The following is a 141,480-nucleotide window of genomic DNA, read 5'->3' on the forward strand; positions in this document are numbered from 1 at the left end:
AAGACTTAGCTGCACTAGACAGCATCCCTCACGTGTACCGTCCTTAAAGCTACCAACACGTAACACGACTTTTTGTTGACACCATGAAAGCTGTCCAGGAAGGAACATGACTGTTTCAGGTGTGAAACATGTCATCTTTATTTGTGATTTAATCCCTCCTAAAGATTCTGTTATTTTTTTTAAGTACTTGATATCCAAAATGATGGCATGGTTTTTTTTCACCTTAGCAAACGGATTTTGAAATACATACTGGACGCCGAGAAAACTGGTAGGCCAATTTTGTCAACACCTTTTCCCATCTCATCATTCTTAATGTCTTAATGAAGACATTAAGTCAATAAGTATCAAAACAGAGCTATGGGCAGCTGGAAATAGGTGAGGGACTTCCCTGGCGGCCCAGTGGTTAAGACTCCGGGCTTCCACTGCAGGGGGCACGGGTTCCATCTCTGGCCGGGGAACTAAGATCCCACATGCCTCACAGCGCGGCCAAAAAAAAAAAAAAAAGCCATCACCTGTGAGAAAACATTTATGGAAACAATTAGATTCTTCATCAAGCAGCTCCCCAAAGCAAGTAACAGATAATTGGGGAAGTACATGTCACATGTCACAATTGTTTGTCACTGTTTTCTGGTAATATTGTGAGGTTTTACTTTCTTGTGAAATAGCCTGATTGCTAGAAAGCTATTCAAAGCCTCATAACTCAAATTCTCAGGTATGGCTTTTTTAAAATGAGATTACCAATACTTATAAAAACATAATAATGTTCCTCATTTATAAATCTCCCCCCAAAAAATTACAGAAATGAAATTAAAGTTGTTTCACTTTTTTTAAATTATTATTATTATCAAAGTAATACCAGCTTTTGGTCAAAAAAAAAAATCAAATGCTGAAAAGGTGTTTTGTGAAAACCATCAGTCTCCCTCCTCACCTCAATTTCCACTCCCCAGAAGCTATGTTTTTGTTGATTTCTGGCTTTAGTTTTAGGGTGGTTACTTTCATAGGTCCAGGTGCATGTACCCAATACATGTACACATACACATACATTACTTTATCCATCTGTAAACAATATCCATTGACTCATCACCGTAAAAGATGAGAACTGAAATGTCACTTCCATTGCCCTCAAATTCCCCCCGTCCTCCTCCCAAATTTTAAGAGTTATATTACTACTTGTATTCCTTATTCTTGTTGCCTCAAAATTATTGAATGATCATTTTAAGTTTCAATTTCTTGTTCTACTATTTATAGTTAATGACTATCAACTCCACATGATACAAAAAGACTATGTTAGCTCCCCTTGACTTCCAATGACTTCTCCCATTTTCTACTTTCTAACTTCTGAAAGCAACATGCTCCTTTTACATTGTAATATGCTGTTCTGTAACTATAGTTCAGTCTTTATCTATGCTTTATCTATGAATTTATTTTAAACGTGGAAAACCAATAAGCAGCATTCCTAATGTTGTTATTAAAAGTCTTATTGGACTTAGGACCAAAAAGAGCTTTCCGTTAAGTTCAGTGACACAGTCAATAGACCCAGATAAAAGGAGATTGTTTCCAACATAAAAATCAAATGCATTTTATTTTCTTACACTTCATCATTGACTCAACAGCAGGCAAAGTTTAGTTTGGGTTTGTAATTCTGCTCAATTGTCTTTCTTTATGTTGTTTAGATCATACACACCCCCAAAAAAGGTAAGTATACACTTTACCATTTCCTCAAAGGAATTCAGATTTTTGACCATGTTACTATCAGTTAGATGTAATCCACTTTTTTTCTTCCAGAAGCATTCTCAAAGCCCTTCATCCTCTTATTCCATTCTTGACAAATAGCTCCTAACCCTGACTCATATTTATCACTACTGGAAATTACTTCACTGAATGTCCCACTGGAAATTCCTTCACTGAATGTCTCAGATATATCCATCAACTGTTTCCTAGATCTCATGTCTTACACTTTTTTTTAATTGAAATATATTTGACATATTGTGTAAAGTTAAGATGTACTTGTTAACTTAATACATTTATATATTGTAATATGATTGCTATTGTAGTGATAATTAGCACCTCTATCATGTTACAGAATTATCGTTTTAGTGGTTGGAATCATTAAGTTCTAGTCTCTTTGCAAGATTAATGATTATGATACAGTACTGTTGTCTATATTCACTATACTGTGCATTAGATCTCTAGGATTTATTTACCACCCTTTATAAGTTTGTACCCTTAAACAACATCTGTTCAATCCCCCCAACCCCCAATCTCCTGGTAGCCACTATTTTACTGTTTTTACTCTTTTATTATTTCCTACCTTTCTTATTAGAATATATCCTCAAGTCACTTGCTCAGAAAGGTTACCATAAAATAGTAAATTCTCTCAGTCCTTGAATGTTTGGAAAGGTTTTGGGGTTTGTTTGTTTGTTGTTTGTTTCTTGCCCTCACTCTTGATTGGTAGTTTGGTTAATTCTAGGTCTAAAATTATTTCCCTTAAGTACTTAGAAGAAATTTCATTATCTTTGAGCATTCATTGTTACTAATTAGAAATCAGAATGCAACATGTACCTTTGTCCTTTGTTGGTTTTTGTATTTTCTTTCTCTAGGCTTCAGGATCTTCTTTTTGTCCTTAGTGACTCACAGCATTACACTACATCTGGATGTAATTACAGTAACCATATAATGCCTAATATTTTTAATGTAATTTAAATTAAAGTCTAGAGGCTGGAGAAAATGCTCCAGGAAGTTAGTAAAGAGCTTGGATCCTTCTAGCTTCTTATGCAATCCATGCTTATCACATTTCTGAACCTCCTGTTCATGGCCACAAGGATGGCTGTGACACACTGAGGTATCACCTCTACATTACATGCAAAACCGGGTATATGGACACCCCTGCAAGGAAATCTGCAGAAGAAATTATTTTTCATTGTGTGTGCTTTTACTCTTAAGAAAACCAGGGTACTTATAATGAGAAAGAGGGGAGAATGATCATAGCTTAGGCAGTTAGTCTCAAATGTTCCATTTGATGAAACTTACGTAAGACTAATTCAGGGCTTATCAATCAAAAGACCATGTCTTTCATCAGCACTAAGAAATTTTCTTCTATTTTTAAAAAATAATTGCTTCCTCTCCATTTTCTCTAATCTTGCTCCCTGAAATTCCATTCAGTCAGATTGTAGACCTCCTGGATTAAACATCTGTGTCTCTTATCCTTTCTGTTCTCATTTTTATCACTGATTTTTGCTCTGCATTCAGAGAAATTACCTTGACATCATCTTATTTTTACTGAAGTCATATATTAACTGAATGTAATTTTAAATCATATTTTTAATTTCTAAAAGCTTCTTCTTGTTTTTATTTTTAATAGCATCCTTTTCTTATTTTATGGATACAACATCTTCTCTGTCTTCTCTGAGGATATAAGTTTGAATTTTTAAGTGTCCTTTGATCTTTATTTCTTCAGGGGTCATTTATTCTGAAAGTTTATCTTGGCTTTCTCTTGCAAGCTATGGATTTTGCTATTTCTGATCATCCTTGATTACTAATTCATGAGGGAAAATGAAAGGCTGTTTTGCGTAAGTAAGTGTTACTCCCCAGTAGGACAGTCTCCTGAATAGAACGGTTGATGGAGAGCTCTGCTTTGTAACTGGGTCATCCATCCGGTTCACCAGGATTGGCTTCTGACAAGTGGCTTTTCTTGTAGGTATGAGAGTGAGGAATCTGACATTAGCCTGGAAATCTAAAATGTCACAATAAGAAGGAATCTAATCTATGTGCACACACCAGCACTAGAAGCCCTAGTTCTTCCTGGGAAATGTATTCAATTTCTCTAGAAATGAATTGTCAATATGGGGGCTGCCAATGGTTCTGTGTGCAGTGGTGGGGAAAAGTTGGAAGGGATCACTGAAGCAGCTATCTGGCACACAAAATTTTAATGATACCTCTGGTTTTGCACCATGCCTCACTCTCACTCTCCAAAGCTAGGAACCCTAAATCCAGGGCCCTGGATGTGGCAAGCTGATGAGCTACCACGTTCCCAGAGGTCAACCACGTGCCTATTCTGAGCATCCTCTACTCCACTTTGCCTATGATACGTTTTCATTGATGGTCCACATTCGAGAAATGGGATGAATTCTCTAGTCTGCTGTTGGCCATCCCCACGCCTCTCTCTTCATCATTATGATTTTTCTGCCAATGGAGTCTCAAAAGAAAGGGGAGGCAAATGCATCTGTTTGGTCTAACATTTAAAATCAGAAACCTTCTACAAACTTTTTTATTATGCAAGAACCTCTAAGCATATTTCAGCAGCTTAATCTTTGATGCCTACAATGTTTTATCATGGACCATCTTGTATGGCCCAAATCTTAATTTTGGATCATAAAAATGCCCCCAAACTGGTTTTCTACAGGAAATTTCTAAAGAAATTTTTGAACTGGAACATTAACTCCATTGATAACAGGCTGATCTTGTTTTTGTTTTGTCAGTGTTTTTCTCACCTCTTAACAGACCTGTTAATTCCATTTTTTAAAATTTATTTTATTTATTTATTTATTTTTGGGTCTTCGTTGCTGCACGTGGGCTTTCTCTAGTTGCGGTGAGCGGGGGCTTCGTTGCGGTGCGCGGGCTTCTCATTGCAGTGGCTTCTCCTGTTGCAGAGCACGGGCTCTAGAGCACAGCCTCAGTAGTTGTGGCACGCGGGCTCAGTAGTTGTGGCTCACGGGCTCTACAGTGCAGGCTCAGTAGTTGTGGTGCAGGGGCTTAGTTGCTCCGCGGCATGTGGGATCTTCCTGGACCAGGGCTTGAACCCGTGTCCCCTGCATTGGCAGGTGGATTCTTAACCACTGCGCCAGGGAAGCCCTGTTAATTCCATTTTGTGACTCCCCTCTTTGGAAAGTTTATCAATCCTTTAAGTTGGAAACAGTGGCAGCTCCCAATTCCGTTTTCTCAGTAGTTTCATAGAAAATGTCCAGAAAGCTTAAATTCATGAAAGTTGATTGTTGGGCTAGAGATGAGAGGTTTTATCAGTAAGTTGTTAGTTAAGTGTTGTTTTTCTTAAAATAAAGAAAAACATCCATATGGGACCTCTTAGCATGTACTCTACACATCAATGTGCATGTCCCTCACCATTATCTTGGGAATTTTTTTCATAGGAGCTAAGAACAGAGAAAAGATAAAAGTAGAATGTAGGCCATCCCAGCCAACTCTAACTTGCCCTCCAAGTATATAAGAAGGCATGGTGGCCGATTCCCTGAAGTCTTGTGCCTATCCCACCATGGAGACACTCTTCCAGCCATCAAGTAATGGGATTCTGTACAACAAACCTAGCTGAACACAAAGAGGGAGCTACTAGTGCCAGGAGAATAAGCAAGAGAAGGATCAGTTTAAGAGAGAAGAAAAGGTGACATACTGGACACAGGGGTCACAGCGAGAGGAAAGAGGGTTGCAGGTAGTAACTCTGCAGATGGGAAAGATGGGCTGGTGACTGGATAGTTATTTGGCTTGGAGACCACCTTCTACCTTTAACTAGCAGCCAGGCGCAAAGCACGAGAGACTATCTTGAGTGGGATGAGTGTAACATGCAGTGAGTGAGTTTTCCCAGAATTATGTTTTCACCCACCAGGAGGATGGGGGGTGGGGGCTTACTCTAATATTAAACCAATTACTTTAAAATGTAAGCTGCTTTTTCACACATTCGATCTGCAAATTTTAAAATCCATCCCTACCTTATCTCATCAGGGATTTCAAAAATTCTTCGCAGTGCATACATCTGCACAGAAACCAATTCCCACCGCTGGACCAGAATTTGGAGTAAAGTCGTCTCCAGGCAGGGCTCAGGACCAGTGAGAGGCAAGGGACAAGAGGCTGAGAAGTGGTGGGAAGAGATGAGACGGACTCTCAGAAGGCACTGCCGATATCAGAAATGGGGATGAATTATAACGAGACTGACTTTGAAAGAGAACTTCAGATGCCTGAAAAGCCCAAGGTAGATCCATACTGCACTTTTTTTCTCTCTCCCTGAGCAAACCCCTCTGTTCTCACTATTCAATAAGAGCCTCAAAAAGCCAATGGCTTCTAAATTTGTGTCATCCCATATCTCACTCTGGAACCCCAAGCCCTCTATATCCCCAAAGTCCTTTCTCCCATCTCCTTTTTGGATGCAGATTTTTGCTAAACTAATAACTCTGTCTCTAACTATCCTCTGCCTTGCAAGTGAAAGCTCTTTCCATTTTAAGAACTATTATGGACTGGCATTTATATCTGAGGTTAAAAATAACCCTCACCAGACTGCCTGGAAGATGTGGTTTTCTGAGAACCTGCAGGCCTTGAGAATGCAAATCAGAAAAGGATCCAATTGCCACCAACACTTCTAGAGAAAACTGCCATTTGCATCTGCATGCCAGATTCCGGATGTCTGCAAATAAATCAGTGGCTCCTTCAAACCAGAACCCAGGCACAGATTGAAAGCTCATGTGGAGGTGGATTTGGAAGAAGGAGTGAAAAGGACACAGCTCTGGAAATTGGGATGAATGAGCCCAAGTCACTGTCAGAAGAGAAGGGGGCAGCACATTCCTCAGTGTCTAACCCTAACCTGACTTCGAACTGTATCGACAATGTTCCTTTAGTTCAATGGGTGTCATTTGCAACTGCTAGCCCTCCCTCCCACCCACCCACCCCCAAGACACCTTCCTATACTTTCATTAACTACATCCTTTTAAAGAATGTCATCATTGCCAGGGACACATTTTCAGGCCTGGAATAGACAGAAGTGATTTTACTGAAAACGTGTCAATAAACTGTGATAATAGTAGCCCACCATGGCACAAAGTAGAAACAAAGTCCAGGGGGGACCTTCAAGATGGCTGGGACAAAGTGAGAGAGTAGCACCGACATATATACACTACTAAATGTAAAACTGATAGCTAGTGGGAAGCAGCTGCATAGCACAGGGAGATCAGCTCGTGCTTTGTGACCACCTAGAGGGGTGGGAGAGGGAGGGTGGGAGGGAGACGCAAGAGGGAGGGGATATGGGGATATATGTATATGTAGAGCTGATTCACTTTGTTATACAGCAGAAACTAACACACCATTGCAAAGCAATTATACTCCAATAAAGATGTTAAAAAAAAAAAGAAAAGAAACAAAGTCCAGTTTTATCTTCCTTAGGAAACAGATTTTCCTGAAATCACTTCTATCCACACACCAGAATGTAGTAATCCCATTAACTCTTTATCTGGCCCCCTAAATACCATACCATATCATAAAATATCAGTTAAAAAATTAAAAACCTGTTTTCTTTAAGATTCTATGTTTCCAAATTCTGACCTGGCTTTCCCTAATGGGCTGTGACCTCTGCTCTGCAGCTTCAACTTGTACTAAACCTTCCCCACTTAGGAATTCCACAAAATTTGTCTGTTATAGTCTAGAATAGGCTGCAGAACACATGGTCCTACTGTCCTTGTTTCTAGGGAACACACTGATGTCTTTAGGGGTGAAGGGGCATCACATCTGCAGCTTCCTCTCACACAGTTCAGAAAAACAGTAGTATGTATACAGTTGGCGTTTTGTATCCGTGGGTTCCACAGTCTCGAATTCAACCAACCACAGATCAAAAATATTGAAAAAGGAAAAATAAATTCCAGAATGTTCCAAAAAGCAAAACTTGAATTTGCCAGCTCCTGGCAACTATCAACTATTTACAAAGCATTTACTTAAGTATTATAAGTAATCTAGAGATGATTTAACGTACAGGGGAGGATGTGGAAGGTTGTATGCACATACTACATCATTTTATAAAAGGGACTTGAGCATCCTCAGATTTTGGTATCCACAGGGGAATGGGGGGGTGATTGGAATCAATCCCCTGCAGATACCAAGGGACAACTGTATACATATTCAGAGAGAAAGGCAAGAATCAAGTAATGCGGGCTTCCCTGGTGGTGCAGTGGTTAAGAATCTGCCTGCCAATGCAGGGGCATGGGTTTGAGCCCTGCTCCGGGAAGATCCCACATGCCGCGGAGCAACTAAGCCCGTGCGCCACAACTACTGAGCCTGCACTCTAGAGCCCGCGAGCCACAACTACTGAGCCTGCGAGCCACAACTACTGAGCCTGCGAGCCATAACTACTGAGCCCGCATGCCACAGCTACTGAAGCCCAGGTGCCTAGAGCCCATGCTCTGCAGCAAGAAAAGCCACCCAATGAGAAGGCCGGGCACCTCAACGAAGAGTAGCCCCAGCTCGCCGTTTACCCACGCATAGCAACAAAGACCCAGTGCAGCCAAAAATAAAAATAAATAAATAAATTTATATTAAAAAAAATAGCATCAAGTAATGCAGTAATGGTAACATTTCGATCATCTGGATGAAGGATATGCAAGAATCCTTTGTGCTCTTCTTGCGACTTGTCTAAAAGTCTGAAATTAAGTCAAAATCAAAGTTAAAAGAAGGACTTCCCTGGTAGCGCAGTGGTTAAGAATCCGCCTGCCAATGCAGGGGACAGGGGTTCGATCCCTGGTCCGGGAAGATCCCGCATGCCGCAGAGCAACTAAGCCTGTGCGCCACATATACTGAGCCTGTGCTCTAGAGCCTGCGAGCCACAACTAGAGAAAGACCACAAGCAGCAATGAAGACACAACACAGCCACAAAAAAAAAAAAAGTTAAAGAAAAATTACCTGAAGAGCACTGTGAGCTTTAAAGGAAATAATATCTATGGAAAAAATGCTCTATAAATTATAAAGTGCTACATAAATGTTTTTAAACTAGAAAATTACATCAATGAAATTCATCTGATGTAATTTAAAAAAAATAAATAAAAATTGTAAAGTTTCAGTGGCTTAAGAAAACACGTATTTGTAACAGAGCAGGAGGACTTTATGGGGCCCTTCCGGACGGACCCCACCCCCATATTCTCTGCTTTAGCTCCTCTCTGAGGTACCCAGATAACAGTATCTGACGCACATTTCCTGAGTTGTTTCACAGATGCTAAAACCCCCACCAAATGGAAGAAATTAACTACTTGATGACCATGAGCATGTAGCCCCCAGACCTACTGGCACCTAAGGATTAATACTGCTAACCCCTGTGACACCACCCTGTTAACTCACCATCAACAAATCAGAATTGTGCACGAGCTGATCACATACCCTGGGATGCACCCCACCCCCCAAACCTTGCCTTTACAAATACTTTGCTGAAATCCATCCTGCTTGGCGCCCTTCAACAAACACTGTACTTTCCTTCACCACAATGCAGCGTCAGTAGATTGGCTTTACTGCGCATGGGCGAACGAACCCAACTTTGGTTCAGTAACATTTATTTCTTGCTCCTTCAAAGCCTTCTACATGCCCGCGCCCTCCAAGTGCAGCTGTTCTCCATCTCAGGCATTCAGGCTGCTTGGAGCTAATGTTCCACCACCTCAAACGAGGCCCAAGGGTCACCTTAGCAAGAGAAGGGAGCTTGTGAGCTGCTGCCCTTGCTCTTCTGTGCATTGGTAAGGGTGTCACGAATCTCCTTCCACTCAGGGCCAGAACAAATGACACAGCCCCGCCTACCTGTAAGCGGGGCAGGAAATGCAGGGGCTTCCAGGCCATAATCGTAGGGCATTCCTGTCTCTGCTCCAGTACCTCCTCGAGTTCCCATTTTCTGCTGAACCCTTGTATTTCTCAAGATATGTGGGAAAGGAAAAGGAGAAAAAAGGTATATATCTTACTTTATTCCTTCATTTCTCTTCTAATCACCTCCCAATGCTCCAACTTGGACTCCCTACCTGACCCCCAGTCAAATAGAGCAAGAAGCATTGCCTTCTTTAGGGATGGCCCAGATCAGGCCACCCCTGTTCAGAAATGTAGTGTCTTAACACTTGTCCAGACAGAAAACAATGCTCTCCATCACGGGGATCATAGACGTGGGGTCTTGACTGGACAACAAATGAAGACAGCATTGAGAATAAAGACAGGCAAATAGGGCTTCCCTGGTGGCGTAGTGGTTGAGAGTCTGCCTGCCAATGCAAACGGGTTCGAGTCCTGGTCTGGGAAGATCCCACATGCCGCGGAGCAACTAGGCCCGTGAGCCACAACTACTGAGCCTGCACGTGTGGAGCCCGTGCTCCGCAACAAGAGAGGCCGCGATAGTGAGAGGCCCGCGCACCGCGATGAAGAGTGGCCCCCACTAGCCGCAACTAGAGAAAGCCCTCGCACAGAGACGAAGACCCAACACAGCCAAAAAATAAAATTAATTAATTAATTAAAAAAAGAAAAATAATTAGAAGTGGACAAAAAAAAAAGGCAAATAGTAAACAATAAGCATGTAAGAATTTCCCAAATCCACAAATACCGATCAACACCCACTCTACACCTAGATTCTTCACATTTAATATTCTCAACAGCTTGTTTACACCCAGCTGAGTTCCAGCCACCTTGGAACAAATTTTGGAGGTCACAGTACAGCACAAAAGGTGTGTGTGAAGCCAGAGCAACAGCAATCTCCTCTGCGACCACAGAATGTAGATAACAACCCTCCCCCCCATTTAAAGAAAAAAAAAAAAAAACACAAGTGCAGAGCACAGGGCTAACAGCATCAAACACGAAGACAGATGGGGAAGAATGAGGCTCCAGGGAGAGAAGAGAGTGATCTTAAAGCAGGGCAGTAAATGAAGAAAGCACAGGGCTGCTTGGATTTTACTGACTTATGCACCCAGAGAAAGGCAATTAAGCAGCTCTTCAGGGAGAATCGAGTTACAACGGTCCCCGAGCTCACTGGTAACTCATCCCACCTTCATGGTAACATTTCTTACCCGCAGTCACAGAATAAGGACGGTTCTACTCCTCCCACCACAAACCTTGAAAATCTGGCACCAGAGTAACCCCCCTGCTTCCTCTAGTCACAGCCCTAAGCCTTGGAGTGCGCTTCCCAGAGCTTAGCTCTTCCATCATCTCCTGGGCCACCTCCTGAAGCAAAGTCATGTGATAACACACCCAGCACACACCTAAGGCAAGTCTTATTTCTTGCCTTCTTCCTTCCTTCCCTCCCTCTTTCCTCCCTACTCTCCTTCCTTCAACAAATTACTTACCAAGATCCTAACGTGTGGCCAGGCACAATGTCCTTAATTTAGAAAATAAGACTTTACAACGTGCAATTTAAAAGTAAGAAGCACCTGTTCCCAGGTAGATAGCTAGAAATACATGCAGACAGACAGAATCCAGCTCTGGCTGGATATTCCTGCCCACCCACCTGAGGAGAAAGAAAAAATCCAGGTTTTTTTCATTGCCCATCCTGGGTAGAATTGTGGGCATGAAAGCAGCGTGCACCCACAGGAGTAGATACATAAAAAACGTCCTACCTCCAATATCTGCCAAGCACCTGGAGTAAAGCTTTAAAAGTTCATTCCTGGGCTTCCCTGGTGGCACAGTGGTTAAGAATCCGCCTGCCAAGGCAGGGACCACGGGTTCGAGCCCTGGTCCGGGAAGATCCCACATGCCGCGGAGCAACTAAGCCCGCGAGCCACAACTACTGAGCCCACGTGCCACAGCTACCGAGGCCCACGCACCTAGAGCCCGTGCTCCGCAACAAGAGAAGCCACCACAATCAGAAGCCCGGACACTGCAACGAAGAGTAGCCCCCGCTTGCTGCAACTAGAGAAAGCCCGCACGCAGCAACGAAGAACCAACGCAACCAAATATAAAAAATAAATACATTAAAAAACAAACACTGATTTAAAAAAAAAAAAGTTCATTCCTATTTAGAACCTAAAGAAAGGTGTATTCTGCTTAACTGCTCCCTGCCTCTCCCCACATCACTTTTGAGCGTGTTTCTTCTCTCCGGACCTGGAGCTCTGACGAGGGCTGGGCCCACTTCTCCTGCTTCACATTTCCCCAGGCCCTATACTGATGTGGAAGGCACACAACATTTGTTTATCTTATTGCATTATCCTCATTACCTGCTGCACTCTATCGTGACTACTCCACTCCATTCAAACAGACAAACCTGCACCTCGTTTCGTGCATGAAACCGGCAGCCATTTTTGGTGCTCCATAATCTCCAAAACAACAACAACAAAAACAAAGCCATCTCACCCCAAATCATTACCTCTCTCTTTCAGAAAGAACTGTGAATAGAATATATTTGTCATTTTTGAATGCTTCAAATAGTCATTATAATTATATATAAACACATCCCATATAATAAAAAACAATAGGTAACTTTGGTTTTAATAATGATAGCCACTCACAGTTTTTAGTCTTTGTCTATGGCCTGGTCCACTGTGTTGCAGGTCCCAGGAGTGAAGGAAGCAGGCTTGTCCAGCCACAAGGGGACAAACTGGGGTTTCGCTATCTCCTTGGTGTCCTCAAGAAGCCCACGGAAGTTTTCTGGCGATGGTTTCTTGGTTTGGCCAGCCATACATTTACACGTTGGGAAGCATGTTGGTTGGATTCGGAGCTGCAGAGGTGTGAGCTGCACCCCTTCCTGTGGAGCCATATGCCCTGGCTTTTCCTGCCAGCACAGACTGGAAAGACCGTCTACTTCTTTTTCCCTATGTGAGTGCCAGTAATTCAGTCCGGGTCCTTCCAGCCTTTTCCCACTCTTTTCTCTTCTCCCCTTCCTCTACCTCCTCCCACAAATGTCTAGGTAAGAGAAAAATCATCCGGTGTTCCTGAGAAAACAGGGAAAACCACGGGTTTCCGGAGGCCTCCCCACTGCTCGGCCTCTGGGTGCGGACGGCTCAGCACTCAGCCGCCTCTCCCCCTCTAGGAAGAGGGTCTTTTTAGTTCATGGGGTGAATCAGTAGAATTTTGAAATCCCCTCTCCCCCAAAATCATCTTGTACCAGGTTTATTCAACGAGCCGGATTCTGCAAGGGACCCTGAAAAGCCATTTTCTCTCACCCCATCATTGCCTTTGGTTTTACAGCCTAAAAGGTCTTTTTCCAGCCTCGAGCAACCTTCCAGGTAGAGCCCATGGCTTTCCAGACAAGTCAGGAATTAAAACAGCATAACCTTCAGTTAAAAAAAAAAAAATCAGTTCTATTGTAATCAAAACCATTATCTTCCACTTAATTTAAAGTCCGTCCTCCCTCCAGCTAGGCCTGAGCCACACAGCCGCTCCGCCCCAGGGACGGGGGGAGAGCTGGGCGAGATCTCTTCATCAACCTCGTTTCCCACTAGCTCAGCCACCTCCCATTCCTGGGAGGAGCCAGGGAAGAAGGAAGTTGAGTCCGCCCTCGGTATCCCCAGGTTCCTTATCCGCAGATTCAAGCAACTACAGATGGAAAATATTTGGGGAAAAATTTTCCAGAAAGTTCCAAAAACTAAAACTTGAATTTGCTGGGCACCCAGGAACTATTTACAAAGTACTTACATTGTATTACTCTGCCATTTTGTATAAGGACTTGGGAATCTGCAGATATCCTGGGGGCGTGGGGCAGGCGGGCACACGAGGATCCTGAAAGCAATCACCTGCAGATACCAACGGAGGGCTGTAGAAAGCATAGAATATTACTTAACTAGTGCTGGTGCAATCTGGCTACTCCATGCCCAAATACTGACTGTCGTTGGCAGAAAATACCTTCCCCAAATCTGTCCACATTCTAATCTGTGAAACCTGTGAATACATTACCTTCCATTGAACAAGGGACTTTGTGGATGTGATGAAGTTTAGGACCTTCAGATGGGAAGGATTGGCCTGGATTATCCAGGTGGGCCCAATGTATTCCCAAGTGTCTTTATAACAGGGAGGCAGGAGGGTCAGAGTCCGAGAAGGAGATGTGATGGTGGAAGCAGAGGTCAGGTGATATCATTGCTGGCTGGGAGCTGGGAGCCGAGGAAGGAGGGCAGCCTCAAAGAGTTGGAAAGTTCAAGGACAGAAATTCTCCACTTGAGCTCCCAGAAGAAACACAAGCCTGCTAGCACCCTGATCTTAGCCCCCTGAGACCCATGTTAGACTTCTGACCTCCAGAGCTATGAGATCATGAATGTGCATTGTTTTAAACCACAAGTTTTTGGTAATCTATCAGGGCAGCAATAAGAAACCAATATGCTGACTCATGGAGAACTTTCCAGACTTCCACAGTGGGAATCTTGGCATGTACTGTATGGCCAGGCTGCTCAAGGTGGCTGTTCTCTTGTTCTCTGTACATCCCCTACTCGACCAGTGCCTGCTTCACCTACACCTACTCACAGGACTGACCTTGCCCCTCTGCTAGTTTCCCTGGTAACCGATGAGCCAACCTGACATCAATTCCCCCTTAACTAGCAATCTCTCCCCCTCCATGGCCACCCCCCTACCTCTACCACCCCCACCCCGGAGGGACGACTGCCACCTTGTCCTGCCTGCGGTCCACCGCACACGGTGGGGTGTGGCTCCAGGACCTTGCCTCCAACATGTAAGATCCCCCATCCATTAAACCATTGATGTCTCTGTTGCTGACTCCGGGCTCTTTCTTCGGTCTTAAAGCTGGGCATGCGCCCAGGCCTTGTAGGCCTTCAGGGTACAACACAACACGTATCTTTCTCGAAAGCACTGCTTCTCAACCAGGGCCAATGTTTGCCCCCCACCCCCAGGGGGTATTTGATAAAGTCTGGAAACATTTTAAATTACATTAACTGGTGCGGGGGGGAGGGGGGCAGTGATTTCTAGTGGGTGGAGGCCAGAGATACAGCTGACCATCCAACAATGCACAGGACAGACTCCTACAACAATTATTAGGTCCAAAACGTCAGTAGTGTCAAGGCTGAAAAATCCTGATCTAAAGCAAGCAATGAACTCTTTGGCTTCTTAGAAATCTCTCTCCTGTCCAACAGACAGCCCCCCTCCAAGAGGGTCCTTTCAAAATAGCTTGAGATTGATTCACTTCTACCACCTGTGCCTGAGGGGAGGGTAATGACCCTTCTTGGCTCACCAAACATCTCCAATTCATGCAGCCCCTACTGAAGGATCCTCTCTTTTGTAGGTTAGAGGTGGGAGATTGTATGGCTCTTGTCATAACTGACGCCATCTTGGTTCCATACAGTTCCTCCAGCCCTTACGCTGACCCTACCCAGGGCTGTGTGGCATATCACTTCCCTGTCATCAAGGGCTTTGTAGTTAATAGACATTTTTTAATAATCATTAAGACCAAGTGGCCTTTATGCTCTGTTAGTCCCCCAACAATGAAGAACTTCGCTGATGTGTTCCCAACTCCCAAAGACTAGTTACCCTTTCATAAATCTTGACTTAGGAATGCACATCCTGTTTCTTTCCAAGCACGTACCCCCATACCCTCTTACAGGTTAACTATAAAATTGTCCCAATGGCCCCTCAGGGTTGTAGAGTGCAGCTTCTAATGCTTCTGGATTGTGGTCTACTGATCACACACTGTGAGTAAGTCACCCTATAAGAAACTGATCCACTGATTTTATGGAGCTGCCTGCTTTGTTTTTCGGTCTCAAGAGGGAGGAGATATGGGGATATATCCATAGCTGATTCAATTTGTTATAAAGCAGAAACTAACACACTATTGTAAAGCAATTATACTCCAATAAAGATGTTAAAAAAAAAAAAAAGATAACTTCTCAGTTGGTGGGCACTTTTAATTCCCTCCGTCCTCCAACAGAGATGAATTAAGAATTCTCTCCAGATTATGTGGCTACTTATCACCAATTGTATTCCACTTGAATGGTTTAGAAAACACTCAAGAGCCTCATTTAACATCCTGTTACACACCTTCCTTAAGACAATTAAGGCATTGTTAGAGTTTAGAGATTTTCCTGTTAACTAATTCTGCAGGGAAGCATTGTAAGCAAACATTTCCATGAAATGACGATGATTTTCATTTCCTGAATGTGTCTTTCACACAAATTTGTAGAACTGGAATGGGTAGAGACACACTCTAATATTGTATGTATCAGAGAAAGGACATATACAAACGAAGGAAAAGAGTATAGGGAGCATGGTGGGGTCTGTGTGCTTCATCTAGTCATTCATGAATTCAACAAATATTCTACTCAAACATGACCTTTCCATCAAAACTCTCCCTGACCAGTGTTTAAAATAACCCACTTACCACCCTATGCCCACTTTCCATCCTCTCACCCTTTTTCCTTCTTTTTTTAATTGAGATGTAACCACATGCCATAAAATTCACTCTTTTAAGTGTATAATTCAGTGGGTTTTAGTATATTTACAAGATTTGTGCAACCAATCACTGCTATCTAATTCTGGAACATTTTCATCACCCCAATAAGAAACCCTGTTTCTTTAGCAGTTATTCCCCATTTCCCTTCCGTAGTCCCTGTCAATCACCAATCTACTTTCTATCTCTATGAATTGGCCTAAGCTGGGCATTTCATATGAATGGAATCAGCCTTTTGTTTCTGGCTTCTTTTACTTAGCATAATGCTTTCAGGGTTTATCCCTGTTGTAGTATATATCCGTACTTCATTCCTTTTTCATGGCTGAATAATATTTCTTTGAAAGGATATACCACCTTTTTCAAAATTTCTCAGACATTTGGGTTGTTTTCTCTTCTTCACTATCATGAATAATGCTGTTACGTACGTTCACATTCAAGTTTTTGTGTGGACATACGTTTTCAACTGTCTTGTCCTACCTAGGAGTATAATTTCTGGATCATATGGTAACTCGATGTTTAACTTTTTGAAGGACTGCTGAACTGTTTTCCAAAGTGGTTGCACCAATTTACATTCACACCAGCAATGTATGAGGGTTCCAATTTCTCCACATCCTTGCCAACACTTGTAATTGTCTTTTATTTTTGCCATCCGAACGGATGTGAAATGGTAGTTCATTGTGGTTTTGATTTGCATTTCCCTAATGACTAATAGGGCTGAGTGCTTTTTTTCACGTACTTATTGGCCACTTGTATATTTTCTTTGGAAAAAGTATCTTCAAATCCTTTGCCTGTTTCCTTTTTTGAAGTACAGTTGATTTACAATATTGTGCTAATCTCTGCTGCACAACAAAGTGACTCAGCTTTACACATTCATTTTTAATATTCTTTACCATTATGGTAAAGAGACTGGATATAATTCCCTGTGCTATACAGTAGGACCTTGTTGTTTATCCACCCTAAATGTAACAGTTTGCCTTTGCCTGTTTTTTAATTGAGCTGTCTTTATTGCTGAGGCTGTAAGAGTTCTTTATATATTCTGGGTACTAGACTCATCATATATATGATTTGCAAATATTTCCTCCCGTTATGTGGGTTGTCTTTTCACTTTCTGGATGGTGCCCTTTGAAGCACAAAACTTTAAATTTTGACAGTCCAATATTTGAAAATTTTCTTTCATTGCTTGTACTTTACATGTCATATCTAGGAAACCTTTGTGTAATCCAAGATCACAAAAATTTACACTTATATTTTCCTGTAAGAATTCAATAATTTTAGCTCTTACATTTAAGTCTTTGACCCATTTTGAGTTAATTTTTGTACATAGTATGAGATAGAAATCTAACTTCATTCTTTTGCATGAGGATATTCAGTTGTTCCATCATTTTTGAAAAGACTATTCTCCCCCCATTAAGCAGTTTTGGCACCCTTGTTGAAAATCAATACTTTATTTTCTTTATGGTGCTTATCACCATCTGAAATTATATCATCTGCCCTTCTCAAACTCCCTCACTCCTCTCCCCCCACATTTTCTCCCCCACAACACACACACAAACTAAACTAAGTTTCACAAAGACAAAGTTGTCTCACTTACTGTTTATATCCAAGGTCTGGGATATAGTCAGCAATTAATAAATATTTGTTGAATGAATGAATAAAGGAAACTCCACTTTTTTTTTAGAAAAAAAAAAATGGCCATTGTATGTATCTATACTTCCTGAGTGCAAGAAATCATTTAACTTAGGGCAAAAAAAGATTGCTGTGTGATGGGCCTAAATGAGATTTCATTACCACTTCCTGGACTGGGTGTGAAGAAAGTAATTAGGCAAGTAACTACGCATTGATAAAGAGAGAGCCTGCAGAGAACTTCAGTAGAAATCCAAAGGCAAGTGTAAAGGGACTATCCGAGATGCAGTACTTGATATTCAACAACGTCCTCATCTCCTAACGATGTCTACTCACCTCGGAATGGTGAGCTCGATGTACTAAACCAGCTCTCAGGTCAAGCACAGTGTTTACTGGTATTCTAGTATTCTGATGTTTTGAATTCTTTAGAAACAGGCTCTATAGTCATCTAAAGTTAGTCTATTTAAGGAATACAGTTTTTATTTGCAATATGTCTTTCAAAAATAAATATTGGGCTTCCCTGGTGGCGCAGTGGCTAAGAATTCGCCTGCCAGTGCAGGGGACATGGGTTCGAGCCCTAGTCTGGGAAGATCCCACATGCCGCAGAGCAACTAAGCACGTGCACCACGACTACTGAGCCTATGCTCTAGAACCCACGTGCCATAACTACTGAGCCCACGTGCCACAACTACTGAAGCCTGCACGCCTAGAGCCTGTGCTCCGCAATAAGAGAAGCCACCCCACCGCAACGAAGAGTAGTTCCCCGCTCGATGCAACTGGTGAAAGCCCGCGAGCAGCAACAAAGACCCAACCCAGCCAAAAATAAATAAATAAATAAAATTAAAAAAAAAAAAAATTAACCAACATGTTAATTAAAAGATACACTATTAAGAGACAATATAGGGACTTTTCTGGCGGTCCAGTGGTTAAGACTCCATGCTTCCATTGCAGGTGGCACAGGTTTGATCCCTGGTCTGGGAACTAAGATCCCACATGCTGCACGGTGCAGCCAAAACAAAACAAACAAAAAAACACAACAACAACAAAATCTCATATTTAAAAAAAAAAAGGAGAGACAATATGAATTTTCTTATAAAAGCTTTCTGAAGTATTTCTGACCATGAGTATAAAGATTCAGAGCTCTCCCTAAAAGTGAGTAGATAAAACTCCTAGCCAACCGCCTAAAATAGAAAAGGTTCTCAAAGACTTTCCTGAGGCTCCTATTTAGAAAGAAAGAGCGTGCCCTCCCACTAGTGGAAGAATTAAGTAATTGCTTGATTTTCCAAGAAGGATTCATAGACTTCATCTTATGGTGAAAACTGTTAGCTAAGCTTTAGAGCCACATAATTCATTGCCTGCACGAGACGTGAACTGAAGAGATCATTGAAAACTCCAGGGACTACAGAAGCCAGGAACACAAAGGTCTATTTTCCGGGTAAGAAAAAACAAACCAAGTACCAGGAAAATAATCAAACTGTACTTTTCTGAACTATGACTGCAACCAAATCACATAATATGTGCACGCGTGATATTGACAATTGTATCTCAAATTCAAAATTGAAAAAAAAAATCAAGATAAAAGGGTTTCCCTGGTGGTGCAGTGGTTAAGAATCCGCCTGCCAAGGCAGGGGACACGGGTTAGAGCCCTGGCTGGGGAAGATCCCACATGCCGTGGAGCAACTAAGCCCATGTGCCACAACTACTGAGCCTGCGAGCCACAACTACTGATCCGACGTGCCACAACTACTGAAGCCCATGTGCTTAGAGCCCGTGCTCCGCAACAAGAGAAGCCACCACAATGAAGAAGCCTGCGCACCTCAACAAAGGGTAGCCCCTGCTCGCCGCAACTAGAGAAAGCCCGCGCACAGCAACGAAGACCCAACACAGCCATAAATAAATAAATAAAAACCAAGATAAAAATTGGAATATTTTACTTCTAATATTTTCTTTCACTATTTGTTGACTTTTATTTTGGAACCAGAAATCTGCAACTTTTTCTTTGGCAGCAATATTTCATTGCTAAATCTTGTTTTAAGTTTGATATGAACTCAGAATTCAGCCTTGACAGGTAGTCTTGACTAGAAGTGATGTTTGATATTGGAAAAGAGCTGTTGAAAAATGTAGGCATTTTCAAAGATTTTCAAAAAATCTCTGCACAATTGCTAAGGTATTTGCAGGAGTTTGACTTTCTAGTGTCACTGTACTAAATTTTCCATCCTGTATGACACCATGGATCACCTTCCACATTATAGGTAAGAATTGATAAAGGAGCACAGAGCAGTGGGAGGTTATTTTCAGAGTTTGAGATCAATAAACCACCTTGGAAAGTCAGTTGTCAGTGTATCCATCACGGAATTCAGGCCATCATATTACAGTTCGAGAAACTAATTCTAGCACAGAAAAGAGGACCAGGTAACACTGTGCCAGATAACTGTCTCCATAATGCTTTATAACTACTGTGGATGGCTTTGTAGGAAATATTCAAAGTGTCTGTCAACCCAAAGGGCCAAGTATGTGACAACAATCTTTGCTGCTTAACATAAGCAAAGATTTTTGTTTTTCCTCAGATGATGTGAATGAGTTTGTTTCAACAGTTCAATAATACTCCTTAGCTTCAGCCATGACTAAGCCTCTCAACCTACCTGCCGTGAGGAGACTGCCGTGTTATGTGTCCAATTCATCAAACAGCACCTGGAACACTCTGTGGTCCAAACCCTAGGAGGAGATCCAGCTTACAGGTGGTGAGCTCTGTGTCTGTGATGTATTCCATTTTTAACTTCCAGCAGAAAGCAATTTCCACTGAATAATGCAAATGAGTAGATGTAAAAGCTGTGTCCTTATGTAACTTACGACATGAAACTTACATTTAATGGCAAGTCCAATATGAGCATCATCTATCCCAGGAACATCATCTACATAAAATTGTTTGAAAGTTTCCTCTGTTACAAAAATGAATTTCTTAATCGCTTCCTCGTACTGTGCCTGTCATGGGCATGCTGTCCAAAATATTTTCAATCATAAAAATTCTCAAACCCTTGGGGCTTCCCTGGTGGCACAGTGGTTAAGAATCCACCTGCCAATGCAGGGGACACCGCAACTAGAGAAAGTCCGCGCGCAGCAACAAAGACCCAACGCAGCCAAAAATAAAAATGTTTTTAAATTAATTAATTAAAAAAAAAATCTCAAACCCAGAGTGAATAAATAGAGCTAATTATTACATCTAGGTACTACTAAATATGTACCCTCATAAGCTGTAATTGCAAATGTCACAATGTTTAAAACTTTTCACACAATTTATCTTTTCGTTTCCTAGCCATATTTCCAGGACATTGAACAACAGCATTTCCAGTTACGCTTACATTTGCACATGCTTCCGTCTTTTCAGGACACACAATTTCCGCTACATTCAAAAGATACTCTGTTACAACTTGCGGTCTGTGAAGACTTTGATGTCCCAGGCAGATTTTTCACTTAAATACATAACTGCTTATTTTATGAACAACCAGAACAAACCTTGTTGACATTTCAGTTCTCTTGGCAGTGCATTAGGTTTTGATCACATCTCTTCCACATCCTTGGTCTTTGTTCTTCCAGTGGTTTATTTCATAGGGCATCTAGGCTGTTTTCTTTAATTACATTTGTCGACTAAGAAAAAAAAAAAAGGTACAACCTAAAGAGTTATGTTTTATTCAGGGACATTACTGAGGACTATAGACTGGGAGGCAGCCTCTCACATAGCTCTGAGGAACTGTTCCAAAGAGGTAAGGGAAGAGCCAGGATATATAGTTTTTGTCGGGGAAAAACAAAAAACAAAAAAACATGTAGCTGAACATCAAAAGATCACTGCTAATCACAAAAAAACAGACATGTCAGGTTAATGATTTTAGTGCTTTTCTACGTATGGGAAGATGCAAAAGTCTGGGCCCATTGAAATTATTCCTTTGATAAGCATCTTAACTATCTAGGGCCAGATAGTTTTTTTCACCATCCTGAATTTCCTCTCAGGGCACACAGTGGGGTGGCTGCAGTGACTGATGGCTTGATGGTGGGCATAATTCATTGTTTACTGTAATGGCAGGCAACACTCTTTGTTTACTAAAATGGCAAGCAATATTTTTTTGTCCACATATCCTTTGCCAAATAAGCACATAGGAATGGTTTTCAGTTTATAAAGAACATTTGACCCTCTAGGCTTATCTTCTTTTTCCTCCTTTTCATAGAGATATGAGAAATATCTTTGCTTTCCTAACACTATGTAGTAGAAGTGATTTTCACAAGCTCAAATCTCAGTTTTTAAAAATATTATAATTTTCTGTAATTCAACCTCTGGATCTGGTATCCCTCTACCTGGTGGGAGAATTGTCCTCTTAGTTTCCTCCAGGAAGCCAGTCAGTCACTTCCACAAAGATGTTGGGTGGCTTGGTTCCTGTTGCCCCAGAATTGACCCTAGAGCCCACACTATAAACCACACAGGAAAGTACCCTTTACCTGTAGTCATTCTGACCGTCCCCTGCTCCAAATTAGACTTGCAATGGGGAGCTTTGGAGATGCCAATGCTTAGCTTTTCTCCAGAACAATTGCTCAGAATTTTTGAGGGTGGGAGACCTGGGTGTGGATTTTTTTTTTTAAGCCCTTCAGGTAATTCAGGCAATTCTGGTATGTAGACAGGGTTAAGAAGGACAGATTAAAGAAAGCAGCCAAGAACTAAGGCTACGTACTTACCCTAAAAGTTTACCAAAACGGGGAAATGGCAGCCCTACTGTAACCAGCCAGGATCCCAACAGCAACCCTCCACCTCGGTCATACTTTAAAAAAGATGAGGGGAGGGAGAGAAGAGGAGGGTGACATGAGTCATGGGCAGCACGCTGGACAGTGCCACAAAGCCCTCTCAACAACTCACTTGTTCTCCTCAGGAGATAGCCAGTACAGGGATGCCTGGCCCCCAGAGGCACCAGGGCCAGATGGTGTAGGGGAAGCAGCACCCACAAGACAGTACATTTACCGCAGCAGCCAGTGAAATAATGAGACATCCTCCGGCCCCCCCTCTCCACACCAGCACCCTGGAGGAAGAGGAAGGAGAGACCGGTGTCTCAGAGCCTACCCCATTCCCATCCAACCCAAGCAGATGGGTCTCAGCTCAAACTGTGCTTGGGACAAAGGGAGAAGGTAAGGTTTAAACCAAATATGACACTAAATTGGATTGAGTAGTAATAACCAAAAAAGACTAGAAAAGATGCAACCTGCCCAAGATATCACTATGGGATTGAAACCGAGCAGGACCCTGTGGGGTCCCACCGGGTACAAAAACCTTTCCATGTCTCCTGTTTCTTGTTTGTAGAAAAAGGTTTTAGACTCCTAGACCTTTCCTTGAGTTCCAAAGCGCAGATTCAAACAGTTACAACTAGGGCAGTGAGGGAGTGCAGAAACAAAGGAAAAGCAAGCCCAACAAAATCTTTTCCACGATGGTTAGCTTAAACTAATGCCTTGATTTATGACCCCAAACTGTGGAGATAATGTCCTGTGGCTTCAACCAGCTGCCCCAAGTGAACTTAAAATTGATGACAGCAGGAGGGCTAATTAAGAAATAAAGCTTCTGAACCATTACAGAAGCTCTGAGTAAATAATAAAATGCTTCAGCCATGGCTTTTGCTCTCTCCTGTAAAGAAGTTAAGGGATCACAAGACCATGATTTACTAGTTTGCTTTGCAGGCGCGCATAGATCAATCACAATCACCAAGGACACCCCGAGTCACGAGACAGTGCCAGGAAGTCTGCAACGGAGGTCTTATCAGGAAGGTGAGATCACAGAGGTCCCCTCCCCTTTACCTTTTTTGCCTTTAAAAACCTCACACCCCAGCCAGCCAACCAGTTGGATTTGAGATGAGTCTAGGTCTCCATCTTCTGAGTTGGCACCTCCTCTACTAATAAACCTTTCTCTGCTCCAACCTCTGTTTCAGTTTGGCCTCACTGTGCATCGGGCACATGAACTTGGGTTCGACAACAGGATGGGAATAGATTCAACAGCACAGAGCTGAGCACTGTATTGAAGGGAAAATCTTGTTCATGTTTATCCCCCTCACTGAGTTGACACTGCTCCCTAAACCAATTATTCTTTAGTGTTTTCTCAGTCATTGTAGGCTTGAACCCTAGGATTACAAGATTTTCTTAGGAGTCCTCCTTCCTATCCTCCCTGAGGTGAGGTATATGTCGCTTGGGGATCAGACAGAGACTTGGAGGGGAGGCAGGAGGTGGATATTCCTCTGTCCTTGCACTGGCTTCATCAGAACCCAAGCTTGCAAAGCCTCCTTGGTATGACCGACCACCAGACCCCCTTGGAATCTACTAACTCCCTCAGCAAATTTCCAAACCCTTTTTGTGAACGTAAGGAAGACACAGTGATTCTCCCAAGGGTGGATGGGCTGCGGGAGACTTGGGAGCAAGCTTGCAGTGCCCCCTCTGCCACTGACACCTCCACGCAGCCATGAGTGATGGGCCAAGATGTAGGGCCCCTTTCAGAGAGATGCTTACCCTCTCCAACTCTTCCCTCCCACCTCTCTCATTCCTCCCTAACTTGGAAAAGCATTTTCTAGTCTGCATGGTGGTGCTTGAGATAGAAGTGAAAGGACAATGGTTCCCCAATCACATATTCTTCCAAATCTGTTCTATGCTACACCTGGACCAAAGTTTTTGAACTTAATAGCTAAGAATTTGAAACCTTTGGTGTTTGGTTCCACCGTGAGAGTCTCCCCAAAATACAGGTGCCTCCATTCTAGCTCCCCAAATGAGAAAGGATCAAAAAAAAATAAATAAATCGGGCCCCCATCCCTATAAATACAGTGCCTGCCCACAGGCCCCCTATGCTTTCACCTCTTAAAATCAGAGAAAAACGTGAATGAACACCAACAGAAGATGCTACCAAATCAATGGAAATCAATAATTATGTGCAAGAAATTTGGGGAGATGTTATTTATTACAAACTTGTATAACTTGGGACAAAATAAAAAAGATGAATTCACTGCCTTGTAATACGTGAAAGCTGCTGACAAATACTACTCTCCTGTATTAGTAGAAGTAACATAAGTAACGTGACTCTCTTACTGAAGATGCAGAACTTGTCAAAGAACCTTGTTTTCTGTCTCTATTATGAATAAAGTCATTCTTGTACCAGTCTTTGTGTTGAATTTTGCATGAATTTTAATTTCTCTAAACAATGCTTTCTTGACTTTGCAGTATACTGCTTTGTCTGGTGCTATTTTTAAACAAATATGATTTAATAATACAATTTTATAATAAAAATAAATCTCTCACTTTATTTGAAATAAAATTAATTTGGGATTAGGGAAATCCATTTTATTATCCTTCCATTTATATTATAACAATTATAATAGGGCAAGCACACTGGCCTAAATCCTCAGGGTCAAGAGGAATTGGTAGATACTGTAACACTGAAAAGTGCATACATACCTGTTTTAAATGGGCAGCCACTATTCTACTTCAAACAATTCACCATGCAGACCCAATATTGCCAAATCTTCTAATTTTTCAAGAGAAGACAGATTTTTGTGTGTACATATATGCAATCTCCTAAATTTAGATGTTGACCTATAAGATAAAAATTGATCATTGGTGGACTAATGCTGCCCAACATTAGGCACTACAAGACAAAACACAACTGCAGGCCAGATTTTGCTTTATGTTTCCAAATGATAAGAGACAAAGTGAGAAGAAAGGAAAGGAAGAACAAAGTAAAAAGAGTGACATGTGCAAGAAGCAGAAAATAGATAGAAAGAGACCAGACTAGCGAATAGTCTCTTTTGCTTCACTCCTGGGTCTGTGACAATGTACGTGACACCCGTGCCTCTGGCTTTTCCAGTTCTGGGTCACCTCTGGGTAACCAGGGGGGTGGGGCAGGGTACCTGGGAGGGGTTGCTTGACAGGGAAACACTACTTGCTGTTCATTGTCACTCTCCAGAATGAGAACATCAGCAGGGCCTCAGAAGGCTGGTCACAAAATGTGACACCCCACCTCCCAGATATCTTGGAACTAGAAGTTAGGAGATTGGGTTTTCTTGTATTTGATATTTTTAAAATCAGAATTACTGAGGTAACTGAAAAGAAAGCTACTGATCATATCAAGCTTAAGAGGCTCCCAAGTGAAAATGTAAGGTCACCAGCAAAGACTAAATTCTGAGTTCCTGGGTCCTCAAGCACATATTTCAGAGTCCCTCACCTCCTAAATGGCAAAAAAAATCACACACACACACACACACACACACACACGCACTCTCTCACATTCGTCCCTTTATAGTTCAGACAGCTTGGGACTCAGCTGTAAAGAAAAATGTTTATGAAAACACACTCTTTTGATAGCTTTCCTAAGTGATATCTATCTAGGACTATTTAAGGTTGGCATAACTGTTATAGCAAAACAAATTTGATTCTGAGGTTTCATTTCAATTCCTAAAGAATAGAGAAATATACATTTTTTCCAAATACTACATGCATCCATACCCACTGAAAAACAGAAAATTGATTTAAAGTCATCATGTCATTAATATGAACCCTACCAAGAAAACAAACTGTATAATCTCTCTCCATGCTTATTATAAAGAAATATTATCTCATTGTTTGCAAAAGCCAAAGGCAGCAGAGAGCTAACAAGAGCTTTAAGGATGATAACATCCTTATCAATACTGTATGTTGCCCTACTTTAACCAGATTAAGTTCTCTCCACTCCTTCCTCCCTCCCTCCTTTTTTTTTTTCCTTTCTTTCTGTAAAACACACCTAAACTTCCAGATAGGCCAGAATACCCTGTCTTTGAATTGGTTGGCTTTAGACTGAAAACAGAATTCCTAAGGGATCCACTTTGCAAACTCTACACAACACCCTTGTCCCCTGAGAGATGCTGAAAGTTACAGTGTGAAGGATTTCTTTACCCACAAAATCACCCCAGACATCATCCACCACGTGGAGCAGCTAAGGGGATTTTGGTTGCCGTGGAAGTCCAGTCTGGAAGGCCCAGTACAGGGCCAGGTGTCTCAGACCTGGCTGAGTCCTTGCAAATGAGAACTGGCCTAGCAGCTGGGGTCAAGCCAAGGGCAGGGATTTGAGAGGCAGCAGAACTTCCCACAATCCAGCACCATCTTCCCCTTCTAGTACCTCAGTGTGCTAAATTCCACTGTGGTTCCTGCTTTTCTGGGAGAGAATTCCGCTGGAATTCTCTTTTGTTATTCTCTCAGGCATGCTTTACTTTGGGCTCCTAAGCCAGAAGCATCTATTGAATAAGAGACAAGAAACCATAAGTTCAATCAACCAGTAACAAGTCTTGAGTTGAGGGAGGGGGACAGACACCAAGGGCAGAAATCTGAAGCCATCGGGGCATGAAAGGAAGGAAGAGACGCTGAGAGGGAGGGAGCCCTCCACCCAGCTCCTGTTTCCCTCACCCGTCTGGAGAGAAGCAGACTCCTTAGAGGAAGGTAGAGGAATGGAAATTTCTTCCACACTCAGTAACATGGGTCTGTGGGAAGAGGAAGGGATAAACAAGCTGGGGGGCCAGTCCCCAACCTGTGAAGGCTGGGGGAGCTCTCTGGACCCCTTCTCTAGACCGGAAGGCAGTGCCTTCTACAGGAGAGGTGAAAGTTGGGGGGAAACGCCCATCTCTGGGGTCCTCTACGGGGGGGTCACAAGTTACAGGCAGTTAGACGTTTCTATCAGTGGAAGGAAGATGGAAGCATTCTGGAGCCTGGGACACAGCTCAGGTGGCCCACGCAGGGCAGGCCCAGGCAGAAAACAGCAGCACAGCAGTGAGGGGTGGAGAACAGAGCAGCAGGTACTGGGAAAGGGAAGGTGTGAAGGTACTGAGCACGGAAGACAAACTTGGCCGGTCTCGCTGGGAGAAGCACTCTACTTAAAATTCCCACCTGGGCCTCTGGGGATTATCCCTGCAAGCAAGCAACCAAACAAAACATCTTCCCAGAGCTTTCCAGAGGAACTTTCTGGGTGGGACCCTTCACAGTTTGGGGTGCAGTATGGCAGAGGTGCTCTGTGTCTGCAAAGCTAGCCTGTCAACCAGCCTCACTGAGGGAGAAATGGACTTTTTTTTTTTAAGTTTCTGGTTTGTCTCTCATTTGGTTTTCCTTATTGTTTTTAGTAAAGTGTTTAGAGAATGTTCTGCCCTCTCAGTTGCATCAGGAGAAAATAAGAGAAAAGTGGTTTTGAAGACAGTTCAAAGAGAAAAAGAATCAATAATCCCCTGGGTTGGGTTTGGTTCGGGTGTGGCAGCAGCAGTGAGAGGGGATCCGAGAAAAGAATTGCAAGGTGGAACATTAATGGAAAAATCTCATGTCAGTGGCAGCTGCGCCCCACTCCCCACCCACACCCCTCTCCCTGCTGCTCCGCAGTCCCCAGAGTCCAGATGACTTAAGCTTGGGGTCCTGGCTCTGCTACTTACTGGTGTGTGACACAGGCATGTTAGTGCATGTCTCTGAACCTCAGTTTCTGTATCTGTAAAATGGGAATAACAATAATAATACCTACCTCCTAGGATTATCTATCTCACCCTAAGAAATGAGTGAGATAAAACCTGTCTGGTCCAGAGTAAGCTCTCAATAAACATTAGCCATTTATAGTCTAAAGGTAAGGGATGTGAGGCTGAGAGGTAGGTGTCTAGAATGAGGACATTCAGAGCAGGCCAGATGTGAAAAGCCAGAGCCCAGGTTGGGCCGGATGCACACAAAGGGCTAGGCCCATACCAGGGGCTCCGGCAAAACACAGTTCAATCTGCAGCAGCTCAATCACGCCAGCGGGGAGGAAGGGAGGGAGAGGGGGTACCCTGAAGTATTCAGCTCCTGCACCCACTCCTGACAACATCAGAAAGACTCCAGGGTTTATAGCCCCCTGGCAATTATTCAAGTCCCTATTTTGAACAAAGCAGGGCACTAGGTCAGGGGTCAGCAAACTTTCGGTTGAGGGCCACATAGTAACTATTTTAAGCTCTGTGGGCCACATGCAGTCCCTGTCACAAGTACTCAACTCTTCTATTGTAGCACAAAAGCCACCAGAGGCAACATGTAAGTGAATGGGTATGGCTGTCCTCCAACAAAATTTTATTTACTGGAACTGAAATGTGAATTTCATATAATTTTCACATCATGAAATATTCTCTTGACTTTTTTCAACCATTTAAACATGCAAAAAGCATGCTCAGCTCATAAGCTCTACAAAAACAGGCGGTGGGTCAGATTTGACCCCCAAACCACAGTTTACCAACCCTGCACTTGGTACTTTCTCCAACCCAAGGGGGCACCAAAACCTACCATCAAACCCCACTTTTCTTCACTGTAAACCAAAGACACTTATCATGACAATTTTTGCCATGCTTTGAACATTGCAACTTTCCGAATATTTTTGCCACTTCTAATTTCTCCAGGTTTTGTCCACATCTTTGCAATCCCTAAAGCACAACCCTTTAATTTTTTTTTTTTTTTATATCTTTACTGGAGTATAATTGCTTTACAATGTTTTGTTAGTTTCTGCTGTACAACAAAGTGAATCAGCTATATGTATACATATATCCCCATATCCCCTCCCTCTTGCATCTCCCTCCCACCCTCCCTATCCCACCCCTCTAGGTGGTCACAAAGCATTGAGCTGATCTCCCTGTGCTATGAGGCTGCTTCCCACTAGCTATCTATTTTACATTTGGTAGGGTATATATGTCCATGCCACTCTCTCACTTTGTCCCAGCTTCCCCTTCCCCCCTCACCCCCGTGTCCTCAAGTCCATTCTCTACGTATGCATCTTTATTCCTGCCCTGCCACTAGGTTCATCGGTACCTTTTTTTTTTAGATTCCATATATGTGTGTTAGCATACAGTATTTGTTTTTCTCTTTCTGACTTACTTCACTCTGTATGACAGACTCTAGGTCCATCCACCTCACTACAAATAACTCGATTTCATTTCTTTTTATGGCTGAATAATATTCCATTGTATATATGTGCCACATCTTCTTTATCCATTCATCTGTCGATGGACACTTAGGTTGCTTCCATGTCCTGGCTATTGTAAATAGAGCTGCCATGAACATTGTGGTAGATGACTCTTTTTGATTTATGGTTTTCTCAGGGTATATGCCCAGTAGTGGGATTGCTGCGTTGTATGGTAGTTCTATTTTTAGTTTTTTAAGGAACCTCCATACTGCTCTCCATATTGGCTGTATCAATTTACATTCCCACCAACAGTGCAGGGAACCCTTTAATTCTTTGTGAAAAACAAACAAACATCTAATGCCCTGGTCCCCTCTCTGTCACCACCATGATGCTGTTAAGGACACACACAGAGTCTCCAAGTGAGTTTTTATCTAAAGCTTTGAGAGATACCACCCTGAAGCTATTCAATCAATAACAAGGAGTAAAGACTGGCAAACCAGTCCCTACAGGGTCCCTGGGAATGTTTTGAAGGCTATGCCTCCAGCTCTGAAATGATCACGCCCCTGCCAACTCCCGCTGTCAGACTGGACATTAGGCTGCCATTCTCTTCATGGAAATGATCCAGTGGGGCAATGTTTGTATCTCTGCATTCTTTCAGATGGGGGGTAAGTGGCTGGTTTATTATATGATAGCAGGAAAGGCCTAGAGTCAGTGTGGCACATGGGAAGGACCTGGAAGATCTTTGGTGTCAAAGATCTAGATGTGAGTCTTCACTTGGGTGATCTTTGGACAGTCACTAAACCTCTCTCAGCCTCAGTTTCCCTGCCTAAAACACAGAGAAAATCAGAATACCCACTTCAAGGGGTTGTTTTGAGGTTCAATGGAAATAATACCTATGTGCATAATAAACCATAAACCTCCATACAAAGGTAAGGGTATTTATTCATTCAACAAAAGTGTATGGAGCGTATGGGCTACTCACTGAACTGGATGCTGACAACTCAAATGTCGAGGCAACAAAACGTTCCCTTCCCCAAGCTCAGAGGCTAGGAAGGAACAACTCATTAAATTACTGTGTGGGAAATACTTCAGTGGAGGTCTGTGTACTGTGGGGTCAGGGCTGTGCCTCAAGCCTCCAAGGTTCACAATTAAAACTCATTCTCTACAAATTATTGTAAGTCCTGATCTTCTTGCTTTATCTCCTTCTGGGTTGGAGAGAGAGGAACTCAGGTCAGAATCCTTATCTCTCAGACTCACTGGCCAGTTAGGAAAGATCAGGGCTGAGAGAAGAAATGTTTCCCTGAGCATCCTTACAAATCCCCATCGGCGTCTAAAGATGCAGAAGAGATAGGGGTCCTATTACATCCAGCCCTCCCTAGGGAAAGCTGCTGTTTGCATCTCCTCCCCAGAGCCCTCAGAGACGGCAAATAAATCCATAGTTATTCAAACCAGATGCTAGATAATATATCACAGCTGGTGGCCCTGATTGCACCTGGGACCATGAACGACAGAGACGCTTAGCAGGGAGAGGGTGGCAATTCAACTCTCAGAAAATACAGGAGACCTCACAGGATCCCAGTTTGGTTTCTAATCTCATCTCACTTCTCAGTGGAATAGAACCTCAATTCACTGTATTGAACCTCATCAATACAGTGAGAAAAATGCTTACCTTTGGACACAAAGGTCCAGAAAAAGTGCCTTGGAAAACACAGACCAGCCACTTGGGGGGCATGTCTATATGGGGCCCTGCCACCCTCCAGCATTTGCTCCTAGCCATGACCTGGCTCCCCCAAAGAACAACGGAGTATCTGTCAGGAGATCCGTATGGGGGCGTGGGAGGGAAAAGCTGGGTTCTGTATCCTTTGCTGAGGTTGGAAACAGAAGGAACCGTGGTTTAACTCCTACCCCCACCCCCTCACTTCCCACCTGCCACCCCCGATTCCCTGCCCTAGCTGGGGACCTATCCCAGGCTCCCCATCCCATGTGAGAAGGTCCTAACAGGCAGTGGCATCAGGAAGCAGAACTGGGCAAAGCTCTCTCTATGTGCTCACGGAGGGTGTGGAGACAGCAACAGAAAGTAGGTAAAGTCACAGGCAAGCTCTGGCCACAGAGGGATTGAGGTACCAGAAAGGAAAGGCCACGTGACCTGGTGGGTCTCTGGTTCAGGTGCATCTGAGCAGACTAAGCAACGCTTCAGCCAATCGGTGCCCAGACAGCTTGGTCGATGAAGCTCCAAGTCCAAGCTGCAAACCTGAGACAATATACAGCCTGTGATCTGCCCTCCGAGCTGCCTGAGGCAGCCTTCCGACAAAAGTAAACCAGCCACGATCACATTGGAAGACTAACTCATCTTTCTCTTCCCCGGAATCCCGGCCCAGGATCTCCTTCACAACGCAGCGGAACGAAGGCCAAGTGGACTCCATCCATCGGTTAATTACAATGAGGAAGATGAGCAAGGAGGCTGAAATCATTTGCTCTGGAGTGTCTTAAGTTAGCTGTGTGTTTATGTTCTATATTTATTATGTTTATTTTTGACTAAGATGTGTTCAACGTTATGTCAGATTTATCTTAATGTACAAAAATTAAATATCTCCAAATACTGCAAGATATGGCTTTAACCTTTGCGTGAACTAATCAATTGTTATTGACTAAAATGCCTTTGCCTTTGCAGTTTATCTTATCATGAGTTATTTAACTAATTAATTCCCGTAATTCCCATACCTAATATCTAAAAATACTAATACAGTTTAATTTTTTGGCACTGATTATATTCACTGTACCTGATGGCAAAAATTTTTGTTTTGTTTTGTGTTTTCAAAGGCTAAGTAACTGAAGAATGTGTCTGGCAAGTCCGGATCTGAAGAGGTCATTCTAAAAAGTCAAACCCTATGGCTTGAGTCTCTATCCTCTCTGGTCCTCCATGGCAGGGGACACTGGGACCACCCCCTCTTTTAAAACGCTCTACTCTTGGCTTCAGAATCTGTTCAGCTGCCTGGTTTTTCTCCTGTTTCCTTATCCATCAACACCCTTCAAACATAGAAGTCACTCACAATTTGTACACTTCATCTGCTGCCACCGCTCAAGTGACCAACCATCCAGATTTCAAAACCGAAATTTCCACATCTCAGAAAAACCTTCGGATCTGGGCAAACCAGAACAGTTGGTCACCCTAGCATCACCCAAGTGACTGAGGCGATATTCAGATTTCAAGTATTACCTTCCAACTGCAGTCATGCTATTCTCTCCAGTGCCCTTCCTTTACGAGCAGATATGCACACACTTGAACTTTGCACATGCACGTACATGCCACCTTCTTAAAATCCTCCAATGGGTTCCCGTTACCCACAGATCTTCAGATTGGCATGCAAAGCCCTGCAAACTGCATCTCAGGCCTACTTTTTCTGACAGATCTTGATGCTTTATTTTATTCACTCTACGGAATATAATCACTTACAAGGGCTTGGTTCTCTTTTTAAATTTTAATTATGGAAAATTTCCAACATACAGAAAAGAGAAGAAATATACAAGGATCCTCTATGTATTAAGCCTCAAGTACTATCAACATTTTGTCAGTACCATCTATTGAAAGTTTTGAGTAGGGTTATTCTATGATTCAAATATTTCTAGTAGCTTTAGCCCAAAGGATTCTGTGGGTTCTAAAGTAGAAAACTGTAGCAACTTTGTGTCATTTCCCCTAAATGCCATGACCATTCTCAGTCTGTGATTTGATTGCCTTCAGATCGCCATACGTGTGTTCTCTGAATTTTAGCTCTTCCAATTCTACTTTGCCCATTTCAACAATGGTTAAGTAGGCCCCACTGTATTTAGCTTAAGTTCCTCTAAAAATGGTTCTGCTTGTTTTTCCTGACTCCTCTGTCTCTTTGGCCATTTGTGATGCAACACAGATGCTGCAACTATTCTGTTTTCTCTTCTCATAAAGCAGTTGAACAATTTCACATTACTCTTCAATATGTCTGTCTTCATTTGAAGGAGTTCTACATTAGTCATAAACTACCTGTTTCTGTTCTCATATAAAAAATCAAGAAGAAAAGTCTTAAGATCTCTTTATTCCCCCGCCTGCCCCCACCAAACTAGGTTTTAATTACTTTCCAAATCTCTTTTCCAGCTTTCTCAAAGAAAGCTTAGTGCTGTATGTCTGCCTTCTCAGACATTTTCACCTAGGGTGTGTAGGCAAGTTGGTTCTCTGGAGGAGAAAGAAGGAAAGAAAGAAAAGAAAGGAAAGAAAAGAAAAGAAAAGAAAGAAAGAAAGAAAGAAAGAAAGAAAGAAAGAAAGAAAGAAAGAAAGAAAGAAAGAAAGAAAGAAAGGAAGGAAGGAAGGAAGGAAGGAAGGAAGGAAGGGAGAAAGAAAGAGAGAAAGAAAGAGAGAGAGAGAAAGAGAGAAAGAGAAAGAGAGAGAAAGAAGGAAGGAAAGAAAGATAGAGAAAGAAGGAAGGAAGGAAAGAAAGAAGGAAAGAAGGAAGAAAGAAAGGAAGAAAGAGAGAGAAAGAAGGAAGGAAGGAAAGAAAGAAAGAAAGAAAGAAAAGAAAGAAAAAGAAGGAAAGAAAAAGGAAGGAAGGAAGGAAGGGAGAGAGAAGAAGGAAAGAAGAAGGGAGGGAGGGAGGAGGGAAGGAAGGAAAAGAAAAAGAAAGAAATCCCTAACGTGTAGAATTTTCTGATTTCCGTTGGGTAAATTCTCCCACAATGATGGACTTTGAACTACCAAGGAGATGTCAGTGGATGGATCGCGGGGAAGAGGTGCACACCATCTACGCCCTCTTGGCGGTAGGAGCCAATTACAGCCCCACACTCCCTCTTCCTCTTGCGCAAAATAGCAGAAAGATTGTACATACTGATTCCAGAGCTACACAGTCCAGATTTTAACACAGTAGTACCTCTGTGACCTTGGGCAAGTTGCCTAACTCCTCTGAGCCTCAGTTTCTTCATCTTTAAAATAAGGGTAATAACATGTCTGTCTCATGGGGTTACTGTCGAAACGTGCAAAATTCTTAGAATAGTGCCTAACATACTGCAGCCAGTGTACAGTAACGCATTTCCTGTTATTACTTGGGACTGAAAATCAAATGGTGTTGTATAAATTTATTGCCACTAGATGGCACCCTCCTCATTTCTGTGGCAAAAACCCTTTCCGCAGAGGTATTCGCAATTCGATACGAAACAAGTCATTAATTCAATCATAGGAATGAACTGACAAAAATTTTCCCCTTTCATCTCCCAGTTTAAGCTTCATACTTCCCTCTGAAAATCTGTTAGGAACCCAGCTATTGACCCTTGAGTATAGCCACCTCTAAAACTCTAGGCAGGACTTCCCTGGTGGTGCAGTGGTTAAGAATCCGCCTGCTAATGCAGGGGACACGGGTTCGAGCCGTGGTCCAGGAAGATCCCACATGCCGCGGAGCAACTAAGCCCGTGCACCACAACTACTGAGCCTGTGCTCTAGAGCCCGCGAGCCACAACTACTGAAGCCCACCTGCCTAGAGCCCGTGCTCCGCAACAATCGCAGCCACCGCAATAAGCCCGCGCACCGCAACGGAGAGTAGCCCCCGCTCGCCGCAACTAGAGGAAGCCCGCGCGCAGCAACGAAGACCCAACGCAGCCAAAAATAATAATAAATAAAATTTTTAAATAAATAAATTTATATTAAAAAAAACTCTAGGCAGAAGCTATTAATATTTTCAATCTTATAAGAAATCAAACCAAAGTCACAGTTGTCCCTGTCACAGAGGGGTCAACTCCCTGATATTTGCTCTCCTTGTCTCTCTCCTCTTGCTCAAAAGAAGACAAGATGGCTTCAAATATGATGTCCATTACCACATCACTCGTTTCCCTGCCCAGAAAGGAGACCTAAATCAGTTGAACAATAGTTCAGTTCTATAAATATTTACTTAGCTACTGTATATGTGAGATACTAGGCCAAGCAGTAAGGATATAAAGGTAAATAAGAATCATATAGGAGCAAGGAACTTACTTATCAACAAATCTACTAGATTTTTCCAGAAATAAAACATTAATTTTTAAATGAACTCAACAACTTATTTCTAAAACTTATATAGAAGAATAGAGGCATCTACTAGATAGTAAGGCATACTAACCTCAACCAGATATGAAGGCATACTAAGTTATAGTGAGACTAATACACAGGAAAATGAGCATAAGAATGGACTCATTTATCCATGGGAACTTCAGATATGATAACATGTGAACCACATATACGTGCGCAGAGGATAGATCATTCATTAAGTGGTACTATGAATGAGGCTCACTGTTTGGAAGAAAATAAAGTTGGATCCCTTCCTCTTACTTTATACAAAGGTAAATCCAAATGGATAAAAGACCTAAATGTGAAAGGTAAAATTAATAGAAGAAAATATAGAATAATTCTGTGACTAAAGGGTGAGGAATGGTAAGATCCCAAAAGCTCAAAAATTGGCTGGAGTTCCATTCAATGAAAGGCACAGATGACAGTCAGGGAGAAAACATTCACAACATAGGAGACCACTAGCTAGACTATACAAGGAAAATTGGGGTACACACACACACACACACACACACACAAAGAGGCAGAGGAAACTCAAACGCACAACAGGAGAGGTCCTCATCCTCACCTGTAACCAGAAATATCCAAGTTAAAACAACAATAATATACTACTTCACGTTCATCAGAATGGCCAAAAATTACCAAATGTTGGCAAGGATGTGAAGAAAAGAAAGCTTGGTGCTGCTGGAAGGGGTGTGAAATTGCATCGTCATTCTGGAGAGCAATCCGTCAGGACTTGGTGAAATAAAAGATTCACACATGCTTTGACTCAGAAACTCACTCCCGGGTACATTCCAAAAAAGAAACTGTAGCACAAGTTGATGGGGGATAGAGATAAGGATGTCCCTCACAGCGCGATTTGTGGAGGTAGGAGCTGAAGGCACCCCGAGAGAGGAGACGGGTCAGCAAGGTACAGTGGGTGCCCGGTGCAGAATGGCACGGAGCAGTCACACTCAGTGAGCTAGAGGGACAAACAGCACCGTGGAGAGGGTGTAGAGACAAGTGGAAGAAGCGAACAAGATCTGTAGCCCACAGAGGGGCAGCAGGAGGTATTTCGGGGGGTGATGGAACTGTTCCACATCTTCATTGTCAAAATAAACTGTATGCCAAGCAAACAAAAAAAAGATCTGTAGCCCAACACCACCTACGCATATGGAAAACACCTCCCACACAGAACAGCGGTAGAACAGCTGTGGGATGTCAACACCCACAGCAGCGCGTCTGGGAAAGGCACAGAGCAGGGCTTCTGGAGCCAGACCACTTGGCTTCAAATCCTGCCTCTGCTGCTTACTTGCTCGGTCACCTTGGGCAAGTCTCTCAACCTCTGTGTTTAATCAGTTTCTTCATCTGAAGAATGAGAGATAATAATAGTAACTAACTACTCACTGGGGTTCTTGTGAGGATGAGCAGAGTTAATAAAAACACTTCATGCCTGTCAGTAAGTGCTGAGTGATGATGTTGTTATTATCCATAATAATATGAGTGGCGGAGCAAGAGTGGAAGAGAAAATTAAATTTAAAAAACAAGTGTGTGGACGTCCCTGGTGGCGAAGTGGTTAAGAATCCGCTTGCCAATGCAGGGGACACGGGTTCGAGCCCTGGTCCGGGAAGATCCCACATGCTGCGGAGCAACTAAGCCCACGAGCCACAACTACTGAGCCCGCGTGCCACAACTACTGAAGCCCGCGCACCTAGAGCCCGTGCTCCGCAACAAGAGGAGCCACTGCAATGAGAATCCCGCGTACTGCAACGAAGAGTAGACCCCGCCTGCCGCAACTAGAGAAAGCCGAACACAGCCAAAAATAAATTAAAAAAAAAAAAAAGTGTGGGGACTTGTATGTATGATCATAGTGAGCTATGAATTGAAGGGAATGATTAACTTAACTCGGTACCTGAGGTTAAAACACACATACACACGCACACCCCAACACACACGTCTTCCTCCCTGCAGAAGCTTGCAGTACAGTGGGAAAAACTGAAAATTTCAATATACTATGGCAAAGACATGGTAAGAGAATGCACAGGGCAGTACAAGAACCCAGAAGAGAGACATTTAGCATAACCTGCAGGTTCACAAAGGGATTCTGGAGGATAGGAGTCTTGATGGGCAGTATGGTTTAGGGCTTAAGATTTGGGACCTGAGTTAGGATCACAGTTGTGCCTCCTACCAGCCTGTACGATTTTTGGCAAGTAAAATTCCCAGAGTAAAGACACCTAGAAAACACCCATCCCTAAGAATATATTATTAGAGCTCAAAGACCCCAGCAGAACCTCACCATAACCTTAACTGTGATCAACACTCTCTCAAGGTAGTTCACAACTCTTTAAGAACAATCCCTAAAAGTGCATATTGCCAAGCATGTGTACCGTAACCTAAAGGCCTAAATATGCATCTCCTCCCTGGTTTGTTTAGAGCATGGAGTGGGGCAGGACTGTGGCATTCTTTTGCAGTCCTCATCAAAGGAAGGGAACAGACAGTGGTGATCATATCAAATCTTGGAAGCAGAACGGAGTGATGACTGTGCTGGCCTTTGAAATCAGGAGGCGTAACCAGTCAGATGCAAAGGGTCTTCTGAGCAACTGGCCCGTGAGTGGCTGCAAGTCGGCCCACACACCATCATCGGCACGTGTACTGTTGGCTACCAGCTGCCGCATTAAAAAAAAAAAATCCACCAGACACAAACATTGAGTCAGTAGCTAGAATGTTATTTTGTCCTAGGGATGTGTTTCTTGGTCCGAGAAAGGGACTTGATCACTGGAGAGTTTACAAATCGCATTTGCAAAACACTCGCTAGGTTTGTTCATTTTTCTCATGGAAGGAACACGAATATAGAAATACTTGAGTGGCCTGAAATTTGCTTAGGGAATGACCTTGGAAGGAAAGAAGGAAAAGGACATCACAGACATTCTTTCAGGCACAATTCCCATGGACAGAGCTGAATAACATGTTCTCTAGCAGTTTTGAAACAAAAATCTGGTCAGGGAAAGAACACAAGGTGCATTCTTTGAAACTGAGAACAGTTTCCAACCCAGGAAGTGGCCACCAAAGTTTAGGGTCAAGTTCACAGAGACCAGCTCCAAATTCCACAGGTTCAATTCCCACCTCCACCACTTATAGGCTTTATGATTTTTTGCAAGTTTCTGAATCTCTCCATGCCTCAGTTTCCCCATCAATAAAACAGGGACCAGGGTGATAATAGTACCTACCTGAACAGCCATTTGGGCGGACAGTTTGTCAGTTTCTCAAAGAGTTAAACATAAACTGATTGTTAGACCCAATAATTTCACTGCCAGTTATCTATCCAAGAGAAATAAGAACTTTTTCACACAAAAACTTGTATGCAAATAATCCTGGCAGCGTTGTTCATAATGGTAAACAACTGCGAATAATCCAAATGCCCATCAACTGGTGAATGGATAAACAGAATGTGGTCCATCCATGCAGTGGGGTGATTCAAACCCTGAGAAGACATCTAGTAATTATATGACCTCAGAGAGTTCCTCTGTGGGCTTCCCTCGTGGCGCAGTGGTTAAGAATCCGCCTGCCAATGCAGGGGACACGGGAAGATCCCACATGCTGCGGAGCAACTAAGCCCGTGCGCCACAACTACTGAAGCCCACGTGCCAAGAGCCCATGCTCCACAAGAGAAGCCACCGCAATGAGAAGTCTGCGCACCGCAACAAAGAGTAGCCCCCGCTCGCCGCAACTACAGAAAGCCCGCGCCAGCAACAAAGACCCAACGCAGCCAAAAATAAATAAATTAAATAAATAAATTAAAAAAAAAAAAGAAAGTTCCGCTGTGCCAATTTTCAGTCAATACCCACTCCTACTCCAAGCCTCAGGAGAAACCACTGATCTGCTTTCTGTCTTCTCTGAAAATTTCATACAAATGAAATCATATGATATGGAGTCCTTTGCATCTGTTTTCTTTCACTTAGCATATATTTTGTCACAACTGGGATTGGAGCATGCTACTGCCATCTAGTGGGTAGAGGCCAGGGATGCAGCTAAACATCCTACAATGCACAGGACAGCTCCCACAGCAAGAATTACCCAGTCCAAAATGTCAGTAGTGCTGAGGTTGAGAAATCCTGCTCTAGTGGAATCAAAGTGTGAATCGATGAACCAATGAATCGTTTTTTACACTTGAATTTAAGGACTGTCCTCTCAAATTCTAAGAAAAATCTCTAAATATATTTCAACACCCCTTCCCTTTCCACAATTTGACATTTGTTGCTCTAATATTTTTAAAGAAGTCCCCAGGGGCTTCCCTGGTGGCACAGTGGTTGAGAATCTGCCTGCTAATGCAGGAGACACGGGTTCGAGCCCTGGTCTGGGAAGATCCCACATGCCGCGGAGCAACTAGGCCCGTGAGCCACAACTACTGAGCCTGCGCGTCTGGAGCCTGTGCTCCGCAACAAGAGAGGCCACGACAGTGAAAGGCCCGCGCACAGCGATGAAGAGTGGCCCCCGCTTGCCACAACTAGAGAAAGCCGTCGCACAGGAATGAAGACCCAACACAGCCATAAATAAATAAATTTAAAAATAAAAAATAAAAAAAAATAAAGGCAGAAGAAGTCCCCAGGATGGGCAAAATGTCAGAATTATTATATCAGAAGCACTGTGATACTCTGCACAGATCACCTTTCAGACATGACCCCCATCTCGTGGGGTGTTGCCAGCTGACAGCCTGTAGGTGGGAAGTCACCTCAGCCAAGGTCAAGCCCTCTTCCCAGGGCAGCTTACATCCTATGACAGGTTTATTGGGGGAGGGGGGCGGCAGGTAACAGGCCAGCAACTCACCCAACTCGGGGTAACTCTGAAGGGCCAACTCAGCTTCAGAATTCCTTGGGGGTTGGATGAGGCCTTTGTTAAGACAGCATCACAGCCCAGCATCTCTCTCCTCCCCTTCTTGTCCCTTCCTTTCCACAGGTGTCAATCATAAAATCAATCCCTAATAGAGCTCCTTCTCTCTAATCTCCAGGAGTCAACCTTCTAATTGTGACAACTGGAAACAATGGCTCTGGCTTCTAAAATTTATTTTGGAATATAAATATTTTTAATGTATAAAAGTCTAATCTAACAGTGACAGAAAGATTCATGCAAACTAACCTCTAGTGACAGAAAGCAGGTCACTGGTTGTTTGGGGATGGAGGGGGTGGTCATTGCCAGGGGACACAGGAAACTCTGGGGGGTGATAGGTATGTTCACATCTTGATTGTGGTGATGGTTTCACAGGTGTATGCATATGTCAAGACTTAGCAAAGTTTACACGTGAAACATGTGCTGTTTATCGTATGTCAGTTATACCTCAATAAAGCTGTTTTGGAAGGGGGGAAAAAAAAGAAATTATCAAAGCCTGAAAGGGAGTCTTAGAAATTAAGAAAATTATGTATAATCCCTAATACAGCTATTTTCATTTTTTCCATTTTTTTTTGTTTTTGTCCGTATGTCCAATATGTGCGTATTTTACAAGGGTATAATGACAGCATATATTAGCTGTTCTCAGCTGCGATGTTGTCACACTGGTATGTCCTCATGAGCTACAAGATGTTCCAACTAAATTTGTTATTGATCGTATTTAAAATACCTGGTTTGCCAAGGTTTACCTCTTTTAATATAGCACAGCATGTTCCAAGATTAGAACCATAATAATGTCAACTTGAGTCTCTTGCATTTTGGTGTGGTTTCTTATGTGCGGAAGCTACCACACAGAATTTCACATCACCCTTGGCATATCCTTAGGAAAATGTCAGGCACTGAGAACCAGTGATGTAAATACTCAGTTGTATCTTGGAAAGTATTATAACTTAAAACTGCGTCACGGGGCTTCCCTGGTGGCGCAGTGGTTGAGAATCTGCCTGCTAATGCAGGGGACACGGGTTCGAGCCCTGGTCTGGGAAGATCCCACATGCCGCGGAGCAACTAGGCCCGTGAGCCACAACTACTGAGCCTGCGCGTCTGGAGCCTGTGCTCCGCAATAAGAGAGGCCGCGACAGAGAGGTCCGTGCACCGCAATGAAGAGTGGCCCCTGCTTGCCGCAACTAGAGAAAGTCCTCGCACAGAAACGAAGACCCAACACAGCCATAAATAAATAATTAAAAAAAAAAAAAAAGCTGTGTCACGTGTTGCTACATGGCCTTCATAATTGACATTTTCCTTAAATCAAAGTAAAATATACAAAAGCTAATAAATCATATAAGTAAATCTCCTAGAAATCCCCTCCCCACCCCCCTTTCTGCCAGTACAAATTCCTAAAGTCACCTTCCTTCCTTTTTTTTCTTCCTTCCTTCCTCTCTTTGTCTTTCTTTCCTGTCTTCCTTTAGTGGGTAGATAATATACTCACATGGGTCAAAAATCAAAAATAGTAAACATGATATACAACAAAAAGTCTCCTTCCTGCCCTGCCCCCAGTCACCTAGCTTCCCTCCTCAAATGCAACTGGTTTTATCAGTTTTTTAGCTCTCCATCTATCAGTATCAATGAGCATATATGGGTACGTGTATATCCACACACTTAGAGAGTATTTAAACCCTGCAAAAAAAGATAGCAAATTATTTGCACTGTTTTACATCTTGTCTTTCACTTTTTAATATACAGGCTATCATCCAATATTAACACATAAAGAGCTTCCAAGTTCTTTTTAAAGTTGAAAATATTATAAATATTGGTGTATTGAATTAGACCCACATGGATGAAGATTTAGGTAGTTTTCCAACCTTTTGTTATTACAAACAACGCTGGAATAACTGCACAACACATCATATTGCATGTAGGTAAACATGTTTATAGTATAAATTCTTAAAAAGGGAATTGCTAGGTCAAAGGGTGTGTGCATTTTTAAAACAGAGAGATATTGCTAAACTGCCCTGCTTAGAGGTTGTACTGATTTACACTCCCACCACTTACATAAGACAATGACTTTCCATGGATTCCTGCCAACTACCTGAGTCATAACCCTTTTTGATCTCTGCCAACTTGATAGATGAAAACATATCATAATGTAATTTTAGCTCACAGTTTTCGTAAGTATATACAAGCAGGTTTGTGTTTGAGAGCCATCTATTTGTCCATTTCTGTGAATGTTCTGTTCATATCATTTGCCTGCTTTTCCACTGGGCTTCTGTTCTTTTACTTTATTGATGTTTTAGCTCTTTGTACACTACGATAACTACCTTTCTGACTGTGAAATGAACCCAAATATTTTTCCCAGTTATTTTTTGACTTGCTGGATTTTGCCAGATTTTTTAAAAATTTTATGTAATTGAATATATAAATCTTTTCTTCTAAGGCTTCTGCATTTGGTACTAGTTAGCAAAGCTGTTTCTACTCCCAGAATTTTTTTAAATATTTGTAATCATGTACTTAGATGAGCGTCTTTCTTTTTTTTTTTTTTTTAATTTATTTATTTATTTTTGGCTGTGTTGGGTCTTCGTTTCTGTGCGAGGGCTTTCTCTAGTTGCGGCAAGCGGGGGCCACTCACTACCGCGGCCTCTCTTGTTGCAGAGCACAGACTCCAGACGGACAGGCTCAGTAGTTGTGGCCCACGGGCCTAGTTGCTCCGCGGCATGTGGGATCTTCCCAGACCAGGGCTCGAACTCGTGTCCCCTGCGCTGGCAGGCAGATTCTCAACCACTGCGCCACCAGGGAAGCCCCCAGAATTTTTTTTAAAGGTTTTTTCCCTTAAGTTCCTCAGGTACTTTATTGGTTTCTTTCTCTAACATTAAATATTTGATCCATCTAGAGATGTTCCTTGTGTAAGGTGTGAGGTATGGGCTCAGTTACATTTTGTTGAAAATTACCAGTTGTCCCACACCATTTAATTATCCATCTTTTACTGATTTTAAAAAGCAACTTATTTAAAGCATTTCTGGTTTCAAATATGTAACTCCAAATTACATGATTAAAGCTCTAGCGATGTTTTGAATGCAGGCTATTTCACTGACTTGTGTGTGAAAGCTGGGATTTAGTTTCCATATGCTACCCTTTCTCTCCCTCCTCCAAAGCTTGATAAGTACATCATGTTTAGTTCCTCTGTTACTAAGTACTATTAGTTACTTTACCTACCTTAAATCATTGACTTATACCACTATTTCTAGTTCCAACTAATCAGTACCAAGACACTCCTTTCAGCAAAGTGCAGATAATTCTGCACAGAAGTGTACATATTTTTTGTTGTTGTTCCCACTCCATATTACCCACAACAGGGCCCAATCTAATTCATAATATTGATAATAATAATGGTGCATGAGGCAGGATATAGAGACTCAGATCAATGTTTACCATTCTATGACTCTTTAAATATCCACGAGTCCACAGTGATATAAATAAATCATCAAATGAACGAATGAGTGAATGGGACAATTCTCCTTTCAGAAGAATTCTAATTAATAAATGTAGAAGAAATGAGGGAAATAGAAAATCTTGATTAGAACACCACAGTAATCATTGCTGCAGGCAAGTTCTACTGATAAATGATAAAATTGGTAGGTGAAAGTTTAAGGAGGAACAAGACTTATGCAAGCCTCAAAGTATCTCCCCCAAAATATGTCTTAATTACTGTGATGGTTTTAACATATGTCCACAAATTCTTTGATGTTCTTCCCTCCAGAAGGTGGGTTTAATCTACCCAACCCCTAACCCCACCCCCAGAGTGGGCTGCACTTAGTGACTTCCTTCCAAAGAACAGAACATGGAAAGGAGGTAAATACTGATCAACAGTGACCAAGTGATCAAAGTTAACATCACTGATAATAAATCATGTTTATGTTGGAAACCCCCTGACTCGAGTGGAGGAGAAGAGCACTTCACCTCTGTGGTATACTTCCCCCAAATCCATAACCCCAGCCTTGGCATGAGAAAACACCAAACCCAAATTGAGGGACACTCTACAAAATACTTGCCCAATACTTTTCAAAAGTGTTAAGATCATGAAACACAAGAAAAAGCCAAAACACTTTCATAGATAAGAGGACTGGTTGCGCAGTGGTTAAGAATCCACCTGCCAGTGCAGGGACATGGGTTCGATCACTGGTCCGGGAAGATCCCACATGCCGAGGAGCAACTAAGCCCGTGTGCCACAGCTACTGAGCCTGCGTGCCACCACTACTGAAGCCTGTGAGCCACAACTACTGAAGCCCACGCCCCTAAGAGCCCATGCTCCTCAACAAGAGAAACCACCACAATGAGAAGCCCACACACTGCAAGGAAGAGTAGCCCCCGCTTGCTGCAACTAGACAAAGCCCGTGTGCAGCAACGAAGACCTAAAGCAGCCAAAAATAAGTAAATACATAAAAACTAAAAAAAAAAAAAAAAGAGGAGACTAAAGAGACATGACATCTAAATGCTGTGGGGTACCCTGAACTGGTTCCTGGAGCAGAAAAAGTCATTAGTGGAAAGACGGGTGCAGTATGAAGCCTGTAATCTAGTTAATTTTTAAGTGTTAATTTCTCAGTTTTGATGTTATACCATGGTTATGTAAAATGTTCACATTAGGGGAAGCTGGTTGAAGGATATGCAGAAACTCTTTGTACTACCTTTACAACTCTTCTGTAAGTCTAAAATTATTTCCAAATATAAAGGTATTTTCAAAATAAAATCTTATTACCGGGCTAAATTAGCTCTTGGATACTTTTAAATTAATATCAGTATTACTGGAGGAAAACAAAGTATAATTTTTTTTAGTTTCAGTGATCATCAAGCAATTAGTTTAATGTGAAAGTGAGTGAAGATAACCTCATTTCTCATTCTATTTTCTTTGTTTTACTCTATGTGAAGGTTTCCACTGTGTCCTTGTATTCTGAAGGCCTAGGATTGTTTTTCCAATACGCACAAATGAGAAGTGGAATGTTTATTATGTTTTAAAATTCATAAAATTAGTAATATTAAAAATAATTTTAATAAAATTAAATGCAACTTAGAAAGTTCTGTTTCTTTGCATTAAATGTAATCCCAATATAAGACAATATGACATATTTACCGGTAAAAGTAGGGCAGACCATTCCCATTATCCCTCCAAGTATCGTTGCAATAAGTTCTTCTTTCCTTCATTCACTCACAATACGTATTGGCTACCAAATATATTCCAGACATCGTCCTAAACTCTTGAGAAATTAAAAACAAAACAAACAAACAAAAGTATCATTGGGGCACTTCTTACTCTGCCCCAGTCCCATAAAGTTCTTGTAACTGCCAACTAACACTAATAACTAACGTGAATAGGAACTCTTTCACTCCTCACAAGTCTATAGGTAGCGTTATCATTATGTATCCCGTATTTTTATGCCTATTTTTACGAGGGACGAGGATACTGTGGTTCAGAGAGGTCAACAGGCTTGCCAGAGGTGCACAGCTACGCGAGAGGCAAGCGCATCTCAAACCACGCCCCTTTGCCCCACACTCCACCCCAGGGCAGGACGGTGACCACGAGGTGAGCGGGTCACCACAGCGGCGCTCTCCCCGGGGGACGCCCCTCACCCTCGCCCTCCGCGGCCGCCCTCGGGTAGCCCCCCACACTCCTACCAACCACCTGACTCTGTCCCGGGGGCCGGTTTCCCCCGCGAGGCTGCGCGGCCGCGCGGCCGGGGGGGGGGGAGGGCGGGGCGGTCCTCCGGGGAGGTCGGGCGCCGGGGCGGGGCCTCTGGGCGCCGGGGCGGGGCCGCCGCCCGCAGGAGGAAGGAAGTACCCGCCGGCGCGCTTCCGGGGCAGCGCTGGCTTCGCCTGCGCCCAGCTGCACCATGGGACCGCTGCCGCGGACTCTCGAGCTGTTCTACGATGTGCTGTCCCCCTATTCCTGGCTGGCCTTCGAGGTGACGCCGGGGGAGCCGCTTCGGCCGGGGCTTGGAGGACGAGGGCAGAGGGAAGGGCGAGCGAAGGGCGTAGGGACCGCAATCTCGTGAAATTCCTGGCGCTGCCCGACGCGGTTTAGGACAAGCAGATGGAGAGCCAGGCTGAAGGTCACTTTGTTGGTAAACCGGATACGATCGCTGGCTCCAGGTCGAACCCTTATAGCCTAAGGCAGGGGCTTCCCCCAGTGGTTAAGAAGATGATCAACTTCAAAGAATCAGGATATAAGCCCTCTTCGTAGCCCTCCGATTTCCGTTTGGGGGGGTGGGGGTGGGTGGAGTGAAGAACAGATAAAAACTGCCCACAGGAGCAAAGGTCCTGGGGTCGATTTCTAGCAGTGGAGAGAGTTTTGCCCTTTCAAACCAAACAATTTAGGACGTCCTCATAACCCCTTGTCTGCGCCTGTAGCTTCTGGCTGATGACTGCCGTGAAGCACCCTTCCCTCCCTCAGCTGTTTTCACTCTCTGTCTTCGCCCCCGCCCTGCAGGTCCTGTGCCGTTATAAGAACATCTGGAACGTCAGCCTGCAGCTGCGCCCGACCTTAATTGCCGGGATCATGAAAGACAGCGGTATGAAGGCAGCCGCGTTTTCGGCAGGGATTTGAGGGAAGACTGATGGCAAAGGTGCAGGGGAGCGGCCCTCCACCGGGTCTTCATGTTGGCGGCAGCAGCTAGAAACATGCCCTCTGCCTGAAATCCTGGTAGGGGTCCCCCAGTCCTGGGACCCTTAGGTCGTCCCTCACCAGTGAGCCCAACTTTCCACTTGCAGGAAACCGGCCGCCAGCTTTGCTTCCCCGCAAAGCCTTATACGTGAAAAATGACGTTAAGCTCCTGGGACAGCATCTCCAGGTTCCCATCCACTTACCCAAGGATTTCTTCTTTGTGGTCTTTGAAAAAGGTGAAGAGAGTGGGATATAGATGGGGCCTCAAGTAGAGAGGAGTGGATTTGGAGATTACAGGGCCAGAAGGGAGGGGTTCGGGTGATTCCATTAAGTGAAACAAGCCTTGGGAAAACTCAGGATCAGAGTTAAGCGAGCAGAAGGTTTGGGGATGTAAGGGGCGGGAGAGCAGGACAAACGGGTTACCAGAAACTTGGGTGGGAGGCTGAGGGTGTTGGAGCATGGGGGAGGTGTCAGAAGCAGGAAAGAGCTGGTCTTCCATGGGGAAACAAGCTAGAGGAGCCCTACCCCTGAGTGCCTCTGCCCCACAGGAAGTTTAACAGCCATGCGCTTCCTCACCGTCGTGAAACTGGAGCACCCGGAGCTGCTGGAGAAAGTGTCCAGGGAACTGTGGATGCGCATCTGGTCACGGGTGAGGGCGGGGCTCTGGGAACCCACTTGCAGGGAGACCCTGGATGATTCGATGACCCTGCCCTAGGCTCAGTCCAGGTCCTGCCTTCCCCATCGTTCACTGACCTAGTGTCCTCCATCACGCCCCTCACCTCGCCACCCCCTCGTACTGAGTGTCCTCTTCTTTCCAGGACGAAGACATCACGGAGCCCCAGAGCATCCTGGCCGTGAGTGTCCCCATTCCTCCCGTGGGGAGTCTGAGGACAGTTGACATCCGGGGGCAAAGAGGACATCGTTTTCTTATTGGGTAGAAGAGGTCATAGTTAGGGGAGAAAGGATCTTTGATAGGCCAAATTACTAAAGGGTTGGAACTAAGAGGACTCCCGAAAGACTATCCCATGGTTGAAAGAGGAAGTGCAACATTCTACATATGGGTAGCACGTATTTGATGCAAGAAGTCAGTGGGAGAGAGGTGTTAAATGTTGGCACCTGCAGTTGTGAAGTACTGGCAAGTCTTGGCCCCAAAGACTCCAACACAGACCTCACCATCACATCCAGGAGACTTTCAAAACAGGCTTTAAAAAGACAAAAAGAGATAACTGACTCAAGCCAAAATTACGCAGAAGCCTGAGTGAGAAAAATGGAAATAGCTCAAAACATTAAAATGTGTGCCAGCCATAGATAGGGCTATAAAAAGTAAGTGTTTCTGCAGGATTAAATCGGGAAATTCAACACCATATTTTTTTTCCTTAAGTTTACAAAAGACAGTTGAGGCATATTCATATGTAATAGATAAAACGACAAGTCACAAAAAAGTTAAACATACAAAGCATGCCCAATATATCGTTCATGTTTTTATTCTTGCAAAGTCTATGCATAGCCTTGCTTTTTCACTTAATATTTAACAGTCATTTTCCATGCCATTTAAAACTCTTGGAGAGTATAATTGTTAGTTTCCACATAGCATTCCGTTCAGTGGATTTGTTTACTTAACCACTGCCCTATTATTGAACCCTTGGTCAGAACACCATTCTCTCATGTGGTCAAAGACAACGTCATGGATGACTTTGCGTTTCCCAATCCAGGTCGTGGAGGTCAGGTCACAGTGGTTGTCAACCCTGGCTGTATATTAAAATCACCTGGGCACCACCGCCCAGAAATTCCTATGTAATTGTTCTCAGGGATGACATGCAAACTGGGATTTTCAAAAGCTCCCCCAGGAGATTCTCGTATGTGCAGCCAAAGTGAAGAGCCACCGATCCCAGCAAAGCCCAAACTGAAGCCTTCAACGTTCTCTTGAAGCCAGACCCTCATAGCTGTAGCCATGTGCCTTGTCCAGAGTCCTCAGGAAATTCTATAGGATTTGGAGCCCAGCCCTTGATTCAGGAGTTCTGAGAAGTAGGAAGGCACGAGCCCCAGACTTACTGTCAGGGGACTCAGATTCTAGCATTGGCTCTGCTACTAACAAGCTCTTCAACACTGACCAAGATATGTACCGTTTCTGGACTTTAGGCTCCTCATCTGTTGACAAAGTGGTCGGGAAGCTGGTCTCTAAGGTGCCCTCTGGCATTAAATTTCTGCAACTATTGCCTCTGCCCCCCACTCTTTCCACCCATCTCATGATTTTGAAGGGAAAAACAGCCCCTATTGGCAAGGATAGACCTCCACTCATGGGTGGATAAAGGCATTGCCAGGATAACATGGGGACAGAAAATTTAAAAAAACAGTTTTTTCCTGAGATTCCCCTCCCCCACTAATGCAGACACAGTTGTGCCCTACCCCATCCCTTCAGGCTGCAGAGAAGGCTGGCATGTCCACGGGACAAGCCCGGGAACTTCTGGAAAGGGTCTCAACACCACAGGTGAAGAACCAGCTCAAGGAGACCACTGAGGCAGCCTGCAAATACGGGGTGAGCAACTCTGTGTCCCCAGCCCCGGTGCTGAGACAGAGCGCGAATCTCGGCTAGGTCCCCATGCTCCTGTCCCAAAGCTGCTCCCCAACCGTGAGTCCTCCCGGCTCTCCCAGACCGCCCTCACCCTCTCCCTTCCTTTCCCTGGACCCCAGGAAAGGAAGGGAGGGAGCTAGATGGTGAGAGAGGAGACAGAAAACTCTCCCTAGAGACGCGGAGCCTCTTATCGGACACCTCTGGCTGCTTTGTGTTTATGACCTCAGACCAGTATTGACGTGCAGCCTTTAACGGCAGCCCAATAACCACCTGCTCCGTCACCCTCCTTCCTGCACGGTGACTGCTTTCTCCAGGCCTTTGGGCTGCCTGTCACTGTGGCGCACCTGGATGATGAAACCTACATGCTGTTTGGCTCTGACCGGATGGAGTTGCTGGCACACCTTCTGGGTAAGTTACAGGTTCATGCTGAGCTGCCCTTGACCGCACCCCTGCATGATATCAGTTGCCCAGAAGGATGGATTCAGAGCAAAAAAAAAGAATGTTCTAGGCCCTTCCAGTAATGGAGCCTCTTACAGACACAGATGTGCCTCAGGTAGAATGGGGAGGGGCCACCTTCTCCCATAGGAGAGAAGGAAGCCTCTGTACCTTGAAGCCAGGTAGAGGTCGTCCTAGAGAACCCCCAGGGGCTTGTGCAGCCAGCCTCTGGCTTGATTTTCTCCATCCAGGAGAGAAGTGGATGGGCCCTGTTCCTCCAGCTGTAACTGCCAGACTTTAAGGAAGCCCAGAAGCAGCAGAACTATTGGTATAAAAAAGCAGACTATCTCCTTACCCCTCCTCTACCATGGGGCCCTGGGACTCTGGTCTCCTGTCTGATAGAGGTTCCTCTCCGGCCCTGGGGGATGCCGGGGAGGGGCTCGGCAGTACACCATCTACCATTAGTCTCACGGCTGCTCTTACTTCTGTGCCTCACAAGTGCCTTTCGAGAGCCCCAAACTCTGCTTCCCACAAAATAAACGTAATGCCATTAGGCATCATATTTCTGGGTCTGTGTCTTCCCTGGTGTTTGTGTGTTCTTTTTCCTGCAGTCACATCCTGGCCGTTCTAGGTGTTTGAGAAGACCAGCTTACTGTGTGCTCCCAGCCCCCCTGCCCACCTTGGGGCAGCTTATGTGGAGGGAGCAGGAAACAGTCCCTCTTTCTCTTCTACAGAAGCTTCCTGAGTCTGTCAGAGACAGAAAACTAAGCCAGATGGATTTTGCCACTAACCAGTTGGGCACTGTCTTCTGACCAGCCATGGTGCCTGAGACAGGGCTGGGGCCAGAAGCCCCTGGGGAGTGGAGGCTGGAGGGAACCAGAGCATGACTGAGCTTGCATCCAGATATTTAAACGGGGTCCAGCTACTCTGACCAGCAGAACCAGGACAAGGCCAGGCAAGGAGACTGGCCGGAGCTGCCATGGCCTGAAGAAGTTGCTCGTCCCCTCATGGTTCCTCCCCCTCACCCACAAAGCAGATCCCAAGGAAAACTCAGGCCTTTCTCCCGGCCTATTATGACCCCTGTTCCCTCCCACACAAACCTATAGCTTTCCCACTCCCCCAATTATTAATCCAAAGTCCCTGCTCTTTCTGTGCCCACTGTACGATAATCAGAACGCCTTGTGTTTCGATAGGGTCTGGGCTTCTTTGACAATACTCTGTTTAGAAGCTGAAACCACTCTTGGATGCCTGTGTGGCGACTTAGATGGCTCAAAGGGCTTTAAGAGGAGATGCCATCTTCCCTTTGCTTCACTCTGGCTTTCTCATCTCATATCCCATTTCCCCCTCTTATCCCCTATCACCTTCTGTCTTCCTCCTCTCCCCACTTTTTCATTATTCCATCGTACTCCAGGATTTCAAATCATCCTACCAGGCTTACCTGTGAAGAATGTCAGAAGTACATCTCCAAATAAGCACTCCTTCCTCTGAAGGAGATTTGTGACATGTGCAGCTAATATAAAAATATGGGGAAACATAAGGGCAAATTAAAACAAAATGGAACTTTTCACGTATTGAAGTTAAATATATTCAAGTATATTGAAGTTCTCATGTATGCTGAGAGCAGCATGAGTAGAGACAAAGTTTTTTGAATAAAGATGCTTGTCTCACCATTATTTGTGATATCAAATGACTTAAATATCAAACAGGAGCATTTTTGAATGTTATGGTACATCCAGGATGTAAAGTTTCATAGCCATCAAAAATTATATTTGTGAAGAATTTTTAGGAAAGTTGGAAATTCTTAGGATATAATAATTGGAAAAAAGATGAAACTATATAGTATGATCTCAATTAGGTCTTGATGTTAAAAATACATTACAGAGGGCATTAATGTATTAATCGAATAAAATATATCAAAATGTTTTCATTTTATTTGTATAGTTTTTTTAAATGATCATTTATTCTGGTAAACAGAAAAAAAACTTAAGTAAAAAACAAGAATTTGTAGGTTCACATTTGGGTACAATTGTGTCTCTTCATTGTTTTCTAAATTTATCAATTGCTTAACTTAATCCTAAATCTCATCCCAGACTAATGTGGGATAATCTCTTATTGTAGAGGCAGATTTCCCAGTCCTGGCCACTCTTCCTTTAAAGGCTCTAGCATCCTATTTTTCTAATCCAATAGAAGAATTTAGTCTTCACTGAAGGAGTGAGACAATTTCTAGACTAATCCTTACACATGTGATCTAGATTTTAATGTCTGAACTTATGCCAAATAGAATAAAAAATGATTGTATTAGGGTTCTCCCAAAAAGACAGAATCAATAGGATATTTATAATATATAGAAAGATTTATTGTGAGGTATTGGCTCACATGACTACGGAAGCTGAGGAGTCCCATCATTCGCCATCTGCAAGATGGAGGCCCAGGAAAGCTGGGGTCAGTTTCAGTCCAAGTTCAAAGGCCTGAGAACCAGGAGAGCCAATGTCTGAGGGAAGGAGAAGATGGCTGTCTCCGTTCAAACAGAGCAAATTCTCCCTTCCTCTGCCTTTTTGTGCTATTCGGGCCCTCAATGGATTTGATGATGAAAACCCACATTGGTGAGAACCACCTCTTCTACCGATTCAAATGCTAATCTCTTCTGGCAACACCCTTGCAGGCACACCCAGAAATTATGTTTTATCAGCTCTTTGGGCATCCGTTAGCACAGTCAAGTTGACACGTAAAATTAACCATCACAGCGAGAAAAGGAAAAGCCTCCAAATGCAGCTATATTTTATTTCAATTAAGGAACACTTTTCTATAATTTAAACCGTTTCATACTTATTCTTAGTTTCTTCCTCTCCTCTCCTTCTGATCAACAGTTGTAATATAAAATTTGCAATTATGTCAATGCTCAGAATTCAATACTGAACCACTTCCTTGTGTTGTAATTCAAATTCCAAGCTTACCAAATAATGTTATGCTTCTAAAACACAACTTTTTTAGGTAAAATTCTTAAAAATTATATATATATATATATATATATATATTTTTTTTTTTTTTTTTGGCTGCGTGGGTCTTCGTTGCAGTGCGCCAGCTTCACGGGCTTCTCTCTAATTGCGGTGTGCGGGCTTCTCTCTAGCTATGGCTTGTGGCCTCCAGGGCGCCGTGGCCTCTGTAGTTTAGAGCACATGGGCTCTCTCGCTGAGGCACGTGAGCTCAGTAGTTGTGGCGCGTGGTCTTAGTTTTCCCACAGCAGGTAGGGTCTTAGTTCCCTGACCAGGGATCTAACCCGCGTCCCCTGCATTGGAAGGTGGATTCTTTACCACTGGACCACCAGGGAAGTCCCAAAAGTGATATTTTTTTACAGAACCAAAACACAAGTGGTAATTAAGGACAACAAAGTATTGCATGCATGTGGTAAAACAAAAAAAAAAACAGAGCAAGGTGTGAAATGAAAAGTGAAGAGTCCTCCCTTTCCCACTCTTCACTTTTTTGTGTATGCTTCGAGAAATGCCCATTTTTTTTTAACACAAATGTCAGGCATAATACAGAGATTCCATATACCCTTCATCCAGTTTCCCCAAGGGTAACATCTTGCATGTCTGGTACAATAACACAACCAGAAAATTGGCATTGATACAATCCATCAACCTCATTCGGATTTCACCAGTTTGATAGGCACACATTTGTGTGTCTGTGTTTAATTCCGTATAATTTTATTACTTGTAGACTCATGTGACCACAACCACAGTCTAGACAGAATGCTTCCAGCTTAGGGATCCCTCATAGTGCCCTTTTTGTAGCTATAGCCACCTCCCTCCCTCCCTCCCCACTTCCCTAACCCTTGGCAACCGTGATCTGTTCACATAGTTGTCATTTTACGAGGGCTGTATGAACGGAATCAGATTGGCTTGTTTTCACTCAGCATAACCCCCTGAGGTCCACCCAAGGTACTATGTGTCTCTGTAGTTTGTAGTTTTTTTCTTTTTATTGCTGAGTCCTGTTCCTTGGTATGGATGTGCCAGTTTGTTTAACCTGTTGAAGGACATTTAAGTTGTTTCCACTTTGGGGCTGAAAAACAGTTTCTGGACCAAATTCCAACGTGTGTGTGTGTGTGTTTGTGTGTGTGTAGGTTTTCCCACACCAACAAGCAGTTTTCGGATGCCAGCAGAGTGTTCGAGAATTCAACTCAATTCCGACACTATCTACCCGGAGATAGCATTACATTCCACATGTAAGGCCACCTTCCACTTCGAACGCCAGGCGCAAGTCCAGGTTGTCACCTGTGCTTCTGACAGACTGGTTATAAACCAGAGGTTCCCATGACCCCCTTCTCGGGTTTAATTAATTTGCTAGAACGGCTCACAGAACTCAATAAAACCCATTTACTCACTAGATTACTGATTTATTATAAAAGTATATTAAAGGATATGATTCAAAACCCAGATGAAGAGATACATAGGGCGAGGTCCTGAACAAAGGAGCTTCTGTCCTCATGGAGATGAAGAGATACATAGGGTGAGGTGCTGAACAAAGGAGCTTTTGTTCTCATGGAGCTTGGGGACCAGCATGGTGGCACATAGAAATATCCTGGTTTCCCACTGTGGAAGCTCTCCGAAAATGGGGTTTTTATGGAGACTTCATTACATAGTCATGATTGAATAAATCTCTGGCCAATGGCAATTGATTTAACCTCAAGCTCCTCTCTCCTCCCCAGAAATCAGGGAGTGGAACTGAAAATTCCAACCCTCTAATCACTTGGTTGGTTCTCCTGGAAACCAGGCCCCCCATCTTTAGGTGCTTCTAAAAGTCACTTCACTCACAAAAGACACCCTTATCACTGTCAATGCTTAGGAAATTACAAGGCTTTTGGAAGCTGTGAGCCAGGATCTGTGGAGTAAAACCACATATATATGAGAAATATATTTTGGTCATCTGAATATCCAAATATGTGTGTATATAAATATATATATATATATATATATATATATCTTATCAATCACAATATCACAGGGGCTATTACAAGTAAAGCTGCTATGAACATGCACATAGAGGTTTGTGTGTGCACATAAATTTCCATTTCTCTGGGGTAAATGCCCAGGAGTACAATTGCTGAGTCATGTGGTAAGCGAATGTTTAGTGTTGTAAAGAAACTGCTATACTTTTCCAGAGTAGCCGTATCATTTTCCCTTCACACCAGCAATTCATGAGTGATCCAATTTCTCCACATCCTCACCAGTATTTGGTGTTATTACAATTTCTTATTTTACCTTTTCTGATTGATGTGTAGTGGTATCTCACTGTGATTTTAATTTACATTTCCCTAATAATGTTGAACATCTTTTTGCCTATGGGGTTGAGTGGGAAGGGGAATGATGGAACTTTCTGGGTGATAGTAATGTTTCTTATCTTGATTGGAGTTTGGGTTACACCAATGTAAATTTTATCAAAACTCATGGAATGGTCCAGTTAAAATCTGTGCAATTCACTGCATGCAAATTTTACTTTAAAAAAAAAAGTTAACTGTAAACTAATATTTAATTCTTGTTACTTTTATACACACTGAAGTAGCTAGGTGGAAGTGTGCTGATGTCTGCAGCCTACTTTGAAATGTATCAAAAAATAAGATATATTGATGGATAGATAAAGTGATGGATAGATATGTAATAAAGTATAATGAAATTTATTTTATAAATTTATTTATTTTATTTTATTTATTTTTGGCTGTGTTGGGTCTTTGTTGCTGCGCACGGGATTTCTCTAGTTGCGGTGAGCGTGGGCTACTCTTCATTGTGGTGCACGGGCTTCTCATTGCAGTGGCTTCTCTTGTTGCGGAGCATGGGCTCTAGGCGCGTGGGCTTCAGTAGTTGCAGCGCACTGGCTCAGTAGTTGTGGCTCGTAGGCTCTAGAGTGCAGGCTCAGTAGTTGCGGTGCACGGGCTTAGCTGCTCCACAGCATGTGGGATCTTCCTGGGCCAGGCCTTGAACCCATGTCCCCTGCATTGGCAGGCGGATTCTTAACCACTGCGCCACCAGGGAAGCCCCGTATAACGAAATATTAATTATAGAATATAGATGGTGTGTACATGAGTGTTCACTGTAAAATTCTTTTCTGTGTTTTTAAGAACTCATAATAAAATGGTCTATACATGCTGAACTATACATAGTGATAAGGAACAATCTCCAGTATATGTTGTTAGGTAGAAAAAGCAAAATATAAAAACAATATCTATGACATGCTCCCATGTGTATAAAGAAAGGGAGACTGATTATATTACATTTGCTTGGTCAATATCTCTCTGGGAGGATCTCCAGAAAAAGTTGGGAAACTGTAGTTGTCTCTAGGAAAGGGGACTGAGAGACTGAGGTTTGGGGGTGTAAAGAAGATTTACTTTTTACTCTAATTCTTTTTAACTGTTGAAATGTATACTGTGAGTATAGATTATTTTTTTAACTAAAATAATTATCTTTAGTAAAATATATCTTTAAGTTTTATGTTTAAAAAAATTTGTTAATATCCACACATTGATACTTTCACACATTGATACTGTCTCAGATACTGTGTTTAATCATTAACTCTTTCATACAGCATGTCAGGCTGTCATCTTTCCATCCACCTCAGAAAATCCTGGAGACCAAGATCAAAAGTGTTACATTTCCTGGATAGATAACTTTAGAGATTAGCAGAGGATGATGTACAATGTAAGTTACAAACAAATGCTCCATAGTGAAATCCACTCCCTGTGACAGGATGGTGGCCCTGTTGGTGGGTCCCTGGTGTGCCCATTACACTCAGACTTTGGCTGTAGCTCCTGGGTCATAGCTGGGCTGCAGGAGCGGGGTGGGAAAGGGGTGATAAGCTTGGGCTTATTTTCACCAATTTACAAATTAGAAACTGAAGCCCAGAAAGGTTAAGTACTTACCCAAGGTCACACAGTAAGTGGTAGAGCTGAGATTTGAAACCTGGTTTGGCCATCTCCAAAAAATATGTGACTAACCACAATACAGCCCTATTTTCTCATGTGTGGGGACACAGTTATGTGGGACATTGTTGCCACTATCTGTAGAATTTTCTAATAAAAACAATGCTTTTTGTGTTACTTGGCAAAAACCACACTCAGTTCCTTAAATTTCAGGATTGCTTTTTGTGGCATAGTGCTGAATACCTGACAGCACTGAACACCATTGTTCACTCAGTTCATTCCCAGTGAGCTTTGTACAATGTTACAACTAGCTGGTGAGGGTAATATTTATCCTTACATACTTGAGGATTCTTTGAAAGCATTTCTGTCCCCAATATATCAATGTTTCTGATTTACTTCCTGTTATATCATTTAACCACCTTCCCTACACATTTGGAGGAGCTGTAAGGCAGCTAACACAGAAGAAAAAACCCTCAACAGAGTTAAAAGATCAAGATTCTGAGTTTGATTCCAACTAAACAAATCATGGACTTTCTCTGAGCTGGTTTCCTCCTCTGTAACATGAAAATGATAATCAGATTTACCCCACGATTGTTATTAAGGATCAAATGAGATTGTGGATGTGGACCAAATTTTTTCTACCACCAACACCGTGTTAGAAGAAGTCACGTGCACAAGAGGCTTCTAAGAGCTGCTCAGTTAAAATGTTACTTTTTATAATCAGTCTTAATTAGCTCATAAAAGATGAGCATCCTGATAGAGCCTACAATCTTAATTTCCTAATCTTGCTTTATAGGCCAATAACCTTATTTTATCTTCTGATATTCTCTTTTGCTACCTTTGCTATCCGAAAATCAGTCTTTTCTTAAGATGACAAACAATGGGGAAAATAGCATCTAACCACTCCTCCAGGGAAGACCAGGGTAACAATCTTAGAATGTCATAGGTGTTGTGTTAAATTAGGCAGCCAAAAAAAAAGGGTTAAGAGTTGGATGACATAGTGGTTAAGAGCCAGTGCTCTGGGCTGGGACTGTGGGTTCAAATCTTGACCCACCCTTGATTAGCTATGTATTTTCCTCAAGTCTCTGACCTCACCTACAAAATGATATAATAACTACCCCTATTACATTATATTTTAAATTACCTAATTTGTGTAAAGCATTTAGCACAATGAGCAGTACGTACAAAACACTCCATACGTGTTGGCTGTAAGTATAAAACAGATCCAGATTCAGAAACACAAAACCACAGAAATCTGGAGACACAGAAGCACACAGCGGTAGACACCCGTGACCCTTCCCAGGAAGTCTGTGGATTATCTGCACTTCTCCCTTTTCCCCTGATCACCCACTTCCCTGCACCATTATCCTCCAAAATGAGGCAGCGTGGTAGACCAGCCAAGAGGGGAGTTCCAACCTCTAGCCAGGTGCTTTGTGGGAAGCAGGCAAGTAGAAAGCGGAAAGACAATTGAATTAAGTGGTGAATTCATATTCTGCTAAGGATACTAAGTTGATAAAGAAAAAAGGAAAGGAAAACCTTTGGGAAGGAGTTTGGCCACATGCATTCAGGGCAGTAAAAACTTTCACTTTGCTTGTCTCAGTAATGACATTCCTTAGAATTCAGCTAGAGGAAATAACCCCAAAAGAAGGAAAAAAGACACCCAAGAAGATAGAATTATATATATATATATATTTTTTTTTATTTTTCTCTGCGTTGGGTCTTCGTTGCTGCGCGCGGGCTTTTCTCTATTTGCGGCGAGCGAGGGCTACTCTTCCGTTGTGGTGCGCAGGCTTCTCACTGTGGTGGCTTCTCTTGTTGTGGAGCACGAGCTCTAGGCGCGTGGGCTCAGTAGTTGTGACACACGGGCTCAGTAGTTGTGGCACACAGGCTTCAGTAGTTGTGGCTCACGGGCTTAGTTGCTCCGTAGCATGTGGGATCTTCCCAGACCAGGGCTCGAACCCGTGTCCCCTGCATTGGTAGGTGGATTCTTAACCACTGTGCCACCAGGGAAGCCCAGAATTATATTTTTTAAACAGCTTTATAGAGGTACAATTCACCCCTTTAAAGTGTAAAATTCAATGGGTTGTGTGTTTTTTTTTTGGTATATTCACAGAGTTGTACAAGCATCACTACTACCTAATTAGAAAACATTTTCATTAACCCAAAGCAATAAATCCATTCACAGTTACTTCCTATTCCTCCCTCTCTCCAGCCCTTAGCAACCACTAATCTACTTTTTTGTCTCTTAAAGCATTATTTTTGATGACCAAGAGGAAAAAAGAAAAGAAAAATTGAATAAAATAAACTCAATGTTATTGAATAACATAATATAAAGGTCTGTTAAATTATGGTATATCCATTCAATAAAATATTATCTTATTGGCTGTTAGAAATTACTACAATAAAAACTATATCAAAAGGCAATTCTGTTACAATGTTTAAAGTTTTTTTAAAGATAACAAAATGGTGAACATACTCTGATCTCAACTAGAGTATATTCTGGTTTGTGTGTGAACAGACTGGAAGAAATGTATAGAAATTTTAAGTGGCCATGTTAGGGTAATGAGATTGTGGACAATTTTTTCTTTAGCCTTTAAATATTTTGTAACATTTTATATTTTTTTTAAAATGGAATTTTTAGAAAATCTATTTAAAATTATTGAAATAGAGAATATATTGTAGGGCACAGCCAGACAGCAGTCCAGCCCCTATGACTTGGATCCAGTTCTTACTTAACAAATCTCTCTAGTGCAGCCTCCTTCTAGCAACCAAGAGCCTTAAGCTACAAAGGTCCCACCTCACCCAGGCTGCTTGACTTTTCACACTGTAGACTTTCGGGCCTTCACCCTTTGGCCCTCTTACCTCTCAGCCGACACTCCCTAAACCCCCCAGAACTCACTCCTTAACTAAGCCTTTTTAGTTATCATCGCATACCAATGACTCTTGGCCAATTTCCTTCTATTAATATATTCACTGTAGGTCCAAGTTCTTCTGATCCCAGCCATACTTTCTCCTTATGAGCTGAATAGTAAGAAACTTGGTGGAAACAAGATAGTCATCCCTCAGTATTGGTAGGGGATTGGTTCCAGGACCCCCAAATGTGATGGATGTGGAAAAGCCTTCATTCGAAGCTCACATCTCATTGGATATCATAGAGTACACACTGGAGTGAAACCCTACCAATGCTCAAAATCTGAGGATGCTCAAGTCCCTTATATAAAATTGTGTAGTATTTGCATATAACTCAGCACATCCTCCTGTACACTTTAAAACCATCTCTATGTTACTTATAATACCCAACAATGTAAATGATTTGTAATAGTTGTAAATACAATGTAAATGTTATATAAATAGTTGCCAGCACTCAGCAAATTCAAGTTTTGCTTGTTGGAACTTTCTAGATTTTTTTTTCTCTGAATATTTTCTATGCGAGGTGGGATGAATCTGAGTGAATGCGGAACCCGCAGATTTAAAGGGCCAGCTGTAACTGAAACCGTGCCCCTCAGATTGGGACTTGAACTCAGCCTAAACACAGATTGGGACTCGAACCCATGCAGCTTGGACTCAAACCCAGCCAAAACCCACAGTCTTCCAACTGAGATCACACACCCGGTTTCAGGACTTAATGAAGCTCAGGTTCGTGATGTCTCATCGCAGAAAGAATTCAGTGAGAGACAAACGGATAGATAAGAAGTGGATTTATTTAGAGAGAAACACACTCCATAGACTGTGGGCCATCTCAGAAGGTGAGAAAGGCACCAGGGTATGCGGTTGTCAGTTTTTATAGGGGTGGGTAATTTCCTAGGCTAATGAGTGAGAGGAGAATTCCAGCTATTTTGGGAAGGGGCGGGGATTTCCAGGAATTGGGCCACCGCCCACTTTTTGATCCTTACGGTGGGTCTCGGAAATGTCATGGCACCCGTGGGTGGTGTCATTTAGCCTGCTGCTGTGTTACAGTGAGTGTATAGTGAGGCTCAAGGTCTAGTGCAAGTTGACTTGTCCGCCATCTTGGACCCATTTGGTTCTAATCAGTTTATGTCATGTCCTCGGGCTATGTCATGCTTTCAAAGGTTGTGCCCTGCCCCCTTCCCTCCGGTTTCACAACAACCAGCTCTCCTCCAGGTACTGAGTCCAAGCTCCCCGTGCTGCCACACGATGGGCCAATAAATCGGGAGGCAAGGTGCTCAGGCAAGGAACATAACTTTATTCGGAAAGCCGGTAGACCGAGAAGATGGCGGACCAGGGTCCCCCAAAAAACCATCTTATTGGGGTGTGGATGCCAGTTTCTTTTACAGAATCGGAGAGGGAAGTAAAGTAAAAAGGTAGAATAGAGAGAGAGAGGCGGGGAGGAAGTAAAGTAAAAAGGACTATCAGTCTTGCGGAACATCTCTTGGAATGGCCAGCCTCGGGGAGGGGATGTGTTAATTTCTTCTTTCTTGCAGCCATTCACAGGTGGGTAGGGTTCCCTGAGGCAGGCCATTATGTATGATTATAATAACAAAAGCAATGAGAAAGGCTACAGTCAAAGAAACAGATCCCACACGGAGTCAAAATTGGCTCTCTTCCCTGTTACACTCCCACCCTGCATTCCCACTTCCTAGAGAGACACAGCTCACTTAGACTCCCATAGCCTTCCTGTTACGTCGATCTTCTCCCTCTCCGTTGTCAGTCTGGGACAGAGAATCAACACTGACACCCCACCACTACGTACACACACAACCCCAGGCACACTCACTCTCACCCATGTCCTCATTTTTGTTCTCTCCTCTCTCTTCCGCCCCCCCCCAACTCCACACATCCTCTGCTGCAGTAGCCCTGGCTGTGCCCCAGGACTGCTACCCCTTCCGTTTGTCCACTAACATTCTGAAGGCACAGAGTCCAGCCCTGTCTCAAGAACAAAGTACGCCTCCAGCACCTGCCTCACCCAGACTTACTGCCAGATCCATAACTGAAAAGAGTGGGTTCCAGAGCTCCAGTCTGTGGTGAGGCCAGGTGGAACGGGAGCCTTCTAATGAGAGCATTCAACTGTGTTCAGTGAGCACCTACCATGTGTCAGGAACTGTGTTAGCTTCAAAGATTCAGGATGGTTGACACTAATCACTCACCTTGAGAAGCTCACAACAGAAGTGTTGCCCAACACAAGTTCGCTTGTCTGCTCCACAGTGAGGCCCAAGAAGCCCAAACGTCAGCGTTTGGGGCAGAGAAAAGTTATTGCAAGGGCTGTGCAAGAAGAATGGGTAGCACTTGCTCAAAAGACCTGAACTCCCCGATCGTTTGGGGGAAGAGTTTTTAAAGGCAAAATATGAGGTGAGGGCTGTGATGTGTGCGACTTTCTTCTGATTGGTTGGTGGTGACAGGGCAATGCTCCAGGAATTTTGTGCTCAGCCTGGTTACCATCCTCCACCTGGGAGGGGGCCTTAGCTCCTGTAGAAGAACTCAAGGATAGATTGTTACTATATCCCCTGAGGAGGAACCAGGACTGGGCTTTATCGCAGAACTATTGTTTCTTGACTGCTCCTCCTCGGTTTCTACATTGCCTTACTTCCGTAATTAGAAACTGTTTGAATCTGCCCTTTGAAACTCAGGGAAAGTCTAGGAGGCTAAAGCCTTTTTCCTACCCATAAGAAACAGGGGACCCAGAAAGGCTTTTGTACCCAGGAGGGCTCCTCAGGGTCCTGCTCAGTTTCAGAAGGAAGGTATGTAAACAGAACGTCACTATATAGCGGGGAAAGGTGTGGGCAGGGGAGGAAGGAATGCCGTGCAGACGCAGTGGAGACAGCCTCTGCAGCAGGCGGCACCTCGGAGGTGGCCTGTGAAGAATCAGGAGTTAACTGGGCCAAGAAGCATGCACACAAACACGTCTTACAGGTCTGCAGAAAACAAGGAACTTACAGAAATGGTAGCTTGGCAGCAGAAGCGGGACACATCACTCCATGCCCACAGTGATGCCTACAGTGTGCAGAGCACTGCGTGATCCGCAGAGATCAAATAAACCGTGGCCTCTGCTCCCAGGCACAAAACGTATTACTTAGTATAATGCAAACTGCTCGGGATACCAAGCGCATTGAGAAGAAGGGAGAAGAAATGTGAATTTAACTCTGGTCCGAAGTACAAAGATCACTGGGGGTGAGTTTGGGGAGTACTCTCTTTAGGGCGCTGTAGGGGATGGGTGGAGTAAATAACAGGCAGAAAAATCAAGGTGGGGCAGTAGTAGGAGTTCAGCCTTCAGCAGAAAAGGGGAGGAGGAATCTCTCGCGCAGGACTGGGGCAGAAAAGTGGGTGGAACCAGTGGGCTCCACCCCGTCTCCTCCTCCCACCCCCCTACCACCTACCTACCTTGCAGTCTGGTGAGACGGGTGAGGGAGGAACTCCTAGCGCTGGTAAGAGGGGCAGGAGGGTCGTGGCTTTGGGGTTGGCATGTAAGGAGGCGGTCTGGCCCCTTTGTAGAATCGGTGACTCCTTCCTCTGCAGAGCTCAGGGAACTCCTGACAGGCTGGCTGGGGGTAGGGGCTGCCTAGGGGTAGTGGCTGCCTAGGTGCTGCTGCTGTGTTGCAGGGGAATGAAAAGGCTTCTCCCCACCAGCCTCCCAGCCCCCGTGCTAAAAACTCCAGGCAGGAAACTTGAAATCTGAGTTTACCGAGTGAGGGCCGGTAGAGAGCGGGGGACCGTGACAGACATGGGGCACGGAGAGGTCAAGAATCATCTGGGCCTCTGTCCATTGCCCTAGACCTCTGTCTATCGCCTTAGACCTCTGTCTGTAAGATTCTCAGGTAGTTGTGTCCTGTGGCTTTGTTGTGTCTATGTGCACTTTCTCCCTCCAGCTGGAGCGTGGGGCTGACGGGAGGAAATGGGAAGACGGGGTCAAACAGGGTAAGTGGTGCCCTACAGGGTCAGACTGAGGGACTCAGGCTGGGCAGGTGGGCGGTGGACGTTCAATGCAAGCAATAATGAAGGGCGGGGCCCGCCTATCACCTGGATTCCTAAGATGCCGTGAGTACTGAGGCCCCAGGCAGGGCCTGCCCAGGACTGGATCCTGGAATGGGTAGAAATACAGAGCTGGAAGGGAGCCCATAGGGAAGAAGGACAAAGTAAGGAACGTAGGGCTCTGACATAGTAAACTCACATGAGGGCTGGGAGTCAGAACCCCCGGGCTGGTTTCCTGGCTATTCCACACATACTGATACCCTGGGACAACAGTGTGATCCTAGAGAGAATTCCAGAGCTGAAGGGGACCCTGCAGATCATTTCTTTGGGCCATTTATTTGATTTGAGATTGAAGAAACAAACCCAAACAAATGTGTCTAATATGCTTACTTTGAAATCTAACCCAGCGGTGATGCCAATTGCTAGTTTAGACACAACAGCTGTGTGTCTTTTTGCAGGAGCCTGGGGAGAGGCCATGGTGCCAAGCCAATTGTGGGGGACTCTGGAGAAGCCGCTTTTCTTCCTGTGTTGCACCTCCTTCCTCCTGGGGCTGGCTTTGCTGGGCATACGGCCGGACATCGCCCCTGTTGCTTATTTCTTTCTCACCTTGGGTGGCTTCTTTTTGTTGGCCTGCCTCCTGGCCTGTGTTTTGGAATGGGGGTCTCAATCAATGCAGACCGAGAGCCCAGGGGCCTCAAGCAATGCACGGTGAGTTAAGGGGTGGGCAGGATTGGAGGATTACATGTGGACCCATTCTCCCTGTGTCCCTCTAGACTCTAGGCGGACAGCCTCTGCTTTCCCCTGTCACTGGTATCAGGGTCAGGGGCTAGTGGAGGGGCCTTTTGCTGGTAGAAGATAGAGAAGGGAAAAAAGGCTTCTTTCAGGAAGCCACTAATGACCTTATTTCTCACCCCCCCTCAGGGACAATGAAGCCTTTGAGGTGCCAACCTACGAAGAGGCCACAGTGTTGGAATCACAGTGCCACTCCCCAGAGGTGGATCAACCACCCTCCTACACCAGTGTTGTAATCCCCCCAGGACTTGAGGTGGGACAGCCTAGCCATCCAGAGGAGCCCAGGAGAGCCAGACTGGACAGGCGAGTGGGCTCAGAGGGGTCTGTGATCTCAGGAAGCCCTGGAAGACCTCCAGTCAGCCTGCGGCTTCGGGGACCGCGAGTTGCGTCCACTGTTCCTGATCTGCAGAGCTTGTGGATGCCCCCCAAATTGGAACCTCTTACTCCACCCCCTGCCTATGATGTCAGCTTTGGCCACCTTGATGATGATGTTTTCTATGGAAACAACTGGACACCCCCCTAAAGGACTTTCCCAGGATATATCATCTTTCTGCACCAGACCCACTCATTCATTCGACCAATGCTTCCCAGTGCCTGTTATGTGTCAGGAACTGTGTCTCCACCTGGACATCACAAATGATGACTTTAACCCAGAGGGGAGTGAGGCTATGGTGAGCCCTTCCCAGTTTTACAGTGGCACATCCCAGAGATGTAGGTGGCACAATTTGAGTCTTCAGGCAATATTCAGTGACCTACCCCATACCTGGTATTTCCAGAGCTAGACTGAGGGTGAGATGAGGAGATTCCAGAGAATCTAGTGAAGGAAGAAAAGAAACGATATCTGAGTGACAGCTCTGTTGCTTCTGTTCCAGGTGCTTTGCCTCTATTAGATCACAAAAATGAGGTATTATTGTCCTCATTTGAAAAACGAGGATCCTAAGGGTCAGAAAAAATTGATAATTTGCACAGGGGCACACCGCTAGTAAATAACACACAAATGTCTTGAATTCTCTTCTAATCCCATAGCCCTTGTGTTTTCAATACAAGGCAACAGAAGCCAGATCATGCACACATCTCTCAATTTCTGTCTTGGTCAGTGGCTGGTGAGGGGTAGAAGACTTCATGTAGACAGAATGGGGGACCAGCTGTGTCTGCAGACAGGGAGTGCTGAGTGGGACCAGGAGTGTGCCCAGCCTCCTAGAGGAGCACAGCTGATCAAAACTGTGATGGCCCCTGCTCCAGATGGGGAGAAGTTCCTGCCCCGGGGGGGCTAGACAGCAGTCCCCAGTGCAGGGTCCCATCCTATCTAGAAGCAGTGGAGTAAACTGCCCCAGGGGGAGGGACATCTGATTCTGAGGATGGGTGGATATGATGGTCAGAAAAGAGAAAACCCGAGGTCCTTGGCGAGGGGTGGTGGAGCATCTAAGGATCCCTCTTGCATCATCTATTATGAAGCCCTGGAAACACCTGCACTGTCTGCAATAGCTTCAGCCTCACCCCTGCGCCTGACCCCGCTGGGTTTTACCCCAGGACGCCCTGCCCTGCTTCCTCAGATCCAAACAGAACACCAGCTTCTCTGTAATCATGTGCTGTGCCTGTGATGCAGGTTTGAGCCAACCATCGCCGACCGACGCTCATTCGTTGCGCGGGTATCTGTCTAGCGCCTTCTAGTGCTGTCCTTGTCCTCCTTACCCTGGTCCCAACAGTTCAACTTTAATAAAGTGAAAAGTCCGGCCACACCCATCTCCATACAGTTCTTGCAACAGGCGGGTGAGGAGAGGTGGGCGGTGCCGGGGAGGGAGCTGTGATTTCCGCGGGAACCGACGACCAATCGGATGGCCGAGTAGGGCGGGGCGGCTCCTCTCTTTCCTTTCCGCCGAGCGCGCTCGCTCAGCCCATTGGACAGCGAGTCCGCCGAGGGGGCTCTGCGCCTGCGCGCGCTCCGGCGACGGCGCGGCCAGCCTCGCGTGGGGGCGGAGCTGGGATAGCAGCGCGCAGGCGCTTTGCGCGCCGGCGGACGGGGGAGGGATGCGGAGGACGGGAGGCCTCGCGGTTTGTTTGGGTTGTGGGCGGTGCGCGCACAGCCTGGGAAAAGCGGGAAATGGCGGCGCCGAGCGCGCGTCCCCGGTCCGCCCTCCAGCAAAAGGGGCTGATGACCGCTGATAGGGGGCGCAGGTGAGTGGGGAGGGTCCCAGGGGTCCGTAGTGGGGCCCAGGGAGGGAGACGCGGGTTTCAGGCATATGGCCCTGGCGCCCCCTCCCCTCGGAGCCCCTGGAAGCCGCGGTGTCCACGCTTCCAGCCAAGGGTGGGAGGTCGGCTGAGCCCCCAAGGGGAGCGCGGGCGGGCGAATCTCTTCTGGGCCTTGTCCCTCTCGAGCAAAGACTCCCCAGCCTCGATTCTTCCAACCCCGGAGGCTCTGAACCAGGGGAGCTCTTTCCAGTCCTGTCAAATCTCGGTTTCTCTTAAAAGATTCTTTATTCTTTCTTTCCCTCGGTTCCCTTTTGAGGAACTAAACTCTGTACTCATAAAAACTGATGAGACCTGCAGATCTCGGAATTCTGCCTGATGTGCATTTGTTTCGGATTGAATATATCATGATCCGTATTGCGTTGGGTGTAATGACCAGATTTTCACAGCAGTCAACACAGATTTGGGGGTTTGAGTACTCTGAGACAAGGAGGTTCCCGAGGCTCCGAGTGTGTCTCAGCCTCTGCCCCAGTTAAATCGTATCATGGCAGACATCACCCAGGATAACATATTTTAATGCCTCCCGGTCCAGACCCAGGTGATGAATTGAGGACTTTGGAACCAGAACCTGCAGAAGGACACAGAATCAAGACTTAAGAATCGCCTTTGTGTCCTTTTCTCCACCCCCTCCCCCCTTTTCTGATGTGTCCTAAAGTTCTAGGTGATTGTGGTTACTTTTGGAAAGTCCACCTTTGAGACTTTCTCCGTAATATGGAATCCTGGAAGGAGCAGGTGTGTGTAGAATGGATAATGCTTCAGATTAAACCTAATAAGTTATTGATTGAAAACTCAAGTCTACAACTTAGAGTTAAGAACTGGGAGTCGATTAGTGAATTGTGTGGATGATACTGAGTAGGGAGAGGCGTTTTGAGGGGGGTTCCTAATGGAATGTCAACATTTAAGGGCAGACCAAAGCTCCTGTGAAGGAAACGGGGACCTAGTAAGCAGAGAGGGAAACTGGAGAGAATGGTGTCATGGAAACCAAGGGAGGAGAAAGTTTTAAGGAGAAAATGCTACTGGTAAATTAAGGGAAAAAAGTCAAGTAAACCCACCCCACCATTGGTGTTTATCCTGAGGAAATACCCAGAATCCAGCTGCGATGTTATTTTGCGACTGAACTATTAACACTTATTTTTACCAGAGTTCATACGTGTTGTCATTGTTAACTGCTTTGGTGTGTTCCAAGGTGATTCTTTTTGTTTTTTAAAATTTATTTATTTATTTATTTATTTATTTTTGGCTGCATTGGGTCTTTGTTGCTGTGCTCAGGCTTTCTCTAGTTGTGGCGAGTGGGGTCTACTCATCGTTGTGGTGCACGGGCTTCTCGTTGCCGTGGCTTTTCTTTGCGGAGCATGGGCTCTAGGCGCGCGGGCTTCAGTAGTTGTGGCACGTGGGCTCAGTAGTTGTGGCTCGCGGGCTCTAGAGCACAGGCTCAGTAGTTGTGGCGCAGGGGCTTAGTTGCTCCGTGGCATGTGGGATCTTCCCAGACCGGGGCTCGAACCCGTGTCCCCTGCATTGGCAGGCAGATTCTTAACCACTGCGCCACCAGGGAAACCCCCAGGATGCATTTTAAAATAGGTTTTTAAAGTTATAATCTGAAGCTGGTACCATATTCCTTTCTCACTGCTATCAGGTCCTTACTGTTGTCATGTATTTGGAAACTGTGACTAAGCAGGCTGGCACCCCCTGGATTTACATAAATTAGGCACATAGATGTTATACACTGGAAATGGGATTCTTTTTTTTTTTATAACATTTTTATTGGAGTATAATTGCTTTACAATAGTGTGTTAGTTTCTGCTTTATAACAAAGTGAATCAGCTATACATATACATATATCCCCATATCTCCTCCCTCTTGTGTCTCCCTCTCATCCGGAAATGGGATTCTTTTAGTTCATCAACAGAAGCTGAACTCTTTCCAAACGCATAGCAAAACTAAGGAATCCTTGAAATGAAGACATCCCTCGTAAACTAAATTACCAAAATAATTTCGCCTTTACATGCTTTAACTCTTTGAGTGATTTCAGGTTATGTTGATTGTTTTCATCATTGGCATTTATCTACTGTGACTTTCCGTCAGACTTTTTACTTAATTCGGTTCTTACAGGATCCTTGTCATTTCTAGTGTTATTTTGTCACAGGAACTTACCGTTTTAAAAACCATAGTTGTAATTGGTAAAAGTAGGCTCAAGAAAATGTGTGTTTGTGTCTGATTTATTTTATGTTGAAGCTGTCCATTGACTTGAGTTTTTGCCATTGTATTAAATTATTTTATCACAAAGGATTATTTTAGGGCTTCCCTGGTGGCGCAGTGGTTGAGAATCCGCCTGCCAATGCAGGGGACACGGGTTCGAGCCCTGGTCCGGGAAGATCCCACATGCTGTGGAGCAGCTAAGCCCGTGTACCACAACTACTGAGCCTGCGCTCTAGAGTCCGCGAGCCACAACTACTGAGCCTGCATGCCGCAACTACTGAAGCCCGCGCACCTAGAGCCCGTGCTCCACAACGAGAGAAGCCACCGCAATGAGAAGCCCGCACACTGCAGCAAAGAGTAGCCCCCGCTCGCCGCAACTAGAGAAAGCCCGTGCGCAGCAACGAAGACCCAACACAGCCAAAAATAAATAAATAAAATAGATAAATTTATAAAAGAAAAAAAGGATTATTTTAGACTCATATCACTGTCAACAGCTTAGCTAAATAATGTGAAATGTTTTCTGGAATACTCCTTAATTAAAATTGGTCAGTCAGACGGAGGAATATTCCTTCTTGTGAGTATGTGTACTTGTGTGTGTATTATTTTTGTCACGATAGATATTTCCCCTCGTCAGACCATTCATCTCAGAAGATGGTCTCAGTTGAACATCCTCCATAAAGGATTGTATATCATTTCCTTATGATCAATGTGTTACTGCTTAATACTTCTTTGATTTTAAGCACGTTCAGTAAAATACGTCTAATTTTAGTCATTGTAAGTCCTGTTCTTTATGTTTCTCCTACCCACACCTCTTCCGCTCCGCTTCTCTGTGCCAGATCTTGTACTTGACAGCTTTTCTATCTTTATCTGTAGGATATTGGGAGTGTATGGCATGCATCCTGACCATCAGGAAGCTCTAAAAAAGAACCGAGTGGTGCTGGCCAAACAGCTGTTGCTGAGCGAACTGTTAGAACATCTCCTGGAGAAGGACATTATCACCTTGGAAATGAGGGAGCACATTCAGGTATCTGAAGGCAAACGAGAAAAGCCAAGTAAATATATTAGTTGTAGGAAGAGGAACAGAGCGTAGTAAAGTGTGAAAAAGATGTAGTGCTTTACTAAGGAAATGAAAATGCTCTTCTACCCTAGAGCACTTAACAGAAAAGACATATAATTCAAGAATAATGGGGGAAGGACTTCACACGTACATATTTTTCTGTAAAAGGAGTTCTTGAGATGGATGATGCTGTTACTAGGAAGCTCATCTGGAGAAATAGAATTACAGCTGGATAAGTAAACGTGATATCATGTTTTATTCTTGTATTGTAGGCCAAGGTGTGCAGTTTCAGCCAGAATGTGGAACTCCTCAACTTGCTGCCCAAGAGGGGCCCCCAGGCTTTTGATGCCTTCTGTGTGGCCCTGAGGGAGACCAAGCAGGGTCACCTGGAGGACCTGTTGCTCACGACCCTGGCTGGTCTTCAGCACATACTCCCACCGGTATGGAGCCCTAGACATGTGGTGTGTTGAGAAGGGTTGGTTTGGTGGGAAAGGCGTTTTTGAGACTGGGTGAAGTGGGGAACAGGACTAGATTTCTGTATTATTTGGACTGGACCAGCTCCCTAAGGCCTGGTACGGTGAGTCCTGCTTTCTTACAGTTGAGCTGCGACTACAACTTGAGTCTCCCTTTCCCGGTGTGTGAGTCCTGTCCCTGCCGCAAGCAGCGCCGCCTGTCTCCAGGTGAGAATGGATGGCATAAAATGGGTCCCGCAGATTGACTTCCGTTTCCTTGACTGGCATCTGACTTTGCCCTAGTGTGAAGCCTATTTTCCTTCATATTGGAACAGTTTCCTCAGTGAATTCGTTAGGGACCAGCAGGACAGTTTAGATGGACTATGGGTTGGGCCTGTTTTTCTTCCATCATAGATGGTTTTGTTTTTTTTGTTTTTTGTGTGTTTTTTTTTTAAATTTTATTTATTTATTTATTTATGGCTGTGTTGGGTCTTCGTTTCTGTGCGAGGGCTTTCTCTAGTTGTGGCAAGCGGGGGCCACTCTTCATCGCGGTGCGCGGGCCTCTCACTATCGCGGCCTCTCTTGTTGCGGAGCACAGGCTCCCGACGCGCAGGCTCAGTCGTTGTGGCTTACGGGCCCGATTGCTCCGCGGCATGTGGGATCTTCCCAGACCAGGGCTCGAACCCGTGTTCCCTGCATTGGCAGGCAGATTCTCAACCACTGCGCCACCAGGGAAGCCCCATAGATGGTTTTTTAATGGTGATTGGCCCTTGGAGCAACTTGTGCAGGTAGGAAGTTCCTGCACATAATTGGCCTATCTCCTCTGTAAAGCTTAGTTATTTTACGATGAGGAAAGGCTACATCATGGGCCTCTACCCTGCTGATCGAGTAGCCTAGTGATTAGAACACGGGTTTTATCATACACCCCATTCAGTCATTCAGTGAGTTGAGCACCTACTACTATACGCAGGCTAAGTGCAGAGGATCCAGTGGTGAGCAAAAGCAAACAGGGTCTCTGCCCCCGTAGAGCTTACAACCAAGGGGAGTGAGCAAGACCAGTAATTATTTAAAGGGTGCCTGAAGTTATAATGAAGTACTAGGATTGCTGTGTAGATTGTATGCTAGTTTTTCTGCTCTCTATGCCGCAGATACCGTGGAACACTCCCTAGACCATGGAGATGGTCCTCCCGGCCTTCAGGTGAAGTCTTGCACTCCTGAGTTTTATCAAACGCACTACCAGCTGGTGAGTCTTGCAAAATGGCAAGAGGAAAAGCATTGGGAAATGAGATACCCTTCCTGGGCATCTGACCTTAGTTTGTGTATACATTCCTTTCCTGCCTTTATTAGTCAGAAAATAATTGCTGATTGAATGTCTTCTGTGGGTATTTCTTTATTTGACCTGGTGGGATTAAGAAGAAGAATGTGATGTCTTTGTTTTCTTGAAATGCCTCATCTAGTGGGGGAGGCATAGTTTCTGTCCTCAAGAAGCTCATGGTCTAATCGGCCTCCCCTCCCCAGGCCTATAGGTTGCAGTCTCGGCCTCGTGGCCTGGCACTGGTGCTGAGCAACGTGCACTTCACTGGAGAGAAGGACCTGGAATTCCGCTCTGGAGGGGATGTGGACCACAGCACTCTAGTCACCCTTTTCAAGCTCTTGGGCTACAAAGTTCATGTTCTTCTTGACCAGACTGCACAGGTACCCGAGGCAGGACATGCTGACGTGTGCATTAGAGAACGGGACAACACTTGGGGGCCAGAAACGTCCATGCTCCTCTGCCTGCTGGGTTGTGCCTTACTAGAGTAATGTTCTCTCCCTACCTTTTACTTGCTGTGTTCTGCCTCCCATCTTGCAATCTAGTTTAAAAAAAAAAAAAAAGGGCCTCCTTGGTGGCGCAGTGGTTGAGAATCCGCCTGCCAATGCAGGGGACACCCCACATGCCGCGGAGCAACCAAGCCCGTGCGCCACAGCTACTGAGCCTGCGCTCTAGAGCCCGCGAGCCACAACCACTGAGCCCGCATGCCGCAACTACTGAAGCCCGTGTGCCTAGAGCCTGTGCTCCACAGCGAGAGAAGCCACCACAATGAGAAGCCACCACAATGCGGTTACCGCAACGAAGAGTAGCCCCCGCTCACCGCAGCTAGAGAAAAGCCTGTGCGCAGCAACGAAGACCCAACACAGCCAAAAAATAAATAAATAAATAAAAAGAAAACAAAAGAAAAGAGAGAAAGGATTCAGGCCAGCCGGCTGCCTGGGTGTTGACTTCTCAGGGTGGCTGTGCGCTCCCTGAGTCAGAATAGTCCAGGGTCGGGTTCTCACATTTACATGCTCAGCAACTAGATTCCCAGTCCCTCAGGAGCTGAGATACTGGTATGCACGCAACCAACTAAGAAGAGATATTTATAAGTCAGGGTTACACAGGACAGTGACTTCTTGGTTGACGTTGCTGCTTAGGAGTCCAGTTCTCAAGATTACGTTGGCAGATAAAATTCTTCCAAATGAAAGTTTGCTAGAATTGTCCTTGTAAATACTGTTTTGTGGTCATTTCATGAATTAACCTATTCTTTTTTTTTTCCTTTGGGCTGTGTTGGGTCTTTGTTGCTGCGCGCAGGCTTTCTCTAGTTACAGCGAGCGGGAGCTACTCTTTGTTGCGGTGTGCAGGCTTCTCATTGTGGTGGCTTCTCTTGCTGCAGAGCACGGGCTCTAGGTGCGCGGGATTCAGTAGTTGTGGCTCACGGGCTCTAGAGCACAGGCTCAGTAGTTGTGGCGGACGGGCTTGGTTGCTCCGCGGCATGTGGGATCTTCCCAGACCAGGGCTCGAACCCATGTCCCCTGCATTGGCAGATGGATTCTTAACCACTACGCCACCAGGGAAGTCCCTAACATAACCTATTCTTATCAGTTGTGTGGCCGCAGGACAGATCTTAGCATAGATTACTTCTGAACTAGATTCCTGCAGGTCATAAGCATTTTTGTTATGAGTTAGTCCCCTTTAGCCTCAATTACCGGGCTGTACCACTGACTTTGTTACCTTTAGGTAGTTCTGTTTTGAAATTGAAAATAGTCCATTGGTAAATTAGTACTAATTCTTTATTTTGATTCCAGAATAATAGTGCTTTCCTAAACTTGCCTTTGGGAATATCCGTGGTAAAATTAAGGTTTCTAGAAGATTCTCTTTGGTCTATTGAGGTAGGGTGGTCAGCATTGTCTGTGGTCTTCATTTCTATTTCTCAGCTGTCTTGCTTCTGTGAGAATAATTATGTATTTGCTAAATTTTGGGTAAGGCCAGATTCATTGGTAGGGACCTGAATGTGGTTCTTTACATGCTATTACCAGCTTCCCAATAATAGCTCAGGCAAAGAAGTAAACCCACCCTTGCTTCAAAGCCATGGCTGGAACAGCTCCTTTCTACATCAAGTATTCATGTAGGTTATATGCTTTCCTGAGAGATCTGCTGGGCATGAAGGGAATAAAGGTGGGACAACAGCTGTAATTCTTACAGAGGGAATCCTATTAGGTCACTTAACAAAATGAATGCTGTTTACATTTCTTTACAGCTTTTGGTCTAGTCATTTTTTTTACTAGGAATTTATTATGTCATGGTTTTCCAAATTTTATGCAGTTGATAAGGGATTTTATGTGCTTGGTAGTTAAAGATACATCACTAAGCACCAGGTCAGCTGTGTACTACTGATTCTTATCTTAGAGACAGTAGCTTTGATGGGCCTATGGGCCCACTGCACAAATGCCATTCCCTGATGCAGAGTCCAGGACGTGTTGGATTCTGATTCTCTGGTTACGTTGTTCTATAACTTGAATTGCAGTGGAGTTCAATTTTGAGCACCTTATAACAGGGGGCAACTATGTTAGCTGCCAGAGATTTTTTAAAATGTGGACCTTGAGTTCAAGGGACCTCAGTTAGATGAGGGAGTCTTGACATCAGTTTTAAAAAAAAAAAAAGAGGCACATCCCCTTATTTCCTAAGGACAACAGAAGACTAGAGACAGTGTCTTCTACAGTAGTTAAGAGGAAGAAACCATCACCTGGGTAGATGTGGTCAGAAGGATAAATGGAGGATGTGAGACTTAGGCTGCCCGTGAAGGATGGAAGCTACTGAGGCAGAGAGGAGGAGTGAAGGGGTCCTACGCAGGGAGAACAGCATACAGATTAGATATGTGTGTGTTAGGGACCTTGTGGGTGAACCAAATGTCTAGGGCACAGGAGTTCCAAAAATGAGATTGGAGAAAAAGGGACCAGAATGCACAGGGCCTTGAATGTCTTCCCAAAGGAATTGGCATTCCTTGTGTTGACATTAGAACATCGTTAGTAGTTTTTGAATAGAAAGGTGACACATTCACAGTGATGATTCAGGGAGATTAATATGACAGTAATGAATGAGATAGAGACCAGTGGCAGGGAATACAGTTTGGAGTTAATATCATAATGCCAGTATGAGATGGTGGGGGCCTGGACGGGATAGTGGAACAAAAGGAAAAGAATATATGTGAAAAATAGTATAATGGCATGATTGTACTGTCAGTGCTTTGTGATTAAATAACTACCTATGGAAGAAGATGGAAAACGTAAGGAATTGAGAGCCTCAGAGGAAGTCAGGACCAAAGATGTAAATTTGGGAACTACTTGTGTAGGAAAAAGACTTTAAGTAATGAGAGATTATGATCTTTGAGAAAAAGCAAAAGGGCTAGGACTGAACCTTCGGGATGTCACCCTCCATGTATCCTAGTCCTCAGCTCTGGAGATTCAGAAACATGAGGAGGACATTGCAGAATCAATTTCTGACAGTGGCCAATGGAACTTTCAGATGCAGTTAAAACCAGGTAGTGACAGTGGGTGTGATAATTTGGTGCACTAGGCATCTGTACAGGATACTATCTTTCTGATACAACATCTCAAGAGGCTCAATTCTTTTTTTTTTTTTTTTTTTTTTAAACTTTTTGGCCATGCCACAAGGCATGCAGGATCTTAGTTCCCTGACCAGGGATTGAACCTGTGCTCCCTGCAGTGGAAGCGTGGAGTCCTAACCACTGGACCTCAGGGGAAGTCCCTCAAGTCTTTTATATAATTATTTGGTGAGCAAAGAGACAGAACCAAGAAAATTCAGATCCTCTTTTTCTCCCCGTATTATTCCTTTTTGCTTTAGAGATAATGCCATTTAAAAATTGGAGATAGTGTAGTCTCAGAGAATCATTTCGCCTGACAGCGCTGGCGAGCACGCTGGTACCCTCACCGCTCATGTAGGTGTTCAGTGCTCTGTTCATCATCAGAGTCTTTTCTTCTTGCACCTACCTCATGAGTTTTACTAGTTCTAGAATTACAGTTTATTGTATATTAGGAAGTGAGACACACTTTAAAGTGGCAGATTTCATTTCACCATGTGGTGGTATTGGTTTGTAACTTGCATTTGGTTCCAGACGGCTTTGAGGATGTAGGGGGCAAGCTATGGGTCATCTCTGGAAAATACAGCTGCCAGTAAAATTTTGGGTATCATTTCAGGGAGTTCACAGGTTATTCTCTTCTTCTGTGTCCCCCAGCCAAAAACACATGGAAGCGTTAAGAGCCCTGCTATTTATAGAAGTTCTGTAATTTTATCAGAAATAGATCTAGAGATCCTATTTTAAGCTATGCTACTTTCGGAAAAATTCCCCCAAATGACTAACCCCCATTTATTGAATGGTTTAATCTTATTAAATTCAGTTACAAAGCCCGTGTGTTCTTAACTTTGGGCTTTGTTGTCTTCTATTTGCTGACCTAGTAATCTCACTTAAGTTCAAAATGCTCCTGAGTGCCTAACATGTATATTTATTCCCTTCTTGGAGCAAAATGAACTTCACCTATTCCATGTTAAATTCTGTTACAGTCAACTCCAGAGGAGCAGTCATACTTATGTAGACTCTTGAGATGATATATTCTTAAAATGAATGAGTTTTGGTTATCTTTTATTACCTTAAGATCTCCAGTATTATGGTTGGGTTCTGTTTGCTCAGAAAATACACACGCTCTTTCAGCACAGCCAGTTTCTCCATTTCCAGTGAAATTGCAGACTTTCAAGTCTCTTATTAAGTCTCAATTATGTGCAAACAGAACTATTCCAAACAGATAAGCAGTTCTCAAATGTTAGCACATCAGAATTACCTGGAGGGCTAGTGAAAACACAGTTTGCTGGGGGCCAAGACTTTGCAGTTCTTGCAGGTTCCCAGGTGATGCTGACGCTGCTTTTTTACGGGCCACACTTGGAGAACCACGGCAATGTATTATACAAGTGTGTGTTTTATTGGGGGCTGTGTATGGACTGTTAGATATATGTGTACTATAACTGTTCTGCCTAGAGAGCATATTCTTCATTATATTTTGATCAAGTTCATAGTAAAGTGAGCTTGTTTGCTCTCTGCTCATCTCAGAGACAATCCAGACATCTTGAGTTGTAGAGGGAGACATAGGTTTAAAAGTTTGTATCATATTATTATACTGTTAGGTATAATGCTTCAGTTAGAGTGTTATTGATATATGGCAGTCTAGTGCAAGATCAAAAAGATTCTTAAGTTAGACTACACGGTTTCTTTGAAAAAAATAATATTGTTACCCTTCATTAGACAAGCACATTGTAATGGCAGATCTTTGCAATATGTGCCAGACATAGTGATAAGTCCTTTCTATGCCATATCTCATTTAATCTTTACAAACTTGGAGGAAATTTACGCTTAATTGTCTTACAAAATGGGTATTAGAGCCTTGAGGGGCTAAATAACTTGTTCTAATTTATGAACCTAGGGATCCAACTTAGGTCTGTCTGATCCCTTAGCCCATATATGTAGTCATGACCCTGTACAGAATCCTCCATAGAGTGTCTTCTTCCATGGACACAGCATTTTATACAGACATCATCACTGTCTCTGGGAACTTAAATTCTCAGACAGAAAATAGCAAAGAAGTACTGCTGTTCTCTACTCTCACGATCCTGTGAGCCCTCTGTCACACAGCAGTTCCTGTAGCTGTTACAGTTTACCTGGCGGTCCCCCTTGTGCCATTTATATATAAGGGCAATATGCTCTGAAGAAGGATCAGGTTGATGATTGGAGAATGGATAAAGTTAACTAGCTCGTGCATGATTAGCTTCATTAATAACTTGCTTTAATCCAGGAGTTCTTAACATACCTCAGTAGTCTGTGAATTGTAAAATTATATTGAGAATTTTGTCTGAAGTCGTGCAGGTTTCTGGTGCATCTCTGACTTCTCTTGTCATTGACCACAGGAAAGTAGGGAACACACTGTACCTTCTAATAGCTTAGGGTTTCAGACACTGAAGAAAAGCTTACATTGGTGCTGACTAGTGAACAACGCTAAAAGGTGTCTTTCTTCTAGGAAATGCAAGAGAAGCTCCGGAATTTTGCCCAGCTACCCGCTCACCGTGTCACGGACTCCTGCATAGTGGCGCTCCTCTCGCACGGTGTGGAGGGCGGTGTCTATGGCGTGGATGGCACGCTGCTTCAGGTGCGTGCCGTCCCGTGGCCGCAGCTCTGCAAGCTGGGCCGCTTCACCTCCCGCCTGCCCCTCTCTCCAGTGATGGCTGCTGTTGTGTGTAGGACTCAGGAGGTCCCACTGACCACCAACCTCCCTTCTCCCTTATTTGTTTCTGGCAGCTACAAGAGGTTTTTCGGCTCTTTGACAATGCCAACTGCCCGAGCCTACAGAACAAACCGAAAATGTTCTTCATCCAGGCCTGCCGTGGAGGTGAGTGCCCTGGCAGACCAGCACCTGGGTGTGGCTCCTGGGCAGCCTCCCACCAGCTCTCACTTTCCTGTTTGCTCCTCTCAGGTGCTATTGGATCCCTTGGGCACCTCCTTCTGTTCCCTGCTGCCACCGCCTCTCTTGCTCTGTAAGTGTCTCCCAATGCATGGGGTGTGCTGGGACTTGGGCAGCCCATGGCTCTCAGGTTGGTCAGCTCTCTGTGCACTGCCACGTCCTGTCCTCCAGACGCTCTTTACCAGTGTCTTCGCCTTCCTTCCTGAGGATGCTTCCTTCTCTCTGTGCTTATTAACCCTGATGCGCTTTTTTGGTTACTCATTCCAGTTAAGGATTTTCCGGCTGTCTCTGCTTCCTAGCCCTCTCACTTTATCCTCTTCCTCTTTTTTTTCTCCACCTCTCCTCCCCCTTTCCACTTTCTCCTTTTACTTCTCGTCTCACCTACACTCCATTCTCGTCTCCTCCCTCCTCTGCGTCACTCACGGGTCATGCAGGCAAGCAGTGCAGAAGCCCCGTGTCGGCCTTTGGCTCATGCTCTTCTGTGAGCTGCTTCCATCGCTCTTCTTTCTTGTACGCCGTCTCTTTTACCCCTTGCAGAGCCAGGACTCCCCGACTAGGCTCAGAAGACATGGAGGCCTGCTTCTCATCTTGGAGGAAAACAGTAATCATTAAAAGCTCTAAATGTGGAGTCAGATTCTGCCTCTACCACTGACTAGTTATGTCAAGTTAGAGGAGTTGCTCGATGTCCCTGCACCTTCGTTTCCTCAGTATAAAATGTAGATAATCATCTGACCTACTTCATAAGGTCAGGCTGTTGTGATGATGAAGTGAAATGGTTCATATGAAGGACTTACTTAGCACAGTACCTGGCTCATAGGACATCCACGGAAAATGCCACCTCTGACTGTTAGGACGTGATCCGTGCCCTTAAGGGGCTTGTAGTTTGATTTAAAGGTCACTTTGTCCAAACATTCAAATAATACATTTTTTACATGGGCGTGGAGTAGCGGATAGATCCTTTCAGGGAAAAGGGGGGAATGCAATATGACAAGCATACCAAGATTAAAAAGATATCCCCTTTCCCCCCCAAAAAAAAGGTGTGCTGAACCAGAAGTATGCCCGAATCTAATTTAAAAACTGAGCATCTGCATCAGTCATATGTAATGAGATGTGGCTGACCACGTGATAATAAACCTTGGCTACAGCTGAGATTTTGGACTTTGGACTTTGACAGATAATAGTACAGAGCTATTGGGAGCTTAAGTAAGAAATAATGCGATAAATTTTTTTTTCAGGACGATTACCATGGCAGGGAACAGTGGTAAGAAAAGAGTATGTGCAGGCAGAGACTGACTTTTTTATGCACCTGCTGTATCCCCAGGCTCAGAGCACTACGTGATATGTAGTAGCACTTCATAAATATTGGATGAATGGATGGAAATTAATCTGCCTAAAAAGCGTAGCAATAATATAAAAAGCATATATGGGGATACTGTGAAAAAAAACCATTTACTGATTAATAGATCTGAGACACAAAGGCAAGGGAGGAGTCTACTTTCTCTTGAGGGACACATTCAGTCTCCTTTCTCTTGAAGGACACATTCCTGTTTCCTTTAGGAGGTGTCACTAGCAAAATAAAAGGAAATAAACATGTTCATGATCATTTTCTCCTATGTTCAGAGACTATATACAAATACTAGACCTGGATAGGAAAGAATTGCTCTCTTCTGGGCTAACATGAATCTTCTCTCTAAAATTAAATCCTTCAAGGCATGACCAGTAGCCAGCTGTTCCTTTGAAAGCCTGAGCTCAACTGTCTTCTCCTGTATTTAGTTAACATAACTGATGCCTGTAAGAAGGACCGCCCCACCCCGGTTGACTGGCTCCTAAACTGGAGTGTAAGCTCCAAAAGGGCAGGGACTTGTTCTTCACTGTATCCCTAGGGCTTCAGACAAAAACAGTGCCTGGCATATGGCAGTTGCTCAATAAATTTTTATTGGATCAGTGAATCTTGGTCATTTTCTGCACAGATCTTCAAGCTTCACTCCCGTTTTAGGCTGTCTTGGGTGTCATATGGAGCAGGAGATGTAAAAAAAGCATACTTACTCTTTTACCTTTGGCATGACAAGCTGTGTGTCCTTATGTCTCTCTCCTACCACCCCCAAAACAATAGCATCAGAAAAAGAACATGTCTCGGGGTAGATAAGGCCTAGGTCGGGAGGTTGGGCATGTGCTCAGGGTATGTTGAGAATCTACTGCTAATATTGAATAATAGTGTTCTTTTTACATTGTGTAGGAGAAAATAGTCAAATTATCCCAATTTTAAGTTTCTTTAAATTTCTCTTAAATTTTGCACGCCAGCTACAATTTGGCTTATGAAATTAATAAACAAGTAATAAGTGATTTAAAAATACCCCAACACCCTGAAAACAGCTGATCATGCTTAGTTTTATAATTTTTTTATTGATACATAGATTTGAGGTTGTAGTTTTCATGTAGCATAAATGTAGTAATCATATTTTTGGTTTATTAACTTGTTTTTCTTTCTTATATAATAAAACTAAATATATCAATATTTTATTGTGTATTGTAATAAGGAGCACTTTGACTTCCAGGAATATTGACAATTGAACAAGTGAATCATGGACGCAGATGGCTGTTCATTGTGTTTGCAAGGAGTATTTGATTCAGCACTTTCCCTGTCTTAGAGTGGACAAAGCTCAGACTGGGTATATGTGCATGTGCTTGGGCACAGTGTCCGGCCTGTCATGGGCACCCTCTGTGTGATTGGTGTACTCTGGCAGAGGAATGGGAGTAATGGTGTTTGTTTGTTTGTTTGTTTTTTAATTCATCAGCCACAGGTTGGAGGCAACACCTGGAAATGGTTCTTCCCAGTCAAGGTTGCAGGGAACTCGGGCTTGCCTGTGACAGGCCCAAGAGAGGAAATAACATCTTTGTCCACTCTGTCTGCCTTTGTACAGATGAAACAGATCGTGGGGTCGACCAGCAAGACGGGAAGAACCATGAGAGGTCCCCCGAGTGCGAGGAGAGCGATGCCAGTAAAGAGGAGGGGCTGAAGATGCGACTACCCACTCGCTCGGACATGATTTGTGGCTACGCCTGCCTCAGAGGTATCGTGAGTTCCAAAGGAGAGATCCAAAAGGTGGCCGCCTCTCTCTGACTGGGGAGGGAGCAGGTGCCGGCGAGGTCCGTCCAGCTGTGTGAGGGTGCCCGGGACCTTCCCTGTGCGCTCACTGCTGTCCTGGTTGCAGGGACCGCTGCCATGCGCAACACCAAGCGGGGCTCCTGGTACGTGGAGGCCCTTGCTCAGGTGTTCTCTGAGAGGGCCTGTGACAAGCATGTGGCCGACATGCTCGTGGAGGTAAGTCAGCTCAGTGGCGCCGGGAACCTTCTGCGTCCCTGCGCCGTTCTACCTTGCTCCACCCTTGCCCTGTTTTTCACAGCCTCCCTACCCTTCCTCTTCTGCTGGTATGGAAACACCCGATTCTCAAACCGTGGGCCCTGGGTTTCTGCCTTTGCAGGTGAATGCGCTCATCAAGGAGCGTGAAGGCTACGCCCCGGGCACGGAGTTCCACCGATGCAAGGAGATGTCCGAGTACTGTAGCACTCTGTGCCGCCACCTCTATCTCTTCCCGGGACACCCTCCCACGTGATGCCACCTCCCATCACCCGTGCCACGTGGAGGCCGCTGGAGCACAGGAGGCGTGATAGAGCCGCCTCTCTCCAGGATGCACGGTTTCTGTCCCTCCCCCTCAGGGATTGGGAATCTCCCAGGCTCCTTTCACACGCCCATCATCTCCGCCCTTGACCTCGGACTACAGGCCGGCTCCTCCCATGGGAGGCGCTCTCCCTGTGGAACGAGCTCCCTGTGGCTGGACTTGTTGCCAGGAGCGTTTGGCCTCAGTTGAGGGACCTGGCAAATGATGTTATGAACATAGTGTCTCGATGGAGAGAGGGCATGTGGGTTTCCTCGATGTGTGTTCAGTTTCTGCCCCCAGGGCTCTTGTAGGAAGCGTTTGGTGATTGCTTTTATTACTTTAGTTGAGATGTCTCAGAGGTCATCTCCCATCTTTTCTGTCACATCCCAGCCCCATTTGTCTCAGAGTGAGAGTTTGGAAGGTGTCCTGGTTTAACATAGACCTTTTTCATTTGGTTTCAAAAGGCCAAGCGGGACAGGAGTCACTCTCTGCTGCTGTGCGTGGGCCCTTACCTGTGCATTCATTCCCTTCGGTTCCAGAATGTCGCCCCCTGGAAGGACCGTCTTCTCAACTCCACTCTTGGCTCCTTGGGGCTCAGGGAATCCAGCGTTCAGTGGAGGTTAGGGTTTGGATGCCTTGTATCTGTTACTTGTTGATCTTTGCCCATGGAAGTTTCAAAGATCTTTTAATTGGTTGTTCTCTCTCTGAGCTTTGTACCTGAAACGAGCCTTGCAGGGAGTGTCAGCAGAGTGTCAGCAGATAAGAGTGGTGTGCTTGCTCTTGCTTTGTAATCTGTCCCCTTAGCCTCGTTTTTCTTCCTATCAAGTGTCCCCTCCATAAAAGCTTCCTAGTTGTTATCTCCCTGCTTCCCGTTTCTCCCCTCTTTACCTTCATCTCATCCTGTTTACTGCTGCCACCAACTCTGTCTAAAATACTGCTTAATTGGATCATTTAGCTGCTGAAGGATGTGATGTAGTACCTTGTTCCCTCTTTCTGCTTCAGTATTAAATCCCCTCTTGATTGTATGTGGCCTGTTTCCCCTTCCCGTTATGACTCTCCATTTCAGGGAGACCAGTGCTATATATGTTATCCGTTCACCCTAGAAGCCATCTTTATCTGTGCTTTTGTGAAACTTCCCTGTTCTTAAAGGCCTTCGTTTTTGCTGCTGTTCTTGCCCCTTTCAATCCAGTCTCTGTATGACAGATTTTGGTTCGGGTTTTTAAATATAAATCTGATGCTGTTACTCCCCTGCTTGGAACCCTCTGGTTTCCTATCACACCTCAAATAAAATCCAGACTCTACCTTGGCCTGCAGGGCCTCATTAAGTGCTGATTTCCCTGTAAGCAACAGCCCACCGCCGTCCTCAGTTTCTCAAACATTCTGAGGTCTTTCCTGCCCTAGGCCATCAGGCACTCTTCCAGGGTCCACTGAGCTCCACTCCTCACCACTCTTGGCTCTGGTGGCTTCTTTCTTTATCCTTCGAGTCTGAGCTTAAATGCCACCTTTTTGTGGAGGCCTTCCCAGGCCATTCTGTCTCTAAGAATCATGTTTCTTTATTACTGTGTCCTGTTTAATACCCCTTATTGCACTTATCACCATGCGTAATCATCAGTTAGCGTGCTTCACTTGTTCATTCCTGTCTCCACTTTAAGCTCCATGAGAGCAGAAACCTTGTCTCTTTTGTTCACTAATATGTACCCAGTGCCTGGCACGTCGTAGGTCTTCAATAAATGTTTGCGGAAGGAAGGAAACAACCCTAGCTAGACTCCTACATTTTGACAAAATTTCCCTTTTGGCAAAATACCCAGTTTGGTATTTGTGCTCTGTATTTTCCCACGTGTTTTGTTTTATCCACTCGTAGTATTGGCTCCTGAAGATGGAAGGCACACGTAGGACAGCTTCTTCCGCACCTCCCGCGGCGCCGGGCACCGCGCTCAGCCTCTCGTGCTTCAGGTGCTCAGTGGATACTTGTCCTGTAGGGGTTCGGGGACTCGTTGCCAAGCCCTGCCCTTGGCTCAGTATCGTATGGAAGTATTTGGGTGACAGAACCTTTCCTCTTCCCACTGCCAGGATTTTGTATTGCCATCTGGTGCCAAATAAACACTCATATTTATTACTGATGTGTGCCTGATGTCTCTGTAGATAATCTGTGTTCTGAAGCCCACTTACTTCCATTGCCTTAGCTTCTTACAGCGTTCCTCACCACCTCACAAGGCATACCCAGAGCTGAACACCTCTTGTTTTGCTGCCAGATCTTTTTTATACAACCAGATCCACACCTCGGATGAGCCCATCTCCATTGTCATGGCCACAGGCAACTGCCCAAAATATGGCTCCCAGCACTGGGATTCCTCATGGTCAGAAGAGATGGAAGAGTCATTGGCAAGCAGTGTTGGTTCTGGATTGCTTAGATTATGGGATGGAGGCTGGAGGAACAGATTGAGCTAGAGTAGGATGAGGAGGATCCTAGAATTCCCTATCTCACGTGATCCAACTTGGATTTAAGGTTTTCCAGGGTTGGCACAGATCGTAAGAGAATTCTCGGGCAGCATGGAAGAGGTCTAAGCAGTGGGCTGTGTCACCTGGGGAGTTCTCGGGGTGTGCTGTGTCTACGCCCAGAGAGGTAGGTGTACACGTGCAGGTGGGCTACGGGGGGTTAACACGTTCTCTTGGAGCATTGTGGTAGGAAGCTGCTGTGGACCTTGGGGGAAGGAAGCTTGTCCAGGAATCCAGAGGAGGAAGAGTTAAGAGGGATGAAGTTGAGCTGAAACATCACTGGGTGGAGGAGGGGAACTGACCTGGGGAGTGGGCTGGACCCGGGGACCTTCTCCAGGGATGGGAGGTGGAGACACAGCCTCAGGGAGGGGCACTGGAATAGTGGGAGGAAAGAGTTTGGGAGGCGCGGGGTGTTGGGGATTAGAGAGCAGCTTATGCTGAGCTGGATTCCACGTCCTTCCCGCCCCACCCTTGAATAATGGTATCAGGTTGAATTTCAGAGCTCTGTCCCCGCTGCCAGGGGATTTTCTAAAATTATACCCCATCCCTGAGCTGGGGGCGGCCATTTGCTGCCCTCCCCCATCCTGTTTCCTGTAATAGGGAAGAGGAAAACAGGAAGAAATGGGGCAGACGGGATATGAGCAGAGGGGGAAAGTGGTCTAAGGTGAAGAGCTTCATAACAGCTATAGTTGCCCAAGCGTTCGGTGTGTCTCCCAGGAGCTGTGCAGCTTTACACCATCCTCCCACAGGCCAGGAGGGCGTCATCTCCCTGGTTCTTTTTCAGAAGTGGAAAATGAGGCTCAGAGACTTCAATTATCCAAAAAAAAAGATGTAGCTTTAAGGACATGGACTCTAGAATTAAATAGATGGCAAATGGTGGCTTGGCCTTTTAAGGTATCAGAGACCGTGGCTAAGGTACCTAACCTCACCCTTATCTAAACACGGGGAAACCATTGCTACCTTAAAAGGATGAAGGACGCTACCCTATGAGGGTGAGCATGAGGATGCATGGTGGATCCCACAGGGTTAGCACACTACAGATGCTGTTAACCATCACAGGATGAGCTTCAGTTTAGTGACACAAGTTAACATTCAGAGCTCACTTTGGGGCAGGCACTATGACTTTTGCATGCGTTCTTTTCTCTCTGTAACCCTCTTAAGTTACTGCCTTTCTGAGGAAACGGAGGCCAGGATGGGAAACAACCGGTCAACTTGAGTTCATGCTCTCAGCTAACAGTATTGCTTCTGTGACTTTTTTCTTAGCATGAGATTTTCTCCCTCCTCACTTTTTGGGGCCAGCGATTTTTCCCACTGAGCTGGGAGAAGGAGCCTGAGACCAAAGACTTTATTCCATCTTAGCCCTTTTTGGGCAGAGAATAGGGAAAAAGTGTACTGTATCATGTTCAAAAATACAGAAGGGGAGAAAGAGCCCTGTCCTGTGCTATCGGGAAGGCCTCATATGCAGGGTATGGGAAGGGACCAGGGGTTTTTGAAGGATCTGGAAGGCAAGGTCCAATAAGCAGTAGAGGAGAAATGACTGCCAGTGAGGACAACTGCAAAGGGAAAGTGTGTTCAGAGGAAGTTGCAGTTGCCTAGGTGAAGTTTCAGAAAGTAGGTGGTCATGGGTTCCATGCTAGGCTGGATGTGCAGAGGGGAAGTCATGACTGAAAGCGCCTTAAAGAGAATGTAATGGTGTATCGTCCAATGGTTGGAGAGGCCAGACTTGAAGAGGCGGGAGTCTGAAAACAAGGGTGTAACCCAGGGAGAAAGTTCCTGCTTAAATTGATGTGGGGATGCCAAGGGGCTGGCTTGTTCACGACCACCTATACCCTAACACACGTCCCCTTGCACCTGTGTCCCAGATGGTCATTTCAACAACCTTCCTTCAAATATAAATTCTATAAGCCTATAGGTTTTAACCTTCTAGTCTTATGGACCTCAAGAAAGTCTACTTAAAACCCCAAAAGAATACATATACAGTATACATATCTCATAGATAAATGCATGCTTATGAATTTGTTTCCAAATTTAGGAGCTTTTCAAAGAACTGCCCAGAAACCCATCTTTGGCCTTCCAAATAAGAGCCTCAGCACTGTTACCCATGGGAGGTTGGGATGGAGGGGGACACCGTTTACATTTTATTTTCTTCTCTTGCAGGCTGATAACCCATGAGATTTTAACTAGTTCTAATCTCAAACTCAAGATCTTTACTCTCAAATCCTTGCCCTTCAGCACTAGCAGCTGTAGATTTCCTTGACCGTCCTGATTTCACAATCTGGTTTTTTATAGTATTTTTTTTAAATTAATTAATTAATTTATTTGTTTATTTATTTTTGGCTGTGTTGGGTCTTCGTTTCTGTGCGAGGGCTTTCTCTAGTTGTGGCGAGCGGGGGCCACTCTTCATCGCAGTGCGCGGGCCTCTCACTATCGCAGCCTCTCTTATTGCGGAGCACAGGCTCCAGACGTGCAGGCTCAGTAGTTGTGGCTCACGGGCCCAGTTGCTCCGCGGCATGTGGGATCTTCCCAGGCCAGGGCTCGATCCCGTGTCTCCTGCATTGGCAGGCAGATTCTCAACCACTGCGCCACCAGGGAAGCCCCAGAATCTGGTTTTTAGAATTGCTGCTGGTTCTTCTAGGTGGCTTGGTGGAGTATGAGGGTTTTCTCAGTGCCAATAACCTCTGCCTTCAGATTTTGGGATCCATAACCAGGACCTGATTTTCTCAGGAACAGTGAAGAAATAGCAATTGCCCTAGATACTTGTTTCTTGGGATTATTAAGCCCCTACAGAAACTGGCTACCTTCAGGGGAGCCATACTCCACAAAGGCGTGAAAATCTTTTCTGTTTCTGAAGCCCCCCGCAAAGAATATAATTTCACTTTGGCATTCTATTTTCTTTATTAAGAAAGTATTTCTTTCATCTCACACCAACCCCTTAGATCTCTTTTCTGATATTCTGCCTGCAGAGGAGTGAGATATTACAGAACCTCCAGGCCCTTAAATCACACATTTGTAATCTTTGTGGGTAGATTACAGGCCTTCAGATTTATGTTAGAAAAGGTGCTTTTAATGGTATTCATTTTCCCACCTGCTTTGGACAGTCCCATTTAGCCTAGAACAAAATGTAATTGTAGACCAGATGTTTGGTGTCCCTACCCTGCAGTCCCTGAACTTTGGCTGTCCTGGGACAGACCTCACTTGGTGATGGATCCCGAACCACACATTGGCTCATGTTTATCAATTTTATTCTATAGTGATGAGCTCAGAGGGGAAGGACTGTACTAGGAAAATTGGTTTAAAAAAAGTGTGATGCCAGGTAGAGTAGTTTGGCCTTGGCCAAAAATTATTTATTGACCTGAAAAGGGAAGAATGTCAGAGTACTTCCCTGTCATCTTTTATGTTTGTCGGGCTCATCACGAGAAACGCCCTTTCCCTTCCCTCCCCGGCCTCCCTCGTTCCCCTGGCCCACTTCCCCTTCTCCCCCGTTATCTAACCTGCCCTGATAGACCTCCGAGGGATGCACCACGGTCTAAACGGAGGCTCAGTCCCTCCCTGTGCATCCAGGCTGCTGGCGTGGCTGACGTGTATCAGTCTGGGACGTGGGAGAAATGCCAGAACGCAAGGCTATCACCCTTGTGTCCCACACCCAGGGGGTGATGAAGGTGTGGTCAAGGGGATGACCCCAAAGCATCACCAGCGGCCTCTGGCAGACAGAAAAGGCAGAGCTGGAGCAGAAAGCTGAACACTGGCTGGGTTGGGGGAGCTGGTCCGACAGATGAGAACTAAACCTCAGGAAGACACAGAGCTGGGAACAACCCCGCAGGGAAAGATGGCAGAGAGGCACCGGTTACTCTCCCAGGTGAGTTGCTCCCCAATGTTTCCAGACCCTAGGATCGCTCCATCCAGCCCCTCAGCCCTCACCTCCCCACAGACTGGAGAAAAGAGGTGGGTTGCTTAGAGGATGCAGACTCGGGGCAGCACACAGGTCTGAGAGCATGCGAAGCAGTTTTCCATCCTGGTCTGGGCAATATTTATAGCCGGACCAGTGGCTTGAGGCTGGGAGCCTCCTAGTGACTAAGGAGGGGGACGGTGCTGGCCCTGCTGAGGGAATTCCCTGCGGGGCTGTCCCACAGGTTCTCATCCCAACCCCTCCCCCACACGCCTCTCACACCTGCTTCGACCCCAAGCAGATCAGATGTGGCAAGGGGGGGGGGTCATGTGACGGAGAGATGGCTATAAATAGCTGGGGGTGGGCACGCTGCCCCAGACGCCTTGGGGACAGGCAGGAGGACAGGCTTAAGGAGCTGTACTGGGGGGAGGGCAGGGGCAAGCAGGCCGAGGCCTGGCCGGGGGAGGGAGCATGGAGCCGTCTGGGTCCCAGCAGCATGGGGCCGAGCCCAGCTGGTGGGGTAGCGCCCCCCAGTACCAGTACATGCCCTTTGAACACTGCACCAGCTACGGACTGCCCTCCAAGAGTGGGGGCCTGCAGCACAGGCTCCGGAAGGATGCAGGCCCCCGTCCCAACGCCCGCCCCACACAGGTAAAGTCCTAAGGGGAGGGGGCGGTGGATTCGAGGAGACGGTGGTGCCATGGATTGGGGGAAAAGAGGAATCAGGTGAAAAGAGGGAGCAGTGTGATCTTTTTAACTTGAAAAAGTACGCGGTCATGTGTTCAAAATATGAACATTCTTCAAAGGTCTGGGTTCAGCCTTGTGAGCTCCTTATACAGAGATACACGCGTACTTTAACACAAGCTTTACTAACAGAACCCCCGAATCCTGGGGGGGAGACGGCAGAGCCACACATGCATGACGAGCTCGTGCTTACATAACCCATAAGAGGTGAGTGGCAGAGGGGACCACACCTCTGTGTGCGTGAGCTGTCCTTACACCCTCACCCGCGCTCAGACACCACCGGATTTCTCCCTCCCCACCCTCGGCAGGACACACACAAATCAGCACTTCTGCAGAAGGCAGAAGAGTTGGGATGAGTGGAGAAAAAGGACTGAATTGCGTATCAGTGATCAAAGATAGACCAGTGTCAAATGAGCAGAAGAAATATAATCAAACTTTCAGGTGGGAGGATTAATTAAGTAAGAACCGATGAAATGGCAGGCACCTGGAAAGGTACAGAGATCTGTACCCAGAGAGAGGGGCTTGTGAACTAATTAGGGATGTCCAGGGATAAATATCCTCCAGGGCTTCTAGACATCTAGGAAAGGGCAATGGGATGAGCACCGCTGAAAGACAGGCTGGGAGCTGGTCGCAGATAAATACACAGGTTAGGATTAGCAAGTGAATGTGCATGCAGAGAGCGACAGGATGGAACCTGTCAGGAGGACCAGGAAAGCAAGATTTAAAAGTGTTTTAGCCAGCGAGGCGGGGGCTGTGGTTCCGCTAGTTTACGGGGTCTAGACAGGACTGGGAAGCTGAGGGCTGGCCTGGGCTGGTGGTCTCAGCGCTGGGGGTCAAGAGGATCCACGTCTCAGCCCTGATCCGTCCCGAGGGTGGTGGGTAAGGGCGGCCCCGGAGAATCAGGTGGGGACTGGGACACAAAAGCCAGCAGAGGCTCCAATGGTGAGTCAGAGTGGGCTTCCTGGAGGAGGGGACCCTGGAACACTGTGTGGGGTTGGACAGAAAGACCTCTCCTCATGGCCCTGGGCTCACTGTCACCGTGTAGGTGGTCTGGGTGGGATGACAACTTGAGTAAAGGTGCAGTTATGGCACCTTCTGGTGACAATGAGGAAACCAGGTACACTAGCGTGAAGCTTCCTATTGGAAAGGAATGATGAAGTGACTTGGGAAGTAGGGTTGGGCTGGTCTCCAAAGGCCCCTGAAAGCAAAGAAGAGGAGTTTGGACTTAAGTTTTTCTCTGTTTAAATTTTATTATGGAAATTTCACACTTACACAAAAGCAGAAAGAGCAGTGTAAGGAATGCCCAATGATCAGTTATCAGTATTTTGTCAGCATCGTTTCATCCATCCTCCCATCCCCAGCCCCAGCCCTACACACACGGGTGTTTTTGTTCAGGAATCCAGACGCTGCGAATGCTTTCAGGCTTGACTTCTCCCTGCCCTCCCAGCCCTGCTCGACTGGTGAACCCTGGTCCAGCCAGCACCGATCCGGCTCTCTCAGTGTTTCCCAGCCCAGGTTTGGTATGGAGCACCCTCTTCTCGTCTCCACCAGCCTGGGAACCAAGGGGGCTGAGGCAGCCTGTGTGCTGGCCCCCTGTGGGCAATGTCTTCTCTCGGGGGCCAGGTAGGGCACAGAGGGAAACACGGCTTCTCTCAGTCACTAACCTCATCCCAGAAGACGAAAGAGCCATGAGCAGGGTATTAGTGTGTGCCTGTCCAGGACTCAGGCATAAACTCTACTTCTTGTATTGTGAAATCAGACCTCTTCCACCCAGGCTCTCCCAGAACCAGCAACATGGCCTGGCCTGACCCTGGCTCCAGAGGACGGAGTTAGTGCAGTGGAGGAGGGGCAGTTAGAGACCTTGCACACACACACACACACACACACACACACACACACACACACACACACACACACACACACACACACCCCCAAACACACAAGCTCTACTTCAGGAGGAAGTGGACTGACTTGCTTTATCAGGGCTGGGTCCAGTTTGTGCATTTGAGCACAGGAAGGGGAGGTGGATGGGCTTTCTCTAAGCCTGGCAGGGCATCTGAGGGGCCTCATTAAAGCTAGACACACCGAGGCCAAGAGCAACGAAGAGTCACCTGCTAGTCTTTCCTTACCCCATCCACATCAGTGAGGGGGTCTGGGGAAACAAAAGAGAGGCTGAGACACAGGAAACAGTGACACAAAAACATGTAATTGATGCAGATGCCCAGTATCAGCACAGTTTTTTTAAAAAAAATACATTTATGTATGTATGTATGTATTTATTTATTTACGGCTACATCGGGTGTTCATTGCTGTGCACGGGCTTTCTCTAGTTGTGGCAAGCAGGGGCTACTCTTCGTTGCGGTGCCGACTTCTCATTGCGGTGGCTTCTCTTGTTGTGGAGCACGGACTCTAGGCGCGCGGGCTTCAGTAGTTGTGGCACGCGGGCTGTAGAGCGCAGGCTCAGTAGTTGTGGCACACGGGCTTAGTTGCTCCGCGGCATGTGGGATCTTCCCAGACCAGGGCTCGAACCCGTGTCCCCTGCACTGGCAGGCGGATTCTTAACCGCTGCGCCACCAGGGAAGCCCTTAGCACAGTTTTTGTATCCCTACTTCAGAGTAGAAATTGGTCCCCTTGAAGAAGGTTGCTATTGACCAAGATGACTACAGATGTGCAAGGGTGTGGATGGATAGACAAGGGTGAGGAGTGGGAAAAGTGCAGACGGAGAGTGGGGAGTGGAGGGCACGGATGACCACAAAGTGACCCTGCCCGAGGCCCTCAACACCCAGGATTTTAAAAAGCTGTTTGTTTTATCTGTGGATCTATATGCTTCCCTCTATTTCTTTTAACCCTTCAACAAGACAGACCTTTCCCATCTCCCTCTGTCCAGATCTATGGCCATCAGAAAGAGCAGTTCTCAGACAAGGAGCAGGACACGGGGATGCCCAAGACGACGGACTCCAGTGCTTCCATGGATAACAAGGATGAGAATCACCATTCTAAATGCCAAGGTGATGGGGACTGGGGAGTAAAGGAATGTGGGATGGAAGGAGGTACAGGGATTAGGACACTAACTCAGAAGACGTGTTGCATATTTCTGGCTCACCATCCCCACACGCACACCAAAGCCCTCCTCCAAGTATTAAGGAGAAGACATGGCTCCCATGTCCTTCTCACTCTGCCATCCTACTATCCCTCCCATGCAGCCCCAAGAAACTAGGGTTTAGAAAGGAATCAAGTAGCCAATGGGGAATTGGACTTTGGTGCCTTCTGAAGGGCAGAGAGGTGAGAAGAAACTCAGGGAATGAGACGTATAGACAAGACCCCGAGGGCCCTACACCTCCCATCCTCAGCCACACACACAGAGCAGTGACTGGTTACCTGCTTCTCTTTACTTTCTTTCCCTAGGTTGTATCCACGGTCTGGGACTCGTGATGAGAAGAAAATTAGGGGAAGACTGGATCTTTCTGGTGCTTCTGGGGCTGCTTATGGCTCTGATTAGCTGGTGCATGGATTATGTCAGTGCCAAAACCCTTCAGGGTAGGTTTAACCTGGCCCTTTGCCCTCAGCCCTCCCCCTACTGCAGTTGTGCTAGGGTTTCGACCTAGGGTAAGCTGGGGGGGCTTTGGGAGGAGGATGGTGCACAGAGGAGATCAGGTGTAGCTCTGGCCCAGGATGAGACCAGACCCAGACCCAGACCCAGACCCAGACCCAGACCCAGATCCATTTTTTCTGCCCCTCCCACCTGCTACCAGCCGAGCTGTGGGGACCCCTCTCACAGGGTGACCAACTTTTCCTAGTTCTCCTAGGACTTTTCAGTTCAGGCAACTGGAAACACCTGGAGTCCCAGAAGCCCCTCAGTGCCAGGTTAACCGGGGTGGCTGGGTGCGCCACAGCCTCTAATGACGCGCCCACAGAGTGTGGTTTGCTGCACTGGCGCCCACTTGACCTCCTACAAGTGGTGGGAACTTGAATGGGTCACATCTCATCCCCCAGCTTAGACCCCCCCACGTGTCAAGTGAGAACAGTGCCATCTCCGAGGTCGAACGGGATAGCCATGGCGGGAGCACGCTCCTAGCACGCTGTCCCATGCCGCGAGTGTGGGATGGCGGCAACATGCCATCCACATAGGACTAAGCCCAGACGCCTGTCTCTGCAGCCTACAAGTGGACCTACTACCAGATGCAGCCCAACCTGCCTCTGCAGTTCCTGGTCTGGGTCACCTTCCCACTCATCCTCATCCTCTTCAGTGCCCTCTTCTGCCACCTCATCTCTCCCCAGGCTGTCGGTGAGAACTTCCCAGATCCTACCCCATCATGCCATCAACATAATCCAGCAGAATCTCATTGGCCTGTAGACCTCGCGCTCCCCTCCCTCCCTCCCCAACCCCCCTGACAGTCCTTTCGCTGCTTTGCTACTGTCCTCCCCCCATAGACCTCTCGCCCCACCCCCATGTCCACTATCTGGATGTCCATCTACCTTTAACCTCCAGCTTGAACGTGCACACAATCATTTTTTAAAAACCCTTTTAGGCTCTGGAATCCCTGAAATGAAGACAATACTTCGCGGGGTTGTCCTGAAGGAATATCTCACCCTCAAGGCCTTCGTGGCCAAGGTTGTGGCCCTGACTGCGGGGCTGGGCAGTGGCATCCCTGTGGGGAAAGAGGTAGGACTCCAGTTACTGTGGGGTGAGCTGGGCAGGTCCTCAGGCAGAGGGCAGCACTGAGTCTAGAGGGAGCTCCGGGGGCAGCCGTGGACCATGGGAATTCTGGAGGAGAGATACATGGGAAGGTCCTCATCAGCCCTGGGAGCACCTTAGAGCAGAATCTCGCATCCTGGGCACTGTGGGCATTTGGGGCTGAGTAATTCTTGGTTCTGGGGGGCCTTCCCGTACATTGTAGGATGATTAGCAGCCTCCCTGGCCTCTACCCCCTACATGCCAGCAGCAGTCCTCCCCCCCCAACCCCCCTTGTGACAATCAGAATGTCTCCAGACATTGCCAAATGTCCCCTGGGGGCAAAATCTCCCCCAGTTGAGAACCACTGACTTAGAGACAATCCAGACACATTCTGTGAAAACTGAGACCTAAAAGAGGCTGTGTGTTTTTTCAAGGTTATGCTCAGGTACCTTCTCCCCCGCCTGCAGCCAGAGTTATCTTTTCAAAATGGAATCAGGAATGTCTGCCCTCTGGTCAGGAACTTCAAATGGCTTTCCATTCCTCTTAAAATGAAGTCCACCCTTATTCCTGGGGCCTAGGGGGGCTATGGTGATCAGGCTGCCCCTCCTTCCCCGAGCTTGAGTGACCAGGCACTTCCTGCCACTCAACTGCGCAAGCCTGCCCCCCTCTTGGGGCTCCTGCACTTGATGTCCCCTCAGCCTGGAACATTCTTCTTCCCGGTGCCCATGTGGCTCACGCCTCATTTCCATCAAGGCCTTCCTCAGTTGTGACCTTCCCCATCCCACCCTCAGCTTTCCTGGCTCTCTCTCCTCTGACTCTCCCTCAATTTCTTCTTAGCCCCTAGCATTTTCTTTGTTTCCCCTTTTTTTGAAGCAAATTTATGTATGTATGTATATATGTATTTATGGCTGCGTTGGGTCTTCGTTGCTGAGAGGGGGCTTTCTCTCGTGGCGAGCGGGGGACATTTTCTGAAATGATAATATGCTGGCGTATCACCCCCCTTCCTCCCTGGGATGAAGCTCTGCGAAGGCAGAACCTCCATCTTGCTCACGTCTGTATTTCCAGCCCCTGGTACGGTGCCTGGAGCAACCAATGTCTGTCCAAGAATGCCACCAAGCCCCCCATCCGGCCCCCTGCCCCTGACCCCTCGTCCCCCTCCTCTCTCCCAGGGCCCTTTTGTCCACATTGCCAGCATCTGCGCCGCTGTCCTCAGCAAGTTCATGTCCGTACTCTGTGGGGTGTACGAGGTAAGGCTGAGAAGGTAAAAGGAGCTGGGGCTGTGCGCGCTGGCGGGTGGGGCAGGGCTGCCTTGGCCGTGATGCTGAGCTGGGCACTGCGCTAACCCACGTTCCCTCGTCCCCACGCACGTGGCGCCACCCGCCTACTCCAGGCACGCGATGCCGCTGTTCAGCCTGTGCCCGTTCCTTGACGCCCACCCCCACCCCCACCCCCACCCCCACCCCCATCCCTGCCCCCGCATCGGGGCTCGGCACGTGGTCCGCTCCTCGGCCGCCCCGGTGTCAGTTCCCCTCCGGTGCCGCCCCGTCCCTTTGTTGTTCCTGCCACTCCACCCCGTCTCGTGCGCTCTCCCCGACCCCAGCCCTCCACCCGCCCTGTCCGTGAGCTTCTCTGTTGCAGACTGTGCCTGGGCGGCTTGATCTCCTGGTGTCGGCCTGCGCGGTGGGCGTGGGATGCTGCTTTGCAGCCCCTGTCGGAGGCAAGTCCCACTTCCTCCCTACCCCGGTGGCCTGAGGGGTTGGAGTGGTTACCACAAGCTTTGGGGTGGAGAGGGGTGCTCGCGGCAGGGGCTGGTGGGTGGGCCTTCAGGGTGTGACCCTGGATCACAGGCCCTCGTCTCCAGGCACCCGAGCTTTTTTTTTTTTTTTTTTTTTTACCAGAGAGCTGTTCTTTTGAGGCTGGTGGCTATTTCTTGCCGGCTTTATTGGTGCTGTTTGTCTGAAGTCCTTTCCTGTCTCTCTTGCTATTGACACTTCTTGCCCTGATTGTCCCCATCTCCAGCTCCTCTCTGGTGACCATTTATTGGCTGACCTTCCTTCCATATATTTGCCTAACATTTATTTCATTTTCTATGTTTGGCCTTGTGCTAGGAGATCACTTCCTGTTTGCCAAACTAACTGAGTTTCTCTTGGCCTGGGATCGCAGGGGGGAGATGGGGCCACTGTGATTCCCTGTGACTTAAGCCACTCCTTCTTTATTCCCCACCTTTGCCTGTTCTCCTTTCCTCTTCTGCTCCCCTGCCCATCCCTCCCATCTGGCTCTTTGTCTGTGTCTCCCCTAGTAGCAACCATACTATTACACTGACATGCTGACCGTGGGCTGTGCAGTAGGAGTCGGCTGTTGCTTTGGGACACCACTTGGAGGCAAGTGATTTACCCCCGCCTACGTCTGTCCACTTGCCTGGGCTTGCTCCCAAAACAGTTTTTGTCAGCATCCCCAAGTTCGAGTATGAGCAGTTAAAACAAGAGTGAAGCAAGAATAGCTAACTTTTAGTGAGCATTTACTATGCGCGGGCAATGTTCTAAGGACTTTACATCCCTTCCTGCCCAAAGCTGGATGAGATCTATGTTAAGGAAGAGAGAGAGAGTTAGTGACTTGAGCAAGGTCATCCTGTTAATAAGTGGTAGAGCCAGGAAGGAAAACCGAGGCGGCCTTTATGGGTCCCGTACTTATATTAAAACCCTTTGTATTGTTGGATATTTTTGCCCTTCACTTATTACATCTTCTAACAGGGGACTTCTATGTATGTTCCTCTTGGTTTTTTGCTCTTGAATAATTCATTTTTGTCATTGTTGGTTTTAATTGAAGTATAATTGACATCTCTATGTATTTTCTTCTCCAAGGGAAGACTTACCTTTGGTTGTATGTTGTTAAGGACATGGAAGTTTAGATGGACCTTATTTAGATTAATAGTCAGCTTTATTTTTATTTTTTGGCCGTGCCTTGGGGCATGCGGGATCTTAGTCCCCCGACGAGGGATCAAACCTGTGCCCCCTTCATTGGGAGTGCGGAGTCCCAATAATCAGCTTTAAATGAGGGCTACAGATGGAAGTTAAAGTGTCGTTTTTCCTTGGCAGCAATTAAAATTGAGTTTAGCTCTTTCTACTAATGTTAGACAAAGGGTAACCTTTCAGATTATTTTCCTTGTCCTGAATAACTAACAAGTGGGCATGGTCAGAGAAAGCTGTTGTATCTGTTTATTTACTCATTGATAACAGTTATAACCAGATTAACAGAGCAAGGATTATATAGATCATTCATTGGATTCATTGGTGATAAAAAAAGACACCGTGTTGACAATCTGAGAAGCAAAACTGCAGGAAAGGCATATGCTTCTTAAACGCACCAGCTGTTAGAGGTATCTTTCAATTATGAACATGTAATCAGTCCTTTCATAGAGGAGTCTTCAGGAAACTCAGATGACTTGGCTCAGGAACGATATATGGATAAACATTTACAGTTAATGAAAATGTACCATGCTCACTTGAACTGACACTGCACCAATGTCAGCGAACACGTCAGCTGGCATCCTGTTTGCACTCTTGTTGTCAGCTCTTGTCATTAAAGTCATAGTCTCCAGCCAGGGAAGGGTAGTGTGTTTGAATTTCTGCACACATTAAATGTTCACACTCGCATTTATACCCGCTTTCACCTTTTTTTGGTCTTTTGCCTTACAAATCCAGAAGGTCTGAAGAACATTTTTAGAAAGGTAGCATTTTTTTTGTTTTTGTTTTTAATCAGATTCTTTTAAAGTGAAGAGAATATGAATTTTTTGCATAAAACTGGAATTTCTGGGGTGAATGAGGAAGGTTCTTCACGATCCTGTGTAAAGAACGGGAGAGGCAAATAGAAAAGTTACAGATAAAACATGGCTCTTGAGAAAATGTTAAGCATTGAAAAGTTAAGATGCTGTTTTCAAGATGTTTGTAATAAGTGGCAAATATTAAATGAATTTGCAGATAACATTACTTGATTGCTTTTATTTTATGAACATAGACTAATTCTTAAATTAAAAAATTAGTATTAGAATAATTTATTCACTATATGGTCAACTCTTAATTCCTTACACCGATGAAAGAAATTTGCTTCAGTGTTTGGCTAAAATGGCAAATACGTTTTTGCTTCCATATGTGCCCTCTGCCGTGAGCCCTCTGGGCGCTGTGCTGGTTCCTGTGCTCTCAGGTACCCACGGCTGAAAGGGTAGACAGGAAGGCAAGCAGACCATCACAGTTTACTCAAGAAGCGTCCCAGTGGCAGCCTGGGCAAAGTGCAAGGAAGATATTCTGGAGAGAGAGGAGACAGCATTGCAAAGTCAAGATGTAAGGGACTAAAATTAACATATATGTGCAGTTCTAGAGGATACAGGGGAAGGAATGACAGGAAATGGGTCTGGATAGGTACGTGGGGGCTGAATCATGAAAGTCCTCATAGGAAATGCACAAGAATGTCGATTTCATTCTCTAGGCTAGAATTAGCCCGAATGTGTTTTATGGAACACAGTTCATGGTGTTAATAGACATAACCTGTAAACGGTGTTCCAAGATCAGATAAGTTGGAAAATACTGGGTTCAAAAGGTAGTTTTTTAAACTGGAAGAGTTATCAGAACGTTTGATATGCTGACAGGTATTGTGACTATCCCAAGTGTAGCATTTCCCACAGAATTCTTTTTGCAAGGACCTTCTTATGGAACTCATAGCATCTCATGGACCTGACTTTGGGAAACGCTGTCACAGGTGAAGGGGAGCCATGGAAGAATTTCAAATAAGGAAGTGACATGGCCAACTCTGGCAGATCTGTACAGGATAGAACTGGCCTGTGGATTAACAGGATTTATCCAAGATTAACAAGAAGACTATTGTCATAGTGCTGATGCTAGATGATGAGAGACCGAACTGGGCAGAGGCAGAAGAGATAGAGAACAGGATGATATATATGGGTGAAAGAAAATAAAATCGATGGGACCTGGTGGCTGATTTATGTGAGGATGTGAAAGGTAAGAAAAGAGGAGGAATCTACACTAACTTCCATTTTTATAACGAGGGAAATGGCGTAGATAGTGATGCTGCAAGCAAGATAGGGAATATGGGAAGTGAAACAGGTCTGGGGGAGCTGATACATTTCACTTTGAATACCTTGCGTTTGAAGTTCCTGTGGCGTCTCCAAGTGATGTCAAAGAGGCAGCTGGCTTGGTGAGTCTGAAGTTCAGGAACTGAGCTGAAAGCATGGCTTTGTTAACCAGTAGGTTAGCATGGAGGTGGTAGTTGAAGCCACGGGCATGAATGAAATTGAGAAAGTATGTCTATGAGTAGCAGTTGTCGGAGACCAAGGACAAGGTGCTGGCTGGGCAGAGGCAAAGGCGCCAGGGGAGAAGACAGAGAGGAGCCTTCAGGGTGGGAAAGAGAGCAATATTACGGAACCTGGGAGACTAGAGAGTTTCCAAATGCTGTTTGTGTTTTTAATGCTTTGTTTCCTCTTAGCAGCACATTTTCTGTCTGGCTCAGGCGAATATGAAAATGAGCTCTCATTCCGAAGTACACAGTGACAGACTGTTAGAGAAGGTGTCCCAGAACCACATGGCAGGAAAGAAAATCTAGCCTAGGATTTCAAAAACTGGTCGTAAACTATTCATGAGTTGGATAGTTTACATCCGACAAGTCAAAGCCGACTTTGGTTTTGTTACTGTTAAAGAAAAGGAGAGACTTGCTCTACCTGACTCCCCACTGTGTCAAATCCTCCTTTTAGGCCAAGGAAACAGCTGCCTTACCTGATAAGATTTGGGGAGCAGGGGCGATAGGTGGTTAGCAAAGCTCTGTCCCTCAGCTTCCCTGTTTTCTGAAATGCCACCCATCTATTCTCTTCTGCTCTCGGTCTTCCTTCTCCGTCCCCCTCTCCCCTCTCCCTTCTGTGCATCCATAGAACAGGCCTTGAGCCCTGATTATGTACCAGGCACTGTGTTAGGTGTTGGGTTCCAAGGAACTTTCAATCCTGGGGGAACTCAGAGATGTAAATAAACAACTATATCTGAAAATGCTAAGTGCTCTGATGGTCCAGAATTCCGAGAGAACAAGGTAAGGGAAGGACTGTTTTTACCCGCGGAGGGGGATCGGGGATACCTTCCCAGAGAAGGCGCCATTGAGCCAACCATGAGGAATCCTCTGTCCAAATGCAGCAGCTACTCCACGAGGGAGTAACCACACTCCCTTGGCATAAATGACTTCCTATCATCACTGACTGTCACCTACGGAGGAGAGGGCTGGGGTTCTGAGGGATTCAGGAGATGTGACTTTTGAATCTAGAACAGGGAGAAGAAAATGGCTCAGATGTGAGAGGCCACCTGCAGGAAGAACAGGTTGGGGGTCTTGGGCTGGCCAGCAGCCGTTCCCGCAGAGAGCAAGGGAAGACGAACCTTATCTAGTTCACGGGCTTTCCTAGGTCTGGGCCTCTTCTCCATTCATCTAATTATGGGCTGCATTTCCTTGTTTTCCTTCTTCATTTCCGATAAAAATGAGGCTTAGCCAGGTGTTAGGTAATTCTCTTGTAAGTTTTTACTTTGCATCTAATCACAGTCTATTTGCTGATTCTTGGTATGTTTAAAGACTGTTTTCTTTGCATCTTTTTTTTTTTCCTTTATTTATTTTTGGCTGCTTTGGGTCTTTGGTGCTGCACGCGGGCTTTCTCTAGTTGCGGCGAGCAGGGGCTACTCTTCGTTGCGGTGCGCGGGTTTCTCATTGCGGTGGCTTCTCTTGTTGCGGAGCATGGGCTCTAGGCTCACGGGCTTCAGTAGTTGTGGCATGTGGACTCAGTAGTTGTGGCTCACGGGCTCTAGAACGCAGGCTCAGTAGTTGTGGTGCACGGACTTAGCTGCTTCGCGGCATGTGGGATCTTCCCGGACCAGGGCTCGAACCTGTGTCCCCTGCATTGGCAGGCGGATTCTTAACCACTGTGCCACCAGGGAAGCCCTCTTTGCATCTTTTGAGTCTATCTTTTATACCCTTATAGCTTCCTTACTTTGTCTCTACCCACTCTTGCTATTTTTCTATCTATTTACCTTATCATTTGTGTTCCAGCATCTACTCTCAGAAACAGTACAACTTAGGACTCTTAATTAGGTTTCCTTCTACCTCACCCACCTTTCTTTTTTAAAAAAAAATATTTATTTATTTGGTTGCATCAGGTCTTAGTTGCAGCATGCGAACTCTGAGTTGCGGCATGCACGTGGGATCTAGTTCCCTGACCGGGGATCGTCACCCACCTTTCTTAAGCATAATTGTTTATAGCTTCTTCTGGCCTCTTGGTTTTCCCCCTGGACTTGGTCCTTTTCAGTCAGGTTTTTAATACTAATTTTTTTAAAAATGTGGATGAATCCTCTTTCCTTTCTTGCAATATTGAGTATTGTCAGGTCTCACAAAGCCCTTTCCTATTCATTTTTCTTATTTCTTCCCTAAAAGTTGCATGGTACGTGGTGCATGGGAGAAGGGAGGAGAGGTTGAAGGGGGTGTTAAGGAGAGTCCCTGTACATCTTGAGCTCTACTTGGCACTCTGGTGAGCACCTGCTCTGGAAGCTTTCTCTTTTGTAACTTTTCTTGCAGAAATTTTTCAGATCCCTGTGGATATCAGACAACTGTGAATCCCACCCAACCTTGCTTTCTAAGGGATGGAGAGGGCACGACCACCTGACCCTCAGGTTTTGTGGGTTAAACCCCCTCATTTCCCATTCTCTCTGTATCTTGTTGAACCACATCCCTGGCCTGCAAAAAACTGCTAGCATGAGCAGGTATATGGTTTAGCGCATGGCACACTCTAAGAGACCATCACTTCCCAGTACTGCTCCCCCTGTGATTGAAGTTTCAGCAAAAGCTCCTTGGGTCCCCGGGGTGGGAGTGTGGGAGAGAGCCTCACACTTTTGTCTGCACCTGACCCTACTTCCTTGCCCCTACAGGAGTGCTGTTTAGCATCGAGGTCACCTCTGCCTACTTTGCCGTGAGGAACTACTGGCGAGGATTCTTTGCAGCCACGTTCAGCGCCTTTGTTTTCCGAGTGCTAGCCGTGTGGAACAAGGATGCTGGTAACAGGGAAGCCCTGGGGTGGAGGCAATGTGAAATAGGGAGGCTGGTAATGGGGCGTGGAGGGAAGCTCTGTGGGGCAGTGCAGAAAAGGAGTGGGTGGCATCATTCGGGAAGTGAGACCAAGGCCCAAGGGTATATATAGGGCAAGGATACAGGTCATGGAATAGGGGAGAGTGTCTCTGCCAGTAGTGTTAGAAAAAGGAAATCAAATAGAAGAGGAGACATTGGGATGGGAGGAAGCTTTAATCCTTAAAACCTATGACCCTGGTTCCTTCTCGGTGGGTTTCTGTGGTGCTCCCACCATAATCCTTGGCCTTTCCATCCCATAGTCACCATCACAGCTCTCTTCAGAACCAATTTCCGAATGGATTTCCCCTTTGACCTGCAGGAACTCCCAGCCTTTGCAGCCATCGGGTGAGTGGGTTTGTCTGCTCTGGGGGACAGTGGGGAACCAGGGCTGGGGCGTGGCTTTGCATTGGAAGGGACCCAAGCTGGGAAGGTGGGGTTGGTGTGGGTGAAGTGTAAATTGTTGGGGGGAGGTGGGTAGAAAGGGAAGGTGTGTGCCTGGCATTTGTTTCCCTGCGGTGGCCAGGTCCGAGGGATGAGGGTTTCATTTCTGCATAACTTACACCCTCAGGATTTGCTGTGGGTTCCTGGGAGCTGTATTTGTGTACCTGCATCGCCAAGTCATGCTCGGTGTCCGAAAGCACAAGGCCCTCAGCCAGTTTCTGGCTAAGCAGTGAGTCACCGCCCTTCTTCTGCCCTACCTGTTTACCTTCTGGTTTCTCCAAGAGTTCCTCCCTTTTAATCTTTGTGGAAGGCGTTAAATGCCTTTAGGTGGCTTGTGATAAAATATAAAAGCCCTGATACTCTACCAGGGCTGAATGGTGCGGTTTCCCCTTTAAAGATCGCTTGCTGGTGGAGAGAATGCTCTGTCTAATGGCCTGAGACTACTGTAGACTCCAGGAAACTTCGGCTTACCAGAGTCCAGAGAGTTGTCCACTGTGGCCTGGCTAAATTAGGGTGAGGATTAATTCTGTTTCTTTTTCAGCCGCCTGCTCTATCCTGGAATTGTTACCTTTGTCATCGCCTCCTTCACCTTTCCACCAGGAATGGGACAATTCATGGCTGGAGAGGTCAGCTCCAAGGGTGACCTCTGAGGGTGGGAGTCAGGTCACTGAGCACATGACTGGAACCAAGGCAGGACAGGGCCACATGGAAAAGAGGAAAGAGCACAGGTGTCCCTCAGGCTTCTGAGCATATGTGCTTTTGCCCAAGGATAGACTCTCTCCCTGAGAAAAAAGCAAAAGGGTCCCATGAAAAATGAAACTGGGGAATTAGTTCTCTTAAAAAAATGGAAGTACTGAACATCCCTGGAGAACTGCTCCCTTTTGCTTCCTCCTCTCACAGTTGATGCCTCGTGAAGCCATCAGTACCCTGTTTGACAACAACACATGGGTAAAGCATGTAGGGGACCCTGAAAGCCTGGGCCAGTCAGCTGTGTGGATCCACCCAAAAGTCAATGTTGTCATCATCATCACCCTCTTCTTCATCATGAAGGTACCTCTCCCTACACCCCTGGCTCCCTGGGCTTCTGTTTTCAACCTAGGAACCGGGGTGTGCATAGGGTAGGGAAGGGTAAAACTTCATTTGGTCTTCGTCCAACCTAATAAAAAAACAGTTTGGAAACCAGAACATAAGTAAGTTGCTCATCTAGAGAAGTGAGCCAATATCTGGGTTAATGTTCCATTCATGTCAGCTTAGTGATGTTGCCATAATTATTATAACCCTTCTAAAGGTTCCGCTTGCTAAATTATTGAGACATCACAGCAGCCAAGTAAATAAGGACAAGAGCTTAGCAATACAGATAACTGTGTAAAGACCTCAGATAAATTAACCAAATCCCCCCACATGTTAGATAATTAGGTACTTCATTCTCCATGCATCTGATTATCCATTTTCAGATGATTTGCATATCCATATTTTCCCCAGTCTAGTGGATGATCTCTTTTCTAGAATTACAAAAGGGATAAAATATTTAAATCCACTTTATTAGTGACTATAAATAATTTTTATAAATGTTATTATTCTCTATTTAGGTAGTGAGGCTGTGAGGATTTTGCCATTCTTAAACCATTTTCTTCTAACTTCAATTAGGAAACAAAAGCTGATCTCTTTTATAACAGTTCTTTTTCATATCTGCCCGTCAAGGATCACGTGTTTATAGACTTCTCAATTACTGCCTTATGCAAGTATATTGTTATTTCCACCACTGGTTGTGACATCTGTTATAATTGCTGATTGCCTTTTTTTTCTCTTTTTTGATGATTGCCTCATTATTAATAGTATGTCTTGCTTGAATAACCCAACATTTTCCTCTATATATTAGGGCCTTCATTTGAAAGTCTGTCCACATTAAACTTTCATGTTTTTTCGTACCTTCCTATTAACTTATTCTTGATACTTATTGTGATCTATATTTCCCCAGGATATGAGTCACTAAGTTATATTTATATTGTAATAGCTGTAGTGGGTTCATTTATTCAATAAATGTTCTCATGCACCTACTGTGTGCCAAATATGTAATACTTGATTATTGATCTTTTGTGAATCTAATGCTTATGGTTGAAAAAAATTACTTTAAAATTTCCTTCGTGGTTTTTTGCTGCTCATTTAATGTGCTTGTCAATGGTCTTATCCTTAGAGATACCAGGTGCTTGACACACCAGGTTCCAATTCTGTCACTTATGTTCTCAGGATTTACTGTGGGGTTTCTGGAGGCTGTATTTATGTGTGTTCTTTTTCATTCCATTCCAGGGGGATTAATTGGGTCTGTGGCTTCCTTATTTTGCACACCCACTTTATTAATTAGATCATTTTCATTTCTTCCTTCAAAAGATTTGATATTTTTATCATAAAGAAGTTCTCAGTGTCTTGTTAGGGGTCTGATTTTTGGACTTTCGTTATAGAGTTTATCTTCTCTAATTTATAAACCCCAGCTTCCTGTAATTGGTTGTTGAGCATACAAACCCATCTGCAGTAACCAAGTCCAAGTTTTGATGGCATCTCAGAATTTCTTGTTCAATGATAATAATGGTGTTTTTCTGATACTCCTCTAGACTGAGCTGTATGGTAACTTCGGGATCATATATACTTTTGAAATGTTAAGCATTTGAAAATTTTTGGAGAAACAAAATTCTGTATGTATTTTCAACATTTCCTTCCCACCTGACCTCATTTCCTCAGATTCCCAAGTATATCTGTGGATTTCACTTTACAGATTAAAATTTATTCTGAGAAACCTACTTGGATTATATAGCAGGACTCAACTGTATGTCATTCTTATTAATTTCTCACTGAATTACATCCTCAACAATGTCTACATAATAAGTGAATCGAGAAGAAACTCACATTTCTTGGGCTATATTTCAAGCCCAACAGTTTGCAGCAGGCCTATGCTATTCTATAATATTTTAAATGTAAAACCATTCACTGATATAAATCCATGATATTACCTAGTTATCACTGCTTCCAGCATTTTCACTGTCTTATCATTGGACGCATAACCATACCCTTATTATTTCCAAGTGTGGACAACAGGGTGCATAGGCACATTAAAACATACAAGTGACTAGAACGATTTTTCCACAGTTTGATTTGAAATTTAGCTTATGTGGTCTTCTGGCAGTCTCAGTGCTCACAGATAAGATTCTCATTTCAGCTCTTTATAACATTGATGACGGGAACTTCCATCTTCTCAATTTTAAGACATGGAAGGCATCACCATGTTGTAACTCTGGAGTGTTTATAATGAGTATGAATATAATTACAACATCTCAGTTTCCTTTTTAATAAGTCTAACATTATTACCCAGATCACTGAGTTCTCAGTACAGCCTGAGGCTCTGTAGCATTCTTGCCTAATCTACCTATGGTTCCTTCCTGTGAAGGGTTTAAATAAAGTAGAATCTGTGATAAGGGGTCTCTAGTTTCCCAGTTCTCTAGAACTGGGTGTCTAAAATCTTGGGAATTATTGGTGTTCCAGATCACTTACCCTGCTTCTGGATCTTCCCTTTCATGTGCTAATAGCTCAAAAAGAATGCTAGTCTCAAGTGTCATTCTCTGCGCTGTAGGAGTTGATAACTTCAGTGTCCTCTGATCCTGACGCTATTCTTACACTTATGTTGGAGGATAATCTGAAGTTCATCCTCTGAAAGCAGACCAATCAGCCACCTATTATCTTTATTACTGGAGCTTTCAGATTAACCTGAGCCTACAAAATCCCTTATGGCTTTCATGTACTTATTCCAAAGAGATAGTACAGAATAGTTCAAGGGGTCTCAAAATGTTATATGTCAGGATCACTTAAGAAGCGCCTACAAGCGCCTAGAACTCTGTCTCCAGACAGTCTGATGGGGTAGCCTCCAGTGGTGTCTGGTCATCCGCAGTTTAAACAAGTTCCCCCGAAAGCATTACTGTTGGATGTTTTAAGCAAATATTAGCTCTAAGTGTTTCTGCTTTGCATGAATACTGTTTGACCAAACTCTCTTCTTTCTTTCCTTCCTTCCTTCCTTCCTTCCTACCTACTTACTTAACTTACCTACCTACATCCTGCCTGCATTTACTGAGCACTGTGCCGGTGCTGAGAGAAGGCAAAGACAACAAGATACACTCTTGCTACACACTCGAAGAATTTGCAATCTGTATCCTCTTCAATTGTACATTTAACTTTGCTGTTCTCAGCTGTTTTAAACAGTCCTATTCTGACATGGCAACATATGTATTTTGCCTCTTCTCAGAGCTTCAGGGATGAAGGCTTTTCAGAGCCTTCATCATTGTCTCTTGAGGACAGCCCTGGCTCAAAAGAATCTCTCTCTAAGGTTCAGAAAATTAAGAAATTTATTTCTCATTAGTTTACAATAAAGTTGGTACAGTGTTTAAATTGTAAATATTTTGAGCCTGGCAATTTTTTTTTTGACCTTTAGCTGTTGTCATCTTTCACCAAATTAGTTTGAGATCTTTTTCTAAGATCAGCTTACTTATTTTGGAAATGATATGTAAACCTGTTGCTTAATTTATATATTATGTCTCATATGTTTATTTCTTTTACAGATATTTCAAAGGTTCAACCACTACTCCTTTTCCCATTCGGTTTCTCAGTTCTTTTGCATTCTTTGCTGCAGAATGTACATATTGCTTTTGCTAAAATCATCCCAATTCCTGTTGGAATACTACCTTGGCCTTGGAGGTCTTTTCTATCACGCTGGCTGATTTAGCTGGCGCTCTCAATGTGCTCTTGCAGGATGGTCAGGACAGATCTGATTTTCTGATCCTTTGTTGAAGGTGATTTGATGTTAAAGGAAATGGCTTAGGCAGGACTGTCGTCACTCCAGGTTCCCTTGTGAGCCTTGCCATATAGATGGCTTTGTAAATGACCATATTGAAGCTAAAGCAGTCATGCAGTAAGTCACTATGACTTTAAGGTGTCTGCCACTTAGAACTGGGGCTTTTTTTTTCAGAAACAGAGTCTGGCCAGGAAAAGATATCCTCCACGTTCAAGAGCTCAGGCTGCTTAGCTGAGGTGACCTTTTTGGGCTAAGAGGATACAGTAGGCTAGGGCCCTTTTGGGGGCAGTGACAGAGGAGTCCTCTGGGGCCTCACTCCTTGTTTTGATTGCCTAAAGGCAAATATTGTCACTCCAGGTAGGAGCAATTTGGGTTGATTGCCTGGAGGAACCTTCTTATAGTGTTGTCTTCGGTGAGCTCTTAGCCTGAGCGCTCCACGTGTTTTTGGTTCTGGAGGAAGGGTGACAGACAGGATGGCTTCCAGAAGGATTAGCTATCCCAGGATTTCTGTAACTCTTGAAGCAAGAAGGAGGAGGATAGTGGGAAGGAGGTTGAGAGTGTGTGTGTGTGTGTGTGTGTGTGTGTGCGTGTGTATTGGGCAGAGTTGAGAGGGTGTCCTGACGCCTCTTTTTACCCCAGTTCTGGATGTCCATCGTGGCCACCACTATGCCCATACCCTGCGGAGGCTTCATGCCTGTGTTTGTGCTCGGTAAGTTCTGATGGGAAGCCTGGGATCTTACTGATGGCTGCAATCTAGTGTACTGAGAAAATAAGGAAAGGCCTGGAAGGCTGGGGGTTTGTATTTAGTCTTAGCGCCCAAGGAGGTGTGGCTCTGAAAAAAGAGGATAAAGACCTTGAATCTCTCAACACCTTCCTTCCTTTTGTCTCTCCCTAGGAGCTGCATTTGGAAGGCTGGTAGGAGAGATCATGGCCATGCTTTTCCCAGATGGTATCTTATTTGATGACATCATCTACAAGATCCTACCTGGGGGCTACGCAGTAATTGGTGAGACACGTTCCACCCTCCTGTCACCCCGAATACCCACACTCGAACTCTCCCATGACATCTGCATTCCAGGCCACACAATATGGTTTTAATTTAATGCTGTTTAATTCAACTTTTATTCACATAATCAACCCTTGGCTCTGACTCTCATTAGCTCTTATTAAACATCTCTGAGCCTTAGTTTCTTCATGTAGAAAAGGGATTATGGGGATTAAATGAGATAATAAGGATGAGAGCACCTAGGATCACCTCTGAATGCTTGGTGAGGGCTTTTTCTTTTTTTTTTTTTCCAAAGAATCGTGGAAACAACAGTGCAGGTGACTGGCTTGAATACTCCTAACCTGCAGATGTGCTCTTGTTAACGGGACTTGAGAGCACATGACTAAGAGCTAAGAAACATGGGCTCTGGACTCATCCCTGTCTTTTGTCACTGGATGACCATGGGGCAAGTTAGTGGCCTTTCTGCATCTTAGTTTCTTTATTCTAAAATGACTTCTGAGATGTCTTACAGCCCTAACATTTTGAGAGTCTGAGGTAATCTTTTTCCATTAAATCTATAGTCCCTTCCAACCAAAAGCCATGTCTAACAAAATGACCAGTATATGCCCCAGAATTATTATGCTTCCTCCCTCCCTCCCCTCCTCACTGAAATCCCATAACCTCGAAGGCCATGCCTCCCTTTGATTTAGAACTAACCAGCTTTATAGTACATACAGTGACCTTACTCCCCCCGTCATAGTTCTTTACACAAACCTCCTTCATCAATAAGAGTCATCTGCTCTTATTCCCCATCTTCATGCCTCTCAGGTATCCCCCCAATCTCCCTGGTGGACATTTGCCAGTATATCTCCTGTGTCAGTTTATGTTCTGAAGGATATTGGGTATACCAGCCAGTAGAATCATTTCTCCCAATATTTCCATTTTGTGACTTTTTCTTGTTCCATTTTGATGTATGGCTTCCCCAGCATCTTTTCTCATAGAATATCTTCCCATATTTAAATAACAGATATAGTTAATGCACTAGGGACTATTCTGGTTGGTGGGAAAACATAACCAAAAACAAGTAAGACAGATTCTATCATCAAAGAGCTTATGGAATCATAATGTTTTAGATCTGCAAGGGCCTTAGAACTTATCTAATGACCCCTTTCACCTTAGAGATGAGAGCATGGGATTCCAGAAGAATTAAGTTCTATTCATACAGTTGAGAAATAGTAGAATCAGGATCTCATTGATCCAAGTCCACAGCATGATTCCTGAATTTTGACTCTATCCACTCATAAATTGTTGGCATCAAAACCTGAGGTCTGGGCTTCTCTGGTGGCGCAGTGGTTAAGAACCTGCCTGCCAACGCAGGGGACACGGGTTCGACCCCTGGTCCGGGAAGATCCCATGTGCCGCAGAGCAACAAAGCCCGCGTGCCACAGCTACTGAAGCCTGTGCGCCTAGAGCCCATGCTCCGCAACAAGAGAAGCCACCTCAATGAGAAGCCCGGGAACCACAACGAAGAGTAGCCCCCTCTCGCCACAACGAGAGAAAGCCCGCGCAGCAACAAAGGCCCAACGCAGCCAAAAATAAATAAATAAGTTTATAAACAAAACAGAACAAAAACTGAGGTCCAAGGTAAAACACTGTAAATGGGTTTTTAAATACTCAGTTAAGAGTGATCCAAACTTTTAAAAGCAAGGAATAGATGCCACATCACCATCTTTATTGTTTTTTTTTTTATTTTTTTAAAAATTTATTATTTATTTATTATTTTTATTTTTGGCTGTGTTGGGTCTTCCTTTCTGTGCGAGGGCTTTCTCCAGTTGCGGCAAGTGGGGGCCACTCTTCATCGCGGCGCGCGGGCCTCTCACTATCGCAGCCTCTCTTGTTGCGGCGCACAGGCTCCAGACGCGCAGGCTCAGTAGTTGTGGCTCACGGGCCTAGTTGCTCCGCGGCATGTGGGATCTTTCCAAACCAGGGCTTGAACCCGTGTCCCCTGCATTGGCAGGCGGATTCTCAACCACTGCGCCACCAGCGAAGCCCCACCATCTTTATTTTATAAATGAAACTTTGGCCACGCACAAAAGTTTTGTAAATTGCCGAAGGTCATAGAATGAGATCAAAATGACGATTTTCTAACAGTTCAGCATTCTAACCCTTACTCCTGACAAATGGTTATCTCAGGAGTGTTGGCACTGCCCAGGATCATGTGTCCCCACCCTGTGTCACTCCCATCACATCCCCATGTAGCCCCCATGACAAGAAAGGCAGCCCTAACCCACCGGTACACTCCTGTGTGTCATTCTAGGAGCAGCAGCGCTGACTGGTGCGGTGTCCCACACGGTCTCCACAGCCGTGATTTGCTTCGAACTAACGGGTCAGATCGCTCACATCCTACCCATGATGGTGGCTGTTATCTTGGCCAACATGGTGGCTCAGAGCCTGCAGCCCTCCCTTTATGACAGCATCATCCAGGTCAAGAAGCTACCCTACTTGCCCGACCTTGGTTGGAACCAGCTCAGGTCAGGGGCACCAGCTGGAATTAGTTCAGATTTGATGGGGTTGGTGTGGGAGGTTCTGAGACTGAGCATGAGGTTACGGTCAACGTCTGGAAGCACTGCTTTTTACTTATTTTTATATTCCCACGCACTTCATAAATATTATGAGTGATCAAATGCATGGCACACCTCACGGGAGGAGTGGAAGGGACAGGCATATGGTAAGGCTAACCCTGCCTGTGCTTTATCCCTCTGCAGCAAATTTACAGTCTTTGTTGAGGACATCATGGTACGGGACGTGAAGTTTGTTTCAGCTTCTTGCACTTATGGGGAGTTGCAAAACTTGCTCCAGACCACCACAGTCAAGACTTTCCCACTGGTCGATTCCAAAGGTCAGTGGGAGGGAAGGAAGCAAATTCCTGAGCTAGTGACCTGAACACGGGCTCCACGGACGTGGGGGCGGCACTGTGGTGCGGGCTAGTCTAAGGGGCCACCCAGGCTGCTGCAGGACGCCCAGCCTTAGGGAACATGGTCATCTTCAAGGAAGGAAAAACAGAGCCATAACACAAGCACAAGAAGACAGTTAAAAAAGCCAGTGAAAGAAATACAGTTGATTCTCATTAGTCCTTGTAGTTATGTTCTATAAAGTTTCCAAGAACACTGAATTAGGGACACTATACTGAACCATTGCTCCTAGAGGAAATTCAGGGTGAGGTTCCTGCAAGCCTCTGGTCACAACACTTTCTTCAAGTAATCAAAGCATACACTTGTCTTAGGTGTGTTTCTCCTTCAAGACACCTTATTAAATATCTATTATTAATTCATCAACATTGAACTCACCACGACCAACAGAAGGTTAGCTCATGGCTGAACAAAGCTTTTATCTAACACACTTCTTTTCTCCATAAGGCACAGCACAGCCTTCTTGCTTAGGGGCAATTTTAAACAGCAAAATTGGGCTTCCCTGGTGGCGCAGTTGTTAAGACTCCGCCTGCCAATGCAGGGGACACGGGTTCGAGCCCTGGTCCGGGAAGATCCCACATGCCGCTGAGCAACTAAGCCTGTACGCCACAACTACTGAGCCTGCGCTCTAGAGCCCGTGAGCCACAACTACTGAGCCCATGTGCCACAACTACTGAGCCTGCACCCTAGAGCCCGTGCTCCGCAACAAGAGAAACCACCGCAATGAGAAGACCGTGCACCGCAACAAAGACCCAATGCAGCCAAAAATAAATAAATAAAATAAATAAATTTAAAACAAAAAAACAAAAACCCTTAAAAAACAGCAAAATCACCAACACAAAACACAAAAAATGCAAAAAACATGGCATTCAATGGACCACGAAAGAACATTTGTTTACAACATGAAAGCTGGAAAAAAAAAAAAGGCAGAGCATCACTTTGTTCAGACTCAGCTTGGAACGTGTGCGTGGGGTAACTCAAATTTTTTGCTGCTCTGCACATGTCTATGAATGATGGGAAAAGTACTGCAAATATTGATTTTGGGTTACAAAGATATTTAAGCCCGTAGGTGAATTCACAAATAGGGAATCCGAGAATTATGAGGCTTGGCTATAAATCTTACAGCCCCTTATGTGGTTCTCATTGCTACCTAGCTAAGTGATAGCTGTTCCTTAATGCCCAATTTGAGGAGCAGATGAAACTGTTCCATGTGAAGGAGTGAACGTGTTTAATGAGCAGTGATTTCACCTCCTTCACCATCCTTTCTGCCCACCTTTGGCACTTAATCTTGCTTTGTATTATTTCTTATTGTGGTTTCTATATCTATGTCTTATCTTCCTCAGTAGATTGTGTATCCCTTGAGGGCAGAGACTATAACACCTGTCTCACTCAGACTGCCTCCTTATAGGTATTTACTGGTTATTAAATAAATACGTGTCTAATGTTTGTATTAGTGTAATAGAATCATTTAGGGAGATTTGGAGCCATTTAAATTGTTAGCTCTAATTTCAGATAATCAGAGTATCCAAACTACTCAAATTAGCTTAGTTTTAATATTTTCCCAAATCCCAAATACCTTTCAGTGGCCTCTAAACCAGTGGCTTCTCACTGGAATAGGGGTACAGCCGATGGGCTGCAGGGTTTTCATAATAATGACTGAGACCTCATGGTAAGATTTGTCTCAGTAACACTGCTGCAATCTTATGGCCTCAAAACTTAATGAAAATGTTAATTATAGTAGCAGAATTCTGATAAATATATAAAAGACCTTCCCAGGAAAAGTAGGCATTCTGTTTATACCTACAAGGACCCAGAGTCTTTAAGTGATTAAGCGTCAGATATCCTTGTAGACTTCTTTCAAAGTATATTCGTTCATCTCCGTATGAATGGCTTTTAATGTGTCTTCTTTTGGAGACAGTGTTGATTAGCCTATTTTAATACCAAGTTCACCTATTTACAAACAATCTATGTAAGGGCTGCATCAAAATAAGTACAAATTAGCACCAATTAGTGTACTACCAATTGGGGCTCTAAGCGCTAAATGGGTGAAATAATAGGGATTGAGTGAGATCAATCCTGGAAGACTTTTGAAACGAGTTTTTAGGAAGAGAGGGTAAGAGCTGAAAAAAGATTGGGTGCTGGGCTTCTGCCCCTGACTCCATCCTGCCGAGCAGGGCGAGGGGGTAATTGAGCGGGCCCTCAGGCTGAGCTTGGATCTCCCCCAGATTCGATGATCCTGCTGGGCTCCGTGGAGCGGTCAGAACTGCAGTCCCTTCTGCAGCAACACCTGTGTCCTGAGCGGAGGCTGCAGGTAGCCCAGGACACAGCAAGGAAGTTGTCAGAGCTGCCCTTCGACGGGAAGGTGCGGCAGGCTGGGGAGGGGCGCCGTGGTGTCTGGCCCCAGGGTCGACCTGAGTCTTTTGCCTTTGTGGATGAGGATGAAGATGAGGACCTCTATGGGAAGCCCGAGGTGAGTGGGCTGGGAAGGGCCAGGTGAACAGGATAGATGGGGCAAAGGGAAAATAGGAAGAGAGAGGGAAGATGCTGATCATTGACAAAGTCAAAGAGACAAGTGCCCCTGGGTCCAGGGACTGAAGGAGATAAGGTTGCAAATGATGGTACCGTGAGAATTCAAAGTGCTATAAGGACTTCTGAACTGAATAGAGTTAGATAGATTTCCCAGGACACCAGCTGGTAAAGGCAGGAAAAGGTAGCCTCTAGGACTGAGAATTTTTACTATTCTTTACAGCTGCCTCCTCTTCCTCCTCCTCACCCCTTTCCTACTGCTTCACCGCCCCCCGAAGAGCCCAATGGGCCCCTGCCCGGCCACAAACAGCAGTTGGAAGCACCGGAGCTTGAAGGTAAAGACTCTCCCATCATGCACCTCATCCCTGAGACTGCAGGTAAAGATTCTCCCATCATGCACCTCACCCTTGCCTCATGCCTTGTGGTTATCTCTGGGCACTCCTCAACCTAAGGGCTCCTACTGTGAGGAGGGGTGAGGCCTGAGGATGGTGGGAGGGGGCTTCTATTCTTCGAGTCTCCATGTTACCATCCCAAGGCATGGGGGCAAGGGCTGGATTAGGAGGATGGAAGGGGAGAGTTCCTATGGAGGTGAAGCACCTAGAAGTACGGACCTTTTGTGGCAAAGTGTCAGGACCACTTGAAGCCCCTGACCATTTCCTCCCAGGAGGGATATTGCTTTCTTTCCATTTCCATTCACTCACCACTCCTCTCAGGTCAAAGACCCTCCATCTTTCAGTCCCTGCTGCGCTGCTTGCTGGGCAGAGCTCGCCCCACAAAGAAGAAAATGACCCAGGTGAGAGGAGATGTGTTGGGGGCGGGGGGGCAGGGGTTGGGGACATGGGACAGGGAGCTTGTCTTTGAGGAGCAAGAAACCCATGATCCTTAAATCGGGAGAGAAGAGGTACCACCAAGAGGAAGCTTCATCATATGGAAGGGATGATGGGTTGGGAAGAGGCATCTGTGGCTTGGCCAGGGAGAGACGGCTATGGTTCCACTTGGAAGAAAAGGGAAGGAACTTGGACCTATGTCTTTCTTCTCTAGGATTCAGAGGATTTAGTGGATAACATGTCACCTGAAGAGGTAAGTAAAGGAAACAGGAACCTGGGGTGGATTGTTTTGTCAAATGAAGATATTGCTCACTTTTTTCGACCTTCTTCATTGTGTTGTTGTAAGAGTAACATGTGAGTCTAGGCAGGAAAGCATTTTGAGAGGTTGGAAATGAGGTGTGACTATGGAGATAGTACTGAGCACGTTGCTAGGAGGTAGGGGAACATGGCGGTGTCCTCATGGGGACCAGCGTCATTTCAGGAGAGGGAAGTTTTGAGCCTCTGTGTGTAGATGGGCCCATGGTGCTAGGATGACCCTTAGAGCTTTTAGACATTAGGGAAGTTCTAGACCAGGCAGAGGCTATGCGGGATGGATGAGATTTACCTGCAGGAAAATGGCACAGGGCAGCCAGCACTTACACAAACCAATGTGGAAGAACAGCATCGAAACTAAGATGGGGAATTCAGTGTCTGGTGAGGTTACTATGCTGGATTGATCAAGCTCCTGAGACAGTGGACAATGAGAAGATTCCAGGAAGCGAGACTGGGAAGAACCACAAACTGAGGGCAAATTTTGACAGTGGTACCTCATTGGGACAAATCACTATCCCCCTATAGAATCCATGAGAGAGAAAATCAAGCACTGAGTGGGTTTGCTTGTGCCGAGTGAACAGAACGTGGCACAGTGACCGGGAGCAGGTGGCTGAGCTGTGCTGATCAGAACTACCCTGGCGTGTGGAGAGACGCCCACAACGTCCATTGGCAACTGTTCCATTTAGTAGAAGAGAATGCAGCTTGCTTCGAAGGCTGAAAGGTGGAGCTTTAAATGTATGTAGCTGGGCTTCCCCGGTGGCGCAGTGGTTGAGAATCTGCCTGCCAATGCAGGGAACACGGGTTTGAGCCCTGGTCTGGGAAGATCCCACATGCTGCGGAGCGGCTGGGCCCGTGAGCCACAACTACTGAGCCTGTGCGTCTGGAGCCTGTGCTCCGCAACAAAAGAGGCCGCGACAGTGAGAGGCCCGCGCACCGCGCTGAAGAGTGGCCCCCGCTCGCCGCAACTAGAGAAAGCCCTCGCACAGAAACGAAGACCCAACACAGCCAAAAATAAATTAAAAAAAAAAAAAAGTATGTAGCTGACAAAATACCGTAATGTGTATTATCTTTAAATAAACATCCACTGGATGTCCAGAATATATATGTGCTAAAAATTAAAAGTACTCAGGGTTGGAGGAGGGGGTGGTGAGTGACAAGAGAGAAAGGCAGTCTTCACCTTCTCCCCTTGACACCCCTCGAGACACACACATTTCTGATAAATGACCTAAAAAATCAAATGGATGATCACAGAAGAAAAACATCGAACTATTCCTTCTGCCCACAAGCAGGAATCAGATAGGTCATAACTACAATTAAGGAGTGTCTTACTAGGGTGCTCAAACCAATAATACTTTTTTTTTAATACACCGAAGAAAGCCAACTAGTTGATCAGTGAGGTTGTTTAATGACCGCTGGAAATAAAACGCAGCTAGGGATCAAAAGAAGATAGATTATACATTTTTAGCTGATATCTTTCTCAAGGAAGATTTTAAGCAGCTCTCAACTCCCATGGGAACCACCAAGACTTTTTGAAAGGATAAGATTCAATAGGAGTCAAACTTCAGGATATTTTGAACACGGTTTTCAGGCTAGATCAAGGTGACACCCTTGACAATATCAAGATGATACCTCTGGGAATAGTCAAAGAATTCAGTTCTAGGTTGCCAGAAGTCCTTGCTGTGACTTTTTTTTTTTTTTTAATTTATTTTTGTTTGCATTGGGTCTTCGTTGCTGCACGCGGGCTTTCTCCAGTTGCGGCGAGCGGGGGCTACTCTTCGTTGTGGTGCGTGGGCTTCTCATTGAGGTGGCTTCTCTTGTTGCGGAGCACAGGCTCTAGGCGCCCGGGCTTCAGTAGTTGCGGCACACAGGCTCAGTAGCTGTGGCACACGGGCTTAGTTGCTCCGCGGCATGTGGGATCTTCCCAGACTAGGGATCGAACCCGTGTCCCCTGCATTGGCAGGTGGATTCTTAACTACTGAGCCACCAGGGAAGTCCTATGACTTGTTTAATTCTGCTGCTCTGTTAGGAATACACACAGTTAGAGCCCTGGTTTGTAATTGATGCTGAGATTTTTCAACTCATGGAACACATCAGACAAAGAGCAGAAAAAAGCTGGGGGTCCCAGGAACATGACCAGCAGTCAAGGTCAGAAGCCCACCTCTGTGTAATCTTGGGCAAACGCTTAAGCACTCCATGCCTCTGTTTTCTCATCTGTAGAATGGAGATAATGATAGGGTTGTTGCAGAGGATTCAATGAGTGAAGCAATTAGAATAATGCTTGGCACCGAGGAAGTGCTTGGTGCATGTGCACTGGAAATGGTTCTGTTATTGTTGTTCCCTAAGGGCAGGCAAAAATGGAACCAGGGAGGCCAGAAATGATCATAGAATGCTCCAGGAGGACAGGACCAACCAAACCAGGGTTGGCAAGGGTCTGCCCCCCGTCCTATAAGTAAATCCTTTCTGCAACATACCTGCTAAGTGGTCATCCATCCTGTGAGAATTTTGTGTGAACCTTTAGTCAGGGAAGGTGAGAGTTTAGAGGAGGTGTGATTGCAGTCCAGAAAGAGCAGGACGGGACAGATGGAAAGCACAGCACTGTGGACCAAACACTGGACACGAGAACTAGGGGATGGCCTTCGGTGACGTCCTCTGAAGCTTGAAACATATAGATTTGGACAAACAGGAAAACAAAGTAGTACCTCATTCAGAAGGGACTGTCTGAAAAGAGATTACAGAAAATTTAAAAATCATTTATGAGAACCAGAGCGATACTGGATTATTTAGAATCTTGGGGATTTTTGGCGTGCCAATCTAAAATCCAGAGGAAAGTTGAACCTTTGCCTTAATGCTTCGGTCATAGACAAAACAATGTAAACCAAACCAAACAAACACACACACAAAAACGGCTTGTATGAGTCAACAAAGTGCCATGTGACCCAGTACAGCTTTTCAAATCCAACAAACCTTTGCCATGATCTGCTGTGTAAAAGGTCAGTGTGCTGGCTTCTCCATGACACACAGCAACCGATGCCGCACAGCACTCTGGAGGAGTTCCGCCCAGGGGGCAGAATTAAGACAAACGCCAGCCTAAGATGGAACGCGATCCACGCCGTTTCTGAAAAGGAGAGCCTGGCAGAGCTCGTCTGACCAGGAGTGCAGGAGTAGGGTATGGGCGCAGGGTGGGGTTCTTGGGGAAACCCAGAACCGCAGTCGCAGAAGCGGAAGCACATCTGGCTTGACTGGAGCTGTGGGTGTTAACAGGAATAGTGGAAAATAAGGCTGGAGAGATGGGTTGGAAATAAGCGTTTGGGGCACCAGGAAGAAGGAGCGTGTTCTGAGCACCTGAGGGTGAAGGTGGATTTGGGGCTGGAGGAGGGAGGAGGGTGGTGTGGTCCCCTGGGGAAAAGGGAAGCGGGCTAGTGGTCTGGAGCAGCTGCGACGGTTCACTGTGTATTTCAGGCTTCTGGGCCAGGGGGGCTGTTTGGGGTCAAGATCGGAGGTTTCAGGGGCCTCTGATATTGGGTGACGGCCCTCCTCTCCGGCAGATCGAGGCCTGGGAGCGAGAGCAGCTGAGCCGGCCTGTCTGTTTTGACTCTTGCTGTATCGATCAGTCCCCCTTCCAGCTGGTGGAACAGACGTCGCTGCACAAGGCAAGTCCCTGCCCGATGCCCACCGCCCACCGAGCAGGGCTGCTGGGAGGGCCGGGAGGGGCGGGGCCTCCGCGTGCTCACCTGCCGCTCTTTCCTCGCAGACTCACACGCTGTTCTCCCTGCTGGGCCTCCACCTTGCGTACGTGACCAGCATGGGGAAGCTCACGGGGGTGTTGGCCTTGGAGGAGGTAAGAGCGATTGTCCCATTTGAGCAGCGAGGAAGAGCGGGGCACAGGATACAGGGTGGGGGGGGGAGGGGTGGCCTTAACATCCGGGAGGTTCCTCCAGATTTCCCTCCTATTTTTCATGCAGAGACTGGAGGGGGGCGGGAGGGCAGCCCTGTGCCCTTCTAAGGATGGCATGGGCTTGGGATGGGGGTTCAGGGCCCGAGTCATGGTTTCATAGGGGTGCGCTGTGGTGGCGCATGGAAGGAGGGAGGAGATGGGAAGTGGCGGAAGAAGGCCTGCGGGTTGCTAGGAAGGGGCCGAAGGAGGTCCTGGGTCAGGGGTCTTGAGATTCACTGCTCTGTAGGTGGGGCTTTTCGTCCATCATGCCCCTTTTTTCCCTTTTTTGTCTCCCTTTGATCCATCCTCGATGTGCATCTTGCTTGCCACTCGATAGCTTTCCCATTTTTTTCCCTTTTATCGTCTGCGCCTCTCTCGTGTCTGTTTCTCTCACTGCTCCTATCTTCTTTTCCTCCCAATGTTGTACCCTCTCTCCCCGTCCCTCTGCTCCGCAGCTGCAGAAGGCCATTGAGGGGCACACCAAGTCTGGGGTGCAGCTCCGCCCTCCCCTTGCCAGCTTCCGGAGTACAACTTCGACTCGAAAGACTCCTGGGGGCCCACTCCCTCCTGCAGAGGCCTGGAGCCTGCCTCAGGGTGGAAGTGGGGCCACTGGGGAAGGGGATGTGGCTCCTGCCTCCCCAGAGACCCCTGTGCCATCCGCCTCCCCAGAGCCCCCTCTCTCCTGGGCTCCGGCCAAGGCAGAGAGTGAGCTGGAGGAGCTGGAGCTGGTGGAGGGTCCGGGGCCGGAGGAGGAGCTGGCCGACATCTTGCAGGGCCCCAGTCTGCGATCCACCGATGACGAGGATGAGGATGAACTGGTCCTTTGACCACCTCCCAGACCGCCTCATAAAGACTGTCCAGAGATCCAGGCTAGAGGGTGGACCTGTGTGGAAGAGGGTATTTCCTGAAGCTGGAGAGATCGCACCAATATCCGGCCTCTCCTAGGAATTTTTAAAATGTCATCCTGATCATGTTGGAGGAGGAGCCAGAATTTGGGCAGGAGTAGCCTTGGTCAATCATTTGGGCATGTCCCCCCATCCCCAGACAGGCGGTGGTTCTAACCCCTGTGAAGGGCCCCTGATAGTCCATGGGCTTCTTGAGTTGGCCTGTGTGTGGGTGGGGAGTACCTGCCTCTCCCTGGCCCCCCTTATCCCCCCACAGCTCCCCAGTGCCTTCCTGGCCTTGCCCATCCCCCATCAGTTTCCCCAGGGGGTGGGTTAAGGGAGGCCCAGGGTGACTGTGGTCCTGTCAGTGCCATGCTGGAGGAGGAGATGGGATCACCTCATGGCCTCATGGACTGATGGCCCCAGGATATACCCGCAAACTGTCCACAGCCCCTTCTCTCAGAGCCCCCCACCCCGTCCTCCACTTGCCCACAGCCATTCCCTGAAATTTGCCTCTAGACTCCATCCTGGCTCCCACTATGTGTCCCCGGGCAGAGCCATTACTAGGGCGGGAAAAGGCCAATCCCATTTCCCCCTCCTTTGTCCTCCATTTAAGCAGTGAGGCATGGATAAAGAGCCTGTGGGGGAACAGCCTGGAAGAGGAAAGGTCGCAGGAAGGCTCTGTGTGAAAGGGGCGGTACCAAACAGTCCTGCGGCCCCAATGGATTTATTTAACTCCCTCTGGCAGAAATTCCTCCCATCTCACATCACAGCTTCCTCACCCTCCAGTTTCCAGGTCACTCCCTCTCCACTGTATTCCTTGATCAGTCCTGCGCAAGGGTCAGCTCTGCCCTTGAGGTGCTCTAGCTGGGGCTTCTCCTTCCAAGAGGGGAAGCTCAGGGCAGCTGGGCCACTGGTTCACCCAGAGACTATACCTTCTTAGGGACTGGTTCTTTGTGTTTCTCTTCTAGGGGTTCAGCCTCAAGATGGCAGACCTTTTTGATGCTTCCCACACTTGGGAAGTCAGATCCTTATTCTCCCCAAACCAGCGACAGGGAGCCTGCCATCACCCTGCCTTTTCTATAAGCAGTCCCAGGTGCTCTGAGCAGCCAGAGACCCTTGCTCCCACCCCCAAGGCTTTTGTCCATCCCTTCTTTTATGCCCCGTTTAGTTCTGCAGTTGTGCCCCCTCCCCAGCATTCTCCTCCTTCCCCACCCTGTGCCCGGCCTCCATCATCCCCCAAATAAGACACTCATAGCCGAAGGTGCCACCACATTCTGTTTAGTGCCATTGAACACAGCCTGGAGCCCTCTGCAACAATACATCCCTTCCGCCTCCCCAGGCCAAGAGAGAGAGGCTGTAGCCTGGGGAGGGGGACTGGCAGTGGGCCTTCGAGCCCATGCCCATGTGTATATAATCTATAATATTTATATATATATTTATATATAATTCTCTCTGTAATATATGTCATAGAATCTCTCTTGGGCCTGGGGTGGAAATGTCACATTAAGAAAACATGCTAAGACTGGCCATAAAAATGGATATTCCCTAGACCTGGAAGACGGAGTATGGGATGTACAAGTGAGGGTGACAAGAGGTAATAAACTCATTCACCAAGATTCCCTCCTTGACACAAGGATAAGAAGGAAGGTGTGGGTGAGGGTGGGGCGGGGTTGGGGGCAGCGGGAGGGGAGGGATGGAAGATTTGGATTTTCCTTTAATAAAGTGAACTCAAAATGAAAGGGCACCACCACCCCCCCCCCACCAGAAGAAAATCGTTTAGCAAGAGCAGTTTCATTTACCATGATATGAAAACAGCCCCGTTCTGGGACTGCTGTAAAATGTGCGGCACAGCCTTTAACCCCAAGGGAAAAGCAACCCTCCCCCGTCCCCCAACAGCCTCTTCCTGCACATGCCCCTCCCCTCCCCCTAAAATAGGCTATAAGCAAACCCCATGCACCCTGTCCCCCCAGCACCAGAGAGGCAGTTCCTCCCTCCAGAAGAGTCCTGAGAGGGTCTCAGGCCAGCTCCTCAGGTTTTCTCCCTACGCCTCCCCCCCCCCCCCCCCCCGCCACCTGACCTCTGGTCAGCAGCGATGCCAGCACCCAGGGATGCTGAGCCCCGCTCACGCTCACTTCCGAACTCTGCTAGAACCCTTCAGAGTTTTAGTCATCTTTTGGCAGGGACCAGCAGGGACCGTCTGGCTTCCTCAGGGAAGGAGGGAGGAAAGAACGCTGCTTTAGATGACCTTTCCTAACTCCTCAGAGCCCTGAGCGAAAAGGGAACCGTGATGCATGAACCCGCTCCCTGGACTGGATGTCCGCTGTGGTCCGGGGGCGGAATATGGGACACAAAGGGGGTGAGATTAAGAGAAAAGGATGATGCCTTAGAGAGGGCAGGTTGCACAAGGTAAGGAAACGGGGACCCCGTGAGAGGAGGGAACTGTGACATGCAAAACCCCAAGGACCTGCAGCAGGAGTGCAGGGCGAGGCCAGCAGCGAGGCCACGTGAGCACGCACAACCCTTTAACAGTTTTAGATGAGGTGACTTCAGCTACCTGTGCTCGCCGTGCCTACTCCTGTTTCCTCCAAGAACCGACTTCAGGTAGCCATCCTCCCCCTCCCCAGAAGATGTGGGACCTGGCCTCGGTTGCATTTCAGGGGCACGAGTGTATGACACTGTGGGCTTGATGGAGGCAGGGTCACAGATGGACAGAAGCACCCCAACTCTCAACCTCCTCATTCTGGGACACCGCTGCAGCAGGGGAGGGGCAGTGTGCTGCCGTCTCTTCACTCTACCCTTCGACCCTGTCCTCCGCCCTCAGGATGTCTTACAGAAGTCCTGGGGCTCCAGGTGCTGTGCAGAAGTCCCCACCAGAATGGAAAGTGGGTGTGGAGGGCAAGGAGTTTCAGGGGCTTATGCCTCATTGTAAAACATCCTGGAAGGAAGAATACCCAGATCCTCCTCTCTTCCTCCTCAGGAGGCCTGGGGAGGGGGGGGGGACACACCTGTGAGGCCCTCCTGGGAGCCCCGGGAGGAGGTGAAGAGGGGCAAAGGGAGCCCAGAGCCCACGCTGCTCCTCGGCAAACACCCTGCCCCAGCTGGGGGCCTGACGGCACCGGACCCCTCCCTCCACCCTACTCAACCCTGAGTCCCCAAGAAGTTATAAAAATGTAGAAAAGGCAGAGAGAAAAGTGTAAACAGCTCCAGAGAATTAGGGGTGGATGGAGGGAGACACAGCCTCATGCTTCCCCGTCTAGCCAGGACACCTGCATTCTGTGTCACCCCCACCCCCTCGGGGCCCCGGGGCTCCCAGAGCAGGAGATGGAAGAAGGCAGAAAAGGGAAGCAAGAGCTGGAGTAGCCAGCCCTGGCGGGGTCCTTTCCCAGGTCCTTAGGGTCCTCCTTTCAGCCACAGGATAGTCAAGATCCCAGAACAAGTGGCCATGTTTGTCCTCGGTCTCACCAGTGACTGCCTGGTCTCTGGACAGGCCTTGTGCCCCTGTGCATCCCAGCGGCCACGTCCACCTCCTCTGTGACTCCTGATCTCAGAAGCCAAGTTACCTCTGAGGGCAGAGCCCCCCCACTCTAAGGAGACGTGGTCTGTACGTTGCTTCCCCTGTGCCCATCGAACCACGTCCAACAGCCCCTGAGGTCTGTTCCTCATAGGAGGGATGAGCTTGGGCCACAGCCAGAGAAAACAGAGTCGGGAAAAGCAAGAGTGACGTGGAGAAAGGAGGCCTTCAGGCAGCTGCAGTCAAGGCTCCTGGAAGACGAGATCAGGGAGCAAAGAACTGAGATCCAGGGGCCGGCCACGGGCCGCTGTGTGCTCCTGTGCTCAGGATACACACTGGAGCTCCACCACCACAGACCCAGAAGCCCGCAGCCAAGCGAAGTTCATGGCCGTCTAGTTGCCTGGGCCTCAGTTCCTGGACCTGTGGTCTCTACAGTGTAAGCCTGGATAAAATCCCACCCCAGCCCTCCGTTTTGCTGGCAAGGACTCCTGGGCTCGTGACAGTCTTCTGCCCAGGTTTCAGCCGTACTGCTGGGGGAAGGGAGGGTGTGGGTGCAGCCCTGCCCCTCAGGTGGGAGTGGAAGGTGGGGCATTCAGTGGGAGGAAGCTAGTTGTTGGCCTCTCCCTCCTCCTCATCAAAGGACTGCACGCCTGAGGATGTGACGTCAGACACCTTCCGGCTGAGAGCGGTGGGCATCTCGGGGTCTTCTCGTGGGGAAAGCGACTCCAGGTCCCGGCATCCCGCATCCTCTTCCTCCTCGGGCGCCAATGGCCTCTTCTCCTCCTCGGCAGGGCCCCTTGCCAGGTCCACCCCGCCCACCCCTGGAGCCCAGTCAGTGTCTCCCCCCAGCAAAGGTGGAGGCTCCTGAGCAGAGTATCCAGAAGCAGGTTGGGAAGGTCCCATTTCGTGCAAGCTAGGCTGTGAGTCATCAAATGCAGGGCCGAGATAGGATCCTGTGGCCGGAGACGCAATGAGGGACTGGTCGCTTGCTTCCCAGGCATCCGATGACCCCAGACAGTACATGCCCTGGGACACGTAGGAGTGAGGCCATCCATCCATTGGGGCTTGAGCAAGGGCATCTGTAAAGAGAATCATGGTGGTTGGTGGGGTCACAGAATATCAAAGGCAGTAACAACAGCACAGAGAATTGAGGGTGAGATGTGGGGCGGGGGGTGAGAGGGGGAGTAGGAAAGCCTATATGAACAGAAAGTCGTAGAACAGAGATGCGTGGAGGTAGCCTAGATAGTTGAGGAGGCCTCTTGGGCCTCTGGGGTCGGATTCTGGAACCATCCCTCACCCTGACTCTCCATCAACTCCTGGTAGTTGTCACTGTAATTGCAGCCCAATGGCTCCTGGGTGGAGTTGACACTCATGTCCTCACCATCCATGGAGGACCAGGCCATGAGAGTGGCCTCGGAGATAGCAAACTGTTCCATGACGCCTGGGAGAAGAAACGTAGTTAGCACGAGATACCTCGGGGAAGCCTTAGACACATGCATGGGGCGGGGGACATCAGTGCAGCGCTGTTCAATAGAAATATAACGCAAGCTACTTATGCAATTTTAAATTTTCTAGTAGCCATATTAAAAAAAATTAAAAAGAAATAGGTGAAATTAATTTTAATAATACATCTTATTTAACCTAATCTATATAAAACATTATCATTTCAATGTATAATCCATATAAAACTATTGAGATATTTTACATTCTTTTATTCATATGAAATCTTTGAAATCCAGTCGATATTTTACACTTACAGCACATCTCCATTCGGACTAGCCACATTTCAAGTTCTCAATAGCCACATGTGGCCAGTGGCTACTGTATTGGACAGCACAGCCTTGGTATATGCCCCGAAACAAGGCAAAATCGTGGGGGACTTCCCAGAAGGTCAGATTTAGGATTCCTAGGGGAAAGAGTTGGGGGGGTCTTCTGGTGAGATATCCTAAGGGATTGAAATTGGGGATTTCCAGAAGTTTATCTTTGGAATTTTTTTAGGAATGGTAGCTAGTGCTAGGTAGTCAAGGCCAGAGGAGTCTAAATGGGAGGGATTGTAGGTCCACAGTGGTATCAAGTTCAAGGTCTGGGAAGGACAAGGGAGGAAGGATAGAATAATGAAGATGGGTAGACTTGGGGTTCCCATGTTGGTCAAAGCCGTGAGTAAGTTGAAGCTTACATTGCTAGCTGCCCTACACTACCCACTACATGTTTGTCTCCCCTCCCCACTGATATTTCTTCCACCACCCATACCACCAACCAAAGAACCCTCTTGTCTATTCCAGATCTATCATTTTTCCTAGGTATCTTATTGAGATCTGCCACTAGGGCTCGGGCAGGGTTGTAGGTACACCGTATGCCTGCCTCGTACCTATACTGAATAAAAGCTCTTCTGTACACACCCTCTCCTCACCCAGGTCCCTTGATCTTCTGGTGGTTGTCACAAGTAATGTGCCCTGTAATTGAATTCATGACTGCAATGTGCTGACGGGCAAAGGCTAGAAGAGAACCCCAAGGCTTTTCTTTCATTTTCATCATAAAACATGAGTAGAAGCACAGACTTTTGAAGCCTAAGACCCCTGCCTTTTTTTTTTTTTTTTCCTCCTGTACTGAGGGAATCCAGGGTTTGGATAGTCCCACCACGTAGGAGAGAGGGCATCAGGTGGACCTACAATCCCATGTTAATTCCCCTCAACTTCTGAGACGATAATAAAAATAAGTTTGAGGGTACTTAGAATAAACAAGTCAGAGTCCTTGAAATTAAAGCTAGTTGGGAAATTAAGTCTGATGGTATCACATGAACAGAGCCAATCCTGCCATAGGGGATCAGGCTGAAGGGTCGGTCTCTGGCCATCCTGAAAATGTGTCTCTTGAGGGGCTGGGGAACAAGTACCTGCTAGGAAACGTGCCTCCTTCTCGCCATCGCTGAGGTCGGAGTAGGCATCTGTATCCCTGCGCACGGCCTCGTGGCTGTGTTGTGGCTGAGTGGCTGGTGCCTTCCCCCAGCCCTGCCACTCAATCATGTGAGCCACCCGGCCCTGCCCCATGGCTGTGGGCTTTGTCACATGGTCCTTCATGCTTCGCGAAATCCCTGAGGGGCCAGACATTCCCCAGGTCCTCCAGAACATCACACAATACCCACACCAGATCTGCCCCTCCCCTGCCCCCGTCCCCGCCATTACCCCCACCCTAGTCCCATGGGACTCCATCCCATGAAGGCGGCAGGTATGCCCTAAGACTCTGTCTATGAGGGGCAGCCTGGAGGATGGGAGAGGCTTGACAGAAAGGGCAAATAGGTCCGGGGTCTGGGGATGAGGGTCTTCTTCAGGTCTGAAGGGGCAGGGAGACTGAGACCAGGAGCCCCTAGGGAGTCTCCTGTCTGCACGCATCCCCAGGTCAGAGTCTCACCTGAGAACGATGACTTGGCCAGGGCCCCAATGCCATAGGCGTTAGAGTTTCGCTTAAGCTTCGGAAGAATGGAAGTGGTGTCCTCCATGGAGAGCTGGGATAGGGAATGTGGGAGGAGGGGCAGAGGAATAAGAGGGTATGGGGTGCTTTATATGTGGAGGACAGTCCATGGTTTCCAGGAGGAAGGATATGAGCTAGGGTGGGTGATAAGGCTACCATTATACCCAGGAGTCCCTAGGAGGCCTATCCCCCAACCACCGTTGAAAGTCTGGGGGTAGGTAAAGAAGGTGAGGACTCCCAGTGCCCGCTGGAGGAAGGGGGCGCTGTGCTCTATGGCAGCAGATGGGAGAGGACAAGGAAGAGGAGTTAGGGGGGACTGGAGAGGTCTGGGGGGGCTGCACTCACATTGATGCCATCCCAGGAGAAGTCAGTCCGGGTTTGCTGTGAGGAAAGAGGAGAGGTAGTGGGTACCCGGGGCACTTCCTCAGAGGGGCTTCCAGAAGTGTGTGAAGTAGGGAGGGCTTTCCTGAGATTAACACAGGGAATTGGGATCTCAGCGAGGAGCATTTGGCTTGTGTTTGAGGAAAGGAGGAGAGATGTTCTGTGAGAGTGTCAGTCTGAAGGTGTGTTTGGGAGGCTGGCCTGGAATTGAGGAAGGTGGCTGAAGGACTAGGCTTATGCATGGTGGTTCCGGGGGTGTTTCCGAGGTCCCTTGGGAGGGCGGCTGAGCGCGGAGGGCCTCACCTCAGAGGATGGCCGGTGGAGGCTGCTCCCGTGCAGCGAGCTGGTGCTGATGTCCATGTTGATCTGGTCCACATCCTTGAGGCCCTTCCATTCCACGGCAATCACTTCATTTCCTGAGACGGACAGATGCTTGGTTGCTTCCCTTTCACCTCCCCATGCCCACTCCGGAGGCCCCTCCTCGTTCTTTTCCTTCAGAACGCTGAAGCCACAAATGGGGGCCAGGCCCTCCAGACCCCTCCCTACCCTCCCGCTACCACTCCCTCTTCTGATTGCCTATTTTCTTTTACATTCCCACTCGCCCCAAATTTTTGTTAGGAGACATAATAATGCTGAGCTCAATCAAGAATAGCACACTCGGAAAAAGCGTTCTGTGGCCTTATTTGTTGTTGTTTAAATGGAAGGGCCAGTGGCTGGGTTTTAGAAGGAAAACAGGTCTCCATTCTATCCTGAGGAATCTCTGAGGGTTTCTGTACGGGTGTGCACGGGAGCTGTGCTTTTCCTCTATTATGTTCCTGCAAATAAGGGCAGAACTTCTCCAGGGGCAAGCTTCCCTATGTGTTGGCTTTATTATTTGTGAGGTGGAAGGATTGCATCTTCCCTAGTGGACCCTCCAGAGGAGTTGGTGGATTTGTCTGACAGGAAGGAGATTTGGTGGGGATAGAGGCAAGAGCTGGGCGTGTACACCTAGAAGCAATGAGAGCAGAGAAAGCAAAGAGTGAGATGGAATCATTTTACCTGACTCTTGGGAGACAAGTGATGGATTAAAGAGGAGAGAAGGGGGACAGCAGGAGGAGAGCAGGGGACTTTTTTAAATAGGAACTAAAAGAATAGGAATTCGAGTCAGAGAGAAGACAAAAGACAATGGGAGAGGGTCGACAGGGTTTGAGGGCTGACTGGCAAACTGGAGGACCTAGGAAGATGGTAATTCTGCAGCCGAGGCCACAGCTCCTTGTAAAGGGAGACTGCTGCCGTGAGGGGTGGGTATGCCAACTGGCAGCCTTGGGGAAGAATCACTTGGGTGGTAGACCCAAGTGAACCACCTGACCTTATAGATCTTTTCTACACATAAAGTTTTTTGATTCTGAATTTAGGATTAGGCATCCACTCTTGAGGAGGGGTGAATTGAATGGGGTCTTGGGCACCAGGAGGCATTTGGCATGCAACAACATAGCTGCTGCAAGAGGAAGGGATTGTGCTTGACAGGTCTGAGAGAGGTAGGGCCCCTCCAAAGTGGGCACACTCTCCCTTGGGGCTACAGGGGAATGGTGAGACGGGTCAGACCAGAGGCCGTGGCTGGGAGGGAAGAGGAAAGACCGGACATCTGGGCGGACAGAGCAGGAATGGGGCAGGCAGAGGACAACCTCTGAGGGGAAGGGAGATGGCGAGGGCAGAGTGGGAGAGAGGGGTGGGGGGAGGTGGCCTTTGTAGAAGAGGGAGAGCTGAGTCAGAGCCGTGGGGGGCAGGGAGGGGGAGGGAAAGAACCCAGAGAAGAGGTGAAAGCAGAGGAGGAAGTGGGGGTATCCATGGAAATAAATCGGGTCTCAGAGAAATCAGGCTTCCGGAGAGTGAGTTTGTTTGTAATAATAATACGAATTATTCTCTCAGCCTGAGGTCACTGTGGCATGTAGGCGGGAGAAATTGGGAGTTGGAATAGGAAAAATTGGGGGATTGGGGAGAGGGTTGAATCAATCTGCTGAGCTGCGAGAGCTGAGTGGGTGCATGGGGTGGAGCAGAAGGCACTGGGTAGCAAGGCAAATGCTGAGGGGAGAAGAATTCGGAGGCGCCTCTCTTCCTTCCCCCCGTCAAAGGTAAATAAAGAGCTGGCCCCGCCCCGCCAGACCCCCCTGACAGGTGCAGTCAGGTCCCCGGGTTCCCTCGCTCGGCCAGCCCCACCCTCCTGGGAGCGGGCTCCCGACCCCTCTCTGGCCCTCGAACCCCCTGCCTCCCCCCGGCGTCCCCGGCTCTTCCCCTCCACCCCAACCCAGCCCGGCCTCATTCCCTTCGGCCGTGGAACCCATTCCCCTCCCCGAGGCAGCAGGCTCACCCCGCCCCCGCCCCGGAGGGAAAATGCACGTGAACAAAGCAAATGGGGGAGGCAGAAACGAGCGAAAAAGGCAACGGAGAGGGAAAGAGATGGGGGCAAAACACCCAAGCCAGATGGAGGCGGGGCGGGACGGGGGGCGTGCGAAAAGGACTCGGGGCTGAGACTGAGACTGGGGGTCCTTAGAACGGGGGCTGCTCCAGAAATGGAGGTGGGGCGAGGAGGCGCTGGGGAAGGCAGAGTCGAGGCCGATGGCCTGGAGATGGAGGGTGCGGGCACGGGAGAGTCGGGGAGAGCGACGGAGGAGAGAGAGGAGGTTGGCGGGTAGATGATGGAGAGGGACCGCGCCTGGGCAAGGGCAATGGAAGGAAGCCGGAGGGAGATGGAGAGAACGGAGAGTCCAGAGGGATGCAAGGCCCGGAGGCGCGAGGGGAGAGCGGGGAGGAGAGAGGAAGGCAGGGACCGCGAGGGCACAGAGGGCAAGTGAGGGAGCGCGGCGGGGCCGGGCGGTGCGGAGAGAGGGAGCCGGAGGGGCGCGGGGAGTGGTGGGGGTGGGGGCCGGAGGACCGGACCCCGCCGAGCCCTGCCTCCGCCCGCGCCCGCGCCGCCGCGGTACCCACCCACGGTCCGGGAGCCGATGCAGCCCATGGCTCCGGGCCTCCAGGCCGGGCCCTCACCGACGCGGGGCGGGCGCCGGGGGGAGCACCGGGAGCCGCGCCGCCGCCCCAGCCGCTCTGCAGCGCCGCGGCTGTCTCCGCTCGGCTCCGCTCCCCCCTCCCCTCTCCATCCCTCCCCACGGCAGCCTCCGTCGCCGCCGCCGCCGCCGCCGCCGCCGCCGCCTGGCTCCCCCGCCCCGGCTCGGCTCGCGGCGGCGGGGAGGGGGCGGCCCGGGGATTGGCTGCGCCGGCGCCTCCCCGCCCTGCCCCCGACCCCGCCGCCGCGCTCCCTCGGGGAGCCGGGCTGTCTGGGGGCCTTGCCGCCGCTTGCCTCTCTCGCCCTTCCCCAGACCCACTCGGGGGCTGCTCGCCGGGTCCCCGCTGGGCTCGCGCCCGGGGGCTGCTGGAGACCCGGAGGATGCCCGCCTTGGGTCTCAGGAGCCGGGGAAAGAACCCCGGGCCCACCCTTCGGATCTGGGGGATTGATTTTGAGGCTCGGGGTTGGGGATGTCTAGTGAGGAAGTGGGGCGGGAGTGAGAATAAAGCCTTGATGAAGGGCCTTGGCCGCTAAATTCCGCAAACACTTGTTTTCTTCCTGGGGCTGCATCTGGGACACAAACGGGAGCGTGATTGGATGCAGCTGCGGTTGCTCTGCGTTTCCTGTGCGCTGTTTTATCCACCCAAACAGATCGCGAAGTCTTTGCAAGTGGATCGTGTTTTAGACTTCCCGGTGCTCGGCGCTCGCGGGAAAATCGGGCATGGGTGTGGGGATGGTGCAGATAATCTTACTCCAGTTCTGATCGGGGAGGGGGATAGAAGATAATTCAGTCCCATCTCGAGGGAAATAAAAATGTCAGGACCCGAGGCTGGCTAGAAGACAGTTTTATATCCAATGTAACTTTTCTGAGCCTTGGTCTTCTCTGACAAACGGGCGCAAGGATGTCAGAAGAGGTCAAGAGCGGGGTGGATTGCCCTCTCGCTAGTGGGGTCGGATGGGGTAGGTACCAAGGGCCTCTTGGGTAAGAGACAGAGAGACATCTAAGTGGCAAGGGCTAGGTGGGCACTACAGTTACAGCAGGCAAGAAGTGGAATCCAGAAAAGTCACATGAGAGAAGAAGGAGACCCTTTTATCTAAGCAGTACCCCAAAGTGCAAGAGAGCAGACCTGGTGAGCACCAATGTCAGAAGCAAATGCTAATCTAGGATCTGTTTGCTGCCCACCTGATTTTATGTCCCTCCTGAGGTTGGACAGGGAGTAGGGCAGTGGGCCAGGGGGCCCTGGTGTGGACATGGAACAGGGAGAGAGACCAAGTCTTTATGGATGCAATTTTTTGATCTTTAGATTATGAATAGGAAGCTAAACTTTAGGGTGATAACCACTGCCTTCTGTGGAATCCCAGACGAGAGATATAGGGGAAGATACTAATAATTTAATTGCAGATCTAGGAGATAGGATGATGGAAAGGGAACTAATCTTTGGTCTCTGTGCATGAAGAAACAAACCAAATCTACATCTATAGAACCATGAGAGAGAAGAGAGAAAGGTCATTGGTGGGTGGGCTTAGATTTTAATTGTCCAGTATGCTTTGTGGCAGGATCTGCTATCTTATTTTGACAGTGGAGGGAATTAGAAAGTATTTTCCACCCCCCATGTCAGCTTTGGTTGGTTATACAAAAGAGGTACTAAGTGGTTTCTGCCCTCCTGGAATATAGTGTCTAGCTGCAAAAGAAAGAAAATGGAAAGATGGTTAAAAAAAAAAAAAGATAAAAGGAAGAAACAGCCTCCATTACTATAGTAATGCTCCCAAACCCCTATTGTTTGAGCAGAGAAGGCACTGACTCTCCAGGTCAGGAGTAATGGGCCAGGTGGCCAGCTCTGCTCATGCCTTCTCACCTGAAACTGCTCTTCCCTTGGGGTGCTTTCTGATTCCACTATTCTCAGTATTACTGTGGTCCAAACATGGATACAAACCCTTCCTTGGGTCCCCTTAGCACAGCTGTATAAGGCTGGATTTATCCAAATGGTTTAAATCAACACAAGGGATCCCAGGTCTAGAAGACTCAGTCCCATCCCATATTCTGTCTTAAAGGTATTTCCAGCATCAGAGAAAAGGAGACTATCATAGGCACAACACTGGCATGCTTCCTTCCTGCTGCTTGTACTGAATCCTCTTACTTCTCACCATTTAGAGACATTCTTCCAGTCTCTTTGCTGTGTTCTGAGCCAAGGTCAAAGATTCTAGTTCTGTTATGAACAGGAACAACCTTTCTGGAGGATAATTTGACCGTACAGATCAAAAAATCTTTAAAATATGCATTACTATTGTTACTAAATTGTGACACAGCAATTCCATTTATAGAAATAGTCTAAGAAAATAAAAATAGCATGTGGACAAAGATTAAATCTACAGCATCCATCAGAGCACAATTTCATAATAATTATAAAGATTGTACACAGCCCACATGTTCAAACCTGGGGCTTAATTAAATAAATTATGCTATATGCCTATAACAGAATATTATAGAGCCATTAATACTATCTTATAACTGTATTTGTTGAAAATTATTCATGATACATTGTGATATTATAAAAAAGCAGGCTATAAGAATTACAGTATATCAATTTTTGTTTAAAAATCACACACACACACATACGTACACACACATAGATACTTCTCCTGCCTTTGTCAGGCTTTCCATCCCAAATAATTTATGGGATTCCTTGAAGAAAGCCTATGTTTTACAAACGTCCAATTCCACTCATCAGTTACAGATTAACTCTCAATGAAATTACAATATTAATCAGTCCATTTCCAAAGTCTAAAAATATAGGACTTTGGCAGAATGCCCAAGCATGACACTGGCACTTCCTTATTGGTTCCCTTTGGGACACAACACCAGGGTGAAATTACGCTTCCATCCTCTCTGTGGTTGCTGCTTCGTGCTCCTAATCTCCTGTGGACAGGTCTTGGACAGAAGGACAAACCAAGTTGAGAGCCAGTGCTGCCTAAAATGGGGACTCTTGTCCCAGGATTCATGGACAGAATCCAGAATCCATAACCTTGGACGGGAAAAAAAATTATGTTCACTACCTTGTAACTGAAATTCCCCACGCACTTAAATTAGGCATGTAGGCAGCAAACCATAGTAGTAGTAGAGGTATTGTACTGTGTCTTTATCAGCCATGAAAATTGCAGATGTTTCTATTATACAACAGTTGTTGCAGATTTTTTACAATATCCTTTATGTTCATCACTACTTTGAAATTATAGTAGTATTGAACCTGCCTCTACGTTTACTTATTTAATGCTTTTATAAAGAAGCAGATATACTACTATACCACAATTTTATAACTGTATTTTTGTATAATTGGTACCCTTTGTAATCTGTATTTTGTTTTATGCATTTAATATTATTCTGAGAGGGAAACCATGGATTTTCCAGATTGCCAAGGGATCCAGGGCACAAAAAAGTTTAAGAACCCTTGGCCTCTAAATACATATTTGGTGGTGATAGTGGTGGTTGAGGTCTCTAATTCTGCAAGAGCTTAATAGTCCGGTTAATAGTACCAACTTAAAGGACCAAGCAAGATACTTATCATCCCATTTTGAAGACTGGGTCCCCAAGAACGAAGATATGTCCCGTTTTATCTGCAGGACTGAAAGAGACACACCAAAGGCAGGCCTGCCCCCCCAAAATGGAGAGGCAGCTCTAAAACGCGACACCAAAGACCTGTACTATCACAAAGTACTGATGACAGGAGCATCTCAGTTCCTACTTATCAACATCTGTGTATCGTATCTGAGTCTGTATCTCGAGGCAACAGGTGTAGGTGTAGGTGATTCAGGCTGCTTCCAAATTTAGTCAGCTTGGGGGCAGCCCTTAGTGGCTCACAGGAGGCCCTATTTGCTTAAGGCACCAGAAGTGGGTGTGCTGATACTAGAGAAGCTCGGTAAAAGGGCTGGGGTAGATTGTTTGGCAGTGGCTTGCCTGGAATAGCATGGGGTCTGGGTGGAAATCAGAAGAGTCTGAGAAAGGTGTTGGAAGTCTGTGTTCTTTTTAAAGGGATTAATTTCCTCAATACCCAGTGAACAGGAAGACGAAGACTGGGGCGTGGGGGTTGGGTTGCTGACACATCAAGGCAGACTCAGACTTAAGTCATGGATGGGTCCACGGTGGGAATGTTGGTAGTGTGTAAGTTGTATTTCCATGGAGTAGGAAGTGGCCACAGAATCTGTACTGGTGGTCTGTGGAGCTCTCTTTCCCACGCCCACCGTCAGCTGGATTCCCAATGGAATTAGTAGATGTGGTTCCTGGCTGTTATGCTGGGGCAGGGGGTTTCCTGAGCAGAAAAGTTAGCTGAGGAAGGAAGGACTTCTCAGGGCAGCTAGTTATGTAGAATGACATGTTCCATAGCAGAAATTCTCTGGTTTCAAATGAGCCTGAAGGCCTCATTTGACCAATCTCTGTTCTGTTGAACACCAAGGAAGATAAAACCTTTTACACCAGCACAGGTTATTGTGCGTTTGACTTTTTAGATGAGGTTTGAAACCTTTGCAAAATATTAGGGATTTAAGGTGAGCTCATTCCAGTGTGGAGTACGATAAGGAAGCTTAGTAGCGTGAGCGGTGGTGGCTCCCCACTCACCCCTGCCCACCTTGGTTCTGTCCCCAGATGCACACCTCCGTGCATAAGCCAAAGCTCCCAGGGGCGGGTCAGCATGACTGAACACACATTTCGCAGGAAGGATCCTATGGTTCCCATTCAGCAGAGAAGAATGCTTGAACAAATGTTTCCCTGGTGACTCTAATAGTCTATTCTTTAGATTATCAAAGGAATGCATTTGCCCTGTCTTTTCTTGGAGAAACAGGACTGTAGGAAAGTCTGGAACAGAATCACTTCAGATTTGGGGGTATTATCCAAACATTCTGATGAGAAAAGCCTGGGTTCTGGGCTGATGGGCTCCTACGTCTCTCTCAGAGAAGGGGAGGGTTTAATCCAGAGGACCTGGAACAGTGTCAGTGCTTTACTGCTTCCTGCCCCAAAGCATATGCAAGGGCTCAGGGTACCATCATCATGTCCTGGTCACAGGCAGCAGCAGACCAGGCAGGATGCCAGGACCAAGGAAGCAGGCCTAGAGTTTGGGCAACCATGAGTCAGAGGCCAGGTAGGCAATCAACACTGGAGTTCATCAATCCCAGAGAGCTGGACCAGATGGGATCTTCAGAGATCAAGCGAGTTCTCAGCACTCATAAATCCCAGAGCCACTGACAGAGCAAGGAAGAATCAAATAGGTAACATCAGGCAGTTGCTTCTTCTAGCCACAGTGACCAGAAAACTGGGTTTAGGGAAGGAGTAGGAGTAATTTCTGCATTCTAAGGTAAGAGCTGGAATTTGCCACTTGATCTTTCTCTCCCTGTATCTCTCAAGTTTCCTTCACAGCCAACGTTCTTGAAAGAGCTGCTGACATTCATCTTCAATTCCTCACCTCCATTCAGCCCTCATCCCACTCCAATCTGGCATCTTCACTCTCCTGAAACAGCTCACACAGGGGTCTCCTATATCCTCTATGTCAGCAGATTTTGTTCATTTCTAATCTTTGCACATCAGGAGCATTCCACACTGTTGACCACTCCCTTGTCCCCACTCTTTCCTGGTTTTCTACCTGCCTTTCTGACTGCTCGTTAGTTCATTCCATTCATTCATTCATTCTATATTACAGGTATTTATTGAGCTCCTACTATATGTCAGTACTATTCTAGGTGGTAGAGGCTGAAACTCATGCCTTTATGGGGCTTAGAGTCTAGTGAGAAGTAGTGGAAAGGAGACAGCAATAAGCGAATTAGATAAGTGATGTAGTGGTTTTTGGTGCTGAAACCCAGGACTGAATGATATATTTAAGGTGATAAATGATACGAAGAAAAGTGAAGGAAAGGAGGATAACCAGTAAAGCGTGTTGGTATACGTAGTTCTGAATATAGTGGTCAGGGATGGCCTCACCGAGAAGGTGGCATTTGAGGAAAGACGAGAAGGAGATAATAGAGTGATCAAGGCAGATGTCTGGGGAAGAGCCTTCCAAGCAGAGGGAACAGCAAGTGCAAAGCTCAGAGGCGGGAATGTGCTTTGCACATTGGAAGGAGAGCAGAGAGAACAGTGTGGCTGAAGCAGAATGAGTCACAGGAGATGAGCTCAGAGAATAGGTGGGGCCAGTTTGGGGAGAGCCTTGTACTCTGCTATAACTTTGCTCCCTGATTTCAAACTATATCACAATGCTACAGTAATTAAGACAGTATGGTATTGGCATTAAAAACAGACATATAGATCAATGGAATAGAATAAAGAGCCCAGAAATAAGTCCACCCATATATGGCCAATTAATTTCTGACAAAGGAGCTAAGAATATACAATGGGGAAAGGACAGTCTTCAATACATAGTGGTGAGAAAACTGAAGAGCCACATGCAAAAGTATGAAACTCGACCACTGTCTTACACCATACACAAAAGTTAACTCAAAATGGATTGAAGACTTGAATGTAAGACCTAAAACCATAAAACTCCTTGAGGAAACAAAGGTCGTAAGTTCCTTGACATTGGTCTTGGAGATGATTTTTTGAATCTGACACCAAAAGCAAAAGCAACAAAAGCAAAAATAAGTGGGACTACATCAAACTAAAAACCTTCTGCACAGCAAAGAAAACAGTCAGCAAAATGAAAAGGCAACCTCTGGAATGGGAGAGAATATTTGAAAATCATATATCTGATAAGGTCTAATAACCAGAATATATAAAGAACTCCTACAACTCAATAGCAAAGAAAACAAAAAACTTGATTGAAAAATGGGCAGAAGATCTGAATAGAGATTTCTCCAAAGAAGACATACAGATGGCCAATAGGTACATGAAAAGATGATCAACATTATTAATTATCAGGGAAATGCAAATCCAAACCACAATGAAATATCACCTTATACCTGTTAGAATGGCTATTATCAAAAAGATAAGAAATAACAAGTGTTGGCAAGCATGTGGATAAAAAGAAACCCCTGAGCACTGTTGGTGAGAATGTAAACTGGTGTAGCCACCACGGAAAACAGTATGGAGATTCCTCAAAAAATTAAAAATGGAACAACCATATGACCCAGCAATTCCACTTTGGGGTATTTATCCTAAGAAAATGGAAACACTAGCTCGAAAAGATATCTGCACCCCCATATTCATTGCAGCATTATTTACAATTGCCAAGATATGGAAACAACCTAAGTGTCCATCAATAGATAACTGGATAAAGAATTGTGGTATATATATATAATGGAATATTATTCAGCCAAAAAAAAAAAAAGGAAATCTTGCCGTTTGTGGAAACATAGGTGGATCTTGAGGGCATTATGCTAAGTGAAATTTGTCAGACAGAGAAAGACAAACACCATATGAACTCTCTTATATGTGGAATCTAAAAAGAAAAACCCCAAACAAAAAACAAGCTCACAGATGCAGAGAACAGATTGGTGGTTGCCAGAGGTGGGGGGTGAGGAGTGGGAGAAAAGGGTGACGGAGGTCAAAAAGCAAAGAAAAAAATTGCAGTCAATTTAAAACATACATTGAAATTTTGAATCATACTTAAAATATTTACTTCATATATATACACACATATGTTTATATATACGCTAATATATATGACAGGTATATTATAGAAAATATACATAAAAACACTTATGCATACCTATTATTTCCAAAATAATGAAAATGAAAAAAGACATTATATTAAAAAAAACAACTGTGGTTTTCATTCTGAGTGAAATAGGGAAGAAGAGTTTTTTTTTTTTTTTTTTTTTTTTACATCTTTATTGGAGTACAATTGCTTTACAATGGTGTGTTAGTTTCTGCTTTATAACAAAGTGAATCAGCTATACATATACATATATCCTCATATCTCCTCCCTCTGGCGTCTCCTTCCCATCCTCCCTATCCCACCCCTCTAGGTGGTCACAAAGCACCAAGCTGATCTCCCTGTGCTATGCGGCTGCTTCCCACTATCTATTTTACATTTGGTAGTGTATGTATGTCCATGCCACTCTCTCACTTCATCCCACCTTCTATCTTGCATGAATATAAGGTAGATGAAGAGAAAGGTAAATATCTCTCTGGTCTCCTTACAAATACCATCGGGAAGAAGAGTTCTGATCAGAATAACGTGCTCTGAAGTAAGATGAAAGGATAACATTGGCTGCTACATTGAGAGTAGATTGTAGGGATGTGAGCTATTGCAGTAAATCAGGAGATGATGGAGTCTTTGACCAAAAAGGCAGTGGTGGAAATGGTGAGAAGTGGTCAGATTCTGGAAATGTTTTGAAGACAGAATCAGCAGGATGTGATGGATTTGGAGTGCCAAAGAAAGAGTGATGTTGATGATGACTCCAAAGCTTTTGGCCTGAGCCAAAGAATAGAATTTCTAGTAGTGACATGAAGAAGATTATGGGTAGAACAGGTTTTAGGGGGAAAGAGTAGGAATTTAGTTTTGGACATATTTAATTTGAAATGTCTATTCAATAATCAAGTGGCAGGGACTTCCCTGGTGGAGCAGTGGTTTAAGACTCCGTGCTCCCAATGCAGGGGGCCCGGGTTCGATCCCTGGTCAGGGAACTAGATCCCACATGCATGCCACAACTAAGAGTTTGCATGCCGCAAATAAGGAGCCCATGTGCCACAACTAAGGAGCCAGTGAGCCGCAACTAAGGAGCCAGTAAGCCGCAACTAAGACCCGGTGCAACCAAATAAATAAATATTAAAAAAAATAATCAAGTGGGAATTGTGAGTAAGAGTTTGGATATATGTGTTGTTAGGTCATAGGAAAGGTCCAACACAGAGATATAAATTTGGGAATTATTAGCATATAGATGGCATTTAGGGGCTTAAGACTGGGTATAATCAGCAAAGAAAGAGTAAAAGAAGAGAAGAGGTACCAGGACTCAACCCTGGGGCACCCCAACATTTAGAGGATTAGCAGAGAAGCTGTAGACAAACAAGGAGACAGAGAAACATGGACCAGTGAGGTAGACAGAAAAGTAGAAGTATGTGATATGCAGAAAGTGAGGCAACCAACGACTGTTTCACAAAGGAGAGAGCAAACAACTGAATCAAATATAGCTGATATGTCAAGAAAAGTGGGAACCAAGTGTTTATTGAGTTTAGCAACATGGAGGTCATTGCTGACCTTGAGAAGAGTAATTTCAGTGAAGTGGTAGGGGTAAAAGATAATTGCAGGACTTCCCTGGTGGCACAGTGGTTAAGAATCCGCCTGCCAATGCAGGGGACACGGGTTTGAGCCCTGGTCCAGGAAGATCCCACATGCCGTGGAGCAACTAAGCCCATGCGCCACAACTACTGAGCCTGCGCGCCACAACCACTGAAGCCCGCAAGCCTAGAGCCTGTGCTCCGCAACAAGAGAAGCCACTGCTATGAGAAGCCCGCACACCGCAACGAAGAGTAGCCCCCAGTCGCCGCAACTAGAGAAAGCCCGTGCACAGCAATGAAGACCCAACGCAGCCAAAAATAAATAATAAATAAATTTATATTAAAAAAAAGATAATTGCAGCAAGTTAAGAGAAAATGAGAGAAGAGAAACCAGAGATAGCAAGTATAGAAAACTCAAGTTTTGCTGCAAAAATGAGCAGAGAAATGGAGTGGCAGGGAGGGGAAAATTTTTTTTTAAGGTGGGGCAAACGATAGCCTATCAGTACACTGATGAGAAGGATCAAGTAGAGAGGAAAAGGCTGAAATTCAAGGAAGTGCATTAATTGCTGGAGCAACCTCCTGGAGCAGGTGAGAGGGAATAGAATCTAGTACAAGAGTGGCGGAGGAGGCTTTAAATAGGATTATGGGTAGTTTGTTATACTGCAGTAAGAGCAAGAAAGGCGAAGGGCAGGAATGCACACTCAGGTGGGAGAGGGGATGTCAGGGGAGCCCAGGCAGTCTTTTCAATTCCTTCAATTTTCCCAGTGCAACAGGAGGCAAGTTCATCGGCTGTGTGTGAGGATGAGGAAAGAGAAGTTGAAGAGAGAAGTCTTTTGAAAGAGTGGGAAGTGAGTGGACAAGAGAAATTAGTATGCTTACCGGAAGTAGCTTTGCTGAGTGGCACCTGAAACTCGTCATGAATTTCAAATGAGACTCGGCAGAAGGGCTGTGTGTTTTTCTCCAGCCCCACTGAGCTGCCTGGGTGCAGGTGTGGGGTTGGTAGAGTAGGGTTGAACCCAGGTTTGGGTTTTGCCCAGTGAGTACCAGAGTGAGAGAGAGGCACAAGGGAGCTGAGAGCAGATTCAAGGGAGTAACTCTCCTGATTGCCCAAGGAATTTAAACTGGGTAAAGAGGGCATGATGGGAAAGGGAGAGAGAGAAGCTGACATGAAGTCAGCTGGGTCTCATCCTGGGTCTAAGGATTGTTAGGGTTAATGTAAAAGAAGATAGTGAGCTGGAAAGACAGAAGGAGCTTGTTGGAGAGAAAGTTACTTAAAATTGAGATTGTGAGGGAGTGGTACAAGGTCTGTCTAGAACTGGGTCCAATGCAGTAGCCACTAGCTACTAGTGACTAGTCCGAATGAAGATGCCCTATAAGGGCAAAATTCATATCAAGTTCCCAGGACTTAGCACCAAAGAAAGGTAACATATTTCGTCAATAATTTTTAAAATATGTATTATATATTAAAATGATAATATTTTGGATATGTTGGGTTAAAGTATATTATTAAAATTACAATTACTAGTTTCTTTTTTAGTTTCTTTTAAAATTACATATGGGTCTCACACCATATTTCTATGGGTCAACATTGGTTGAGGTATTATCGTGAGAATAGTGAGGTACAGCCAACTGGTGGGAGGAGAGAAGGCAGAGAGGCAAGGGATAGGAAGAATCATCTGTGTGGTATCATCTGTGTGGTATTGAAATCACCAAGAATTAATAGTAAAGTCATATTGGAGAGAGTGCCACTGAGCTAGGACATAACAATGTTTGAGGAATGAGGATGAACAACCCAGGCAACAGATGGCTGTACAAGGACGGGCAGTGCGTCTCTGAGCTCCGAAGGGCACCTGCGATGGATTCAGGAGCTGAGCAGGGAGCAAGATGTGGGGTGAGCTGGGAATATGTGGCTGACAAATCGGGGTTAAGGGGCTTAATGTAATTAGTTCTGG

The 141,480-nt window shown here is 46.0% G+C and overlaps 5 protein-coding genes across 11 annotated transcripts; 4 read left to right on the plus strand and 1 right to left on the minus strand.

Moving 5' to 3' along the window:
* Positions 1-46,366: 46,366 nt before the first annotated feature.
* GSTK1 (glutathione S-transferase kappa 1) lies at positions 46,367-50,778 on the plus strand. 3 transcript variants are annotated; one of them, XM_061198839.1, is made up of 8 exons: positions 46,367-46,511; positions 47,036-47,117; positions 47,317-47,445; positions 47,758-47,858; positions 48,028-48,063; positions 49,629-49,745; positions 50,040-50,189; positions 50,468-50,778. In XM_061198839.1, the coding sequence occupies exons 1-8, from the start codon at positions 46,440-46,442 to the stop codon at positions 50,501-50,503; spliced, it is 723 nt and encodes a 240-aa protein (XP_061054822.1). In that variant the 5' UTR covers positions 46,367-46,439; the 3' UTR covers positions 50,504-50,778. The 3 variants fall into 3 exon arrangements, with proteins under 3 accessions (XP_061054822.1, XP_061054823.1, XP_061054824.1); XM_061198840.1 differs by having other exon boundaries at positions 46,372-46,511; positions 50,096-50,189; XM_061198841.1 differs by lacking the exon at positions 46,367-46,511 and adding an exon at positions 46,537-46,670.
* A 12,673-nt stretch (positions 50,779-63,451) lies between these two features.
* On the plus strand, positions 63,452-66,579 carry TMEM139 (transmembrane protein 139). 2 transcript variants are annotated; one of them, XM_061198124.1, is made up of 4 exons: positions 63,452-63,506; positions 63,948-63,996; positions 64,509-64,758; positions 64,972-66,579. In XM_061198124.1, the coding sequence occupies exons 3-4, from the start codon at positions 64,526-64,528 to the stop codon at positions 65,363-65,365; spliced, it is 627 nt and encodes a 208-aa protein (XP_061054107.1). In that variant the 5' UTR covers positions 63,452-63,506; positions 63,948-63,996; positions 64,509-64,525; the 3' UTR covers positions 65,366-66,579. The 2 variants fall into 2 exon arrangements, with proteins under 2 accessions (XP_061054107.1, XP_061054109.1); XM_061198126.1 differs by lacking the exon at positions 63,948-63,996 and having other exon boundaries at positions 63,465-63,506.
* A 294-nt stretch (positions 66,580-66,873) lies between these two features.
* On the plus strand, positions 66,874-84,387 carry CASP2 (caspase 2). 3 transcript variants are annotated; one of them, XM_061198842.1, is made up of 13 exons: positions 66,874-67,017; positions 70,159-70,309; positions 70,615-70,782; positions 70,941-71,022; positions 71,943-72,037; positions 72,313-72,489; positions 78,172-78,300; positions 78,450-78,540; positions 81,534-81,683; positions 81,825-81,934; positions 82,095-82,168; positions 82,736-82,890; positions 84,133-84,387. In XM_061198842.1, exons 1-13 carry the CDS (start codon positions 66,944-66,946, stop codon positions 84,162-84,164), a joined length of 1,488 nt encoding a protein of 495 aa, XP_061054825.1. In that variant the 5' UTR covers positions 66,874-66,943; the 3' UTR covers positions 84,165-84,387. The 3 variants fall into 3 exon arrangements, with proteins under 3 accessions (XP_061054825.1, XP_061054826.1, XP_061054827.1); XM_061198843.1 differs by lacking the exon at positions 72,313-72,489; XM_061198844.1 differs by lacking the exons at positions 81,534-81,683; positions 81,825-81,934; positions 82,095-82,168; positions 82,736-82,890; positions 84,133-84,387 and adding an exon at positions 78,625-78,697.
* A 4,737-nt stretch (positions 84,388-89,124) lies between these two features.
* Positions 89,125-119,881, plus strand: CLCN1 (chloride voltage-gated channel 1). The gene is made up of 23 exons (XM_061198127.1): positions 89,125-89,304; positions 92,285-92,405; positions 92,803-92,934; positions 93,554-93,682; positions 93,927-94,060; positions 95,242-95,319; positions 96,375-96,453; positions 102,031-102,156; positions 102,487-102,571; positions 102,795-102,896; positions 103,209-103,293; positions 103,568-103,717; positions 108,141-108,210; positions 108,397-108,507; positions 110,804-111,017; positions 111,252-111,385; positions 113,681-113,925; positions 114,205-114,316; positions 114,695-114,774; positions 115,023-115,061; positions 118,666-118,770; positions 118,872-118,958; positions 119,510-119,881. The coding sequence occupies exons 1-23, from the start codon at positions 89,125-89,127 to the stop codon at positions 119,879-119,881; spliced, it is 2,970 nt and encodes a 989-aa protein (XP_061054110.1).
* A 4,177-nt stretch (positions 119,882-124,058) lies between these two features.
* FAM131B (family with sequence similarity 131 member B) lies at positions 124,059-130,290 on the minus strand. 2 transcript variants are annotated; one of them, XM_061198128.1, is made up of 7 exons: positions 130,263-130,290; positions 127,602-127,714; positions 127,263-127,298; positions 126,858-126,951; positions 126,343-126,540; positions 124,750-124,893; positions 124,059-124,531 (listed from the first exon to the last, which is right to left on the minus strand). In XM_061198128.1, the coding sequence occupies exons 1-7, from the start codon at positions 130,288-130,290 to the stop codon at positions 124,059-124,061; spliced, it is 1,086 nt and encodes a 361-aa protein (XP_061054111.1). The 2 variants fall into 2 exon arrangements, with proteins under 2 accessions (XP_061054111.1, XP_061054112.1); XM_061198129.1 differs by lacking the exon at positions 127,263-127,298.
* Positions 130,291-141,480: the final 11,190 nt, after the last annotated feature.

The sequence above is a fragment of the Eubalaena glacialis genome, chromosome 8, assembly GCF_028564815.1.
Source record: "Eubalaena glacialis isolate mEubGla1 chromosome 8, mEubGla1.1.hap2.+ XY, whole genome shotgun sequence".
Classification (NCBI taxonomy): Eukaryota; Metazoa; Chordata; class Mammalia; order Artiodactyla; family Balaenidae; genus Eubalaena; species Eubalaena glacialis.

What these genes read in the sequence shown, in the direction of transcription:
- TMEM139 (XM_061198124.1), top strand. Translation starts at nt 64,526, where the DNA reads ATGGTGCCAAGCCAATTGTGGGGGACTCTGGAGAAGCCGCTTTTCTTC. An exon ending in GGGGCCTCAAGCAATGCACG is followed by an intron (nt 64,759 to 64,971) that starts GTGAGTTAAGGG and finishes ACCCCCCCTCAG; the next exon opens with GGACAATGAAGCCTTTGAGG.
- CASP2 (XM_061198842.1), top strand. Translation starts at nt 66,944, where the DNA reads ATGGCGGCGCCGAGCGCGCGTCCCCGGTCCGCCCTCCAGCAAAAGGGG. An exon ending in ATCAAACGCACTACCAGCTG is followed by an intron (nt 72,038 to 72,312) that starts GTGAGTCTTGCA and finishes TCCCCTCCCCAG; the next exon opens with GCCTATAGGTTGCAGTCTCG. An exon ending in TTCTTGACCAGACTGCACAG is followed by an intron (nt 72,490 to 78,171) that starts GTACCCGAGGCA and finishes TCTTTCTTCTAG; the next exon opens with GAAATGCAAGAGAAGCTCCG.
- FAM131B (XM_061198128.1), bottom strand. Translation starts at nt 130,290, where the DNA reads ATGGGCTGCATCGGCTCCCGGACCGTGG. An exon ending in CATCGGCTCCCGGACCGTGG is followed by an intron (nt 127,715 to 130,262) that starts GTGGGTACCGCG and finishes TGTCCGTCTCAG; the next exon opens with GAAATGAAGTGATTGCCGTG. An exon ending in GGCCAAGTCATCGTTCTCAG is followed by an intron (nt 126,541 to 126,857) that starts GTGAGACTCTGA and finishes CTGGCCCCTCAG; the next exon opens with GGATTTCGCGAAGCATGAAG.
- CLCN1 (XM_061198127.1), top strand. Translation starts at nt 89,125, where the DNA reads ATGGAGCCGTCTGGGTCCCAGCAGCATGGGGCCGAGCCCAGCTGGTGG. An exon ending in CAAAGAAGAAAATGACCCAG is followed by an intron (nt 114,775 to 115,022) that starts GTGAGAGGAGAT and finishes TTTCTTCTCTAG; the next exon opens with GATTCAGAGGATTTAGTGGA. An exon ending in GGGTGTTGGCCTTGGAGGAG is followed by an intron (nt 118,959 to 119,509) that starts GTAAGAGCGATT and finishes TCTGCTCCGCAG; the next exon opens with CTGCAGAAGGCCATTGAGGG.
- GSTK1 (XM_061198839.1), top strand. Translation starts at nt 46,440, where the DNA reads ATGGGACCGCTGCCGCGGACTCTCGAGCTGTTCTACGATGTGCTGTCC. An exon ending in AGGCAGCCTGCAAATACGGG is followed by an intron (nt 49,746 to 50,039) that starts GTGAGCAACTCT and finishes CTTTAACGGCAG; the next exon opens with CCCAATAACCACCTGCTCCG. An exon ending in GTTGCTGGCACACCTTCTGG is followed by an intron (nt 50,190 to 50,467) that starts GTAAGTTACAGG and finishes TTCTCCATCCAG; the next exon opens with GAGAGAAGTGGATGGGCCCT.